Source organism: Panthera uncia, assembly GCF_023721935.1.
Source record: "Panthera uncia isolate 11264 chromosome D3 unlocalized genomic scaffold, Puncia_PCG_1.0 HiC_scaffold_8, whole genome shotgun sequence".
NCBI classification, from domain to species: domain Eukaryota; kingdom Metazoa; phylum Chordata; class Mammalia; order Carnivora; family Felidae; genus Panthera; species Panthera uncia.
In genome coordinates, this window is record NW_026057586.1 from 62,892,197 (window position 1) to 63,031,588 (window position 139,392).

General features: G+C 49.5%; 8 protein-coding genes, 2 long non-coding RNA genes and 1 gene segment (V, D, J or C); 5 read left to right on the forward strand and 6 right to left on the reverse strand.

The window, feature by feature from the left end:
* The first annotated feature begins 7,928 nt into the window (after positions 1 to 7,928).
* Positions 7,929 to 16,376, forward strand: DERL3 (derlin 3). Of its 2 annotated transcripts, none has more exons than XM_049620521.1 (7): positions 7,929 to 8,135; positions 8,249 to 8,314; positions 8,398 to 8,471; positions 8,621 to 8,714; positions 9,202 to 9,397; positions 9,955 to 10,045; positions 14,350 to 16,376. In XM_049620521.1, exons 1-7 carry the CDS (start codon positions 8,043 to 8,045, stop codon positions 14,471 to 14,473), a joined length of 738 nt encoding a protein of 245 aa, XP_049476478.1. In that variant the 5' UTR covers positions 7,929 to 8,042; the 3' UTR covers positions 14,474 to 16,376. The 2 variants fall into 2 exon arrangements, with proteins under 2 accessions (XP_049476478.1, XP_049476477.1); XM_049620520.1 differs by lacking the exon at positions 14,350 to 16,376 and adding an exon at positions 10,152 to 10,386 and having other exon boundaries at positions 7,996 to 8,135.
* On the reverse strand, positions 12,551 to 46,636 carry SMARCB1 (SWI/SNF related, matrix associated, actin dependent regulator of chromatin, subfamily b, member 1). Of its 3 annotated transcripts, none has more exons than XM_049620517.1 (9): positions 46,378 to 46,636; positions 42,949 to 43,087; positions 41,156 to 41,285; positions 37,002 to 37,139; positions 34,758 to 34,885; positions 27,429 to 27,595; positions 20,559 to 20,749; positions 13,333 to 13,464; positions 12,551 to 12,893 (listed from the first exon to the last, which is right to left on the reverse strand). In XM_049620517.1, the coding sequence occupies exons 1-9, from the start codon at positions 46,468 to 46,470 to the stop codon at positions 12,854 to 12,856; spliced, it is 1,158 nt and encodes a 385-aa protein (XP_049476474.1). In that variant the 5' UTR covers positions 46,471 to 46,636; the 3' UTR covers positions 12,551 to 12,853. The 3 variants fall into 3 exon arrangements, with proteins under 3 accessions (XP_049476474.1, XP_049476475.1, XP_049476476.1); XM_049620518.1 differs by having other exon boundaries at positions 42,976 to 43,087; positions 46,378 to 46,635; XM_049620519.1 differs by lacking the exon at positions 46,378 to 46,636 and adding an exon at positions 45,524 to 46,266.
* Positions 46,637 to 46,648: 12 nt separating this feature from the next.
* LOC125914876 (uncharacterized) lies at positions 46,649 to 51,440 on the forward strand. The gene is made up of 3 exons (XR_007455466.1): positions 46,649 to 46,776; positions 48,839 to 49,601; positions 51,354 to 51,440. It is a non-coding gene; the product is annotated as an uncharacterized LOC125914876 (long non-coding RNA).
* MMP11 (matrix metallopeptidase 11) lies at positions 47,827 to 58,179 on the reverse strand. The gene is made up of 8 exons (XM_049620515.1): positions 58,048 to 58,179; positions 52,666 to 52,892; positions 51,601 to 51,744; positions 51,389 to 51,522; positions 51,007 to 51,248; positions 50,704 to 50,920; positions 49,663 to 49,920; positions 47,827 to 48,699 (listed from the first exon to the last, which is right to left on the reverse strand). The coding sequence occupies exons 1-8, from the start codon at positions 58,156 to 58,158 to the stop codon at positions 48,566 to 48,568; spliced, it is 1,467 nt and encodes a 488-aa protein (XP_049476472.1). The 5' UTR covers positions 58,159 to 58,179; the 3' UTR covers positions 47,827 to 48,565.
* Positions 58,180 to 60,247: 2,068 nt separating this feature from the next.
* CHCHD10 (coiled-coil-helix-coiled-coil-helix domain containing 10) lies at positions 60,248 to 62,156 on the forward strand. The gene is made up of 4 exons (XM_049620522.1): positions 60,248 to 60,370; positions 60,634 to 60,853; positions 61,723 to 61,870; positions 61,967 to 62,156. The coding sequence occupies exons 1-4, from the start codon at positions 60,330 to 60,332 to the stop codon at positions 61,984 to 61,986; spliced, it is 429 nt and encodes a 142-aa protein (XP_049476479.1). The 5' UTR covers positions 60,248 to 60,329; the 3' UTR covers positions 61,987 to 62,156.
* Positions 62,157 to 62,163: 7 nt separating this feature from the next.
* CD3H22orf15 (chromosome D3 C22orf15 homolog) lies at positions 62,164 to 63,982 on the reverse strand (the record flags this gene model as incomplete). The annotated part of the gene is made up of 4 exons (XM_049620525.1): positions 62,164 to 63,184; positions 63,265 to 63,339; positions 63,570 to 63,695; positions 63,790 to 63,982. Coding segments are annotated over 4 exons (534 nt in total), but the record flags the coding sequence as incomplete, so codon positions are not given.
* Positions 63,983 to 67,905: 3,923 nt separating this feature from the next.
* Positions 67,906 to 69,126, forward strand: VPREB3 (V-set pre-B cell surrogate light chain 3). The gene is made up of 2 exons (XM_049620523.1): positions 67,906 to 67,992; positions 68,717 to 69,126. Exons 1-2 carry the CDS (start codon positions 67,944 to 67,946, stop codon positions 69,019 to 69,021), a joined length of 354 nt encoding a protein of 117 aa, XP_049476480.1. The 5' UTR covers positions 67,906 to 67,943; the 3' UTR covers positions 69,022 to 69,126.
* A 4,379-nt stretch (positions 69,127 to 73,505) lies between these two features.
* Positions 73,506 to 75,981, forward strand: ZNF70 (zinc finger protein 70). Its single transcript, XM_049620516.1, has one exon. The coding sequence runs from the start codon at positions 73,964 to 73,966 to the stop codon at positions 75,308 to 75,310; it is 1,347 nt and encodes a 448-aa protein (XP_049476473.1). The 5' UTR covers positions 73,506 to 73,963; the 3' UTR covers positions 75,311 to 75,981.
* A 17,959-nt stretch (positions 75,982 to 93,940) lies between these two features.
* Positions 93,941 to 95,634, reverse strand: LOC125914877 (uncharacterized). Of its 2 annotated transcripts, none has more exons than XR_007455467.1 (2): positions 94,909 to 95,634; positions 93,941 to 94,353 (listed from the first exon to the last, which is right to left on the reverse strand). It is a non-coding gene; the product is annotated as an uncharacterized LOC125914877 (long non-coding RNA). The 2 variants fall into 2 exon arrangements; XR_007455468.1 differs by having other exon boundaries at positions 94,904 to 95,634.
* A 7,148-nt stretch (positions 95,635 to 102,782) lies between these two features.
* On the reverse strand, positions 102,783 to 103,458 carry LOC125914878 (immunoglobulin lambda constant 1-like). The segment is given in 1 exon segment: positions 102,783 to 103,458. A coding segment is annotated over 1 exon segment (483 nt).
* A 32,217-nt stretch (positions 103,459 to 135,675) lies between these two features.
* LOC125914879 (immunoglobulin iota chain-like) lies at positions 135,676 to 136,451 on the reverse strand. Its single transcript, XM_049620526.1, has one exon. The coding sequence runs from the start codon at positions 136,184 to 136,186 to the stop codon at positions 135,797 to 135,799; it is 390 nt and encodes a 129-aa protein (XP_049476483.1). The 5' UTR covers positions 136,187 to 136,451; the 3' UTR covers positions 135,676 to 135,796.
* Positions 136,452 to 139,392: the final 2,941 nt, after the last annotated feature.

Consider the following 139,392-nt stretch of genomic DNA (forward strand, 5'->3'; position numbering starts at 1 on the left):
TGGGGTAGCTCCTGCAGGCCCTACCCCAAATCCTGCTTCGCCTTCCTCCTCAGAGCTGGCATTCCCTCCAGTTCTGGGTCTTATTTCTCATTTAATGGTTCAAAAAAAGTAAGGAAGGAAGGAAAGAGGGAAGGGAGGGAGGAAGGAGAGAGAGAGAAAAAGAAAGAATGAAAGGAAGAAAGAAAAGGAAGAAGAAAGAAAGAGAAAAAGAGAAAGAAGGAAAGAAAGAAGGAAAGAAAGAAAGAAAGAAAGAAATGAAAGGAAGAAAGAAAAGGAAGGAAGAAAGAAAAGGAAGAAAGAAGAAAAAGAAAGAAAGAAAGAAAGAAAGAAAAGAAAGAAAAGAAAGAAAGAAGGAAGGAAGGGAAGAAAGGAAGGAAGGAAGGAAGGAAGGAACGAACGAACGAACGAACGAACGAACTTAGGAAGGAAATAAGGAAGGAAAGGCTACAGCCAGCTGTCTCTCATGGCCACCTGTAAGGGTTAAATTGTACTGTAGGGCTAACGCTTGGCTTAAAAGATAACAACTTTGTTCTGACACTGAAGGTCAAAAGATAACAACCTTGCTTTTACTCTTGTAAGTCATACTTCATACTCTTGTGAATCAGGCTTTACCAATGAAGGAAACAAAACCTCAAAAAAGAGCATCAGAGACAAGGTCAAGGAGATCCACTGGTTGCAACTTAGCGGCAGAAAGTCTAAAATAATCACCTCATTCGATAACTGTTTCTGACTCATCTGGCAACTGTTTCTAACTCATCTGGGAACTGTTTCTCTGTTCTGTTCCCAGATAATGATAAAACGATGTGATCGGCTTTAAAAACTCTGTACCCCAGCTGTTCGAAGCCACACTCTTGTCAAGAGTGTTGGTCCCGATCGGTCGGCCTTGCCTCTCATTGTAATAAACTTTGTTGCAACTGTCACTGGTGCCCATAGCATTCTGTTCCAGGAGTCGAGTGGATGCAACACACCCTTTGATATTTGAGGACTGAACAATGAGACTGATTGCGGCTAGGAAATCTGAAGCCATCTTAGTTAGAAGGAAAGAATGTCCTTGTGGCTGGCTGTTCTAAAAATATAGCTGTGCCCACATCTGGAGGGGAGGGATGGGAGGTGGGGGGTGGGGGGGTGGGGGTGGTGGTCAGGCTAGAGTCTGAAGAACACATGCCTGAATTTCTTGGTGAAGAGATGACCCCTCCCATTAGGGTCCATGGAAGAGGGAGAGGGGAGGGCGCCAAAGTGCTCCAATCCCCTGTGGCCTGGCCACCTGCCACAGTGTGGGGATGTGGGAACTGAACAGGCAGCTCATCCCTTCCTGGGTCCACCCTTACCCCTTCACCTGAGCCCTCCTCCAACCTCAGCTGCGCAGAGGGGACATGCAGGGGCCTGGCTAATGCTTCTTTACCCACCGCTGCCTGACCTGGGACCAACACATCACCTAGCCACAGGCTTCCGACCCGGGGGGGGGGGGGTAGGGGAGGATTTTCTGTCTGGAGTTCATGATGTTGGGTGGTATTTGTCAGTTTTATGAATTTATTGTTTGAGTTCTCTAAATGTGCCCTTTTGTACTGAATCTTGCAATTTTAGCTTTGCATTTGTTTTGTTAAAGCCCCCCCCCCCCCCCCCGCCCCCATAGCTCTTGTAAGCAAAGAGCAAGGAGGCAGGGAGTTCTGGTGGCGTAGACAGGGGGGGACAGACACGTGGCTCTTGTCCCTGCCTGCTGTTATGAGCATTCCCTCCCTGAGGCTGGGCCAGCACCTGTCATGGGGAGCACCTGCCCTGGATGTGTGTGAGCAGGGATGTTTGGCAGGGATATCGGTGGGGGCAAGCCAGGTGGGACGTGGCCAAACCGTAGCCCTTTGAGCCTCTACTTCCACCTGCCCAGAGCTCTGAGCCACTGGTCCTGGGCAGGGGCTCCCAAAGTGGCTGTAGAGTCAGGGTGTTTTTTGTTTTTGTTTTTGTTTTTTACCATGTCTTGAGGTTCTCCTGTCTCTGTGACCTGGCATCCCTGGCCCTGCCATTTGGCTGACTCTGCCAAGCAGATAATCTGCTTCCCCCAAAACACTGCCCACAGCGCTGAGCCTGAAAATAGCTGAGGCCAGGGGAAAGGAAGGCCCGGCCAGACGCTCTGGGACTCTGAATGGCTGGCCGGAGGTAGCTTTGACATTCCTGTAGTGGCCACAGAAGGAAGTGGGAATTAAGGGCAATTGCTGAGGATCAAGACAGCTGGGCACAAGCTCAGGCTGGCCTGGAAGCTGAGGCTGGGAAGGGCCCAGCTCATTCAGCCATTGAGGGTCAGAGACAGTGAAACTGAGGCCCAGGCAAAGAGCCAGGCACCCAAGCTGCCTGGGGGGGCATCACTGAAGGAGGAGAGTCTCATTATGGAGACACTTCCAGAAGCCCAGAGGCAGCAAAGAGCTTTTGCCTCCAAACTATGGCTGGAGAAGTGTCTGAGGCTGCACGACACTGGCTGGTTGGTGGCCCCTGCCACAGGCACCTGCAGGTGATGCCCCTCATTCCTTGTAGTGACAGCCCCCCGTGCCCCAACAATAGGGTGGGGGCAGCTCACCGCTTCCCCAGCAGCCCCTTCCATCACCCTTCCTGGTGGCCAGGCTAGCACCAGTACCTTAGTGTCTTGGTACCTCTCTAGCTGAGTGCCCTCAAGTAGGTTACTCAATCTCTCTGAGCATCTCTGAGTGAGTTACTTCACTCTGTAATAGTAATCTAGTTTGCAAGGTGGAGGTGCAATATCGTGATTTTTTTAAATCTAATCTCCTTTGAATTTTTTTAAACAAGTTTATCTATTTTGAGAGAGAGAGAGAGAGAGAGAGAGAGAGAGAGAGAATAAGCAAGGGAGGAGCAGAGAGGTGGGAGTGGGACAGAGGATCCGAAGCAGGCTTTCTGCTGACAGCAGAGAGCCCCATGCAGGACTCGAACTCACGAACCGTGAGATCATGACCTGAGCCAAAGTCAGACACTTAACTGACTGAGCCACCCTGGTGCCCCATTATTTTTAATGTTTATTTATTTATTGAGAGAGACAGACAGAGAGAGAGAAACAGAGATAGCATGAGCAGGGGAGGGTTAGAAAGAGAGATAAAGGGAGAGAGAGAATCCCAAGCAGGCTTTGTGCAGAGCCCGATGCAGGGCTCCATCTCACGACAGTGAGATCAGGACCTGAGCCTAAATCAAGAGTTGAATGCTTAGCCAGCTGAGCCACCCGGACACCTGTGATATTGTGGTTTATAAGAAATAGATTTGGTTATTCAGATGACCAAAATATATTTCTCAGGTATGGAAGACCAGCCCATTTCACAGACAGGGATGCAGAGGCCCGGTGGGGGGGGGGCGGTCTCAGTGCCAGCCCCAAGGCTGCAGATCCAGCCCTGGAGAGAAGGTTTCCACCTTCTTGAGGCTCAAAGATCACCAAGGACTTCTGGTGACTGGTGCCAGAGCAGACACCAGGGACAGAGAGCGTAGTGCAGCATGTCTGTGGGCATGAGGAGCACCATAGGTGGCAAAGTGCTGGGAGCACCAAGTTGGGTGGCCTGGACAGGGCTTCCCTGAGGCGGTCATGGCTCACAGCACCCCAAATTCAACCTGTCCCAAACCAGCGGGCGGTCTCCCTCAGAAACCTGGCTCTCCCCTGCATCTCACCCTTCTCCCAATCGCTAAGGCTTGTGGCTTCTACCTCCTTGACCCACTCACTCCGTCACATCCCCGCCACTGCCATCCTCCTCCACTCAGATGACTGCTTCTATTCCTGTCTCCTTCCTCCAGAGAGCTGTCATCCGATTGTAACCTCACCACCATGCTGAAAACTCTCTGAGGGCTCCTCATTGCCTTGGGACAAAGACCATAGCCTACACAGCCCTGCTAAGCCTCCAACTGCACACAGCTCCTCCTTGCCATGTTTTCTGCTTCTCTCTGTACCCCCACCATGGCACCTCAGGACCTTTGTACAGGCTGTTTCCCCTTGGGGCATGGCTAATGCTACTCATCCTCTGTCCCAGACCTCCTTGTCCTTCCCTATCCCCCCTCCCCACCCCAGAGACCTGCTAATTCCTGGAGAGCCTGGAATCTGCTATCAAGCTCAGAGGACCAGGCCCAAGCCTGACACAGCCCACCTGGACAGTCTGTCATTCTTGCACTCCAGCCATGAGCAGCTGCTGCCAAGTAGGTTCTAGACTCAGTGCTAAAAATACTCCATGACCCAGACAGGAAGGGCCATCGGGGACACAGCTGTTCCTGGGAAGGGCTGGCTGGGGCTGTGGTAGAGGCCTTCCCACTGCAGTTTGGGGTCCATGTTCTGGAAGTGGGTGGGAACTGAGCTCACAGACCCCGAGCAAAAGCCCCCAACAGAGGAGGCTCAGGGTCACTATGGGGAGGCCTTGTATTGTCAAAAGTAAAACACAGCTGCCTCCAACATGTACACAAACACCTTGTTTCTCATTCTTTGGGTTTGTTACCACAGGCAAGTGTTGGCTTTGGAATAAACTACATTTAAAAATTAGGTATATGGGGCCTTAGGTGAGCCTAGGTAGGTGAGCTCTGGTCCCCTCAGGGAGGGCTTCCTGGAGTAGGGAGCATTTCTACCACCTTCATCTAAGCTGGTAGGGAGGAAAATGAATGAATGGATGAACCAGAGATCTGCGGCAGTCCTTGGAAGAGAGAAGCCGAAGCCCAAATAAGAGGTGGCAGCAGCAGTGGTGGTGAGGTGTGTTGCAGAGATGAAAAGGGACTGGATGGGATGTCTGGGTGGCTCAGTCCGTTGAGCATCCAACCAGCTCAGGTCACAATCTCACGGTTTGTCAGTTCGAGCCCCACATCACGCTTGCTGCTATCAGCACAGAGCCTGCTTCAGATCCTCTGTCCCACCCCTCTTTGTCCCCTCTCCAGAAATAAACATTAAAAAAAGGCGGGGGGACTGGAGAATTCCATGGGAGCCTCAAGTTCCAAGTGGGCTGGGGAAGGTGGGGCTTGGATGACCCCAGGTTGCTGGATTGTCACTGGGGCTGATGATGGGGCCTCCTAGCATGTGAGGCCTGTAAGGAGGAAGGCAGGCTTGGTGGGCATGAAGGGGGTACTGTCCTGTTTGTGGGCACTAAGAGCCTAGACAGGAGATTTTGGGGTCCTCTGGGTGCCCCCAGATCTGGAGATGCTGGAGTTCCTTGCTCTGCAGCAGGCAGGGTTGCAAGGCCAGAGAGACAACTTGAGGAGCAGCGTTCACTGTCACCTTGCCCAGGGACCACAGGCCCTCCTTCAGCTACATCTTTTGCCCAGAAGAGAGGGTGGACCCAGCTGGCCCTACTGCTTGGGACAGGAAGCTAAATAGACGTTGGCATCCAGCACACAGCCTGCCTACATCTTTAGGCCCCTGGGACCATGTGATGCTCAGGACTTCTCTCCAAAAATAACTGTCTGCAGGCACCTGAGTCAGAGGAGAAATGGGCCTGCCCTGGACCTGAGACTGGACAGGAAAAGCCTGGACTGGTGATGAAGGTCTGCCCCAGGCCCTGCTGTGCCTCCTACTGGGCCTCAGTTTCCCCAGGGTTCTGAGGAGGGAGCATCTGCAGTAAAGTCCAGCCACTGTTCCTGTGACTGTCCCTCCAGCTGGCAACCCCCACCTACCCTGGGCTCCCAGCCTCCCGGGAATGTGCTTCTGGTCCCCAAACCAGGCGCCTGCCTTATCAGCCCCAATCAGAGGGGAGACAGACACCCCTCCCCTCCTCCACCCTCCGCTCCGCAATTGATAGCCCCTCCTATTAGCCTCGGCCTGACCCTGAGTGGAGGGCCCCTGCTAAGTGCCTGGAGGCAGGAACACCTCCCTTTCCCCATGCTGACATGAAACCTGACCTCCCTGGATGGCTCTTTTGTGCCTGGCAGGGCCAGCCCTGGCATTTGAGGTCCTCCATTCCCACCAGCTGCCACACCTCCCCCCTAACCCTCCACCAGGTTGGAGTCTACTCTGCTGGGCCCACCGCAGACCAGACGTGACCTTGGCCTGTTTTGCTGGAAAATGGAGGCTGCCCAAGGGGGGCTGTTCCCACCACCAACCTCTCAGCACCTTGGTCCAATTCCTGCTGTATCAGGCCAGACCTATTCTCACCCCTAAGCCAAATGCATATCCCCCTTCGGTGCTCCCAGCCTCTCCCTCCCCTCCCAGCAGCTCCACTAGGGAGCTAGTAGCTACTAGCTACTCACTAGGGAATCCCTCTGAGCGCCCTCATTTTCTTGGGATCCACCTGAAATAACTTTATCAACTGGTTATCCCCCTTTCCAGTCTCCTCTGGGGGACCTCAGGGCCCTGTCCAGGGCATTCCTCATCTTCCACACTTACGTCCACACCTGAGCTCCCATATTGGTAAGGGCACATCTGTCTGGGCACCTTCCTCTCCCTCCTACCTTCTATTATCCTGATTACAGAGACATTGGCAGGGCTGCAACCCACTGTCTGTTCCCAGGCCATGTCTCTGTGAGCTTCTGTCTTGCTCCTGATGCCCTTTTCTGGCTCAACTCCTGGAAGCCCCCTCCCAGCCTCCCCTGGCCTCCCTGACCAGGTCTGCCTTCTCTGATTGTTGAAGGCTGAGCTGCCCAGGCCTCGCCTCTTCTCTTCTCCATTTAGCCTTGCCCCTTGGACGCTTTACGCAGGCCCAAAGCTACAAATGCCACAGGTCTACGGTTGACTGGCATCCACAATTGGACTGCCTGCCCAACCTCTTCCCGAACACCATACTTGGATTTCTCCAGGCAGATATCACACAAATACCCTAAACTCAACAAGGCCAGAACAGTACTCCATCTGCCCGCCTTTTCCCCAAGTGTTCTTCATATCTGTAAAGGCCACCACCATCCATCTGCCCGGTGGCACAGACCTCTAAACCACCGTTGATTCCTCCCTCACAGCTCTGTCCAATCCGTAGACAAAACCACCTCTCACCCCAACCCCACACTCCAGGCTCCATGCTGCCCAAGCCACTACTGTGCCTTGCAGCCTCCCCCTGCTCACAGATTCCTCTGACAGTCTGTTGTGCTTGCAGAAGCCACAGGGACCTTTTTTAAGTGACAATCAAGTGTCACTTCCTCACAGAGACTTCCCCGGCTTACTGCCCGACCCTCCACTCTTGGCGTTATTTGCGTCATTTCCTGGTCCTGTGAACACTAGCTCTCATATTCGCACAGGTGTATGCCTGCCTGTCTTCTCGGCTACACCATAAGGGATAGCATCCTTTATTGGCTGCTGTATCTCCTGAATTCAGAAAAGCACCTGGCACATAGTCGGTGTTCAGTAAACAGTTGACTTAATTAGTGCATAAACGGAGTTCCTCTTTTCCATCAAAATGATGAGGCCCTCTCCAGCTTGTCCACTCGTTCTGGCCCGCGTGGGCACCCTAGCGTCCCTGGGGGAGACCTCCCACAGGAGTCGGCGTGGGGTCCAATGGACTGAGGCGGGGTCGGAGAGTGGACGTGGTGCTGAGCACCTCCTTTGTTGTAGGCTAGGTGGCACTGTCTCTGGCTCTCAATGGGGGAGATAGACAGGACCGAGTCTCCCCCAGCCCTAGGTGTACTCATAGAGCCCGGGGACCAGACACGTATTAATCCCGGCTTGCCCACGCTCCAGCGTGACCCCGCCCCTTCCGGTCTCGCTGTTTCTTGGTCCCGTCTTTTTTCCACTCGCGGAGTAATTTCAGTCCCGCCCCCAATACGTCCTTGCTATTGGTTCTCCTTAGATTGACGCCAAGCGACCAGTTCCTCATTGGCTACACGTTCTCCCGCGCCGCCACTACAGCCACCACAACAACCGCCACGTGCTCAACCGTGGGGCCTGCTCATTGGTCCCGAGTTCCGACCCGCCCACTCTCCTATCCCGCCCTCGTCTTCCAGCTTCCTCCTCCTATTGGTTACTGAGCCCAGGGACCCGCCCCCTACTCTGGGCGCACTGCGCTCCCCGACATGGATTGGCCAAAGTCGGGGAGTGAGGCGGGATTGGGAGGCGGGTTAAAGAGCGCGCAGCAGGTTGGGCCACGAGTGTCAAAGAAGGTTCAATGGCGTGGCAGGGACTGGCGGCCGAGTTCCTGCAGGTGCCAGCGGTGACGCGGACCTACACCGCGGCCTGTGTCCTTACCACCGCTGCTGTGGTAAGCTGGCCGGGCGGGTGGGATCGGTTCCCTGGCTGCAGCCCGGGAGGGGTATAGCCATGGTTACCGCTAGATTCCCCGGGGTCGCACCTGACGCGCCCCTGGTTCCGCAGCAACTGGAGCTCCTCAGCCCCTTCCAGCTCTATTTCAACCCGCACCTCGTGTTCCGGAAGTTTCAGGTGAGGCCACCCGCCCCTTGCACCTGACAGCCGGGCCCTGCCTGCCCCGCGCCTGACCGCCCACCTACCCCCTATCCCCGTAGGTCTGGAGGCTCGTCACCAACTTCCTCTTCTTTGGGCCCCTGGGATTCAGCTTCTTCTTCAACATGCTCTTCGTGTATCCTGCGCCGAGCGGACGTAGGCGTAGGGTGGTGGGCGGCCCGCCAGGCTGGGGAGCGGCCCAGCGGGGCTGGGGGAGGCCCGGAATGGTCAGGAGCAGGGAAACCAAGGCTCCTCCCGGTGGCATTTCCTTTACGGACGCCGCAGGTTTCGCTACTGCCGCATGCTGGAGGAGGGCTCCTTCCGTGGCCGCACGGCCGACTTCGTCTTCATGTTTCTCTTCGGGGGCGTCCTCATGACCGTATCCTTCCCAGGCTCTGAAACCTTAGGCGCTGCGCCTCTGGGTCCAGCCTGTGTAGGCCCTGGGGCCCGACATGAGCGCCTGGGCCCGAGGGGGACAGAGTCGTTCACTCCAGTTTAGGGTGAATCTAGCGTACATCATCTGCTCAGCTCCGGACTACTAGCTCTTCAGTGCTGTACGCAAAGTATCACAGGGTGATGTGGAGAGCCAGGTAGGGTGCTTGGGGGCTGAGCCCCGAATGCCAGTAGCCAGAAGAAACTGGGGCAATGAAGGGCAGTGTTTGGAGGCTGGGGCCAGGTGAAGCAAAGCAGATCACGTTGGCCTGAAGGCCAGAGTGTGGCTTTGATTGAAGGGTCCATCACTAGAAGTGAGGAGGGAAGGAAAACTGGGGAGGAGTCCAGGGGTTTAGGCAGTCAGAGGGGTCCTGGGCAGGGTCTCTGAGGCCTGCACGAGAAGAAGGCCTCCCAGCACCTTGACTCTGGCTCAGCTGCTGGGGCTCCTGGGCAGCCTGTTCTTCTTGGGCCAGGCCCTCACTGTCATGCTGGTGTATGTCTGGAGCCGCCGCAACCCCCGAGTGAGGGTCAACTTCTTTGGCCTCCTCACCTTCCAGGCACCATTCCTGCCCTGGGCACTCATGGGTTTCTCACTGCTGCTGGGCAACTCAATCCTTGTCGACCTGCTGGGTGAGCCTGCCTGCGCATCAGCCCCAACCCCCCAGAAACAGGCTGTCTGGTACCTGATGACCTTTGGGAGGGCTCCCAGGCTGGTTGCTGTGTCAGAGCACAGCACCCACCTGGAATGGACCTCTCACCTGTCCTCCCACTCCCACTTCCTGCCCTGCCAGCTCCTCTGTTCTTCTGGCCCCTTGAATAAGCCAGCCAGATACCTGCTTCACATCTTTAGGCCTGATGTACTACTGATGCTTGTGGGGGTCCTGACCAGGGTGGGGTTGGGTAAGTCAAGATTCCAACCTTCGCTCCTGTTCCTCCCATGTTCTCAGCCCATCCCCTCTCCAAGTCTTGCCCACTTCTGGGCCAGGTAAGCCAATCCTTCAGGGTCAACCCTGGCCCCACCCTGGGCTGGCAGTCTGTGCAAGATGTTGTGTACTCGTGTTCTGAGGCCTGAGGTTACTTGGCCTGGCTGGCCTCCAGAGCTGTGCGTGGAGTCAGGGAGCAGGTTGTGCTGGCTCCAGACTCGGGACTGTGGAGGGTGGCCTCAGCAGTCCTTTGCTCTCCTACAGGGATTGCTGTGGGCCACATTTACTACTTCCTAGAGGATGTTTTCCCCAACCAGCCTGGAGGCAAGAGGTTGCTGCTGACCCCCAATTTCCTGTAAGTGCTAGAGATGACAGTTATCCCCCTACACTCCCTCAAGATGGCTCCTGACCCCACTGGGGACCCCTGCTGGCCTCAGCTCAGTGTGGGCCCCTCCCTACAGGAAGCTGCTACTGGATGCCCGAGAGGAGGACCCCAATTACCTGCCCCTCCCGGAGGAGCAGCCAGGACCCCTGCAGCAATGACCCTACCCAGGGCCAGGGCCAGCCCAAGAAGCCCGTTTTCCTGGTCTCTGACAGACCTCCCTCCCACCCCTAACTCCCGATTTCAGGAGAGCAACCTGTCCTGCAGACTGGGCCTGTGCCCAGGGCCCACCCAAATAAACAGGATGACCTGCACCTCTTCGTCCACAGCACTGGCTCCCTGCCTCAGCTGGCCACACCTTTCCATGCTGCTGGCCCTGATGTAGAGCCACTAAGCCTGGCCTGCCCTCTCAGACCAGAAGGGAGGCCCAGAGTGGGTCAAGAACCTGCCCATAGTTGCCTAGCAGCAGTGAACTAGCAGATGGCACACTCCGGGTTTTCACTCTAGCTTTGCCAGTGCCTTGCTGGAGCCTTGGGCAAATCCCACCTGCACCAGATCTCTGCTCCCTGCCAGGCAGCAAGGGAGCTGGTCAGATCTCACTGGCTGGGGCCAGGACTGGGATGTCCCTGTTGTGCCAAGCCCAGTCTGTAGGGGCTCCTGCCCATGGTGCCCTCAGGCTGATGCCTCACTGTCCCTCATCAGCAACCAAGTGGACCTTTGCCCACTTTCCAGCTGAGCAGTTAATGGACTTGCCCAAGGCTCCATGAGGTCAGGTGCAGAGGAGGGCCAGGACTGGGTCCTCTGCCCTTTCTGCAACCCCAAAGCTTTGAGAAATTTTCACCATAGCAGAGCCTTGCAACGTTCTCTCCCTGATGTTTTTAGCTAAGGACCATGGAAACCTTATCTGATCGCACAGCTCACTTTTCTCTTTGGTAAAGCAGCCATCAGGCAACCTGGCCAACTTTCCTCATCACCCTAGACCAGTCCAAATTACAATTTATTCCTGGATGATTGGCAGCAATAGGGGCTCCTCCAGCCATAGGTCATCATGTTCGTGGGTGACACAAATATTCACCATGGGAGTCTAACCTTAATTTGGTAATGAAATCTTGCGGAGTAGCAGTGTAGCAGCATGGGCTGGCAATGCTCGGAGTGAGGGCTCAGCCCCTGGGCTGCCCTCTAGTTGTAGGGCCTCATGGACCAAGCAAACCCTTTAGCAATGGAGCCCACTTATTTCCAAGGCCAGTGGAGCCTGGGCCTGGAATCCTGCTCTTTGTTCAAGGCCTTCCAGTGAAGCCCAGGTGTCCCCTTGCTGTGGGGCTCCAGCAAGTTCCACTCCTGGATGAAGGGCAGGGGGCTTGAGTACAAACTCCCCGGGAGCCAGGAGCCGTCACGTCCCAGGACATGATCACAGGACCCCAAGTCCAGAGGGCTAGGCGCATCTACCCCTACATCCTGGCAGTCAAGACCTCAATTCCTACTCAGAGCTCTGCCCTTGCCCAGTGTGGGGGTCAAGTTGGGAGCCAGGTGCCATCACACTCCTGCCATGCTGCTGGAGGGCAGAGTAGCCCTGACATGGCAGGGAAGACCTGCCAGCAAGTGAAGGAGGCAGCCCAGTGCTTAGATCTGGGTCCATTACCTTCGTTAAGAATGTAGCTGTGCACCCAAGTCATCAAGCAGCACTCGCTCAGTGAGGAGACCCACATATGCCACCCTCATGGAGCCCACGTCCCTTCTGTAGAGTGAGGACACTTCCACATTAGACAAGAATGCAGAGGGGACACACAGCTCACTGGAGGCGGATCTGAGAAGAGGCCCAGAGCTTGCCTCCTTCTCAACACACAGCACCCACGGCCAGCACTGGGCAGGCATGCTGCTCCATGTGCCTTACTTCTCATAACCAACCTGGGAGAGAGGAGCTGGCCTGGGTGGAGTCACCAGCTGGGGGCAGAGCTGGGCCCCAACCACCTGTTGCACATGCACCGCTGCAAGGTGTGGCAAGAGCGTTGCACGCCCGCTGGAGCCTGAACAGCCAGGCATGGGCCCTTGGGCACCCAAGCTGGTAATGCCCCTGCAGCAACCACAAAAGACGGGGCTGCTGTAAGGGACTCCAGAGAAGCAATGCTCCTGGCCAGGGGTGGCACAATAGCCCAGACGTGCAGAGCCCAAGGATGGCAGGAAAGCCTGTAGCTCCTTCACAAGGCCAAGCAAAGGGGGTGGGGTGGGCCCGTCACTGAAAGGTAAGTGGGCCCCCCTACCCTGAGCCTCATGACCTCACTTGTCATGTCCATCAGCTGGAGGGCCTGAGGAAAAGCAAGACTGTGCTATGGTTGGCCTTGGATAGAAACTTAGCCCCAACCTGCCCACCTGGGACTCTGAGGCAGAGAAGGCTGAGAGGCCTGGCATGCCAGCCTTGGTCCCACACCACCCCAGCCAAGTCCTGCTCCTCGTCCCCTTTCTTATTTTTATGCTACCACCTTGAAAAAATGGAACATGACCTGTTGTCTTTTATTTAAAAAGTGTTGCTAGCCCTGCCTGGGGCTCCTATACAAAAACAAAACATAACCCAAAACGAGGCCTCTTTCTGACCAGAGACTTGGATGGGGACTGGGCTCAACAAATGGAATGTGCCCAGGGGAGGGTGACCAGAAGCCCTCCCCACACCCCATGTTCCTCAGGATGGCCCCGGCCTGCCCCTTTGCCTCCCTCCTTGCCAGAAGATAAAGGAGAGGCGGTCCGATCTTCTCAATGCTCCGTGGGAGCCATGCGCAGACGGGCTGGTTACCAAGCTGGGGCAGTGTTGGCAAGACGCCTCATACGCCTGCAGGAGGAGAGGAGGTGATGACCCGGAGCCAGCTTCCAGCCCTGGGTGGCTGCCCTCCCCTAGGGATCTCTAGCACAGCCAAGGGAGCGGGGACGGAAACAGGATACAAAAGGTGGGATCCCCAGCCCCTCCCTCGGCCAGAGCCTGTTCACTGCTTGACGCCCTGACAATGCCCTCTCTCCTGCCTGCTCATGTCTTGCCTATGTCTCCAGGGTTCTAGACACATAGGTCTGGGCTGTGGTCAGATCCAACCTGAGGGCTTAACTTTTGTTCCCTGAAGGAAAACCCACCTGGGGTCTAGATAGATTGGGACTCATCACCCAGGGCCTGCCTCTGGCCATGCAGGTACCTTCTCAGAACCAGGGTCCCTCCCCTGCCTGCAAGACAGTGGCTGTGTGCAGAGCATGCTGCCAGGGGCCTAAAGGGGGAGGGGTACCTTGTGTTCCTGTCCTGGTCTCGGATCTTCTTTTCCATCTCAGCGTCTGTCAGAGTCTCCAGCAGTGGGCACCATTGGTCAGCATCGCCTGTGTTCCGGATGGCAATCTCCACCGTGGGTAGGGGGTTTTCACTGTGGGCCGGGGGTGAGGAATGGGGGTTGTGACTGTTAGTTCACAGAGCAGCAACCAGAAAGGCCCCCAGAGACCAGTGTCCACCCCCCTGCCAGAACACCGGAGCCAGAGCATAGCAAGGAAGGCCCAAGCCTTTCCTGCTTCCTCTTCTGTCTCCTCCCTGCTGGGCCATTTCATGCCCAGCTCCTCAGAACAAGAGTGGTGTGGTCAACACCCACCATCCGAACCTCAAGGCAGAATCACTGGAGATGCCAGGTCCCCCATAACAATAGCTTCTCTTCAAAGCACACTCAAACAGGCCCTTTGCTGTCGCCTAGGTGTGTCTGGTCTGTAAAGGAGTGGGGGTTCCCTGCAGAGGTGGTTCTGTATGACAGTATTGCTGGGAAGGTAGGGGAGGGCAGTCTGCCCCGCTCAGTGCCCGGGGCTTGGATCCACCAGCCTTGATGCCTCATCAATGAAGGCCACTGGGCCAGCCTGCTCCTGAATATTCCATACATTTGCCCCTCAGTGCACTTTACTGACCCAACTAAATCCAGATAGCTGGGCCTGGAACCCTTGTCCCCTGACCACTACACTCCATGGCCCCTCAGTGACCACCCCAAAGGCCACCTATGCACCTATGCACCCTCTTGCCAAGGACACACAGCAGTAGGGGTGAGGGAGACACATGCAGAAGCACAAGAGAAGGGAGGACACAGCTGAGGTGCTGCCTCTCTGGGCCTTGATTTCCAAGCCTGTGTGACAGGAGGCTGAAGAGGCAAGGATGCTTCAGAGCTGACCGCTCAAACTCCTGGCCCAGGAGATAAGTCTCAGACTGTGGCCCTAACAGTGAATCTCTTCCACCCCCTTCCCCTTCCTCACCAGGCCCTTTCTCTCTCCTCCAGCCGGGCGGCCTGCACCTGTCTCTTGAGGCCCAGCACCCCCAGAAGGCTGGCCCTGCTCCACTGCAGCCCTATCAAGTGTCTGCCCACCTCAGCCTGGAGCCCTGCACAGCACAGTTCCCTCTGAGAAGACTGAAGGCAGGCAGGGCCCAGGGGAGGCAGGGTAGGACACTGACAGAATAAAAGTGGATGGACCCCTGATCTGTGGCCTTGCTTCTGGTACCTCATTTGGAAAATAGGAACAATTACAGGGCTGTGAGAGCTCTTCAGAGGATTACTATTATTTAAAACAGCCAACATATGTCCACTGAGGGGGCTCCCTAGGTGCCAGGAGCCTTGTCACGCAGTCTCCCTGGAACTTGTGCCCAAGGTTGTGTGAGTGGCCAGCTAGAGAGGGATGTCCACCCAGGCCTGACAAGAGGCTGTGCCCCTCACACTGCCAGCTGGCACACAGCAGCTGAGGGCTTGTTCTGGCTTCCCTTGTGTGCTAGTGTCCTCATCCTGATTCTCAAGGACCGGGAGCAGACAGGGCCCAGCCTGGTGCATGCACTAAGGCTGTCACCACAACCCAGAACTGCCCCTGGCTCCCCTGCAGAAGCAGGGCTCACTTCTTCCTGCTGAGCTAGGTCCCCAAAGCCCAAGCTTGTGCTGGTGACTCAGAGGCTAGTGACAAGAGCAGCACCAGCCCCCACCCGTGGTACCCTGGGGCCAACCCTCCTCAGCAGCTCCTGAGAGCTCTTCTCCAGCCAGTGTGGTGGTTTGGCAATCCTGAACCACCCAGCCACAGACCCAAACATCATTCCTCACCTCAAGGGCTCCCAGCCACCTTCCTTGGGAGGGCAGACATGAAAGGCGCCAAGCCCACGCTGAGGGAAGCAAAACATGTTTTCCTCTTAATTTAAACAAGGGCTTGTGAGTAGGTCCTGGAGGCCCCTTTGTTTACCTTCCCTTGGCTCTGGGAAGATTCCACTCCAGTGGGTTTGTCCTAAAATAAGAACTGCTCAATCCAACCATGTAAGAATGGGCCGAGAGCCAGCAGGGCTCTCGGGTTTGGGACAAACACACAGGCAGGGGTCACCTTGCCTCCCCCTCCTTTGACGGGATTCTGCATCATGGACTTCAAGGCTCCCTGTGATCCCAGATGTTCCTACCACCCTGCAGAGTCCAGGTGGGGACACAGAGCCTAGGCAGGGGAGGGCTGTGGCGGAGATGTCCGAGGGCCCAGGGCCGTAGCTTGTAGGGTATCTCAGTATGGGCTCACTTTTATGCCCTCACATGATACAAAATGCCAGCCAAGAACCACTGCTCTACCCACTTTACAAATGAGAAGGACAGAGCCTTCAAGGGAAATGACCTACCCGCCCATGGCCACTCCACTGGGAGGAGGGGGAGAGAAAACTCAACAGCACCCTCCTCTTTATGGCCAACTGGCTTTTGACAAGGGTACCAAAGTCCATACAATGGGGAAAGACCAGTCTTTCCAACAAATGGGCACTGGGACAAGATGACCTTGGATTAGGCAGAGGTTCTGTAGGTATCATATTAAAAAGCACAGGCAAGGGGTGCCTGGCTGGCTCAGTTGGGACAGCATAGGACTCTTGATGTCAGGGTTGTTGAGTTCGAGCCCCACCCTGGGTGTAGAGATGACTTAAAAATAAAATCTTAAAAAAATTTTTTTTAAAAGCACGGGCAACCGAAGAAAAAATAAAGTGGACTACACCAAAATTTAAAGCTTCTGTGCTTCAAGGGACACTGTCATGAAAGTGAAAAGACAAGCTACAACGTGGTAGAAAGTATTTGTAAACTGTACCTCTGATAAGGAACTTGTACCTACAATATGTAAAGAACACTTACAACTCAATAATAAAAATACAAATAGCCCAATTAAAAACTGAGGGACCTGAGCAGCTATTTTTCTAAAGATGATATACAAATGCCCAATGGCACCTGAGAAGATGCTTCATCATCATTTGTCAGTGGGGAAATGCAAATCACGACCACAATGAGATGCCACTCCCTCCCCCTCCCCCACTAGGATGGCGAGAATCAAAAAGTCAGGTTAACAGGGGTGCCTGGGTGGTTCAGTCGGTTAAGCGTCCAACTTCAGCTCAGGTCATGATCTCATGCTTCATGGGTTTGAGCCCCACATCAGGCTCTGTGCTTACAGCTCTGCTTTGGATTCTGTGTCTCCCTCTCTCTGCCCCTCCCCTGCTTGCGTGCGCACGCTCTCTCTCTCTCTCAAAAGTAAATAAACATTTAAAAAAATAAAAAAAAAAAAGGTAACAAATGTTGGCGAGGATGTGGAGAAACGAGAAAGAAGCCTGACTCTACTGGTGCAAAAGTAAAATGGTAGGCTGCTTTGGAAAGCAGTCTGGCAGGAACTCAAAATGCTACACACAGCTACCACGTGATCCAGCAATTCCTCTCCTACGATCTACCTAAGAGAACTGAAAATGGATGTTTAAACAAACACTTGGGACATGAATGCTCACAGCAGTGCCACTCTCCACCGCCCAGAAGTGTCAACCACCCGACTGTCTGTCAACCGATGACTGGGTAAACACAATATGGCACATGTGTATGACGGCACTGTACTCCGCCATAAACAGGAATGAAGCTCCCATACAGGCTGCCACACAGAAATAATGATACTAAGAAATGAGCCACAAAAGAGCATGTATTACATGATTCGATTTATACAGAGTATCCACAACAGGCAAGTTGATAGCAAGTAGATTAGTAGTTGCCCAGGGCTGGGAGACTTGAGGGGCACAGCAGCAGCTGCTAAAGGGTGTGAGGCTTCCTTTGGGGTGATGGAAATGTTGTAAAATTGTGATGGTGTGATGGCACCACTCTGTGGATGCTGAAAACCAAGGAACGGCACACTCTAGATGGGTGAACTGTACAGTATTTGCATTATAGCTCAATGCAGCTGTTATAAAAACAGACAAGCAAGCAAGCAAACCCTGCTGCCGTCAAGAGGGCAGAGTTCCAGGAGTAACCTCTGTGGCTCATGGTCAACCAGTCCAAAATGACCCTGGTGTCTCCCAACCCTGATATGTGCCAGTGACACTGTCTCCCTGTCCCCCACCTATCCCAGCCACCAGGCTCTCTGACCCTCTGCCCATCTCCAGCTTCCTCCCAGTCAGCACCCTGCCCGGCCACCTCACCCCAGGTTCTATGCCTCCTACCCGCGGCTCCCCTCCTCGCGCCTGCAGCCTCCAGTGCACTCTGCTAGATGTTTCTTCTCTGTGTCCCCAGCCTCAGGCACAGGGCTGGCCTGCAGGAGGTGCCAGTAAGTCTACTGATGCAACTTTCCAACCAGGTAGCAGCTCACAGGTTTGGGTCAATGTCTGACACTCCCACATGTTTTGCTCAGCCCAGGCCCTTCCCCTGGCAGAGCTCTGTCCCCCTCCTGTCACTCACTGTCACTCTGGGTCAGCTCTGTCCTCTAGAAGCTTGGGGCCCCCAATCTGTTTGTCACATGCGTGTCCCCCCAGGCTTGCCCACGTCAGGCCTGCCCGTCCCACTGCTGAAAGGAAGCAGCCTGCTTTCACTCCCCTGACTAGTTTGTGGGCATTCTGCCCCCACCCCCACCCCCCACAAATGTCCTGTGACCAGCAGCACGCCCTGCTCCACCATGGACACAACACCACCATCACCAAGCACTGCAGCCAGACACTGGGCTAGGTCTGGTGAGGGGGAGACAGACAGGACTGGCCTGCAGGGATTCAGAGCATCTACAACATGGGATGACAGAGGTCCAAAATTTAAAGTCCCTTTTAAGGAGTCATGTGACTCAGCAGGTGTCAAGTCTTGTGTGCAGTAGAGATCAGGTGGGGGCCCCTGGTCTGGCTCTCCATGGACCAAGTGGCCCCTGGCCGTGGGGACATGGCAGCCCACTCTACCTCCCCCAGGCAACAACCCAGAGAGAAGGGCTGACACTGATCTCCCCAGGGAGAGTTAAGAGAGCTCCCAAGGGATGGTGTGGTGCTATGGTAAGAATGTGGGTCAGGGTCAGGAGACATAAGTTCCAATCCCCTTCCCTGCTTGCCTTAGAAGGCCATAGTTCTGTCCCCTGAATGATGGAGTCCACAATAAGCCAGCCTCTGACCCTAACCTCCCCTTCCGGTCTTGCAAGCTCTATCCACAGCATCCAGCTGCCCAGACCACACACAGCACACACAATGGGCCAGACCTAGCCTGAGGAGCTCAAGAGGCCTGGTCAGCTGGGAAAACACAAGCAGCTGTCCCGATGCAAAAGAGGCACTGGGCTGCCTCCCAGATCCCAGGCAGGCTGTGCCCCTCCAACCTGGCTGGCCTGGGCTGCTGTGGAGGGGATGTGTGCCCACCCTGGTCCCCAGTAAGCCGCCCTGCCTTCAATCCCAAGGACATGAAACCTGCACACTCAGTACTACAGACTGCAGCAGGATAGAGGTCTGTGATGCTCCCTGTCCACCAAACGGAATTCATTAACTGGCTCCTGAGATGGGGTGGAGGGGATCTGCTATAAGTCCTGATCTGCCACCACCAGAGTTCCCAGGGGGTACAGCCTGAAGCTTGACAAGAGTTTTAGGATGACACTCGGGTCACCCAGGGGTCAGAGCAGGAGGGATGCTGCCACATGGCCAACACCCTCAGGGTCCTGCAGCAGGAATACTCCCTACTCCACACACACCATCTGCCAGTCAGAACATGGATTCAGGCTCAACCAGCATCTGAGGGCTCAGGTACCTGGGGTACTCACTCTCATGACCTGTACAACATCACCACTTCCCACCTCCAGGAGCATTCCAGGGAGCGGGGCCACCCCAGGCAGGTCTTCAGACCTGTCGGCCTTGGCTCAAGTACAGCATGAATGGACGTGCACGGCCACACCTCCAGCAGGGCTCTCAAGGACCCAGACACTACATCACAGCTCACTGACACCTCCTCCCAGGGCCTGGGCTCTGTCTGTGAAGCAGGACTACCCGGTTGGTAGGGCCACTGGGAGGTTCCGGGAAGGTGACATATGTGACATCTCAGACCAGATGCCTGGAGCGGGCGGTGCTTGGATCCCCACAGAACCCAGTGGTTTCCCAGGGCCGGGACCTCAAGCCCTGAGGGTGTACGGTCATTCCTTCTCTCTTGCTCAGATTTACAGGAAGCAGCAAGAAAGCAGTCTCCTGGGATTTCTGGGAAAACCAGCTGAGACACAAACATACTCACGAGCTCCATTAACTGTCCTATCTTTGCAAAAAGACCTTCGTACTTGCTCCTCATGTGCCATTTTAAGCTGCGGTCCTTGAGTAACGATCGCCAAATGTAGACGATGACAGTTTGATGACCGGAATAAATCCTAACATCCTGTTTTGATGCAGGGATACTCAGCGCCACCCCCAGACTGTACTTTCCCAAGAGGAAAAGGAGCACAGGGAACAGGGCCAGTTATGGTGGAACAGTCCTGAGGCGGGCAAGCTCTACTATCAGTTCACGTCCACCGCCCCCCACCTCCTACTAGGCCCACACTTTGCACTGTGGGGCCACCACCAATAGGAAGGCCATGTCTGCCTCTCTGGGAGCCCCTGTCCCCTGGTCCACCCACAGGATACCGGTCTGGAATGTTCTGTTTATACTCCCACCTTCACAGGCAGCCTGGATGTGGCTCTTTATCTTCTGCGGCACCCTATACAGGGGTCCAGTCCAAATGGGTGCTCACCAACAAGTCTCTGACTGGCAAGATGCAACAGTAAAAAAGAAAACTGCTGGAGGTCTCCTGACTCTTACAAGCTGGGGAGGGCTGTTTGGAGCAGCTCTTGTTTGAGACAGAAGGCAAGTCCATCAGATGACAAACCCTGGGGTGGGTGACCCAACCCTGAGAGAGGGAAAAGTCTGGGAGAATACAGAGGTGGCGGCAGGGTGGAGGTGTGGAGGGGCTTTCGGCAACAGAGGATGGTCCCAGGCAGGGGGTGGGGGTGCTGGAGGACGGAGGGGGCAGATAAACCACCTCCTCAGAGTCACCCCCACCATGATAAGGGTGGGGAGTCCTACCACTGAGACACAGGAGGAGGGAGGAACAAGACAACAAGTTGCCACTGAGCTGGCTGCGGCTGCCCATGGCCAGACCGTTTTTCTGGGCTCCAGACAGACCCGAAGGCATAACCACACACAGGGTGACGTCTTTTCCCCAAAACAGGTTTACAAAGGAGGGCGGGGCTTGTCTGGGATCCTACCTGAAGGCATAGGTCTTCTGATGCCAGCTCAGCTGTCCCCGAATGCTGTACGCGATGGTGGTGACAAACTCCCCGCCCAGCCCCAGCTCTGAGCACAGCTTCAGGGCAAATTTCTCTGGTGAGTTCTCCTTCTCTGACATGTCCCACTCAAACTGGTCCACCAGCGAAATGTTTCCCACATGGATATTCAGCTGGGACAAGAACCAAAGAACACAAGTTAAAGGAGTCAGAACCGTACCCTACCTGGAGAGGCCTCAAGGAGATGAGACAGCCTACTAGGGAGCCACCAGGCCGGGCTGGACCCTGCCCACAACTTACTAGCTGAGAACTGGGGCTGGCCTTGTCCTTCTGGCCACAGGTCCCCATCCAGAAATTGGAGATGACACCACGCACCTCCTGGGTGGCCTCCTGCCACAAGGGGCTCTGGCTCAAGGCCTGGCACAGCTACCCATCTCACATTAGATGCACACTCCACCTGAATAGCCCACAAGGTGCAGGCAAAGCCTGGGTGGGCAGCAGAGACCCACAGCCAACTCTGCCCACCACGCACCCAGCAGATATCCTGCTGACATGTAAACTACAGCCAGAAGAGGGTCCAGGCCCCGCCTGTGCAGCACCCAGACCAAGACAGAACCTAGCCTGTGCCCCAGGGCTCCCCACTTACACCTGCACTCAGAATCACCATCTTTACTCCTCACCCCACAGATGAGCAGGCCTGCTCTGAAACTGGGCATCACTGAGACACACAGGAAGGACTCTTGAGGGTCTGGCTGTGTCCTGGGGCACTGTATCCACGAGACTCCTCCTACTGGGACCACCCCTCACTGCTCTCTAGGTGAGCAGTACTGCTCATTCTACTGCTCAGTAGTACTCCAGGCCACAGTACTGCTCATTCACCCTACTGTCCCTGAGTGCTCAGCTCTTCAAGACAAAAATCAGGGTGGCCACTGCTCAGGGCTCACAGCCACTGGGGCCTTTCCACTGCCTTCAAAGAAGCATGGGACCCCACTCCCTGTCCCCATTCATGAAGCTCTGCACCTTTGGACCCTGTATACCACCTTCCACTCACTGCCAATGAGCCTGGGTCCTTTCCCATTTCTGTGTTCTGCTCACGCTGGGCAATGAATGATGGTTTACAGAATGGAGCTGGAAGAGCTGTCCCTTCCCCTCACAGGAAACGAATGCCCACTGAGCCCCAAGGGCACGCTAGGACCAGAAAGACATGATGCAGCAGTCAGCCCACAGAAAAACATCAAAAAGAAACAAACAGGACCAACAGGTGTAGCCATCCACACCCAGGCCCGGCAAACCCTGCCCCAGGTGCCATACCTGGCATGCCTGGTGCCATATCTTAGCCACCGTGTGGACTGGGTTGCTTGTCCCCTGCCGACTGGTCATTAATGCTTGCGTCTATTAAAAAAATACAGATTGTGTGCTTATCACGGAGAGGCACAGGGAATGCAATGGTGGGTATGACAGACAAAAAACCATCTTCGTGGAGGATGTTCCAGCTGGGGAGAGACACCTAAGCAAGTTAAATATGTGAATGCATGGTATATGTCATACGTCACCAAGTCGTAAGAAGAAAATGAAGGGAGGAACAGAAAGTACAGAGGTGGCCACGTTAGCCAGGAGGCCCAAGAAGGCCTCCCAGGGAGGCAGCATTTTAGGAAGAACTGCATGGGCAGAGAGAGAAGGCCATGTGGCTCCTCGGAGAGAAGGGTCCTGAGCAAAGTTGGGCCTGAGGCCGTCCTAAGGCCTCCAGCTTCCAGAGAGGGATCTGGAAGCCCTGTTTGGAGCACAGAAGAGACACTGGCTGCCACTGGGACCCTTACTGGAGGTAGCCATCTAGCTGTAGGGATGGTGGGGTGGTGAGGACAGGAGTGGCTGGACCCTGAGGAGGTGCAGAGATGAGACAGGGCCAGGACTCCCGAGTAGGCATGCAGCACAGGGGCCAGGCTCCCCAGCCGCAACCCGTATCACCACACACACCTTCACAGAAGTCTGCCAGCCCCATAGAGCCTGACAGCTAGACTTAGGAGAAGCACTGAGTCCTCCCCAAACCCCTGAAGCTGAAGAGAGTCAACCCAGGCCAGGTGCCCCTGTAAAGGCAGCCAGATCTGAGCTATAGTCCCAGAGACCCCAAGAACATCTATTAAGTGGCCACTCCATGCTAAGGCACAGCTCTGTGAAGACAGACACTCCTCAGATGCCATCATGGCAAAGATTCCTGTCCTCCACCGTGTCCCAGGAGCCATACAAGGAAGAATATCCTCAAAGAAGTACCCAACTCTCCTTGAGTACTCTTGACCAAAACCTTGGGTGTGACCTTCAGTTTCCTCACTTACAAGATGGGTGCTGTCCCCTAGGTCACAATGCCCATGAGGGCTCTGGCCTGATAAACACACCACTGTCCCACGGCAGCAAAGCTTCCCTGGGCCAGGCGTGTCAGACTTCGGTGCCAGCGAGACCTCACGCCAGAACCGGGCAGGGAACCCAACCTGGGGGTGGTCTCCCAAAGCCTACCTACCAGCTGACACCGTCCCACAGTGGGGATTACAGATGGGATGGAGGGCTTAAAGGGGCCAACAGCTGACAAGTGTCTAGTCACCAAGAAAGCCTCTGGTCAGGAGAGATGGTGGCAACCCCAGACAGGTTTTCAACTGCCTGACCACTTTCTGTATGGCTGCTCAGAAGCCCTGTCAGAATGGAATGGAATGGAATGGAATGGAATGGAATGGAAAGGAAAGGAAAGGAAAGGAAAGGAAAGGAAAGGAAAAAGGAAAGGAAAGGAAAAAGGAAAGGAAAAAGGAAAGGAAAGGAAAGGAAAGGAAAGGAAAGAAAGGAAGAAAGAAAGAAAGAAAAGAAAGAAAGAAAGAAAGAAAGAAAAGAAAAGAAAAGAAAAAAGAAAAGAAAGAAAGAAAGAAAGAAAGAAAGAAAGAAAGAAAGAAAAAGAAAAATTCTGAGAAAAATGTCAGGGATGCTAACTGGTCAGTCTCATGAGGACCCTGCCTGTGGCCAACCCCATCCATTTGGAAGCATGTTGGTGGGTGTGGCTAACCCCATAAGGCCACATCCCCACCACAGTTAACAGGACAAAGACACAGCACAGAGCAGAGTTCTCAGGGCCATCCTTTAGAGGGGACAGGCTATGCATGAGAAAGCAGGTAAGGCTCCCATTGCCCTCCATTTCTCTCCTATGAAGTTCCCCTTCTTTCTCAATTATGCCTTTTATCTTTTTTTGTTTTTTAATGTTTATTTTTGAGAGAGAGAGAGAGAGAGAGAGAGAGCGAGCATAGGCATGCAAGCAGGGAAGGGGCAGAGCACAGGGGGCAGGTGGACAGAGGATCTGAAATGGGCTCCAAGCTGACAGCATCGAGCCCTATGCAGGGCTAGAACTCACAAACACCAAGATCATGACCTGAGCTGAAGTCAGACATTCAGCTGACTGAGCCACCCAGATGCCCCATGCCCTTTTCCTGTTAGTTGGCCATAATATGAAACTAAAATGGGTTAAGAAAAACAGATTTGTATTTCTCTCAAAAGAAATTAACTAGTGGGGCACCTGGCTGGCTCAGTCAGTACAGCATGAGACTCTTGATCTTCAGGTCACAAGTTCAAGCTCCACGGAACAAAGGAAGGAAGGAAGGAAGGAAAAGGAAGGGAGGAAGGCAGGAAGGGAGGAGGGAAGGAAGGAAGGAAGGAAGGAACGAACGAACGAATGAACGAAATTAACTAGTAAGGAGACTGAATGAATAAACAAAATCTTCCCCACAAAGAAAAGTCCTGGACCTGATGGCTTCACTGGTGAATTCTACCAAGCACCAAGAGAAGAACTAACACCAATCCTTTTCGAACTCTGCCAAAAAACTGAAGAGGAGGGAACACTTCATAATTTACTGCCCTGGTATCAAAGCCAAATACTACAAAAAAAGGAAAACTATAGACCAATATTCCTTATGAACACTGATGTAAAAATCTTCAAAACACTAGCAAACTGAATTCAGTGGCATATTAAAAGAATTATATACCATGACCAAGTGGGATTTATTTTAGCAATGCAAAGATAGTTCAATACAAAAATTTATCAATGTAATAAACCATATTAACAGATTGAAAAACAAAAATCACATCATCATCTCAACGCAGAAAAAGCATTTGGCAAAATTCAACATCCTTTTGTGATAAAAACAGTCAACAACGACAAAAAGAAAGAAACTACTTCAACCTAATAAATCCATATATAAAAAACTAACAGTGAACATTATACTCAATAGTGAAAGCTGAAACATTTTCCTCTAAAATCAGGAACTAGCCAAGGATGCCTGCTCTTGCCACTTCTATTCAACACAGTACTGGAATTTCTAGCCAGAGGAATTAGGTAAGAAAAAGAAATAAAAGGTATCCAAATTGGAAAAGAAAAAGTAAAGTTATCTCTACTCACAGATGATATAACCTTATACATAGAAAACCCTGAAGATTACACAAAAAAACTGTTAGAACGAATAAGTTCAGCAGAGCAGCAAGATACAAAGTCAACACACAATCAGCTGCGTTTCTATACACAATAAAAAATGTGAAAAAAAATTTAAGAAAACAATTTCATTTGGGGCGCCTGGGTGGTGCAGTCGGTTAAGCGTCTGGCCCTTGATCTTGGCTTAGGTCATGATCTCATGGTTCCTGAGTTCAAGCCCCAAATTGGGCTCTGCACTGACAGTGCGGAGCCTACTTGGGATTCTGTCTCTCCTTCTCCCCGCCCCTCCCCGGCTTGTGCATGTGTGCACATGCTCTCTCTCTCTCTCAAAAAAAACCAAGATAAATAAACAAAATAATTTTTAAGGGGCGCCTGGGTGGCTCAGTCGGTTCAGCGTCTGACTTCAGCTCAGGTCATGATCTCACGGTTCATGAGTTCAAGCCCTGCATCGGGCTCTGTGCTGACAGCTCAGGGCCTGAAGCCTGCTTTGGATGCTGTGTCTCCCTCTCTCTCTGCTCCTCCCCTGCTCACACTCCGTCTCTCTCTCAAAAATAAATAAAGATTAAAAAAAAATTTTTTTTATTTTTTAAAAATTTAATTTATAATAGCATTAAAAAGAATAAAATACTTACAAATTAACCAAAGAGGTGAAAAATTTGTACAATGAAAACTATAAAACACTGCTCAAAGAAATTAAAGAAATAATACTACAAAATATTATTATTATTATATTGTATTATTATTATTATGTAGTATTACCTTTTTAAGTTTGTTTATTTATTTTGAGAGAAGAGAGAGAGTGACAGCACGGGGGAGGGGCAGAGAGAGAGGGAAAGAGAGAGAGGGAAAGAGAGATAGAATCCCAAGCAGGCTCTGTGTACACTGTTAGCATGAAGCCCAAGATGTGGCTCAAACTCACCAACTATGAGATCATGACTGAGCCGAAATCAAGAGTCAGACACTTAACTGACTGAGCCACCCAGGTGCCCCAAGACTAAGTATAATTTAGATGCCAAGACTATCCAAAAAAATTTACAAATTCATTGTAATCCTTATCAAAATCTCAACAATGTTTCTTGCAGAAACAGAATAAAAATCTATCCTAAACTTAAATAGAATCTGAACAGTCAAAACAATCTTGAAAGGGGTGCCTGGGTGGCTCAGTCGGTTAAGTGTCTGACTTGACTCAGGTCATGATCTCATGGTTCGTGGGTTCGAACCATTTCAGAACTTTTTGCAAAGCTACAGTAATCAACACAGTGTGGTACTGACATAAAAAGACATATAGACCAATAGAATAGAAAGCTCAGAAATAAACTCAAAAATACAGGCATATAATTTTCAACAAGGGTGCTAAGACCATTCAATGTAGAAAGGATAGTCCTTTCCACAGATGGTGCTAGAAAACAGGCTATCCACACACACAGAAGAATGAAGTTGGACCCTTGCCTAACTCAAAATGGATGAAAGACCCAAATATAAGAGATAAAACTATAAAACTACTAAAACAGGAAAAAAGCTTCATGCCATTGGATTTGGCAATGAGTTCTTAGATAGGAGACCAAGGGCACAAACGAAAAGACAAAGCAGACTTTATCAAAATGAAAACTTTTATGCAGCAAAGGACGCTATCAAATGAGTAAAAACGCAAAGAATGGGAGAAAATATTTGCAAATCACCTGTATAATAAGGGATTGATAACTAGAATATACAAAGAACTCATAAAACTCAACAACAAAAGAACAAAAAATCTGACTGAAAAAAGGCAAAGAACTTGAACACACATTTCTCCAAAGATCTACAACTGACCAACAGGCACCTGAAAGATACTAATCAACATCACTAATCAACAGGGAAATGCAAATCAAACCCACAATGAGATACCACTTCACACCAAGCAGGCTCTGAGGCAGGCAGGCCTGGGCCCAAATCTCAGCACTCACTTCTCAGCTGGGCAGTCGGGGGCAGGTGACCTCACCTCTCCATGTGGCAACCTCTTCACCTGTAACACAACAGGCAAGGCAGCATCTCCCCCCAGCCCTGAGGCAGGTTACTACATGGTATGAGGTGTGCTTGGCCCAGCCAGTCCACAGGAAGAGTGTGGCACCACTGTTCCTCTCACTATGGGCTTCCCTGCTCTGCCTGGCAGCTGGCATAATCTCCTCTGGAGCACCACCTGGGCTCTGTTCAATGCCTGGTGGTGCCCTGGAGACATGCAGAATATGAGACCTTCCTCCAAGAAATCAGCCCATACTTTTCCTGGGGTAAAGAGCCACGAGCTACCCAAAAGATGGTTTTCCAGAAGTCTGATCCCACAGCATGGACCCCAAAGACAGGCTTTGACTAAGGCCTCAGTGTACTCTCAGCACCCTATGGCCCACCCAGGAGCTGCCTACCTTGATGATGACACGCTGGTCTGACTGGTCCTCCAAGATGCTGTCTGTGGGGTAGGACTCTATCTGCTGCCTGATGGCAGAGGCGATGGCTGGCACAAATGTCAGAGGGTTCAAATCCAGGTCATCACAGAGGATTTCTGAAAACATCTCAGGAGTCATCAGCTTCTCTGAAATCAGGAGAAAGGACAGGAATTGCTAACTGATTGCAGGACCTGACCTCACCATGTTTGGCCCCAACCTCCCATCCCCTTCCTCCTCTGCTAGACCTCCCTGACAAAGTTGAGGATGAAGAGAATGACAACTGAGGGTGGCCCTCCCCAACATGGGGTTGCAGGAGGAAGCACAGGATGAGCACCACCCCCTCCTGGCCCTCATCCACACACACATCCTCTGACACCTTGATCTGGAACTTCTAGACACCAAAACTAAGAGGAAATGGATTTCTGTTGTTTAAGCCATCCAGTCTGGTACTTTGTTATGGAAGCCCGAGAAAAATAACAGCTTCCTTCCAGATAAATCACTTTAAAGTCAGTGTCCCACGGGCACACAACCATCTGCCACTTCCTCACCAATAAAAAAATCCCTCAGAGATATTAGGCTGCTCTGTGGCTTTTCACAGACCCTTCCTCTGTTTCTGACTCTCCAGGCAACACACACATAACAGACATGCAGGTGTGTAATGGACCCTGCCTCCTGGAAATGTAGCCACACCAGGTGTGAACTTGTAGGGACCATCTGCAACTGGCCAGATTACAAGAAGGTCCCATGTGGTCAAATGTTTTCTCTCTGTTCTGCCCTGTTGTTGTAACCCAAACTCTAATGACCATGCACCACTTCTGGGATGAGCCAGACAAGGCAGTGGCCAAGGATGAATCACTTCATTAGCACATAGCATGATTTTGTCATCAAGAACCAGGTCTGCTCAACAACTGACCCCATATTTCCTCACTGGCCCAGAAGGGCTAGAGACCAGCCATCCTAACAATACCATCAGGACAGACCCAGAACACTCAACCAGCCTATGATCAATAACTCATACAGCAAGCCAAGTATAATTTTGGAGAGCGCAGCATGAAGCTGAAGTGTCCTATGAAGCACCCTACGAGTACACTGTGCAAAGCATTTTCTTATATTAAACTTTTTATTTTGAGAGAACTGTGGATTAATATGCAGCCTTGATTACTGTAGCTATATATGAAGACAAGATTGGGGAGGGTGATTCCTCCTTTGTCCTTCTTTTTCAAAATTGCTTTAGTTATTCTAGTTCCTTTGCCTTTCTATATAAATGTTATTTTTTTAAATATTTTTTAAGTTTATTTTGAGAGCGAGAGCACAAGTAGGGCAGGGGCAGGGAAGGAGAGAGAATCCCAAGCAGGCTCTGCACTGTCCATGCAGAACCAGATGTGGGGTTGAATGCACCAACTGAGAGATCAGGACCTGAGCCAAAATCAAGAGTCTGATGCTTAACTGACTAAGGCACCCAGGTGCCCCTCCATATAAATTTTAGGTAATTTTGTCTATATGTACAAAAAGCCTTGCTGAAATATTCACAGGAATTGCATTAAACTTGTATATCAATTGACATCTTGAGTATTCTAATCCATGAACATGGTATTGAGATCTTTAATTACTTTTATTGGTATTTTGTAGTTTTGGGCATATAAGTCCTGAACATGTTTGTCAGATTTACACCAAAGTATTCCTTTTCTTATTGAGTGATTGTAAATGGTAATGTATTTCTGAATGTCCATATGTTCACCAACAGTACATAGAAATACAATTGATTTTTGCATGTTTATCTTGTATCCTGTGACCCTGCTGAACTCTTAGTGCTAGCAGGGTTTTTTGTAGATCTCTTGAGATTTTCTATGCAGACAGTCATGTCATCTACAAATAGGGACAGTTTAATTTCTTTCTGATCTGTATGTTTTTTATTTAATTTTCTTGCCCTACTGCTCTGGCTAATATTTCCAACACTAAGCTGAACAAGAGTGATAAGAGCAGGTATCTTTGCCTTATCATAGGCAGAAAACATTCAGTCTCTCACCATTAAATAAATGTTAGACATAGGATATTTTTCAGATGCTCTTTATTAAGTTGAAGCAGTTTCCCTCGATTCCCATTTTTCTTAAGAGTTTTTAACCAAGAATAAATGTTTTAAGTGCTTTTTTTTTTTTTTTTTTTTTTTTTAATTAGGTAGGCTCTCTACCCAATGCGGCACTTGAACTCACAACCCTGACACCAAGAGCTGTATTCTCTAGGGGCACCTGGGTGGCTAAGTCAGTTAAGCGTCCAACTTCAGCTCAGGTCATGATCTTACGGTTCGTGAGTTCGAGCCCCACATCGGGCTTTCTGCGGACAGCTCAGAGCCTGGAGCCTGCTTCAGATTCTGTGTCTCCCTGTCTCTCTGTTCCTCCCCTGCTCACACTCTCTCAAAAGCAAATAAAGATTAAAAAAAAAAATTAAAAAACAAACAAAAAAGAGTTGTATGCTCTAATGACTGAGCCAGCCAGGTGCCTCTGTTAAATGCTTTTTCTGCATCAACTGATATCTGTCTTGTCTTCTTTAGTCTGTTAATATAGTGGATTACATTGATCAATCTTCAAATATTGAACTAGATATCCATCCCTGGAATAACAAACCCCACTTGGGTCGTGGTGTATAATTCTTTTTATATCTAGTTCTGTTTGCTAACGTTTTATTAAGGACTTTTGTGTCTATAATCATTTGGGATATTGGTCTATAGTTTACTTTTTCTGTACTGTCTTTAGTTTTGAGATCAAGGTAATTCTAGCTTTGTAAAATGTTACTGGGAAGTGTTCCCTCTTGTATTTTCTGGAGAAGACTGCAAGAGAATTTATATTAATTCTTTTTTTTTTTTTTAATTTTTTTTTAACGTTTATTTATTTTTGAGACAGAGAGAGACAGAGCATGAATGGGGGAGGGTCAGAGAGAGGGAGACACAGAATCCGAAATAGGCTCCAGGCTCCAAGCTGTCAGCACAGAGCCCGACGCGGGGCTTGAACTCACGGACCGTGAGATCATGACCTGAGCCGAAGTCGGCCGCTCAACCGACTGAGCCACCCAGGCGCCCCAATATACTAATTCTTTTTTAAATGTTTGGTAAAATTCTCCAGAGACACCACCTGTGCCTGGAGATTTCCTTTTGGGGAGGTTTTAAACTATGAATCATATTTCTTAGTAGTGATAAGAGAACTCAAACTATCTATTTGATATTGAGTGAATTGTGGTAGCTTGTTTTTTACAAGAAATTGATCCACTTTGTCTAAATTCTCAAATTTATGTGGGTAGAGCTTTTGTAATACTCCCTTTCAATATCTGCAGGGTCTGTAGTGATAGCCCATTTCGTTACTGAATTTGATCATTTTTGTTTGTCTTTTGTTGTCAATCTTGCTAGGTTTATCAATTTTACTGATCTTTCTTTTTTACTTTTAAGTAATCTCTACACCCAACATGGAGCTCAAATCCACAACCCTGATATCAAGAGTCACATGCTCCACCAACTAAGCCAGCCAGGCACCCCCTTACTGATCTTTTCAAAGTATCAGCTGTGTTTTCATTAATTTTCTCCATCATTTTCTAGTTTCAATTTCACTGACTTCTGCTCTATTATGTCCTGCCTTCTGCTTGGCTTCATTTTGCTTTTTTTCTCAATTCTTGAGGTGGGAGCTTAGATTACAGACTTGAGACTTTTCTACTTTTCTAATATAAACACTGATGCTACAAATTACCCTACTTTACAAATTGATACTACAAACTGCACTACTTTAACTATATCTTAAAATTTTTGGTATGTGATACTTTCATTCAGGTCCATGTATATATATTTTCACCAATTCAAGTGAAGTACAGAAAGCTGACTTCTCAAACATAGTAAGATATTTCCTCTGCATACATTTAAAACCACATCAGACAGCATTATCAGGTTTGCTTCAACTGCTGAGCATAATTTAGAAAACTTAAAAGGAGAAAGAAAGCTTATTGTATTTACCCATATAGTTTTGTTTATCATATTCTTTCTTCCTGATGTTCCAAAGTTTCTTCTTTTATCATCTCCCTTCTTTTAGGTTAGGTCTACAGGTGACAGTATTCCATCATCTGAGGATTTCCCCTTCATTTCTGAAGGATATTTTTACTGGGTGTAAGATTCGAGATTGGCAGTTCTTTTTTTTCAGTGCTTGAAAAACCATGTGCCATGTCCTCCAGCCTCCATGGTTTCGGATGAGAAATCAGCAGTTATTCCAGGTCTTTCTCTAGAAGTCAGGTGTTATTTTTCTCAGCTCTCAAGATCTTTTGTGTTAGTTTTTGGAAGTTTAACTAGGATTCATCTTGGCATGGACTTCTTTGGGTTTATACTGCTGAGATCCACTCAGCTTCTTGCATCTGTCATTTGGGGTTTTTAAGCATCCAAAGTGAACATGTGGATATATATCTCTAGAACCTGCTTCCTGTAGCCATGCCCTGTAGTGTTAACCAGCAGGGCCCTGATCACCCTTGGCCTGTGTGCAGGAGCAGATTCCACCCCTTTTCCTGATGCAGTTCCTGGCCCTGCTCTGGGATTCCCTTGCCCCCATTGGGGCCAACCTGGCATCGATGTGTCCTTGTTCAGCAGCTCGTTCTTCCTGGAGAATTTTAACACACCCCAAGGAGGCTAGCTATTGAGACAAATGATGCTATAATTCACCAGCAACTCAGATAAACTCTCTTTCATGTCCTTCTAAGAGAAGATAACCTTGAACTCACTGTTAACTGATACCTACCAAAAGCTGGTTGGAGACAAATCCTGGTTATGAAGAATGTCCTGGTTCTGAAGGACATGTAGTTCGTTCATGCTGCTCAACATTTTTAGGACCCTTTGTGATAAAGAGTCTCACACTCACCTTTAAGGTTACTTGAAATTTCAAAGTAAATTAGGTAGGACTATGAAAATCACCAGCAATTTTGAACATGTGCTTTTAACTACCATGCCAGGGGTGTGGCTTCCTAACCACCAGTTAAGAATCACAGCTCGTAAAGTTTATTATTTTGAGAGAGAGAGAGAGAGAGAGAGAGAGAGAGAGAGAGAAAGAGAGCACCCACAAGCATGGGAGGGACAGAGAGAGAGGGAGAGAGAGAATCTCAAGCTGGTTCCACACTGTCAGCGTGGAGCCCAATGTGGGGCTCAAATGCATGAACCCATGAGATCATGACCTGAGCCAAAATCAAGAGCTGGATGCTTAACCAACTGAGCCACCCAGGCACCCCAAGAATCACATAAATACCACTAAGGAAGAGTTCACAGAACAAAATTATTTTGGTTCTCCAAGTGTCTGGACCAAATTACACTTACTGGGATATGGAATGTTATGTAAGGTCTCCTTTGGGGAACAGCTTGGAGAAGCTCATGGCAGAGTTCCTAGACAGATGCAGGTCTTCACTGCATTATACTGTGTCCACTTCTTGAGGGTCAGGGGGAAAGCTTCTCTCTAATTCAAATGCTATGTGTGATTATGCTGCTTCTGAGCCACCAGTGGCTGCTCACCTTGACCACGCTGAGAACTGCAGAACTGATCATCCTGTCTCTGCCTGGTTCTAAAGGGCCGAGCATCATGCCCTCCCCTAGCAACATATGCCCACTGAACTGTGAGTATGAACCAGAGCACTCACTTCATTTTGTATCTTCTTGTTCCATTTTCCCCTTCACCCAATTCTTCCTAACCACACCTTTTGCATTTGCTTTATTCTTTTGTACCAAGAGTTCTCATGTAAGATGCCTTACTCCTTCTGGAATAGGGTGGAAGTTTAAATAAATAGTTGGGGCTTTTTATGTGTTATTGAAAGGAAAGTAACAAGGTAATACACATGAGTCAATCTGAACAACTAAATTCCTATGTTATGATCTATGGCCAGGTTCTGTGCCAAATGCCTTAAGAAAAGCAGCAATAAAAAACAAGATCCCTGACCTAAGGGGTTGAAATGGAGAGAGAGAGAGAGAGAGAGAGAGAGAGAGAGAGATGAATTAACTATAACACAGGCCTGCTGAGATTAAGCACAGAGTGGTATAATAGGGGATGTACAGCACTGGCCATGGCCTGGCACTCATGAGCTGTCCTGTGCCCGAGTTGGGAGTATCACCACCACACCTGCCCTATCTACACTCAATACAACCTCCTGGAAACCCCTCACCACATCTCCCTTTGGCCACATCCTCTCTCGCCAGCTAACCTGTCAACCCTGGAGGACAGACACTCGGCTCTCAGGCCTCATTCCCAGGGCTCAGCAGAGGCCCTTGGACTCAGGCCTGGCACACCAAGTGCCAGGAGATGACCAAAGGAAGTAGCCTAATCCTTCCAGAAAGCTTAAGGCAACCACGTATCAACAACCACACACGTTCCTCCCTGAGGAAATCCCCTGTGGGAGAAACAAGCTGTAAGTCGTTATGTTTTCTGCCATGGAAACATCTAATAGCAGAAGGAGTTCTAGTAAACTAAGGCACCACAACTCAACAGAAAATTGTGCACCAATTATGAAAACCAAGGAAAACAGGAAGACACTTACAAGTGAAGAAAAACTGTATTTGCACTACAATTACAACTCTGTTAAATACATCTGCATGTGGAAGTGACTGGCAAAAAAACTATTAGGAGCAGTGAGGTTCTGGGAATTCTAAACTTTTCTTCACTTAAAAATGATACTCTTTGGGGTGTTGTTATTTGGTTTTGGTCTGAATATAAATAATGTGTTGTAAAAAGCCTGAAAGATTCAAGAAAACAAAAAAGAAACAATAAACACTCATACAGTCCTCTTTCCTAGATGGGATAAGAACTAAGTGTTATGGTGAACGTCTCCTGTGCTTTCTCTGGTTCATTTGCAGAGTCACGCTCGGACTCTGGGAACCAGGGAAGAGCAACCATCTGACCTGGGACTTACAGAGCGAGGACAAAAAGAGGAAGAGCAGAGAGTGAGGGCAGACCTCATGGGGATGACAAGGGACAAGCCTGCACACGCGGTACCGTGAGAGGCCAGAGGGGTGGGCAGGGCTGAAGGGTGGTGTGCAGGCGGTCAGGCAGCAGAACTGGTCTGAGCAGCATCAAGGTCATTATCGAGCTCTGTGGACCGACAGCCTGCATCACGGCTGACCCCTGACCCCCCAATCTCACTGGGGGAGGGAGGAACCTGAGGTTCACGGGCTCAGCCCACAGGAAACGGTGGCAGAAGCAGGATTTGAACCTAGAGTCCAGGATCCAGCACAGCAGGCAACAGGCAAGAAAAAGGTCTGTTCACACAGCAGCTGGGCCTGGGCCATGCAGAGCCCAGCTTCCCACGTACCATTCATGTTCCAAGTAAAGGCATCTCGCAGCTTCTGCCCGTCGATCTCCATGTCCAGCCGGATAGGGACCAGCACTTCAGGCTGGGAGGCATTCTCATGGATCACAGCTGGGTCGTGGTCATCAAAGCTGGAAGTGAAGAGGCAGCACAGTCAGCCAGGAGTGCCATGGGTCTCCATGCTCAGGGCTTCCCTCCCTGCACCGCCTGTCACTGCAAACCTGGCCGAAGGGGAAAAGCCCACTTTTTATGGGGACTTGTCAGCTAAGGGCTGAGACAGCAGAGATGAGGCAAGCAGGGGTCCTGGGGTCACAGAGGCAGTGCTCCATACTTCAAGGACACACAGGGAAGGGAGAGGGAGTTGCAGCCTTAGGCAGTGGGATATGACCTAGACATACCCTAAGAGGAAGATTTAAGCCCCAAAGCAGGTAGAACTTTCACTGGTAACTAGGAAAGAAAAGGTATCTCCAGAAGAGGAAATACTTGAGCAAAAGCCAAGGGGTGCAGGAGAGGTGAGGAACTATTGAGGAAGCACAGCCAGAGCACAGAAGATGGGGTGCAGACTGCGGGGGCGGGGAGTAGCATGGGTGTCCCAGTGCCCACACTTCTCCATCTTGGGCTACAGGATCCAGCCTCTCCCATGAGGGAGCCCCAGGAGAACCCAGGGCAAGGCAGTCCCGTGGTCATATCTGTATTTTAGGAAGACAAAGAAGGAAGACGCCGGGGAAGAGATGGAGGGAACGTTGGAGGGCAAGGGGACCCTAAAGGTGTCAGTGGAATAAAGCAGGCTGAGAATTACTCTTGGGAGGGACACAGATGACAAACAAGGAAAGCACACTGCATGCCAGACACCAATGCTCTAGGAAACATGGACAGGGAAAGGGACAGGAGTGCCAGAGACAGGAGCAGCCATTCTACCAAAGGGGAGGCAGCTCTGAGAAGTGACAGTCAGCCAGGGATGGGAAGGAAGGGAAGGAAGGGAAGGAAGGGAAGGAAGGGAAGGAAGGGAGGGAAGAGCGAAAAGGGGTCAGTCATGCGGATGTTGGTAAGGAGTGAGCTCTCGGCAGAGGGAACTATAAAGGCAGAAGCTTCTGGGTGTTCTGGGTGGCTCTGAAAGCAGAGAAGAGGTTCACATGACTGATGCAGAGTGACAGTGGCAGGGGATTAGGCCAGAGAGGAGGGGCCACTACATGGACTCCAGCCCTGGTGGGCATGTGACGGGGTATCTGGAAGACCTGCGTCCAGGAGAGGAGCCATCTGCCCTGGGTGAGGGGGCCCACATCTTAGGAGGAGCTGGCCAAGGGTGGTCCAACTCTGGACACGTGGAAGGCTGAGAAGGTAGGAATTTGCTGAGACCAGTTCTGTGGCTGGAGAAGGAGGAAGAGTCATGGGGTTTTGGCCTGAGCGCAGGAAGGATGGGATTACTATGTCCCAGGATGGAGGAATCTGTAAGCAGTGTGTGAGATACCTGAGGACAGCGTGTAGGGGTGAGGCTAGGCTGCAGAGATGATAGTGGGGTGGGAACTTGAAAAATGCCCCCCAAAAGATATCTAGTCCTAATCCCTGGAGCCTGTGACCATTATATGGCAAAAGGGAGGGAGGGAACTTTGCAGATGTAATTAGGGATCTTAGGAGGATATTATGCAAGTAGCCCTAAACCACAACACAAGCGTCCTTTAAGAGAAGGGCAGTTTCACACACACAGGAGGAGCCCGTGTGGCCACTGAGGCACATGCTGGTAATGCAGCCACAAGCCACAGAATGCCGGCAGCCACCAGAAGCCAGAAGAGGTGGGAACAGCTTGTCCCGCCGCCCCACCACGAGAGCCTCCAGACGGAGTGGGGTCTGGCCAACACCTTGATTTTGCTGCACGGAAACTCCTGGTCCCAGAACGGTGAGAAATAGATTTGTGTTGTTTTAAGCCCCCCATTTGTGGTGATCTGCTCCAGCAGCCACAGGGAACTAACGGTGGGGTCTCAGTGAGATGGCGTTTGAAACCACAAGATAAGATCTCCAGTGCTTCCAGGAGCACTGGAGACACTGGGAAACAGGAGACAGCAGGGACACTAAAGCAGGCAGAGCTCGGAACTGAAGCAAGCCAGAAACCAGCTGTCCTAGAAGCCAAGGGGGAACAGTTTCAAGAAGGCAGCGTGTTTTAGGAAACACAAGGTCAAGGCAGAGGAGAGGAAGAGGCTAAAACATGTTTGAGGACTGAGGCAGAATCAGTGGAGGGTGAGGCGTGCTCACCACAGAGGGAAGGTTCTCTTCTTGTCCCGGCCCATGCGGTTCCTGTTGATGGTCGTGGAGCAGGGCACAGCATCCAGATGGTGGGAGCTATTGGGCAGGGTGGGCACCCATTGGCTGTTCCTCTTGGCTTTCTGTTCCCTGGAGAGACGTGAGAAATGCCCCTGCTCAGTCTAGGAGCCCGATACTGGCCATCAGGCTCTAAGTCATGGTCAATGGATGCCCACTGCACCCCCGCCGGTGGTGAGCACTACGCACCCTAGACTCTGTACGTGTCTACTCCTCAGGCGCCCACTGGCACCCATTCACAGGCACCCAGGCTAGGGGAAGGGTACAGAGGGGACCCCAACACAGCAGAGCAGCCCCCAGCCCAGTGCACAAGTCACAGTGTAACATGCTATGTGCCAGGCATGACTCCATGAATGCACTCTCCCTTCTTGCGGAGAATGTGCACAAGGAAGCAGCTTCCCAGAGGAGCAGACCCTGGAGTAGAGCCTTAAGCATGGAGTTGGGGCTCACTAGGGATGGGGGTAGGGGAACAACTGGAATGGGGAGGGTGTTTCAGGAAGTGCATGGCCGGCAGAAGAGAGGAAGCACGGATAGATTGTTGCCTCAACTAGGGCTGGAGAGGTGGACATGGAGAGGGTCCCGATTAGGGGCAGGTGTGCTCCATGAGAAATGACTGTACTCAGCAGGCAGCTGGGAGTCCCCAAGGACTTTGAAGAAGGGAGAGACAAGATCAGACCATTCTTTTAGATATATGGGCCAGCCAGAGTATAACACTTCAATAATGCTTCTGCCTTGCAGGGGTCCAGACCAGTAGGGTATGAGAAGCTGGGTTAGTAAAAACTTTCTAGAAAGTGAGGCTCAAAGTAGTTTAAGTAACCCACATACCATCAAGGGTTCACTCTTCTGTCCAAATTACAGGTTGCTTTTACTACTAGGAAAATACCAAAAGGCTTTTTTATTTTAAAGATTTCTATTTTTGAGTAATCTCTGCACCCAACATGGGGCTCGAACTTACAAGCCTGAGATCAAGAGTCACATGCTCTCCTGACCAAGCCACCCAGGCACCCCCCAAAAGGCTTTTTTAATCTGAAGCTCCAGTGCTGGCTTTGAAAGGCAAGCGCTCGGGTTCCCACTATGCTCTGCACATCATTTTATCATCCTCGGACGCTGCCTTCCCTAACAAGTCTGAGCATTGTAAGGGCAGCAGCTGTGTGTCATTCACTTTTACATCCCCAACACCTGTACCACATCTCCTTCCATAACTGTTTGCTACAGTTTAAAGGATGTGACAGCAACCACTCAATTTCCCTTCCCTCACTGTCCTCACAGAAGGGATGAGGAGATGTGGCTTGCAGTCATTCTCTCCATGTGGTGGTGAGGACCAGAAGCAGTGGCCATGACCTGCCCAGGCCCCAGGCTCTTTGACTCTTTTCTCTTCTAAAGCTGGAACCACTGGGGTGCCTGGGTGGCTGTCAGTTGAGTGTCCAACTTTGGCTCAGGTCATGATCTCACAGTCCATGAGTTCAAGCCCTGTGTCTGTGCTGACAGCTCAGAGCTTGGAGCCTGCTTCAGATTCTGTGTCTCCTTCTCTCTTTGCCCTCCCCCACTCACTCGCTCTCTAAGATAAATAAACATTAAAAAAAAAAAATTAAAGCTGTGACCACTTGCACCTCAGATGCTGTGGTCCCAGAGCACCCCTTGACTGAGGGTGGGGGCAGGGAGAGATTTACAGTACCAAACTGTAAATGCTGGGACTCAATCAAGTCTCCTGTACCCAAGTCTTGCTCAGATCTTATGACCAGCTTTACCAATACCAGAGGCCTGGGAAAAGGAGGAACTTGGAACTAATCTGGGCAGGGCTTAGAGCTACTGGGCCAGTGGTTTTGAATCCTGGCTGCAGACTCCCTCAGAGTGCGAAATTTCAAGTAGGAAAGCTCTGAGCTCCACCTAGACCAAGGGACTCCTGTCTCTGGAGAGGACCCAGGAAAATGGGTTCTTTACAACTTCCATGTGTGATGCCAATGTAGCTGGGCCCGTATCTGGGAACCTAAGGTCTAGACTGCCACCTCTTTTCTGAGCCTCCTAAAGCTGGCACTGAGGCTCCCCCTCCACCCTAAAAACTCCTGCCCTATCTCTGTAGTGATCTAGTTCATAACAAGGCCTGGGCTATTCTGCCAAACCTCTGTCAGGTAACTATCTCAAGTAGAGTGCAAGTTCTGTCAGACACAGTGAGTATGTCATACACCAAATCCGAGAATCTGGGTCACATAATTCAACCTTTCTTCTGCTACAAGTAGGTCTGCCCAAGGGAGGGGGACATCCAGCCTCTGCCTAGCCTGTCCAGTGATGAGGAGGGGAGGTGCTGGTCCTCCTGTGGGGCTGACTGGGCAGTGGGAAGGCGCTTCCTGAGCACAGAGCCCATGAAAGCAGCTTCTCGCGAACCTCAATGCCCAACTGTCAATGTAGTTTTGACCTCTGGGGTAACAGTACTCTCCTGCGTCAGCTGTTCTTCATATGACACGATCATCAAGAAGTGTTTATTGCCCCATAAAAGGTTCCTGGCTGACATGTGCAGACTTGAAAGCCCCAGCCATATGTACATCACTTCCTTCTGCCACTTCCCTAGGAAAGTCTAGCCATCCTTATGTTCTTACCGCATCCCTTGGGGAAAGAGGAATCTGCAGAGCACACATCTATAACACTGGCCAAGTTGGATGTGGGCCACCTTTACATGGGGGTTGTGGGGAGGATTATGAAAACAATTCAATAGTAAAGTTGAAAGAAAATCTGGAAAGAAATGATTTTTCCATAGCCACATCACTCGAAACAATAACCCTCCTCTCCCTCCTCCTCAGTGCCCCCGGGGTTTTGTGCATGTAAATGCACTCATTCTAGATATTCTGCACATCACTCAGGCGAACCACATTTCTGGCTGCCACAGGGTCTACTTAGTTATGACATAAACAATTACCTATCTATCCAGTCTACCTGCTTCCAAGATCTAGTCTATCCTGGTCTATGTCCTACTCTGTAATACCTTAGTCTATTCAGCTGGCTGTATCTTCACTCAGTCAGCCTCTCCCTAAGGCTGAACACTCAAGTGGCTCCATACTGTCCATTATTACTCACAATGCTACCTCCTACCATATAATAGTTTCTGTTGGTGGTGGTGTTCTTTGAAGTTATTTGTCTGGGACAGATTCTTAGGGGTGAAATTAATGGGTCAGACAATGAAAACAGGTTTGATGTCATGACCATGCCCGTGTACCAAAGCCTGTGCAGGGTGCTTGCGTGCCAGCTCTACTGTATCTTTCCCAACTCTTTATGTCGATAGTTGCTTATCTGTTTTACTTTGAATTCTTAATGTTACACGAGGACAAACATCATCTCCTTATTTGTTTACTCCTTATGCTTCCAGGATGGCCCACCCTTTACCTATTTAGCTATTGGGGTATCCAGGTTTTTCTTATAAATCTGAATGAATCAAAACCAAAGAAAACTACCTATGAAAATGACGAAAAGGGGCACATGGGTGACTCAGTCAGTTGAGCGTATGACTCTTGGGTTTCAGCTCAGGTCATGATCTCACAGTTCATAGGTTCGAGTCCCACATCAGGCTCCGTGCTGACAGTGCAGCGCCTGCTTGAGATTCTCTCTCTCTTCCTCTTTCTGCCCCTCCCCTGCTCAAACGTGTGCCCTCGCTCTCTCTCAGAATAAATAAACTTTAAAAAAATGAAAAAAATTTAAAAAATAAATCTGAATGAACAGACTCTACAACATAATCACCTCTCAATTACTTGTCTAATTATTACTGTAAATACTCTTTTTTAAAGGTTCTAAGCTCACACACTAAGATCTATTGCTCGTTTCTTTTGGGAGTTTATCTGGGCCACTCATTTTTCTGATAGATTAGTCCCACTTTCAAACCACTTCTAATGACTTTCCAGAACCCAAGACTTGGCTTTCGTGTCTTAGAAATTCCACAGACACACAAGAAACTTGGCAATCTGGCTAAGACAATTTGTAAGCACAGCAGGTGAAGTGTTTAAAGGTATTTTGGTTCAATTTAACCGCAACTAGTTCTAGGGTATGAGAAAAATATCTGTGGGTGTTATCTTGAGAGCACGCCCTGGCTGGGAGTACATTACCTGAGGTAGGTGGGGGGTTCCGTGCTGATGGAGACGGCCTTGTACTTCTCATCATTGCCGTCCAGAATCTCTTCCACCTCTGAAGCTTTTAACAGCGTCACGCTGGTGGCCAGGGTTGTGTATCCATGATCTGTAACCAGAGACACCGCTGCGGTCACCCTGCTGGTGGGGCAGCAAGAAGCAGCAGCCAGCAGATGCAGCACATCGAGGTCCTCACATGCAGGAGGGAAAAGCGAGTGTCAACCTTACTACTGCTGAATGCTGGCCTCTTCCAAAAGGGCAATCTGGACCGAGTGCTTTAGAGGTCCTACTGAGAAAACACTCCCATGGGATTTACTTGCACTGATTTGTCCCAGGAGCACTGGCTCCGGGCACAGGGCAGCAGCAGCTACAGTGCAGCATGGCCAACGGGGAAAAGGGGGGGCTCCAGAGTGATACCACCAGTGGGAAGAGGTCTGACACCAACTGCAATCCATGACACGAAGCAAAGTGGAGAGATGGAATGAAAGATGAAAAATACTTTTCTTTTAAAACAAGAGCCCAGAGAGTTACAAAGAGCTGCCTCACACCCAACATGAATTCCCGGCACCGTGCAGTCAACACGTGCTATCTGGGAAGCAGGACAGATTCTAGGCAACTCGACCCACAGCTCTTCTAGGGAACCTCGGTCAAGAGCTGCTACCTGTCTGCAGGTCCAGACTGGCTTCTCCTGGAGAAACAAACCGGTTATGGGGAAGGTATCTCCAAAGCACAAGGCAGAAGAGTCACTGAGACTTCACCTGAGGCTTGCAGAGGGGAAAGCAAAGCTAGGAACTCACTGCGTTAGTGACTGGTGCTCCACTGGGGGACAGAGGGAGGATAAAAAGGAGACTTTTTAAAGCGAGTGAGTGGCAATGTCATAGCAGCAGATAAAAAAAGGGGCCCCGGCTCCTGCATTAAAAGAACCACTACTTTGCCCACAGTGGACAAGACCACAGCAATACCTACAGACACAACCAAACAGGACAGACTGTGAAGTACACACACACACACACACACACAAGGCTTCAGGCAGAGTCTTCACCCAGGCCCAGGGCAGCTCTCTGTAAGGGGCCACAGCCGAGTCGAAGCAGTTTCGCCACCTGCCAAACATCGCATAGCATCCGAACCAAAACGAACAGTGAGACTCCCCTGATGGAGCCCTCGGAGCATCTGAAGAGCATCTTCTGAAGAGCCAAAGCACACTTGGCTCTCTAGCATCAGGCAGCTCACCCGCCAAGCCCCAGGCACACACCTCAGGCACACCACGCAGGGACATGCACATGAGCTCTAGCACACTGGCTGCCAGAACGAAGTGCTACGGGATGGAGGTGCTCTGGGAAGCAAAGCGGTGAAAGCCCCAGAGGGGAGTGGGAGCTGGGGCCACCACCCGCCACTCGGGCTGCATGGAGGGTGACTATGGCGACACGCCCACGGCAGATGGCAGAGCATCACAGCATTCCTAAAACGTTTTGAGACCAACATGTCTTCACAGCACCCATTACTGTCCCAGACTTGCCCCCCTCACGCCCCCCCCCACCCCCCCCCCCCCCACCTGGCCCTGCTGAAAATACCTGACAAAGGACCCCTGGCTACCTGAAGCTGCTTTGTCGCCTGAGTTGCATAGCGTGCTCTGCAGCGACTCTGCCCCTCACGTGCTCCTGCCACGCTAAGGTCAGGGCTGCAGTGAAGACACTCTGGAGTGAAAACGTTTTAACTTCATGACATAAGCGAGTGGTTTTGAAACAGGTTTACAAACCCTCGTGAAGACGCACCCTTAGTGTTAGGTTTTGTTTTTTTACCATGTGACGATGCAACTATTTTCTTCCTCTCTTCCACAGTGGCTAGTCGCCTCCAGAGTGAGGGGTATCTCTTGTACAGAGAACCTCGGAACATACGGAGGTAGTTTCCCACCTATGGGTAAAGCAAGAAGGCTCATTATGAGGGTCACATCTTGATGCAGAAAGGGAGGGTCCTGGTGCAGAGGCTCTGCCGACCGAGTAACAGAGCACAAGCTGGCCTCCAGGCACCAGGCTTTCTGCAGCCATAGAAACACATTCTGCTGACATCAAGGGTTCAATAGCAGTGCACATCTGGCCCACATCTGCCTCTCTAGGCGGGGGCAGTACCATCTGCATCCTAACGACAGGGCTAAGTTCCAAAAGGCCTGACCAGGCGCTTCTGGGGCAGACCCCCAGAGCTCACTGAGACGCTCAAAGTGATTCTGACTTTAAACTAAGGATCCCGAACACTTTCCAGAAATGTAAGGCCCCTTTGACTTTCTTTTATCTTAAGAACAAGACTTTGATATTTTTATGATGCCATAAACACCAAAAAGGTCTTTTAATTTTAGACAGATGTAGGATAATTTCCCCCATGGCCCCTGTTGCTTTGTTTAGTAACAAACTCAAACCAGGAACACCAAAAGAATTTTCCGAGAGTTTAAAAAACACTTACTGGCAATCACCAGATTGCTATATAAATCACTATTGCCTCAAACAATAGCTTCAGTTTATCTATAACAGATACTCAAAGTATAACTTCTTTAATGAAAAGAAACCTAGTCTCAAAGTTTTTATAAAGAAACTCAATTATTTCACTGACATTGCAAAAATGACCACTCGAGTCAAAATGACCACATGGCAAAGGACAGCCAGTGGACTGGGTGCCACATGCTGGTTCCACCTGTGACTGGGAATCACCTCCCTTTTCTGGGTCTCCTTACTCACCTGTCAAATGCTGAGCAATTCTGAACTTTGCCCCACGAAGCACCATTTCTATTATTTTTCCCATTTACCTACCCAGCACAGTATGTTTATTAAATGTGTTTCTCCATTTTTCATGAATCAAAGATTTTTATGATCGACAACCAGAGCTGCTCAACAGCCTAACAGAAGAATGGCCACAGGGGTGCCTGGGTGGCTCAGTGGGTTAACTGTCCAACTATTGATTTTGGCTCAGGTCACGATCTCAGGCTTTGCTGAGTTCGAGCCCACATCAGGCTTGGGATTCTCTCTCTCCTTCTCTCTCTCTCTCTGCCCCTCCCCTGCTCACACACACTCTGTCTCTCAAATAAATAAACTTATCGCAGGTCCTATAGTGCTCCAGGACGCCTAGATCCTTTCCAAGACCCCTGAACTTTGGAGACTGGAGCTTGCCTTCCTGGGTTTCCCCCAAACCAACCTGTGCCCTCTCTGGACCTGTTTCCCAAATGTAAAATGAAGGTGTGAACCTGGGGATTTCTTAGGGTCCTCTCAGCTCTGTGACTCTGGCTTAGTGAACACAGCTGCCTGCAGATGGGGGGAGAAGAGTGACACACGCACTTGCTGCAATCACACATGCCTTCCCAAAGCTGCTCCACAGATGTGGCATGGGGGCACTGGATGTGTTGCTGTGGCTGACCCACCTCTCTGAATATGGTGCCTGTTTTCCAAGGGGAAGGGACCTGCAGGCCATCCACCACCCAACACTGTCACAGGAGCTTCTGGTTATCAAGAGTCAGCCTCCTGATCTTGAACCCTTCTCAGACCTCCAGAGGTTCAGCCTGGCCCAAGAGAGTAGATGTCTCTCCCCTCTCCCATGTGGGACTCTATAGACTGGGTCTCAGGACAATTGTTCTTACTCAACAGGGCTGAAAGAGAAGACTGCAATTAGCCTTCTAGAAACGAAGGCATGTTACGGGGAAGATCTTGAGGCCATCAAGTCTAAGCATCTTCCACACATGAAAAAAGTTACCAGGATACAGACAGCTCTTCTTCCCATCTGGCTACATGCTCCCTCTCAATATACTCCACCTAATAAATGAAAGCTTCCTTCTCAAAAGTAGCACCCACTGAAAGTCAAAGCCAAACTGACTGCTTTTCCTGTCCATTAGATCGGTTAAAGGCTTCTTTAAACAATCTGCCCAGTATCATTTGGGAACTCCTCAAGTGCCTTCTATCCTACATTTAGGCAGCTTCCTACTGGTCAATGAGGATGACTCCAAGCTGTGGCACATGGATAGGCACTGACTCCACTTCCCCGGTAATATCTGAAGAGCAGCATTTATGTCATAACATGAAAAACGTATTGCATCCTGCCCTTTTTGTTTTATAAAAATTGGTGAAAAACGGAAACACTAAAGTCCTGATACTACTGACAACAGTGGTATCCTAACCTGATCCAACTAAAACAAGTCAGGAACCACAGGGGGTCATTCATTCATGCTATGTTCAGTTGTGAAGGGGAGAAAAAAAACTATTAAAAAAAAAAAAAGAATGAAACGTTGGCATAGGATACTGAACACCACTACAAGGAAAGACAACGCTGGGCATTCTGAAACTGCTTTAGCTCTCCAGGATTGGCACTTACCTCATTATACAGGAAAGACTCTACAGCTTGGTATTTGCACATCTGAACTGCATATCCCACAATTAAAAAAAAAAAAAAAAAAAGGAATATACACTAGCTGGGGATTGCTTTTGGATCAAAAAGGGGTAGTTTGAAGCAACCTGGAAAAACAGTAGACTTAGTACAAACTCCCCTTTGAAGGACGAGGTGTAGGGTTTTCTTAAAATCAGCTGTTCAGCTGACTCATAAAAATGCTGTCACTTCTGGTCAAGAATCAAAGATATTTAGAATCCTTTCCTCATAATTCTGAGTTAAATTCAAGATAGCCAAAGCGTCAACTGGTTCTGAACTGATCTAGCTCAGGGACTGGGGCCTTATCCACCCAAAACAGGATATCCATCCTCCTCCCTATTTCCTCATTGGTAAGTAACAGCAACCAACACTTTGCGAGATGAGACATCAGTAAACCCCATGTTTTCAATCTGAGATTTCACGATCCCAAACGCAGCAGTGGAGGAGGGATACAAGCGAAGCTTCCAAAATCTCTCCTCCAGGCGCCCCAGGGGCTAACCGAAACATCCCGTTTCTCTGCGGCTGGCTGGAGCTGTACCAACTCAGGATGGAACCAGTGGCTCCTCGCAGTGCCCTAAGCCCTGGCAGCAATGGGCGACCCCCACCAAGACGAAATGAGTAAGTAATCCCAGACAGCCGACGTGCGCGGGGCGGAGCCAGACAGGCCCCACCCCGCCCTGACGCAACGCGCGCACGCGCCCGCCCGCCGCGATGAATGGAGACGCGCGCTCCCGGCAAGCAGACCCGCCCCGAGGCTCCCGCGGGGCCGAGGCTGGGGAGGGTGAGGACGCGCGGCGGGCTACCTCAGAGCCGATCATGTAGAATTCTCCGTCGTCTTCTAGCTGGAACTTGACGGGCTTCTGCCCGAAGGTCTTGCTCAGCGCCATCATCATCATTTCGGCGGCGGAGGCGGGCGGCCGAGGCCGAGCTGCAAGGGATCGGGAGGACTGAGGAGGAGCCGAGCCTTGCCGAGCCGAGAACAGCCGAGACCGGGCGGCGAAGGGCGGACAGATCAAGTGCTAGAGCCGCCTCCGGGCTCTTCAGCCGCCGCCGCAAAGGACCAGGCCGCCCTCAGTGCGCAAGCGCGGGCGTTGACGCTGACGCGCGCGCCACCGCCTCCCTAACAAAAGGCCGGAGAGCGCCCCTTCGGGCCGCTTAAAGGAACCGCGACCCGTTTCTTCCAGACTGCTTCCCAAGTGGAGGTACTCCGAAGAATTTCTCACGGACAGAAATAGCAACAGAGGCCCTGACTCAAGCGGTGATTTTTCCAGCCTCACAGCTGGGACTAGAACTCAGCCCAGTGGAGGAGGAGCAAAACGAGGCCTGAGGCCAAGAGGAGGCCAGAGCTACCTGTGCCTCAGTTTCACCACCCGAAACACGCAGTGTAGTTGAGTAGATAAGAGGGATCCTAGGAACAGATACCCCGGTTCCAGGCCCACAGGTGTTCCTGCGGCTGTGGAGATGGGCAGAATGGCAACACTGGGTGAGGGGTTGGCATGGGCAAAGGCTCCCCAGGCTTGGCAGGATTCCAAGGCCCAGGTGGTATTTGGTTTGGCTGGGGCATCGGTGAGCTAGAGGGGAGGGAAACTTCTCCATTTCTCTGCACTCTTCCTTAACTCTGCACTCTGTGTCTACAGCAAGTGCAGCCGTGGGGTGCTGAGCAAAACTAGATAAGCCTGCCCTGCAGAGCTTACAGCCAGGACTGGGGCTAACAATAATGAAAGCATCAAAGCATCCGTGTTTGGTTGCACAATGCAGCAGATCAAAAACGGCCCGCTGCTGACAGTTTCATATGGTTCAGTCTAATAAAATTGCAGCTGTGATAGGTGCTACTATGAAGAAGATACACATGGGGCTGGGGGCAGGGCAAGGAGACCCTTGAGAGTTAGGTGGGGTCAGCTGTGGTGACCATGAGTTTTGTTCCTGTCCTGACAGCAGTGAGAAACAAAGTATTTTAGGATCAAAACTGCGGTGTGGCATGACCAGATAAAGTGGCCACCACTTGGTGGAGGATGTTGAGGGGCCAGCGGGGAAGCAGGGAATCAATTACAAAGCCACTCCAGTCCCACCAGGCTAGATGGAGGAATGGAGCAAGAGGAGCCATGGCACTGCATCCAGCCCCAAGGACCAGAAGCTTGGGTGGGTGGGAGTAGGCTGTGACCAGGACACAGCAGGTGCTGAGTTGGCTCCCAGGTCCCCAGCTCTTCCCCCCTTCTGGCCTCATAGTTACAGAAAGAACCCAGGCAGGCAAGTAGAAAATAACCATATTTAATGACAGTACTCAGTAGAAAAAAAAAAAAAAAAGGCTTTGTACACACTGTACACACATTTACATGATTTTGGAGGATCCCAGTGCTGGGATGAGGGCTGGGAAGGATCTAGCCCAAGACAGGATTGAGGTATGTTGGGGCTTCAAGGGCCCGGGTCTCCAGCAGGAAGCACTCCCATCCCCAGCTGACTCTGGACCTTTTGGCCTGGATCCTGGGGAACATATCCCTAGGATCACCAACTAGAAAGCAGCCAGATCCAAGCATCTGCCCAGAGCTGACCTCTCAAGAAAAGGTAGAAGGCAGTGGTGCCCCTGGCCCCCCTATGCCAGCACCCTGCAGGAACCTCACAGCAGGGAGGGAATGAGGGCTTCAGCTCCCCCAGCCCTGCTGAGGTGCTACCCTGAGGGATAAGTATAGAAACTGAGGGCAGAAGGCTTTGACTGTGACCTGCACAGGTTGGGTAGGGCTGGCCTGAGACCACCCTCACCCTCAAGTAATGCCAGAGTCTCCTCGCCTAGTCCAAAGCAGTTGCTGGCAGGTGACCACGACCTGCGTGGCCCTCCCTGCAGTTGTCAAGGTGACAGCAGCCCCTCCCTACCCTCCTGAGGAAACACAGGCTCCATCCTGTGCCTGGTACCCACAGCCACAAGGATGGCCACTGGTCTCTATCCAATATCAGTGGCCTGGCAGGAGTCAGGAGCGCTGAGGGCATCCAAGTCAGTTAGCGGAAAGTGTTGGCAGGCTCGGTACAGCCGAAGAAGTCAGGGCCCACGAGGCGGGGAAAGCCCTCCAGGGCCTTCACCTTCACAGGGTCGAACTTCCAATAGAGGCGACCTCGCAGAAAGTAGGCATAGCCTGAGGAGAGAGGAGGGTCAGACCTGGGTGAGTGGACACTGGGCCCTGCACCTGCCAGTCAGGATGTGCCCAGGGACAGGCACAGGAGGAAGTCAGATTCTCAGGGCTTGACCACTGTTGTGTTTCTTGAAACCTGCAGGCCCCAGGGTGACATTTCTGGAACCTTCAATCCCTTGGAGTACTACCTGTCCCAAGATCTGATCTGGGCTATCATTCCAGCTTGACAGATGCCTGGAGCCTCAGAAACTCAACTCCTACCTCTCAGGAAAGCAAGTCTCCCTCCCCTCACCCCACCCCACCCCACCCCCATGTCAGTTCTATTCCTGTACCTGCCAGCCAGACTATAGACCAGCATCCTGAGGCAAGGTGGGCCATGCAGGTGACCCAGAGCCCCAGAGCTACCACAGGACTACTCTCCCAGTAGGTCCTGATGGGGGAGAACACAGAAGCAAGCCTCAGGGTATGGGGGAAAAAGTACTGGACTGCAAGTCCCACTCTAGTCCTTCAAGATAGTAGGCCAGTTCAGTGGTTAGGAGCAGGGACTGCCTGGGTGGGAGGTCTGGCTCCCCACTGTCCATCTAAGTGGTCCAGTTAGGGACCTCATTACGTGAACTTCTGTTTGCCCCTCTGGAAACTGGGTTCACAACAAATGTTATGTCAGAGGGCTGTTCTGAGAACTGCATGAGACATAAGGAGCTTAGCACTGTGCCTAGAACATCATCGGTCCTCAGTGTGCAGCAGCTATTATTTTACCAGCTATACTGAGAGACCTGGGCAAGTCCTGGCACCTCTCTAGCCCTCAGTCTTCCCATCTGCAGTATGGGGGCCTGGCCTTGCCCTGGCACAAGGAGGAGGGTGGACAAAGGACCCGTGATGAGGAGCTAATGCCCAGCTACCACCAGGTAGGAGATGTGGCTCTTACACCACTTGTACCAGCCACTCCTCTCCCCCCCCTCAACGCACCATCAGCATCCTGGAAGGCGGCGTCAATCTCAGAGGGCACTCCTCGCCAGTCAGTCACCCGGCGGGGCACAGGGTTGTCCACACGGCGGGTGCTAAGGTGGAAGCGCCAGTAGTCTCCATCTCGGAAGAAGTAGATCTTGTTCTTCTCAGGGCCCCAGGCCAAGGCAGCCTGGATGGGGGGCCCCTGCAGCCCCAGCTCAGAGAGGGGTGAAGGGCCCAGGACTGGCTTCTCACCATTGTATACCCAGTACTGAGTGCCTGCCAGAGAGGGAAGGCTGCAATGGAGCTGCCCAACCACTGTACCTGGCCACCATGGACCTACCTGGCCAACACCACCCCCAGACTTTCCCGGTGTCAGTTTCCTTGTCCATAAAACACTCGGGCCAGAAATCCCACTCAGCACCCTTATCCCCAGAGGGAAGTTAGTGCCAGTAAGGACAAGTTTGGGTGATACATGCTCTGGGAGCTACTGCATGTGGAAGGTTATTCTAAACAGGAAGGAAACCTCCTGAGCTCTCGATTCTTCCCCTGGCATTTGGTTCCTTGTGACAAGTGCTTCAGATCATTCCCTGGGCCCCATCCTTGCCATAGCAGGCTTGGGCCTCTCTTGATGAAGTCCCTGCCACCTAGAATGCTTCAGGCTCTTGTCTCTCCCAGTTGAAAGTTAACAGCACGGGCTCTGGGGTTGCCAGAATGAGATCATATCCCTGCTCTGCCTTTTCCAAACTGTGCCTTTAATGAGTCACTGTACCACCTGTACTTCCCAGAGATCTCATCTCTAGAACAGGCGTACTGATCACACATACCCCCTAGGATGGCTTTGAGGGTTGAATGCATAGATGCACAGTCCACTGTGCAATGCCTTCTATCCTGCTCCCATCTTGAGAGCCACCTCCTCTGGGAGCCTCCCAGCTGTGCCCAGAGAAGTGAGTCATACTCTCCCTTGACACTGCCCATCATGTCTGCCTGGCTGTCCCTACCCTGGGCCATGATATTCCTGGCTCCTGAAGTCTCCTGAGCATGAACCCCAGTCCCCCTCACCTTGGAAGAACCAGATGTGGCCCTGGGAATCTTCAAAGGCTGCATCCACAGGGCTGGGCAGTCCCTGCCAGTGACGAGAAGCCAGTGCAGGGTAGCCAGGCTGCAGCCGGCCCCCACGCAGCCGCCACACAAAGCCCACTTTGAAGAAGAAGAGCTCGCCACGGATGGTGGAGACTGCATCAAAGGTGATCTCGCAGGCATCTGGTGGCACTTCCGGCTGGTGTGGGAGAGAAAGGCTGAGCAAGAGCCCACATTGGAGCCACAGAGGCCAAAGAGTGAAGGGAGCTGGGAGCAGGGCCTCACCTCCAGCGGGGCAATCTCGTTGTCGTCCACCCCAGCCTGAGGGCCCACAGCTGGGGGCCTAGAGGTGGGGGCTGGCCGGGGTTGGCCGTAGAGGCGCTGGATGCCCCTGCGGTCATCCGGGCTAAGACTCAATGGGTAGCGGAATGTGTAGAAAGGGGACATAAGTGCCTTAGCAGCTGTCGTGTGCTGCAGCCCCAGCACATGGCCAAATTCGTGGGCTGCCACCTGCAGAAGGTCTGTGCCTGAAAAAGGGAGAATAGCCCAGCAATCCCCAAACCTCCCACCAGAAAACACTCAAACTCCAGAGCCCAGGTCAAGGACTTATCCCCATTCTCTACTATCTGTAGTTGCCCCATCTGGAAAATGGGTCCCCAGCCCATACCCTGGTTGTTCCCGATAGTCCAGGTCTCGTCATAGTCAAAGTGGACATCTCCTTCTCGGTGAGTCTTGGGAAAAAAGGCATGAGCCAGGATGCCCCCAGGTCCATCAAATGGCAGGTTGTCTCCATGCCAGTACCTATGGGTGGGTGGGCAGAGTCAGTGGCTACTGACAGGTGGGGCTAGTTCCCGGAGGGGTCTTAGGTAACTGGTTCACCTGGTAAAATCAATCATGATGTCAGCATGGCCCTCATGGACCTCGGTGAAGGTAAGTGGCGTCACCTCGCTCCACACTTGTAGGGCCTCTGCCACCGTCTGCCGCACCTGCTCCCGTACCAGCTGCCAGGGGAACCGGAGGATCCTGGGGGAAGGAGGAGGGGTCTGGGCCTTGCTTGGGACAGCCCCCTGATGGCTGTTGGACCCGGAGTTGCCCCTGGATGCTCAGTGGGGATGCATGCACATGGGACACGTGCCAAGTGTGCTCTGGGCCTCAGCTATGGTCCCTCGTCCACATGGGAACATCTCTGTGTGGGTTTGTATGGCCTTTGGTACACACAGGTGTCTGCATTTGGTGGAAAGAATGCAGGACCAGGAGCCCCAAGACCCACCTTCTAGACCTGATGGTGCCACTCACTGTGTGGAGACCTTGCCCTTTCACCCCAGTCTTGGTTTTCAGTTCCCCACCCAGGATATTTCTGAGCTCCAATCTGTGTGACACCACACCATCTGTCACATGCCATCCATCCCAGGCCAGCTCTCCACCTGCAGGACAAGTCTGACCTTCCACATCACTCCCAGTATTACTTGCTCACTCACCACTATTCCCATCGGCATGGACCCCAAGCTATGATGGTAGGTCTGAACAATGATGTGGTTAATGCCGAGAGGACCGGCCATGTTTCCCTCGTTTACCACAGAGTCCCAGGGCAGGCCTGGTGCTTACTATGTCCCCAGTAGGGGTTGCCTGGGTGACTGAAGGCCCCCCGCCCCACATGTCAATGGAGCCACCAGGTGTGTGCTGAGACTTTTTGTGTGTTGACAGAGCTACTGCCCCTCTGATGTGGGAAGGCATGGCTATGGTGGGGTGTTGTCTGCGTGTGCATCTAAGTTTGGGTTTAGTGAGTTGGTCCATGGATGGCTCAGGGGTCGGTGGACACACAGGTCTATTAACCACAGAGATCTGGCTCTAGCACGTGTCTCAAGAAGCAAGTGTGAGGGTGGCAGTTCACACACAGACACACAGGTAGGTCTAGAGCCTGCTCCCACAGCCACTGGCCCCTACCTGTAGGTGAGGTCTGTTTTCTCCCAGCGCCCGCCTGATAGCACAAACCGCTTTTGTCGGTTGCGGGCACTCAGCCCATCGGGTGGGTCAGGCACACCGCAGCGGGGAGGTCTGGGGCTGCTTGCTGGCTGGAGAGTCTCCTGGGCGGTAGGGGCAGGTGCCAGGCTGCTGGGAGCAGCTTCATGCCAGGACTGTGGCCCCCTCCTCACATGGCGGCGGGGTGCATCCTGGGCAGGAGAGAGGATGTGAAGGCCTGATCAGGCCTTGGGACCTCATGGCCCATCAGCATACTCATGCTCAACCTGGCCCACCTTGCAGATGGGCAAACTGAGGGCAAGAGAAGGGGTGTGCCAGCCATCACACAACAGGGCCCTTTGTCATGGACTGGCTCAGATTTCCTGTGTCTTCCTGGAGGGCCTGGGCTGTCTGTCCAGCCACTTGGGCCAGTAAGGTCTGGATGGGGATGCAGCCCCTGACTCCACACACACCCAGGAATGGATCCCACAAAGCTTTCAAGGAAAGGCCAAGCAAGCTCCTCCTGCTCCCCCTACTGGTCCCCACCCCTCCCACCCCAGCAAAGCTTTTTTGCCTCCTTTTCTTCCTTCCTCCACTCCGCCCCCCAACTCTACCCTCTCCAATTACCTAAGCAGGCTCCTGCCCAGGGCCCCCAACACTGCCACACCCCAGTGTGGGTCTGCAGCCCTGTGGCACAGCCTTGGTTTGCTCACCTGACAAATGGGGATGATACCTCCCCAGTGTTGGGCCATACTTGGGCAGGGGGAGACAGACAATTCCCAGATGCCCAGCCCCACCCAGCCCTGGGGCCAGACTGGAGCCCCAGCACCGCAGATGGGGATTCTAACACAGAGCTCCCACCCCCTGCAACATCCAGGGCAGAGGTCACAGTTTTCACACTTGAAAAAAGCACAAGCTCAGAGAGGTGGGGAGACCCTTCAAGATCACACAGCAAGGGCATGGCGGAGCCAGGTGAGGAATCTGGTGTCCAGGCAGGAATCAGAAGGTAGTTTCGGGATACTTTGCAAAGTTGGAGAGGCATGGAGCTGTACCATCGGCTAGAGACTAAGTGCCTGCCTGGTCTGGGGCTGACTGGTCTGGGTGGTTGGGGCCTCCCCCACAGCCATATTTGGGGTGGGAGCCAGGTCACCCAGGCCCCACCCTCGCCCTTAGCCTCTGGCAGCTCTCCCAGGCGGTAGGCGTCCCAGGGCTCTGATCCTTGTCCCAGTGCCCCTAGTCTCTCAATTCCAGGGCCACTAATAACTCAACCTCTCAGAGTCACCCAGACTCAACCCTAAGAACACCCCACTAGAAAGGGGTCTTCTGAACACCCAGGGGCACAGCTACCTGAGATATGAGAAAAAACCCTGGACCAGCTTTCTGATTTCAGAACTTGCTTATTGAATGGTTAGTTACCTGGCAGAGCCCAGCCTCACTGGGTTGTGGGTTCCTGTTGATATTGGACTTACTGCTAGTTAAGTACTTCTCACTCTTGCAGTTCACCTGTATCCAGGACCCTACCAACAGTTCCACAGACATGCTCTTAGCCCCTGATGGTACCTCTCACTAACTCTACTGTCATTATCCCCCATTTCTCAGATGAGAAAACAGAACCCAGAGAAGTTAAGCAACTAGCCCAGGTAACAGCTGACTGGTGGTAGGCTGTCTGTGCTCACAACCCACTCCCTACCTGCTACCTCTGCTGTGCTCTTCAGGCTGGAGCCACCCTTCCCCTGGAGGAGGGATCCAGGCTGCCCTCACTTTGGTGACAGAAGAGAAGGAATGGGAAATTATTAAGCACCTGCTACTTTCCTGGGCACTCTGTCAGCTCTTTGAACCTCTACCCCCACACCCCCAATAAGGTGGGGATGATATATATGTGAGGTCTCCCATTGAGGATATGGACCCCAGGTCTGTGTGCCTAGCCATAAGAGCCTGCCCTTTCTCCTCCCCACACTGCCCCCTTGACTTCCTAGATAAACAGATTCCTTCCCCCAATCCTGGAAAGGGTAAGACTGGGTTGTCCCCTGGGATCCCCAAGTAGCCCAGAGCCCAGCTGACCAGCTCTATTTACGCCTGTAAGCAGAAATCCCTTATCTCCTCTGCCCTGCAGTGAGGCCTGGACCAGCCAGCCATGGAGGGAGGGTAGGTAATGGACACACACACCATACCTTCCTCTCCTGCCCCCATGAGGCATGACAGGTCCTTGCCCAGACCGCTGGATCATGGCACTCTCAGTCCAACAGCAAGAGTCACAGTCTGAGATTCAGAAGGGCCAGTTCTAGGCCATGCTCACCCTGGATAGAGTGCCCCTGGCCAAGTCCCTGCCCTCTTTTTAGCTTTGACTTCTCTGTCAAAGGGGGAAGGTACTACAGCAGAGGGCTGAATAACCTCCCTCCCTGGTGCCCACTGCAGCATCTGGCACAGAGAAGAGCCTCTTGCCTGGCCCACCCCCTTGCCCCTGTGGGTCCTCCCCTCCCACACCTGGAAATCTGCTCTCACCACACATGCTACAGCTTCCACCACCCACCTCGTGTCCTGCTCCCCCAAAGTTCCCAGACTACATCATAAACAGGAATTGCAGCTAGCAAAGGTAGCTTGCAGGCCCAGAGAAGACTGACTTGTGCAGGGTCTCCCAGAAAGCCAGAGGTTCATGCTCACTGTCCATGTCACATTCATTGGTCTTGGAGAGTGAGTGAGCAGGAGGCCCTAGAATCAAGGTCTCCAGCCAGCGGTACTTTCCAGCATTTGTTTTCTGGAGCCATCATTTAATGGCTCTTGGCCTCAGTTTCCCCATTACTGGGATGGGACACATGCCCCCTGCCCTGCTGACATCCTACACTTCATCTTTATGAGCCTTTTCTGGCCTGGGGTCAGACACCCTAACTGAAAGTCCTGGCCCAGAGCCCCTTTCAGATCCCTAAGACCGGTGTGCTTGGTTCTCCCAAGGCTGCTGGGATTCTGTGAGGTGGGGTGGTGGGCACAGACCATGCCTGGTCTCATCTACGGGAGGGTTGGGTAGCAGACACCACCACATTTCTCAGAGGAAGAAAGAGAGCCCAGAGAGGTCAAGGACTTTGCCCAGGGTCACACAGTAAGTCAGAAGAGAGCTGGACCTAGACCTGGGGCCCATGCTTCTTCCACCCACAAGGCCCCCCTCCCCCTACCTCCTCAGCTCTTGGCCTGTCTCCAAAACCCACGTTCCTGAGAAGTGTTTCTTCTTTCGATGCCTTCCTTCCTCCTCCTCCTCCTAGGCCAGGAGCCTTCCTTGGCCTGCCCTGTGGTGGGCACTGAGCTCACTCACCCTGCCTTCCTCTTGCGGGGCACCAAATCACAGCCTCAAACATACAAGGAACTTCTCAGCTGACTCAGTCTCCTGGCTGAGCTAGATAGAGGCTTGGGGTCAGTGCCTGGGCAACTTCCAATCCAGAAAACGGGAGGCACCTGGTAGAGGGGAGATAAAGGACCCCAAGCCAGGAAACTGCTGGGTAAGGCCAGGTTAGTTTTGCCCCTCTCTGAGCCTCAGTTTGCTATTGGTCCAACAGGGATAACTAATAAAGACGGCTCTGCCTTCTGCTGTTGGTAGGAGGCGACCCTGATGGGAGGGCACTTTGTTAGGCTGTGAGAAAGAATGGGGAGCATCACTACACCATTCTATGCAGCACCATGCCCCTCTGAGGCTCAGAGAAGTCAAGCAACCTGCCCAAGTTGTGCAGCCAGGCAATAGGCAGGTCCACCAACTGCCCCACATTGAACCTAATCTTCTCCCCACCCCGGTCCCTGCTGGCTCCAGGAACAAACGCAGCCTCTGTCCTACAGGACTGCAGGGCTTTCATCAACCCTGAAAGCTGTGAACTGGGATGGATAAATATTTACAGAGCTTTCCTGGCCCCTGTGATGGCAGCCTGGGGATAAACACGTTGAAGGCGACCCCAAATGCTCCCTGCATATCTGCAGAGTGACAGACAACAGCCCAGCTCAAACCTGGCCCCAACTGACGCTGCACAAGTGTCAAAGTGGCAGCCAGAGGTGACATTGTGTCTCCAGAGTGACTGGTTGTGCCCTCTCCTCCCATTACCTCATTTAATCCTCAGTGCCCTGTTATCCCCCACCCACCCGCCAAGACTGAGGGGTGGGATCCTAAGACACAAGAGGTCTCACCTAGGGCACCAGGTTTAAGCCCAGATCTCTCTAATTCCTGAACCTGTGAGGTCAACTGGCTACCCAGGGTGATTTCTGACTCTCCCAAGTTCAAAGGGAGTGAGAAGAGTTGGGGAAGAGGCAGAGCCTTGGGACTGAGGTACCTCCTTTCCCTAACCGACCCATCCTGTCCTCTTTTGCTCCCATAGCCAGGATGGGGCAAGCTGGCCAGGGTAGAGCTGGTGTGACTGGAGAGAGGGGCCCAGGCTGGTCAGATCTCCCTCCTCCAGATGGTCTCACGACTCCTGCCTGGCACACCTCCTAATGCTCCCATCCCTACCTGGGCGGTCTGTATGCTTCAGCTGAGATCCAGGGGGCTTGTGGGCTTGCAGCTGCCCAGGTTCTGCCTGGCCACCCTTGTGATTGGTCCCTCAAGGCCCCAAGCTGGAGGGGAGGGTACTGGGCACACACAGGCTGTCACACAACACCCCACGACTGTCCTTCCTCTACTCACTCTGCTGCCTTCTCACATGGACCGTCTTCTCTCTTCCCTTTCTCTTCCCAGCCCCTTCCTTTCTGAGGGTCTCAGCCGCCCACTTTCGGTTCTTCTTTCTTTCTCTGTCATAAACACACGCGTGTGTGCGCACACACACACACACACCACAGCTCTCACACTGGCTTCACACCTCCCAAACTTGCCACTTGTAGGTTCCCAGTTGGAGCCACCTCTTCTGGGCTCAGACCCCATTTGCCCCAGGGCAGTGCTGTCCTCCCAGCTCTTCTTTAATCCTCCAGCTCACTGCACCCTGGAGGTGTGCTCACCGAGGCCACACACCGGGAGGCTGACACCAGCCTGAGGCTTTGTCCTCGCGAAGAATAGGAGGCCCTGTAACCACTCCCTCTGCTACCTGGTCCAGGAAACAACCCAGCTTCTGCAGCTGGGGAGCCGAGGAGCAGGTCCCCACGCTGGGAGGGGGCGTGCGTCTAGCGCAGAGTCCCGCCTCACCAGCCTGAGCAATCCCGGCGCAGGCTCCACTTGCACACCTCCAGGGACGGGAAGTTCACTATCTTTCACGTCCATAGGGACCCAGAAAGCGTTTCGGGTAACGTGCCGCTCCAGGCCACCCGGGCGCCCCCGTGGGTCCGGGTCCAGCTCGGTCACTGGGCCCAGCCCGCGTGCCCGGCACCCCCTCGGCGAGGAGCGGCCGACCAGCTCCAGGCACTCACCAGGGGCCGTGGGTCCCGGGCCAGCAGCTGCGGCGGCGGGAGCAACAACAGCAGTAGCGGGAGCAGGAGAGCGCGCGGGGCCGCGCCGCGGAGCCGGGCGGCCCGAGCCATCCGCCCCGGGGCTGCTGAGCCTGCTGGGCCGCGCCGGGCCACCGCCCCTTATAGCCTTCGCCCCGCCCCGGCCCCGCCCCACACGCCTTTTGTTCTAAACTCTCCCGGCGGAGGCCGCGGCCAGGGTGGGGGAGGTGGAGGGTAAGGGCTGGTCCCGCTAGGGCTGGAGGCTCGGAGACCCAGTCCTTCCTAGGATCGGGAGAGCCTGAGGTCTAAGAGTCCTGGTGTTGGGCGCCCAGGCCAGCTGGTGCTACTCCAGGCCTCACTTTCCCCGCTGTGCTGTGGGGAGTCTGACAGGAGCCGAATTTGACTCCTCCTGGTCCCTACCCCACCTTTGGAAGGGGCTTCCCTAGCTGATTTCCCTCGTGGCCTAACCTCTGACCTACTGCTAGCCTATGACAGGTGGTTGTTCCCAGGGCAAGCTCTCCTTAGAGCCTTAGCTGATGGGTCTGGAAGATGGCATAGCAGCCCCTGTGAAACAAGGGATGTGTCTCAGGGGAAATTGAGGCATAAGGAGGTGGCTAGCCAGTCCCCAGCTTAGAACATGTAGACAATTTATAAATGGGAAAACTGAGGGCCCAAGATCAGGCTTTCCCATACCAGCAGGCAAATGGAGGGGTCAGGAAGGAGGATGCTATCGGTAGACTGAGGCAGGCAGGGAGCCAGTCTCTGAGTGGGGACACTTGTGGCTCAAGAGACTAACACACTCCACAAGGGCCCTAGGGGCTAGGTTTCTGAGACCTGAGAGAGAGGAGGTGAAAATCAAAGGAGAGGGTGATGTCCATATGCTGGAAGGGATCCTCTACTCGTGACCAGGTGCCTCACCACTTCACGAAGGCAATCTGCTCCATCATGGCCAACCCCGCAGAGCCAAAACCCAAGCAGTGGCTCCCATCCTAGCAGGCAGGGTCCTGAGAGGCTGCAAGGTGAGGCTGCGGGCACCCAGCCAGGGCGTAAGAAGGGAAGGAGGCCAACAGGGAGAAGAGGGCGATCAGGCTGACTCAACCCCTCCCTCCAGGTTCGGGTCCAGGGAGCCCTCTCAGCCTCTCCAGGAAGGCTCCACAGAGACTCCTAGAGGGCCAGGAGAGGAGAGACAAGGCATCAGCTATCTTTACTACCTGGAGTGTGAGCAATCTGTTTCGTTAAAGTGACTCACTTTTACTTGGGGTGATTTCATCTTCCCTACAATCCCGGTGCTACAGGGCCCCCCACTGGCACACGGGACAGTGATAGGGGAGGGTAAAGAAATTAGAGCTCCTTCCCGCCCAAGGGTCATATGTGATTACTGCAAAATCACTCAGAAAAAAAAAACCTATAAACCTCAAGCTCCTGAAGGGCTGGGAAGCGTCCTAAATCCGCGCCTCGGCCCTTCCCTTGGTCTGGAACCCAGAGGGCCTTTGGAATGGGCAATGCTGCTAGTATGTCGCTAAACACTGTCAGTGTCCGGCGCTGCATCCGTGATGCAGGGTAGGGTGTCAGGCAGGGTGCTTGGCCGCATGGGGTGTTTCATCCCACCCCAAGAGGGTGCTGCCCAAGACTGGCCAGGGTTGTGACTCATTTAGGGCAGGGAGTCGAAGAAGGGCTCCGGACGCCCCCTGGCGGAGGTTCTGGGGATGGGTCGCGCTGGGCTTTCCTTCGGGAATTTCTTCCCCGCGACCCTGACACCAAGTCGTAGTCAGTAAACCCAGTCCGTAGGAGGGGGACCAGAGTCTGGCCTGGCGCCCCGTGCCCCCCCCCCTTGCTGGCTTCAACCGGTCGCCCCCCTGTCAAGTTCTCCCCTGGCCCTCGGACATGAACCAACTCCACTCCCAGCGCTCCGCGATAGTTTCTGAAGGGACTTTGCCCGTCGTAACCTCTCGTCACTTTGCAGCGTTGGTCCGTGTCCCCAGGGCCCACACAGCTCGGGACAGGCGCAAGGAGGAAGCAGGGTAACATTTCCAGCTAAGAAGTGAGGTGAAACGCTGAAACGAGGTGATGCTGGAAGGGACAGGTCTCGGAGACCCGCGCGAAGGTGAGAGCGGCCCCAGGCCTGGCTACTCCCTTTGGGGGCGTGTCCCCTAGACCCCGCCCCCTGGCGCCAGCTGAGTTTAGCGGCGCCACATTCGTCCCGAGACAGAACCGCTGCCACTGTCGTCTCTGACTGCGCTTGGCCAAGTCCCACCGTCATCACCATGCCCCGGGGAAGCCGCAGCGCGGCCGCCCGGCCAGCCAGGTGTGAGCAGGACAGGGGCCGGGTGGGGAGAGGGCTAGGAAAGCGGGGGCACTCCCCCACCAGGGCGTGATAGTGTGACCTTGGCGACTGCTACGCCATCTTGGTGGGGGGAGGGGCGGGGTGCTGCAACCACGTGTCTAAGACTGTGGTCGCCCACCCTCTGGGGGGAGGAGGGGAGGGTTCGTGCCCGGGAGTCGAAGGCCCTTGGGGTCCCAGTTCCGGGGTCCGGCTGGGATTGACCCTACGTCTCCCCTCACACGCAGCCGCGCCGCCGCGCCCTCAGTTCACCCACCAGCGCACCCGCCGCCCTCTGCTGCTGCACCGGCCCCCACCCCGTCAGGCCAGCCTGGCCTGATGGCGCAGATGGCGTCCACGGCCGCTGGCGTGGCTGTGGGCTCGGCTGTGGGACACGTCGTGGGTAGCGCCCTGACCGGAGCCTTCAGCGGAGGGAGCTCAGAGCCTGCCCAGCCTGCCACTCAGCAGGTGAGCTGCGGGCTCAGGAGAAACTGAGGCTCGCTTCTCTCAAGGCCACATAGTAAGGAGCTGCTGGAATGTCCATGAAGGAGTGCCGTGGCGTGTTCAGAGCTGCCTCAGGCCCAGGACTTTTCCCAAGAAGGGTCTTATTCCTCACTCTGCTGTTGGCCTCCTGTCACTCACAGGCAGGCTCTCCTAGTCCCTTCCCTGAGGCCAAGGTCCCTAGACTCCCAGGGATACACCAGCACTTTAAAAATGGAAAAGCCAAAGTCCTTAGCGGTTCAGAGACTGGCCCAAGGTAACCCAACCTAGTGGAGGGGGGGATGTTGAAGTTCTGAGTCCCTGCTCTCCCTGTTCCCAGGTTCTGCCCTGTAGACCTTGCATCCCAAGGGCAAGGGGTAGCCAGCGACTCTGGGCCTGTTTCCTGCTGGCTTATCCCCTACTGGGTGCCCCACCAGTCCTGAGCCACATGCGGCTTAGTGGCAGGGTCAGGGGTCATGAAGATCAGTATGGCTGAGGCTGGAAGCTACTGGTATTTGTGCGGGTGGGGCTTATACTCCAAGAGTACAAGCACAACGCCATGCTTTTCCAGAGCCTTCTCCCACCTCTCAGGCCCTACATGCCCAGTGAGCCCATTATGAGGCAATTGGGAAATGCCGTCTATAACAGCACTAGCATCGGCTGAGTGGGTTTGACAGGGCTGTGGGCTCCTTCTGTTTCACAGAGGGAACAGCTGAGTGTAGACAGGGTAGGCTGCCAGGGATCCCAGGGGCACCTGGGCTGGGGGTGTGGGGAGGGGCAGGCAGCCCCCAGCTTTGGAACCCACTTCTGGGTGCCAACCTGGAGCTGACATTGCTGCCTCCTGTGCCATACCCTAGGCCCCCATCCACACTAGCCCCCAGCCCCTGCAGATGGGGCCCTGCGCCTACGAGATCAAGCAGTTCCTGGACTGCTCCACCACTCAGAGTGACCTGTCCCTGTGTGAGGGCTTCAGTGAGGCCCTGAAGCAGTGCAAGTACAACCACGGTGAGCAGCTCCTGACTGGGGCAGGAGTGGGAGGGGCAGTCCCTCTTCCTGAACCTGCAGGCTAACCCTGAGCCTGTGCCACCCTTCCCTCCACAGGTCTGAGCTCACTGCCCTGAAGAGACTGGTGTAGACTGGTGCAGATCCATGAGCCAACCCTGCACCCACCTTCATCCCTTCACCAACAGCCAGACCACTATGTCAGATTGTACCCATGTAGCTGGGTTGGAAGTGAGGAGGGGGTTTCTCATCCCGCAGATGACCGGAGACGCAAATGTGCAATTAAAAGTTTTAGACCATAGCCTGCTGTGTGCCCTCTCATTTAGTTTATCTGCTGGGGTGGGGTCAGGGGGCATGGATGGATGTCCAACTGAGGGGTGGAATGTTTCACTTCATGCCAGCCAGCATCCTGGGTGCGGGAGGGGGAGGAGCCCTGTTGTAATTTGATGACCTTGACAATCCAAATAGGGATGAGTCGTTAGCAGGGACCCCAAGGGCACCTGACTCTAGGTGCTGGAATCCCTGGATAAGCCTGTTGTCTCCCCCTGTCAGGGTTGCTTGCCCCCACACCTTTGGATCCCCTTCTCTGCACCCACATCTTAGGGGCCCCCCCTTGGTGGCCTCACGTCCAGTCTGTGACCTTGCCCCTCTTGCTGATGGCAGCTTCTCAGTAATTCCAGATTCTGCAAGAAGAATGCCACTGGGCTGCTATCTGTTTGGGCCTGATCACACATGGCAGAGGTCATGGCCAACCCCCTTGGATCTGAGTCCAGCTCAGCCACTTGGCTGTGATGTGCCAGGTCACAGGGACTGCTGAAACAGAGAAGCAGGCCCTTAGATCCCAGGGCAGACCTCACTATCATGTGCTCTGTGCTACTGCCTTCCTTGAGTTCACCAGCTCTGTGATGAGCACCTACTGTGTGCCAGGCCCTATTCGATATCTCTGGGGGCACTGAGGATGTTCCTGCCCTTGGGCGTTTATATTCCAGTGGAGTGGTGGGAATGTCTCTTGGTGCACTGTGTTCTAGCTTGTATGTACTTCTGCGTGTGGGGTTTTCTGGGGGAGGGGGGTTTGGAGTCTACCTCTCAGCACACATAAGTCTGTTCGCTGGGACTTCTGGGTGTGAGCATTCCTCCAGGTGTCTGTGTCTCCTCCTTACCTGGCTCCTGGCCCCAGCTAATGGGTCCTGGATGGCAGGGAGCCCTTCCTTCGTGGCTTTGAAAGGGGGCCTTGCTCCTGGTGGTCACGCCGAGTGCTCGTGCGCCTCCTCCGGCCATCACTTGTGGGTTGTAGGCCTGACAGGCAGCGAAGCTCCTCTGGAAGGCCCAAGAAGCCCTACCTATGGGAGGTGGGGAGAAGGTGCACCCTCCCCCTGGGGCTGTAGTGTGAGACTCACCTGCCAGCTCTGGACACTGGTCATCCAGGTTCTCCAGTAGGGACTCATAGCGGGTGGGGGCCCCATCATCCCCCTCTGTGGAGGGAGTAAGACTGATTCCTGACTGGCCTGGTGGTTCCCACCTTCACCTCTCACTCGACCTATTTGCTGGCCCTGGCTGGGGTCAACAAGGCATTGGATGGGAAGGGTCAAGGCTAGGTCCTGGCCAAAGTGGGGGGCTGGCCCGGGCCTTGGGTGGTCTTGGACTGCTGTCCCCCTCTCACATCCCAACATAACTCCAAGGGGAAATCTTGGGCCCCACTTACTGATGATCTGCACAAGGACATAGGTCCCACGCTCCTGCAGCAGGGGGCTGCCCATGGAAGGGGCCTGGGAAGCCCCTTCATCCAGGCTCACCAGGTGCCCATCCTCAGCCAGGAGGGCAATGGTCGCTGGGAGGGCAGGGAGGAAGGCAAGGCAGGGGCTGGTACCTCTGCCTGGGGACTCTTGGCCCCTTCTCCCCAGCACCCCTCCATGCCCCCTCACCATCTGGGGGCACCTGCCCCCTCTGCCTCAAGTGGGCAGTGAGTATCACCAGGCTGCACCAAGTGTTCACCAGCTCCCAGCAGCCAGCTGTAGGGACAGGGCAGAGGTGAGTGAATGGGACCCTCTGTTTCTCCCAGTTGGGACCATCTGTCTTGCTTTCATCTCTTCTGTAACCCGAGGAGGGAACAGGTCTCCAAGATTAAGACTGTACCCTCCTCCACCCATCTTCTGAGATGTCAGTGACCAGGGCACATAGCTCATGCCTCCTGCATTGGGTGCCCCCCTCCCACTCCAGCGCCGCCTCTACACCGGACTTCTCTCCAGCACCAGACCCCCCCATTCTCCTACCCCAGCCCCACCTGCCACCAGAAGTCTGGAAATCTTTAACTGTGGCTAGAGCTTTAGGTGCCTAATGTGCCCTGAAGCTTGAAGACAACTGACTGAATTAGAGACTGTGTAATTTAACAACATGCCCTGTGGTGTTGTGGTGGGTGTTCTCCTAGAGGAGCCCACTGGAATTTCCCACAATCCAGCCACCGGCGTTTCCCCTCAAGGGACTCCAAGCATTTGCTCTGTCTTCTCATAGAGCTGTTTCCCTAAACCCCCCATCCCCTTACCCAAGTGCACCTCCCTTCCTCACACTGCCTCCCCACCCTCCCCTAGGGCGGAGGAAAGCAAGCCTCTGAATGTACTCTCCCCCTACCTGTCTCGGGACAGGGGATCCTGCTTACCTCCAAACATCACTGTGATAAACATGCCTCTGCAGGGGAGAGTAGACAGATGTGTGGGCTTCGATCCCCTAACCTGCGACTTCCTGACTAAGGAAGGATCTGGGGCTGAGATCTATTCTGGGTGGGGCCCTGCCAGGAAACGTGCATACGTGTTTGGGAATGGGTGGGTGGATCCAGGCTTAGGTTCTTGCTTGGCCACCCTTGGAGCTGGGCTCCACCAGCCTAGAGGGGTCCCTGCAGCTAGTTCAGGACGCCTGGCCTCCTCTTCCTCCCGCTTGCTGGGTCAGAGCAGCTTTCTGGGTCAGAGCAGCCGGAAAGCAGACTGAGGCCCTCCCAGCTTCCAATCTGGTCTCCATGGCAGTGGGAGCTGCCAAGTCGTCTAGGCAGCAAATGCCTTCCCCACAGTATCCTGGTAACAGGATCTGGGGCTGGAGTATGGCACTCCCTAAGGCAGGGCTAGAGTGCGGGCTCAAGCCTTGTAGTCCAGGGATGGCCCAAGACCACATCTCCCCACCAGTACAGACAGAGCTCGCAGGCTGAAAGTGGGAGAGGACCCTGTCCCTGGGAAAACTCCCAACTATGAGCTGCGGCCATGGCCAAAGCGTGGCATCCTCACCAACCTTGCTCTCCCCTACCTTCTCAAGGCCCTCTTCCCTGTGCTCACTGTCTTTGCTCTCCTTTCCCTCTCTGCTTTCCTCCACACCTTCAGCCTCCTCTCTCTTTCCTTCTCTCCTTGTTCCATCAAGTTTATTGAGATACGATTTACAGTAAAATTCACTTAAAGTGACAAAAATCTGACAAATCGCATAGAGCCACCACCACACTGGGGAGGCAGATCATTTCCCTCACCCCCAAAATCCTTTATGCCCCGTTGTAGTCAATGCCGGCCCCTGGCAGCCACTGCTCTGTGTTCTGCCCCTGCCTTTTCCAGAATTGTATACAACAAATCATAGAGCATGGAGCCTTTTGAGTCTGGCTTCTTTCGCTTAGCATGAGATTCACTCAGGTTGTTGTGTGTATCAATGGCTCATTCCTTCTTATTGCTGAGAAAGGTCCCATTGTCTAGATGTGCCACAGTTTGTTGATCCACTCACCTATTGTTTGGATTGTTTCCAGTTTTTTGCCATTAGGAATAAAGCCAGTACAGACATTTTTGTGCAGATAGGTTTTTGTGTTTCTGCACCAATCCGTGCCCATCCTTTAACTTTTTCTCTCATTTTCTCTGTCATCTTCTTTCCTTCTTCCCCCTAGCGCCTTTCCCTCTGTCTCTACTTCTTCGTTTCTGTCTCCTGCCCTTTCTCCATGAGCCTCTACCAGACCCCTTCAGCCAGGATGCCAGGTAGGTGTCTGGAGCAGGCTCCCATCCTGTGCCAGCTCCCTTTTCCCCAAGGTTTTAGAAATGCCTTCTCCCCCCTTCCCTCACAGTGATTAGGCTGTTTGTCCTGCCCTCTGGGCCACTGAGGCAAGAGGAGGACTGGATCCTCCATGCGGCTCCCCCAGCACCACACTCTGCCTCTGTTTCAGCACTCAGCTCAGTGCTTCCACCTCTAGAAAGGGGGTTAAGAACATGACTCAGCAAAGTCCTTGTGAGGATTAAATGTGGTAACACTTTGTTTATTTAGTAGGCTCCACGCCCAATGCAGGGCTTGAAGTCACAACCCTGAGGTCAAGAGTTGCATGTTCTACCAACTGAGCCAGCCAGGCACCCTTTAAAACATATTACCTTGGTCTCAGCATGCAGAAAGTACACATTCAGTACTGTAGAAACAGGTAGTGTTTCCCCCAAAACTATTTAAACACAGGACACTTTATTCTCGGGACAGCACTATCTCTGGGACTTGTGTCCTGCAGAACACAGCTCAGGAGTGGCTGCAACCAGATTCCAGAAGAATGGCCACTCCAAGCCCGGGAGCCTCAGCTCCAACCATCATCATGGTTGTCCCAAGAGTTCATCTTCAGTGCGACCAAGGAGGAATCAGATGTTGAGTGTCTTAGAGATGCCCTGAGGAGTTGTTAGGAATGGGATGGGACCCATTGGAGGTAAAGTTCCCCCAAGGGAACTCTCTAGTCTTTGAGTTAATAAGAGTGCACTGTTCTAATTACTTTTATTATTTAGTTATGGCAAGGCCAGCAAACCAGGAGGTTGCCATTGAGAAGATAGTTTGTTCCCTGCAGATCTCTAAAGGAGGGGGCATGCCGCACCAGAGGGGAACACATGGGGAAACACCCAGTAAGTCAGCAGGCAGAGGGAGAGGGGGGAGTCTTTACTGGTGGTTTCTGAGGCTAAGAACAGAGGAGGAAGGGTAAGCAGGCTCCAGATTGGCTAGTTTGAATAATTTCAGGGCTCTGGGGCATAGAGACTTTCCCTGGATGTCAGGTACCTGGCCCTGGGTGACTAAGGCAGGATGATATTGCCCCACGGTATGAGAGCCATAGAGGAGGTGGTTGCGGGTGTGGGCTCTGGATTGGTTTGCATCTGATAAGTGCCTGCATTATTTCAGGAACTGCCTAGCTCTGAGAGGGTCAGTGTGTCCCTCCAAGGTCAGCAAGGCCCCAAATGTCAAAGCATCAGAACACAGAAAATGCAAGGCATGATTAATAGATGCACTGTCCCCAGCACTCGGCAAATAAATCCCGTCTGCTTCTTCCCAACCTTTGGGCTCGCACTATGCTCATCTTCATTTTCCTAATGAGGAAACTGAGCCACAGAGAGGGCAAGGAACTTGCCTGAATTCATGAAGACGAGGAGGTTCTGAGATTCAAGTTTGAATACCAACTTGGGAAGTCAGCTCCCCTCTGTCTGGCAAATTAAAGGGACTGACCATGTCAAGTGCTGGCAAGGATGTCCCTGGAACTCCCCTACCTGCTGGTGGCAGTGCAGATTGGTACAACCATGTGGGGAACACTTATGTAATCTACTAAAGCGAAATGTACATGTTCCCTATCACCAGGCAACTCCAGCCCCAGGTGTCTACCAGAAGAAATGAGAGCACAGGTGCACCAAAGACATTGACAGGGATGTTCACAGCGGTTTTAGTTGTAATAGCTAAAGACTGGAAAGCACCCAAATGTCTAATAACAGGAGAATGGTATAGTCATCAAGCCATACACTTAAAATCTGTGAACTTTACCTCATGTGAGTTACACCTCAATAAAAAAGGATCTACCTGCTATAACACACATACGGGTGTATGTGTAGATTTCCAGGCTCCTCGGAAGTCCCTGTGGGCCAGGACCCCAAAGACATCTGGGAAGATAGGGCCAGCTGTTGGGCTCCAGCTACTATACCCCCAAGTCCCCACCCCCAGTTAATGGACTGATTTGCATGCCTTGTCATGGTCCAGGGGCTTCCCCTGCCTGTGCTCTGAAGCACCTGGAACACTCCCAACAGAACAACTCCTGTCTGCCTCCTTGCCTCTGGCCATGGCCTGCTGGTATCTGGCCCTTCTTCTGACTGGGGCCCTCCTGTCAGGTGAGCTCTCCCTAGGCCTGGCTCACCTGGGGTGGGGTGGGGTGGAACTGGCTCCAGAAGGCCCCTGCAAGGAAACAAATCAATGTGGGCAGTGGGAGGGTTCTAGAAAAGGCATTAAGGTGGAGGGGAGAACTGGCTATAGATGGCTCTGCCCTAGACCTGGGGCAAGTCACATATCTGTATGGGCCTCAGTTTCCCCATTTGTGAATGACGAGATTGTTAGGATCCCTTTGGATTCGGAGTCTTTGGGGTCTTTTTAGTTTTTCACAGGGGAAGCTACCCTACAGGACCTCAGGGACAACCTATCCTTGAGAAGATTCCCAGCAGCCAGTTGTCTGAGGTTGAGTCGATGGGTGAGACAGCCCAGGAGGCTTCCTGGTGGTGGTTAATCCATAGCCAGGGTTTGGAAGAGCCAGTGTGACTGAGGGGTAGGGGTCTGCAGGGCAAGGAATGGGGGTGGGCAGCAGAAGGACCCAGAGGCCACCAGTCCCACCCTCTGAACTCTAGGCGCTCAACTGAACACAGATCCTTGGGAACATACCACCAACGAGGATTTAACAGTCACCAACTCTGTGCCCCATCCAACCTCGAATCCATGGCACTGGGCTATGGGCCTTTTGGGAGTCAGTCTCCATGGAGCCTTCACCAGGTTGGGGCAGGAAAAAAAGGAGCCCATGTCAGGCCTGGGCCCATGGGTGTCTCTCTCTCTCTGTCTTTCAACCAGGCTTGGCCCAGCCGGATGCACTGCTTGTCTTCCCAGGTCAAGTGGCCCAACTCTCCTGCATTCTCAGCCCCCGCCATGCCATCATTGGGGAGTACGGCGTGTCTTGGTATCAGCAACGGGCAGGCAGTGCCCCCCGACACCTCCTCTACTACCGCTCAGAGGAGGACTACCACCGGCCCCCTGACATCCCTGACCGCTTCTCAGCAGCCACGGACGCCGCCCACAACGCCTGCATTCTGACCATCAGCCCTGTGCAGCCTGAGGATGATGCAGATTATTACTGCTCTGTGGGTTACATATCCTAGGAGTAGACTGTGGGATGAGCGCCTCTTGACTGCCTCTCACATCTGCACCCTGACCTTAGGCCCCTAACTTTCTCTGAATCTTGATTTTCCTCCTCTGTAAGATGGGTTAGTAATATTAAACGTGAACAATTAACTATTCTGAGAACCATGAGATCCCTGCTGAAAGAGTGACTGGGAGTGTGGGGGTAGGGATACAGGGGATTGTTACAGAAGAGGAAGCACCTGAGACCCTTGAGGCGGGCCCAGCCCCTCCACTGGCCCCCAGGGGACTCAGACTGGTGGCCTGGGCTTCCTGTTACCTGAGGAACTGGAGAAAGAGAAAAAGGAACCAGCCCTTGCTGCTCCTAGTTCCGCATGGCAGGTTGTGGTCCAACGCTCAAGGCGTGACTGGACTGGGTTCTCATGGAGCCCAGGCTGTTAGCTTGGAGGGCGGAGGGGAGCTCCTGCCTACTCCCTGACCGGGCAGGGAGGCAGGGGTGTGTGTGTGGGGGGGGGGGGGGACTCAGAGGCACCTGTGGACCAGGTCAGAAGGTACTGAACGCAGGTGGGCAGCATCTCTCCTGTCAGGAACATGTGTTCCACTGGTCTCCAGTGATAGGGGCTATGCCCCTCTCCCCACTCCAGGCTCTCCCACAGGCAGGGAAGGCCTTACCTGAGCAACTGAGCCCAAGAGGGAGCACTGGGTAGAGGGGCAATTCTTACCAGAAGCAGAGCTGAGCGTCTGGGTATGGGTTGGGCGGGTGGGGTTCAGGCACATACTCCTCTTCCATCCTGGTTCCCCCAACAGGCGCCTTATGTCCGGAGGTCATTCATCCCTCAGATGTACTGGAGTTGGGGGTCTCCAGGGAACAGAGAGAGTCCCGCCCACCCTGCCAGCCTCCTGGGTCCTCACTGGGCCACTTCTCCATATCTCAGTCTCTATTGGTACCGGCTGGGCAATCAAGACCAAGGCTACTTAGGGAGGGTGAATCAAACAGGCCCCCTGGGCCTGTGCGGGGTGACGGGCTCCACAGCTTTGGGAACACCTTTCCTTCTCCCGAAAACCCCAGCCGCCCCAGTGTCCTCTGGCTTGCCCCCACCCCCAGGGCAAGTGCAGCCGGAACTCAGCCCTCGGCCTGTGGCTTTAGGCCGGCCTGCCCCTCCCGGTCTCAGTTTCCTCTTCTTCACTCCCGCCAACGCCTACCCAGCTGTTTCCCCCACGACCAGGAAGCGCTTTGAGAACGGACCCGGGACCATTCCCAGACTTTGTGCCCCGAGCCAGAGCGGCTAAGCGGAGGACTACCGGCGCGGCGGGACCACCGAGACGCGAGGACCTCCGCGCGGCCTAGAGCGGTCCCGGAAGTGCCCGCGGGTGGGGGCGGGGCTCCGGAGTCTCGGGCCGCCGCGGGCTACGCGTCAGCAGCCGCCACGGAGCGAGGCCGGGTCGGCCGCGGGTTGGAGCAGCTCAGGTGCGGCCCCGCCCCGCCCGCCCGCGGCCCCGCCCTGGCCCAGGTGAGCGGCCCCGCCCCGACCTAGGTGAGTGGCTCGGCGTCAGCCAGCGTGACCACCTGCCACTCCGGTGGCCCCGGGTGTGGGCGTCCCCCATCGGCGGGAAGCATGTAGGGGCTCCAGCGTCGCCGCTTGCGTGGCGTGTGCGTGTCCGCGGCCGCTCGAGGGCCTCCATCCAGGAAACCCTGACCGGTCCGAGGGTATCCCCAGTGCCCAGGCCCTGGGGGCTCCCTGAAGCATAGGGTGACAGATGCAGGAGGAGCCGAAGAAGACCCCGGGAGAGGTGGGATGATGGGGTCCCAGACCTTTGGATCTTCGGCCCCAAAATATTTAAAACATTGTTGAGGACAGTTAAAGGATTGCCAACTTTCTGAACAGAGTGGGAACGTCAGCGTATAGGTGGTCCGTAATGGGAATGGAAAACCCCTAAGGAGGGAACTTTAGAAACACCAGGATTTAACAGGTGGGTGGAGGAAGAGTTGCAATCACAGATACCCAAGAAAAAAATAACCAGAAAGCATTAAAACTAGGGGGAAAACTTTCAGAAACGAAGGGAATAAAGCAGGGGGTGGGAGTGGGTGGGTGGTTCAAAACCTTGAGGTGTTCAGGTAGTAGGCAAGGTGGGTTTAATGAAGGGGTGGACCTGTATTATCACATCTCCCAGGTTTTCAAGAGAAAGACTGAAACTTACTGAGTTTTCAGTATTGGCAGCTAAGTCAAACAAAAAGGAAAAGTTCAACTCTTTGAGAGCCAAGCAAAAGCGGCTGTGGCAGGATCCCTAGGCTGCCAGTTTGCAACTTCTGAAATGAAGGGTTTTGAGAAGGGAGCTATTGGTGAGCATTGCCAAAAGGGGTGGGAAAGTGAAGTCTGAGAAGAGAGGGATTGGCCATAAGGAGGTCATTGGATGCGACAGCTGAAGACCCTGCTGAAACTGGAAACTTGAAATCTGTCTCAGTGCAGTACACAGTGGTATGATTTTCTTTGGCAACATTTAACATCTTAGGAGGAATTGACGGAGGAGGTTGGTAGTTGGCAACTGGTTACAGCAGGGCAAGGAGGTGAGGAACGTGATGCTGGTCAGAGTCCATAGTTGTTAGATCCACGATAAAGTCTAAGCTAGACAGGGAAGGGTGGACTAAAAGAGGAGAACCTGGGTGAAATTGTTGGGTTGTTAGACCTGATGAGGTGGATTTAGAGAGCCTGAAGGATTGGAGATTATGGTTCCTGAAGAGGAGGGGGAGGAGAGTTAAGTGGTCAAAGAATTTTTGAGAATCCTTCAGTTCTATGCTTCTTTTTACACGGGGCTTTTTTACCCCCTGGAAATTCATTTAAAACAAAACAAAAGTTTCCAAATAGAAATGAGTTCCATCGTGACTATGCTGATTAATTTAGCATGGCATGTCTTTTGAGCAGCTCATTCTCCATGCTTCAGTGTACCGTTAATAATACCTGGGTATAGAGTTGGTGAGGATTAAATGCAAATGTGCCTGTAGAAGATCTAGTGGTGCCTAGCACATAGTAGATACTCAGTAAACATGAGCTGTTATCATTATCCTGGTACCTGGGGAGTTTCCCTTCAGTTGGCACAGCAATTTCGGAAGGGGATCCTGAGGGGTTCCCTCAGAGGCCACCATAGTGGGATGGTGGGGGGGGACGAATGGGCAGTCCCTATGGAAACAACCCCAGTTGATTGGAATCATTGTTTTTCTTTCTTTATTGGTATCTCCCATACAATTTATTTAAATAAAGAATTCTTTGCTCCCTTCCCCCCAAAAAGTGTGACCATCAGTTCTAGCACAAAAACAGATGGCTTTCCCTCCATTCAGTCATGTATTTATTCAACAAATGTGTGTGGAGCTTGTCCTGTTGTGCTGGGAGCGCTGGCGATTCCAAAATGAAAGAGCACAGTACCTTGCCCTCAGGGAGCTCTCAGGCAGTGGTGGCGAGAGTCCTGATGGCAGATGTTTGCCATCCACAGCCATGGGTGTTGTGAGAGACGTGCACTGAGTTCCATGGGCCACTCAGGGAATGTGCTGAGATTGTGAGAGTTGTAGGGTGAGTAAAGACATTTGGACTGAGTCTGGGAAGATGAGCCAGTGGCAGTGTGAGAAGGGAGCAGGATCAGTTAGGAGGAGGAAGCAGCAGGCGCCTGGGTGGCTCAGTTGGTTGAGTGTCTGACTTTGGCTCAGGTCATGTTCTCGCGGCTCATGAGTTCGAGCCCCACATCAGGCTCTGTGCTGACAGCTCAGAGCCTGGAGCCTGTTTCAGATTCTGTGTCTCCCTCTCTCTCTGTTCCTCCCCGCTCACGCTCTGTTTCTCTCTCTGTGTCTCTCAAAGATAAATAAACATTTAAAAAAAAAAGAAGAGGAGGAGGAGAAAACAGCAACTAGGAGTATGTGGAAGGAGAGGCTACAGATGGTGCTGGAAGGGCCAGGTGTGAAGGGCTTTGTGAAGGATTTGACCTGCTATAAGATCCCGAGACGGACGATCAGGCCTGTGTTTGGGGATTTGACACTGGTGTCAGTGTAGAGAACTACCAGAGAGAGAGGGAGTAGAAGCTGGAGGTAGGTGGTCAGTAATGAAATACTCCTGGGGAGTTGCATTGAGGCCTGAGCTGTGACCTGACAGACAGGCAGAGACCTCTTAATAAAGCTTCAGGAAATGGACAGACTAGACATATGGGGTGAGAGAGAGAGAAGTCTAGGCTGACTCCCAGTGTTGTGGCTTAGGCTCCTAGCTGGAGGGGGTGCAGCCAACCTAGTGTAGGAGGGAAGTCTGTGCCCTTCCTCAGAATCCCCTACCCCCAACATCCTCCAGTAGCTAGAATCTTGCCCCTTTTCCACAATGGCTCTACTTCCTATTCTAGTCCGCCTTTCAGAACAACCTCAGCCTTTTGATTCTAGACACTACAGTGTGGCACTTGATTCTGTCTTTTTTGTAGTTTTTTTAAATTTTGTATTTTTTTTTTTTTTTGAGAGAGAGAGAGAGAGAGAGAGATTGTGAGTGGAGGAGGGGCAGAGAGAGAGAGAGACAGGGACAGAGGACCCAAAGTGGGCTCTATGCTGACAGCAGCAAGCCCGATGCGGGGCTCTAACTCACAAACTGTGAGGTCATGATCTGAGCCGAAGTTGGACGCTCAACAACTGAGCCACTCAGGCACCCCTGTAGTTGTTTCTGATAAATCAAACTGTTTGCTAATTCAGTGGGGATCATCTCAAGGGCAAAATTGTATCTTCTGCTTATTTTGTTATGTCCACGATAGAGTATGACACAAGAAGGAGGCACTTACTAGGTACTTGATTTGCAGACTTGACAATGTCCCTTGGTTTCTTTTCAGATTTGCAGACTTGACGGTGTCCCTTGGTTTCTTCCCAGGTGACGAGAACAGTAAGCGTGTCCTTAAGAAGACCATCTTTTAAGAAATACAGTCATTGGGGGTGATACTAGATTCCCAATGGAGGTTCCCCCAGCAGCCAAGCTTGGTGAGACCTTTGTGTTTGAGGACGGATTAGAGATGCAGCAAGAACTTTTCCCAGAGGAGGACCTGGGGGACCCTTTTCTTCAGGAAAGAGGCTTAGAGCAAATGGCTGTTATTTATAAGGAGATCCCTCTTGGGGAGAAGGACGAGGAACATGACGATTATGAGGGCAATTTTAGTCTGTGCTCAAGCCCTGTTCAGCATCAGAGTACCCCCCTGGTACACAGACCCCAGGACGATGACCTTTTCGGCCAAACCTTCCTCCAGAAATCAGACCTTAGTATGTGTCAGATAATCCACAGTGGAGAAGAACCCAGTAGACGTGACTGTGAACAGGTGAGCAGGGTGCATGCAGGACCTAATGAACCTCACAGAACTGCGCCGCCAGCAAAACCCTACGCATGTCGGGAATGTGGGAAGGCCTTCAGCCAGAGCTCCCACCTTCTCCGGCACCTGGTGATTCACACCGGGGAGAAACCCTACGAGTGTTGTGAGTGCGGGAAGGCCTTCAGCCAGAGCTCGCACCTTCTCAGACATCAGATAATCCACACGGGGGAGAAGCCCTATGAATGCCGGGAATGCGGAAAAGCCTTTCGCCAGAGTTCAGCCCTCACGCAACACCAGAAAACCCACACTGGGAAGAGACCATACGAGTGTAGGGAATGTGGGAAAGATTTCAGCCGGAGCTCAAGTCTCCGAAAACACGAGCGCATTCACACGGGTGAGAAACCTTATCAGTGTAAGGAATGCGGGAAATCCTTCAACCAGAGTTCCGGCCTGAGCCAGCACCGCAAAATCCACACCCTGAAGAAGCCTCACGAGTGTGAGCTCTGCGGGAAAGCCTTCTGTCACAGGTCCCACCTGATTCGGCACCAGCGGATTCACACGGGGAAGAAACCTTACAAATGTGAAGAGTGCGGGAAGGCCTTCAGCCAGAGCTCCAACCTCATTGAACATCGGAAGACGCACACTGGCGAGAAACCCTACAAATGCCATAAGTGTGGTAAGGCCTTCAGCCAGAGCTCATCCCTCATCGAGCACCAGCGCATCCACACCGGGGAGAAGCCCTATGAGTGCGGCCAGTGCGGGAAGGCCTTCTGCCACAGCTCGGCACTGATTCAGCACCAGAGAATCCACACAGGGAAGAAACCCTACACATGCAACGAGTGCGGCAAGGCCTTCCGGCACAGGTCAGCCCTGATCGAACATTATAAAACCCACACCAGAGAGAAGCCCTATGAGTGTAACAAATGCGGCAAGTCCTTCAGGGGAAGCTCACACCTTATTCGGCACCAGAAAATCCATGCTGGGGAGAAGCTCTAGAAAGAAGAGCTCACACCAAAGCTCGAAACCCTTTCCCAGATGGAGCCCACACCCCATAGCTTTGTCTCTGAGACCCCACCCACCCCCCTGATCCCAGGGCCAAAAAGAAATGTGTCAAACTAGGTGCTCCTGGCCATCCACACTAGCAGCAAGGCCCCCTCTTGGCCAGCTGGGTGCCCCACACTCAGCAGGTTTGCGGAGTGGAAGGGAGGGTAAACTAACAGGAAAGCTGCTAAAATGGAGGCCTGCCCAAAAAAGAGAGCTGGCCTTCAATTGTTCATGTTTGACTCCCAAGCCCAGGAGACTGAATTTTGCCGTCTCTTCACCTTTGCCAAAATTCAGAAGAATGAACGCCAGAGGGAGAAAGTTGAGTTAAACACACAAGAATGTCAGGTGAACTCTTTTAACATCAGGTTGCAGTTTGGCACTTTTAGAAGACAGAACTCTGCTTATAGTCCAAATCAGCTGAAGGAAGATGAATCCAAAAGTAGATACATTAGCATCAAAATGGAATCTTTCACCTGGCTTGGGCATTGGTGGGGACAACCGAAACAGGCTACAGAAGAAAGGGAGGGTCTGGAAGGATTCGTTCTGGGGTTGAGGGAGAGGGTGGCAAGCCCCTGGTGTGGTGTTTTAATCTCTGTTCTGGATTAGAGTGAGGTTGGTCTTTGGCAGGTGGCTCTTTCACAAGAGGGTTGAGGTTTCATTCCATGGGCCAGAGGATGTTTGACACTGCCTCGGACTCAGCCTGGCACAAGGAGTTAGTGCCCTCCAGTGATAACCCCTCTACAAGACCCAGGGCCCCCAAGACCATGGTATGCCTTGGTTGTCAGCAGGGCACGTGTCTGGTCTGGCTTCCAGTGCCGGGGGACATAGGAAGCAGGGCTATTCAGAGGTCCCAGTTCTGCCCCTCCTATTCCAGTGGCCTTGAGGAGGCTCCAAGGCTCAGTTTCCCTATCTGTGAGATGTGGATGGTGGGACCTGGCCACGTACCTCTGAGGGTCCAAGGCTCCTGTTCGCCATGAAACCACCCATGAAAGTGCTTTGGTGACTGGCGGTTGAAGGTGGGTGGAGACCCAGTGTGACCCTTGTCCCACTCAGAGATCTGAAAGGCAACCCTGTCTGTTTTCCAGGTGGCCGCTCTCACAGCAGGCCCTCCCATTAAACCAGAGCTTAGGCTTTCCTTCACTCCCTCCAGCCTGCACCCTGGGCCTTGTCCCAGACAGGGACCCTTCCCAGATGCCATCCTGAACCTCCCCCTAGCAGCAGCATGGTCTGTGTGGCCTGTGTCCCATGCTTTGGGCTGTCCTCTCCCTGGGTATTGTTCCAAAAGTACCATCGCCTGTGTCCTGTTAAGACCAACTCAGTCGGTATCCCCAGAGGAGGGGCTCAGACAGGGGTGTGTTTTTAAAGCTCCCCAAGTGATTAGGGCATTCCGGCCAGGGTGTGAGCCCTCTGCTGGGCATCCGTGCAACCCTAGCATCACCCAAATGTCAGGTCTGCTTGCCGTGAGCAGAGCTTGAAGGTGGCAGTTCTGTCTCAGTCCCCATGCCTCCCAGCCCCCAGGAATGGGCTCAGGCAGTGCTATGTCTGGCTAGTTGGTAAGTGTCCCAGGTGCTCAGGCCTTCATTTGGCCACTGGGATCTCTTTGGTGCTACTTTCCCCCAGGCTCCTCAGAGGCAGTCTGAGCTATTTTGAAGTTTTCCAAAAGTTGATGGCTGGAATCCCATAACCCCATCATGGTAATGCTGGCTATTTCAGCTAATCAAGGGGTTGGCTTGGCAGTTATGTATAGTTTTGATGAATAAAAATGAGCAAGTCATAGTTGTTAGTAAGTGGGACTTGGCAGGCTAGGAATTTTCAGAGGACTGGTCTCCAGCTGGGGGATCACAGTGGGAGTCCCAGCCTGGAGAACAGCAGTTGCTCCCGTCCAGCTCTTCTTGAAGGAGTGCACCGCCAGTTGGTCAGGTCACCTAGAACCTCCTGTACCACTAGCTTGACTGGGTGGCCCCTGGCTGTCTCCTGCAGGTGGCCTGTGCTGAGGGTCTTCAGTCATTTACCATGAGTGCAGAGAGAATCAAGACGCCTGTTCAGTGTGGGTGGGACAGCAGACCCCTCCCCTAGATCTACCTCCTCGGCCATCCCTATTTGGCCTTGCCTGGGCCCGGCCTCGGCCTCTCCTTATTGAGCAATCATCTGGGTCCTACCTTTGCTGTCTCTTTCCATGTGCCTCTGCACACCCCAGCCAAATCGATTTTCTTAAAGCATCTCTTTGCACATGTCACCACTCTCCTTAAAACCAACCTGCAGGGGCTTTTCTGCACATAAGCCCCCATTTCAGCCAACCTGGTTTGCCCCTTCTGAACAAACCACAGGGAGTTCCTGGCCACCCGCCCAGACGCTCTCTCCACTCCCAGTTTCTCTCCACTGTTTTATGCGGTTCTTGCATTTTGGAATATGCACTTTCTCCTCCTCCTCCCCCCACCCTCTCCTCCCTCCTTTCAACAATTTATGGAACGTGGGGAATGAGACCCCCTTTCTGAATAGTTGACGGGTCCTCACAGAACTATGGTAAGACCAGGTACTTTTCAAAGCGTGAGCAGAACCTAGTCCTTTCTTTTCACATTTCTTCACTGTTTTATGTGTTTTCAAATCCTTCATTTTATTTAGGTTCTTGAACAGTGTAATAGAACATCCTGGTAATATTTTAATCGCCCTTGAATTTAGTTGTCATTTTTGTTTGGTTGTCTTACTTTTTTTCTTCTTATGACAGACGTTGAGTGTTGTAAAGCTCCAACTCTTGGTTTTGTTTACTAATCGAATTGTTTTGTCCAACTGTATGTATTCCATCTCTCTCTCTCTCTCTTTTTTGACTTAATACTTCACATTTCTAAGATTAATTATTTAGATACAGTTAATTGTATTTTTAATGTTTCTAGTAAAAGTAGTTACTTTGGTCTACAACTTTTTTCTCAGAGCTTTTTCTGTCCTCTGTCACTTTGACATGTGCTATTTTTTGTTATTAGGAATCTCCTTTTGGCCCAAGTGTTATTTTTTATATTTCCACGTAATGAATGCATAGGTCATTGCTGTCATCTTACTGTACTGTGGTGTCAACATTTCTAAGTGTCCATAGAACTTCTCTGGGCCTGAATATATGATCCATTTTTATAAAGCATTTGTGTACTCTCAAGAAATGTATTTTTACTCTATCACTTCTATTTGTGAACTCAGTTTTTAAATTACTGTATTCAAATTCACACCTTCTCTGTTGCTTACTTTACAAGTTCTTAACCTGGGGTCTGCAGATTGCTTAGGAGTCCATGAGCATGCAGATATATTTTGGAGGTTGTGTAGAGGGATCAAACAAAGCTGTGTGGTTATGTCCATGAATGAATTGCTCGGGGCTGGGCTGGGGTGGGGTATCTGTAGCATTCACGACATTTTGGAAAGGCTCTGTGACCCCAAAATAGTTAAGAACACTCATTGGCCTGGTCAAATCATGGTCTGATGTGTTTCTTACCCTACCTATTTCTGTTTCACTTTGTTTCTATTTTATGTATGTCCTTGTAATATTAGATGTACAGTTCTCTCCAATCCTTTTTGAGAAGTAGGCAGGGTATCACTAAGTAAGTACCATGATATTTGGAACATATATATTGAACAGTAATATATTGAAAAATTGTGCCTTTTAGTACCCTCCTTGCCTTTCTTAAGGCTTCTAGCTGAAATTTCTCTTTTTCAGATATCATAATTGAAGACCCTGGCTTTTTTCACTTTGCATTTGCATGAGTTTATTTAGCTCAGCATTTTATTTTTAAAATTTGTGTATGTACTTTGCTGTATAGCTTATAAACAGCAAAGTGTTGGATTTTGTTTTCTGATTCTATAATTCTTTTTCTTTTTATGTAAGAAGTTCTCATATCATTATCATTTAGAGTAAGGTATAAATTATCTTCATATTTATATTTTAACATATATTAACATATTTAACCCAGAAAGGCCATGTCTTTTAATCTCTTATCTCTAGGAGTTATTAACCATATGTGGAGTATCATCTCTGGGTAGGCTAGAGGCTCCACCATTGGGCACACCTGCTCCTCCCTGTCTTCGTCAGTGCCAGGCTCTGTCCTGAACCCACTCTAACTACCTGTGGCTTCAGTGTTTTTGGCTGTAACACGGAGGAATGAGGCCACCTCACAGCCTTGTGGAGCTCAGAGGAGTAAGAAATACAAACCTTCATGGCAAACTGGAGGCGTAGAAGATTCTTATACTATTAGTGTTTTGAAAGATTTCTTTAATTTTCTGTTCTTACTACCAGAGTTCTTTCAACATAACCTAGGTGCTTTGCTTTTTAGAAAATATTGCCAGATATAGCAAGAATTAGACATCACAGATCCGTCCCATGCTCCCTGAGTGAACCTGTATGGTAATTTGATCTCATAACCTCCATCCCCATCACCCATCTGTCCCAGGTGGGTTCCCTGTCAGCCTTCCCTTTCCCCCTCTCCATGGTGGGAGAAAAGCACTGTCATAATTGCAAAGGATCAAGAATATGGTCACTCTGGCCACTCCTCTTGGCAGGTAGGGAAACTGAGGCCAATGACTTACCAAAGGTGTGGCGAATTAGTGTCACATCTACCTGGCAGCCATAGGGAAGAACAATTCCGGATGTTATGCTGGAGCCTTGGTTACTTGTTGCCAGGACTTCTCCAAGGTGAAGAGTAGTTTAGTCACCACCAGCCGAAGTGAAAACCATATACTCTCAGTGTGCTGAGTTGCTCAGCCTTTGAGGGGCAAGTGTCCATAGAACATAGAACCCCTCAAGGTCCATAGAACCTCAGCCCTTGAGGGGCAAGTTGACATTTGCCAACATTACACAAGGCGGATATATATATTTGCCAGAATGTTGATGCACAGATTTACTGGGGGTAGGAAAAGAGAAGCCCTTTTCGGATGGAGAACCCCATCTTCAGTATCTAATAGCCCAGGAAACTGCATCAGAAGGTTGCCTGGTGAGTGTGGAATTGGGGTGTCAGGACATGGACCATCCCTCCTGCAGTACAGGCCATACAATTGCACAGTCCTCCGAATGCTGGTGGGGGGCACATGCTGAAGACCTCCAGTGTCTGTGGCCTCCCCCCTGGGGGGTGTCCTCCCTCTGAGGTCCAGAGCACCTGGTGACAACCTGCAAACCTGTGAAAGGCTCTTACGAGAGCTCCCCAAGTGAAGTGTCTTCCTTTTGCCACCACCCTTAGCCAGGCTAACTCTTCTCCTCCCCAGAGGTAACTGGATGCACTACTCTTTCTGCTCCCTGCACCTCACTTAGGTCTTCCAGGTCCACACCAGAAATGAGAGAAGGAGTCACAAGCAGCCAAGTAACAATGTGCTCCTTATGTAGCCTTCATGTTGCCTCATCTTCAAGAAAAGGAAGTGGCACCTTGTGTGGTTCTGGATAAGTCTCCCAGGACCACAGGCACCCCCAAAAGTGAAGAGCTGTCCTGGGTTCATGGTGGGAGTGAAAAGGGGGTAGAGTTAGTTGCCTTCTTGGAGGCTAGTGAGGTTTTATCTGGTCTTATAAATAAAGCCCAAGGTCTTTCCTTTCTGATAGCCCATCCTGGAGGTCTCCAACAGGGGCCTCTCTGCCCATCTTCCTTTCTATCTGACAGCTCTGGAGGGGAGGAGCCTGCCACCGGGTCCCACACTGCGCTGTGGAGCAAGTGCTGTGTGCACAAGAGACTTACTCCTGCCTGTTCTGCATGTCAAGAATGCTTTTCAACCCTCTATCACCTGTTCTTTTCTCCAGACTCTGATTTCAAGCCAAGAGCTAGAAACCACTTCCTGCTGTGCCTTCTCATTCACTGATTTCCACCACCCCCCCGCCCCCAAGTCTTGCCCTTAATATCTCTTGATGCCACCTCTTCCTGTCATTTGCTCCCACCTTGGGCTGCTGCCATCCACTGCTGGCCTGCTGCACCACCCCCTCCCTGGCCTCCTACCACTGGCCAGACTTCCCCTCCTGGTTTTCTCCCCTTGGCAGTCAGAGTAAGCATTCTACTCTCTGATGGGGTCACTACCTTCCTCAAGCACCCCTGTTGGTTTCTGTCAACCTAAGTTTTGAGGCCAGCCTGTAGGCCCTTCCTGATGTGACACCCTCCTTCTCACCCAGGCCCTCCATGCTCCAGCCACACTGAACCCCTATGTTCTGGAACATGCCTTCCTCTGGCAGGAAGGGTCCCTAAGGGTACACCCATCTCCCTCCCATGGAAAGAGCATGGGCTGAAGATGGGGCATCCTTCTCCAGGATTAGCTATTCTGAGAAGGCCAGGCTCCCCTCCCCCACACAACCTTCCCCAGCCCTGTGCTGTATTCTAGGTGTCAGGTGCAGCTGGACCAGGGAGGAAGACCAAGTTTAGGGTCAGGGCCAGCACTCTGGCTAGTGGAGAATGAGAAGATAGAGTGGGTCCAAGATAGGGTGACTATTCTCCTTTATGTCATACTATGACACTTTCACATCATCTCAACACCTGGCATATTTACAGTCCTCCTAAAAATGACTTTGCAAGCACCCTAACTATGGTTTTGACTGAGCCCTCACCCTCCACAGCCTAGCCCCTGACCAGGACAGCCAAATCTCAGACTCTCACAGTGACTGAATCTCACCTGGTCCTTGGTTTCTTCCCACTATGATGGAGCCAGGGCCCAGCCGGAATTTCAAGGGAAGGCTAGTTCATAGAAGAGTGAAGCAGGGAGAGCCTGGAATCAGTTTCAAGATGACAACAGAAGTCCTTGGCATCTTGTGTTCTCAGGCACTGAAGGGGAGAATGCTGGCAGGAGCCTGTTTCCCCATAGTACCTGCAGCAGGAGAGTGACAGGGAGGGAGACAAAGAGACCAGCCAATCCATAGAGACAGAGAACTGTCCAGGGCAGCAGTGGGTTCTCCTTGTCTGAGACCTCAGTGCATTCCAGGGCTAAGTATCTGACATGAAGCAAGAGGTCACCAGGGGGTGCTGGGAGTCTGCCTGGCAGAGATCAGAGAAACAGGACCCCACCTACCTGTGGAGTGCACACCAGCCTATGGGATGCCCAGCAGCTGCCTCCCCTCTGGCCTCTCCACAGAAGCAGATCCAGCATCTCCTTCTCACCTTTGCTTCAGCCATTCTGCGGGTCTGAAGCCAGAGGGGAGGTAGCTGCTGGGCATCCAACCTCCACCTCCACAGGAAACCAAGCTTGGGGACTCCTACCGGATGCATGGGTGCTACCAGATTTTTACACATCCCTGCCAGGAACTAACAGAACAAGTGTGCTGTGAATGGAAAAGGCTAGAGAAGACTTGAACAAGACAGTTAACCTCCTAGTCATCCATGGAGCAGCACATGCTGAGTGCAGAACACACATTCTTTCCAAGGCACACAGAACAAAAAGTGCATACATGCTGGGCTATAAAGAACAGAATCAGCAGATGTCAAAGGGCTGAAGTACAAATTATGTTCTTGGAATACAACACAGTGATGCTAGTAACCAGAAACATGTAACCAGAAAACCACTTTGAGGTGCCGCTTACCCCCCCTCACCAAGGTTCACCAGCCTGGGACACCACCAGCAAGAATGTCCTCCCAACTTTGGGCTCTACTAGTTTAGAAGTTTTCATTCCCAAGAGAAGCAGACTTCTTCCAGGCACACAAGAGGCCACCCCCTTGGCCACTGTGGGCATCTCATATCAGTGAACAATTGGGCACGGGTGATTGGTCTGACTGTCAGGTATTGGGAGCTGGAAGGAATGTGTCTGGAACTCTGAGGACCTCAGGGTACCTTCATCCCATGATGACAGTTAATGCCAACTACTCCCGACTCCTTCAAGCAGGAGTGCTCATGTCCTAGACCCTCAAGAATGGAGATTTGGGTTACCCCACTGGACAAGTAACCCTGACCAGCTGAGGTGCTTGCTGAGGGCAAAGGGAATACAGAATGGGCAGTGGGAACAATAAACACCAGCTCTAACCAAGTAAGTAGGTTAGTACTTACTGCCATGTCTTTCTTGTTTCTACATGAATATCTATTTTAAGATTAAAAACAAATTTTTTAATATTTAATTTGAAATTAAGAGAGCACGAGCAAGGGAAGGGCAGAGAGAGAGGGAGTGAAAGAATCCCAAGCAGGCTTCACACTGTTAGCACAGAACCCAACACGGGTGCAAGTGGGGAAGGGGATGAAGGAGAGGGAGAGAGATAATCTTAAACAGACTCCTCGTTCAGTGCAGAGCCCGACTCAGGGCTCAATCTCCCAACTGTGAGATCATGACCTGAGCCGAAATCAAGACCCTTAACCAACTGAGCCACCCAGATACCCCTAGAATTTTATTTTTAAGTTCTCTCTACACCCAATATGGGGCTTAAACCCACAACCCTGAGATCAGGAGTCACATGCACCACCAACTGAGCCAGCCAGGCACCCCTACATCTACATGCATTTATAATAACAGCCCCCCCCCATTTCCATACAATCTAACACTAGATGTATTAATAGTGGGTAACTTCTATTTCAGTATCTAAGTTACAGGATATCAAATGGGTGTGTGAATCTTGACAAAGACTCTTTGCTGGATGGAACTGCAGTCAGGCTCCTGAACCTTCTCCTAGGCTCATCTGTGCACTTCCTTCTATTATCTGATTTTAGCAAGAACTCTCTGAAGTCCGTCTAACCAGAATCCCCCCACCCTCAATTCTGTTTGGGTTCCTCTTCCTCTGCCATCCCCCGGGTAAGGTCTGATCACCCTGGCCTGTCTTCAGTAAAGAATCCTGTTAGGTCGGGTTAGCCAGAATCCCCCTTACCATGGTGTCCCCTCTTAGTAATCTTCTATCCACTGCCCCTTGCCCTTTGCCTTGGCAACAAATCCCCACCTGCCCATGCTGTATTTGAAATGAGCCTGGTTCTATACTGAGGTCTCTTTCCTCCTATTCCAATAGTTCCTGAATAAAACCTGTTTTTACTACTTTAATTTGTTGACCTTAAAAATAGGCAGCCACCGTTATTTTACCAGCAAAAGATAGGATTACTCATAGCAGGGAATTGCAATCTGTGACAAGTAAGCTACGGCAAACATCATTGGCTGGTCCAGCAAACAAAGCAGAGGAACATTATATTATTGAAAAGAAAGAGAGGAAGTTAGGAGGGACTATTTTAAATGAAAGTCCATTGGAGGGGCACCTGGTGGCTCTGTCAGTTGAGTGTCTGACTCTTGACTTTGGCTCAGGTCATGATCTCACGGTTCATGAGTTCGAGCCCCGTGTTGGGCTCTGTGCTGATGGTGCAGAGCCTGCTTGGGATTCTCTCTCTCTGTCCTTATCTCTCTGACCCTCCCCAGTCTCTCTCTCTCAAAATAAATAAACTTTTAAAGAAATAAAACTTCTATTAAAAAAAGACAAATGAAAGTCCATTGGAGAAGGGCAAGAGTTCTGGGTGATGGCCATTTCTCACTGCCTGAGTTGCTGGGGTAGTCAATTTTTTGTAGGAGATGCAATGTTCCTCTTTTCCTGTGAGCCTGTAATTGATTCTTTCCTATTGAGGATTCTTCTTTTGTAGAAGAATTACTCAAAAGTAATCGATAACTTTTGAGTCTTGGTATGGCATGAGAGTTTCCCTCTTCTGGCTTCCCGACTCCAACTCAGTGAGGTTTGCCCTTTATTAATTTTCACATTTCATCTTTTGATGAAGATCTTTCTCTGAAAGCATTGCTGATCAAGAGCCATGTCTTCTTTTAATTTTTAAAAAATGTTTATTTTTGATAGAGAGAGCATGAGCAGGGAAGGGGCAGAGAGAGATGGAGACAGAGAATCTGAAGCAGTCTACATGCCATCAGAGCAAAGCCCAACATGGGGCTCGAACCCAAGAGCCCTGAGATAGTGACCTGAGCTGAAGTCAGATGTTCAACTGACTGAGCCACCCCGGTGCCCTGAGAGTCAGGTTTTCAGTGGTCTTTTGTTCCTCAGTGCCAGGACCTTTCCTGGGTGTCATGTGTCACAATGTAGAGAAGTTGTCCAAATTGGAAATCTACTGAGGTCATGTTCAAGTAACAAGGAGGTGGAGCAGAAGAACTCTCAGGCACTTCCCAGCTATAGTCCGTATTTATCAAGATCATAAACACTGGAGATCATCTCCTTCTTGGACACATCCTTTTTATAAAGGTTGGACAGCCAACAAGTACAAAATGAAACATAATATGATAATTCCAAATTGCATGATGATCCTAGGGTTTCAGAACCCTAGGTATGAAGACAGCCAACTGAAAATATTTCTTGGCACTTATTCTAACTTAGGGGAGAAAAGTTCTCCTTGTGGAGGCAAACCCGGAGTCATGTATGCCTCCTGGAATTCCCCACTTTAAAGCAGTCATGAAAACAGAATAATGAATACTGCAAAAGCACACTTACAGAATTAACCAAGTGCATTGGGGACAATGTAGTGCAGGTCTAAACATGAAGCAATAGCTGATGAACTTTTTGCAAAACAGCAAAACCTTAAAGACATTTTAAAACAGCACTGTTATCTCAAAATGGAACTGAATGTATTATCCATGGTACAGTCTAATAAATTCAGAAACCATGAACTTGGGTAAGAATCCAGAGTTATTCAAGGGTCCAGATGAAAAGCACAATCTTCTGTTAATCTTGAGCCTTCTAACAGGTCTTGTCTGGACATCTTGGGAAAGTGGTCTTGTCAGATGTCGTCTGCTTCAGTTCCAGGTCACCAGATGCTGTACAGGTCCAGTGAGATTTTGGTACTTTCTTTACACGTGTTACATGAATCCAAGAGTCTGTTCCCTGGAGTTTGGCAGCACAAGGGTTGGTTAGCAGCCCCTTTTAAGGACCTTTCCAGCAAGGTTGAAGGGAGTCTTTCTGAAGGTATCTTTTCCAATAGACAATATCTCCAGATTGCAAGGCGTGATGCTTAAGGTCTTAATCTCCTGGGAGTACACGGTGAAAAGACTGCTCTACTGAAGCATGGTTATTTTTAATAGAAGCAACTAAACCTTTACAATATTGAAATATATCTCCTTTATCAATTGTGGGTCAAAGGAGGGAGGGGCCATGTGCATCTGAGGTCTTGTGACCCTCTCAAAGGGTGAGAGTCTCCAAATTCCAAAGAGGGTAGATCTGAGATGTAGAAGGACTGATGGCAATGCTTTCAGCCATATATTTGTAGGGTCTCTACAACTTTTGCCAGTCGTGTCTTAATAGTGCCATTAGTGTGTTCAACTATCCTGAGGATTGAGGTTGATATGTACAATGGAAGTGTTGTATAATTGGCCAAACACACTTGCTGAAGCAAATCAATCAGCAAAACGGTTTCCCTGATTATTATGAAATTCTAAAGGGGTTCCACAGGTAGGGATAATCTTTTCTAACAGAATTTTAGCTGTAGAAGCAGCAATGGTCTGTCTACAATGGGAAACTTTGGCCTAGTGAGAAATCCTACAAACCATGACTAAAACACATTTATATGCATGAGACCAGAGAAGCTGTATGAAATCTATTTGCCAAACTTCAAATGATCCAGTGGGCAGTTTAAAGTGTCTGGGAACAGTTTAAACAAGGTTCCCTGGACTGTACTTTGGACAGTTGGGACAAGTGAGGTAGACATTTTTTGCAGCCTTATTAATATTTCCCCACCAATATTGGTTCACGAATGCCATAATTTTGTCAGTGCACCAATGTTTTAATGCATGTGCAGTGGTAGGTAGTGGGAAATCTAGAATTTCTGAACAGGCCAAATTGTTATTTATCATCCTGATAAATCAGAGTTCTCTCTTTTTATCAAACCAACAACAATTAATTAATTAATTAATTAATTATTTTAGAGAGAGGGAGAGACTACATGAGTGGGGTAGAGGGGCAAAGGGAGAGAATCTTTTTTTTTTTTTAATGTTTATATATTTTTGAGAGAGAGAGACCGTGCATGTGCATGCAGGAAGGGCAGAGAGAGTGGGAGACAGAAGATCTGAGGCAGGCTCTATGCTGCTAGCAGAGACCCCTGATGTGGGGCTCAAAGTCCTGAACCATGAGATCATGACCTGAGCCAAAGTCAGACACTTAACCGACTGAGCCACCCAGGGGCCCAGAGAGAGAGAATCTTAAGTAAGCTCCATGCTCAGCGTGGAGCCTGATGCAGGGCTCAGTCCCACTATCCTGGTAGCATGACCTGAGCCAAAATCAAGAGCTGGACACTTAACCAATTGAGCCACCCAGGCCCCCCAAACCAACAACTATTAGATTTCCAATATTGTTTTTCCTTTTCTGGGGCCAATTGTTGGGTGTCAATTTTTCCAAATGATCATTTGGGAGAACATCTCTTTGGACCATGAGAAAGGTTTAGTCATTGTTTTTTTAACAGCATCATTTTTGCCAGAAATATCAGCAAGGTGATTTCCTTTGGCTTCCAGGGAGTCCAGTCTGGAATGCCCAGGTACGTTAACAATAACGAGAACTACCAGCCATGTGTATGTCATCTAATAAATTTTTGACACAGGAGCCACTTTAGATTTTATCCCCATTAGAGGTAAGGAAACCTTACATAACGTTGCTGTTTCCATAACATTCCAAAGTCATGAGTGACCCAAAAGGCATACGAAATATGGGTATAAACATTTGCAGTTCACCATTGGTAAGATACAAGCTTGAGTAAGGGGGTAAATCTCAGCCTCTTGAGGAAGTAGCTAAAGGTAAAGGTGTGGTGTCAAGTTCAGAAGGAGTTGCAATAGCATACCCAGCACAATATTTACTATTTTCATACTTTATTTTATTTATTTATATTAATTAATTAATTAATTAATTAATACTTTCATACTTCTATGAAACCCATCGGTAAACCCTGGAAAATATGCAGTGGTTAAAGGAATTGTTAACAGGGGCGCCTGGGTGGCTCAGTCGGTTGGGCGTCCGACTTCGGCTCAGGTCATGATCTCACAGTCCGTGAGTTCGAGCCCCACATCGGGCTCTGTGCTGACAGCTCAGAGCCTGGAGCCTGTTTTGGATTCTGTGTCTCCCTCTTTCTGACCCTCCCCTGTTCATGCTCTGTCTCTCTCTGTCTCAAAAAAAAAAAAATAAAAACGTAAAAAAAATTTAAAGGAATTGCTAACAAACTGTCATGGGGAGTCAAAAGGTGATCTGTCAATGTTAAGCTGTTACAAGGGGTCTTGTCCATGAAGGAGAAACAATAGCCAGGTTAAGGTTACTGCAGCAAGAAGGAGTTCTAGGGGGAGCAGGCTGCAAGAGGATCCCCTAGGAAGTGAGGCAGCTGGCTGAAGAGTATTGACTGACAAGAATTTAGGAGGGCTTCTACTGCATGGGGCACAGGGATGATTAAAGGGGACCTCACAATTACCTCTTCAGTTGTCTTAGCCGAAAGGGCAGTGGCAGGAATGGCTCTGGGGCAATGGGGGATATCCCCATGCCACAGGGTCCAGTTGTTGGCTAGGGTACCTTATGGGCTGATGATTGTCTCCATGTTTTTAGGCAAGTACTCCAAAGGTATTCCCTTCCCTCTCACATAAAAGGAAAAAAAGGGAAGGCAATAATTAGGGTGCCCAAGAATGGGGGTTTTTGTCTCCCAAACTATGTTGTCCCAATTTTTCTAAATAAGAAGGCCAGGTTTGTCATTTCTTAGTAAAGCATTTAGAGGTTGAGCCAGAAAAGAGAAGTTTCGAGTCCAATTTCAACAGTAGACAGGCAGTCCAAGAAAACCTCATAACTGGCGCTTAGTGTTAGGTTTGGGGAATTTCAGATTTCAGGCTGCCACAAAGCCTACCTAGATCCAAATGTAGTCCTTGTTCCAAGATCAGGTGCTCTAAGTATCAAATCTGAGTTGGAGTGAACTGCAATTTTTCTTTGAGGACTTTATGGCCCTCTAGGGCCAAAAGTTTTAACAGGTAGATATTGTTTTCCTGTGAAGAGGTTTGGGAAAGGGAGCAGAGAAGCAAATCATCTGTGTGTTACAACAAAGTAGAGCCTGCAGAAAACATTCTGTCATCCAAATCAGCTTTTGAGATTTGTGAAAAGTAAGGATTCTCTGTGAAACCCTGGGGCATCACTGTCTGGGTGTATTACCGTTCTTCCCAAGTGAAAGCAAAAAGATATTGGCTATTTCTATCAACTGGATTACTGAAAACACACTGCACAGATCAATTACAGTGAAAAAATTGGCTTTCAGGGCAAACAGATGCCAGTTAGCAGGTGGGGGGTTAGGAAGACAGAGTGCTAAGGGATAACAATGTTATTCATTGCTCAGATGCCCTGGACAAACCTCTGTCTCCACCAATGGGCTTCCTCACAGGTAAAATAAGTGTATTTCAGGGACTAGAACAGGGGATAATGAGGTCCTGAGCCTTACAATCTTCTGTTATGGGCTTGATGCCTTGAAGGGTTCTTTATTTATAGGGTATTGGCCAATTTGGGGGAGAGGTTTCAGGAATCTATTTGAATGTTGAAAGAAGTTCACTGTGGAGATTTTGCCCTTAAAGGGGATGGTAAGTGATTCAATAGGGACACATTTCCAGTGTCCCCAGACTCTGCTATCATGCCATCCAAGATAGAGAAAATGAAGGATGTCAAAGTGTCATTTAATTGACCTGGTTGGCTTTTTTTATTACCATTGTCAAATTCTAGAACTAGTTCTCCCCTTTGATATTTCCTAATAAATCTTGTCCCCTCCATTTCCTAAAAAAGAAATCTCAGCCCCCAAAATGATTACGAGCAGAGGAACTAAGAAGAAAAGAGTGGGTATCTCTCAAAGCACCTTAGCAAAAGGGGATAGGTTTTGAGACAGGAACCTTTAGAGATTTATTAGAGCCCCCTAGTATTTGAGCTGCTTTAGTACTCTGAGGAAGAGGCTGCTTTACAGCAGTGGGGTTGAGTACCAAGAGTGTAGCTCCAGGGTCAACAATGACAGAGAGGAGCACTTGGGTGGCCCAGTCGGTTAAGCGTCCAACTCTTGGTTTTGGCTCAGGTCATGACCTTATGGTTCATGAGATCGAGCCCTGCATCGGGCTCTGTGCTGACAGTGCGGAGCATGCTTGGGATCCTCTCTCTCTGCCCTCTCTGCCTCTCTCTCTCAAAATAAATAACCTTAAAAAATTAAAATAACAACAGAGAGATTTATTGCCAATCTGGAGCATTGTTTCTCTGAGACAGTTAAGAAGGAGGATTGGGCAGAGCCCTATCCTTGGGAATTAGGACATTGGAGAAGCTGACTAGGGGGCTGAAGGCATCTGGAACACTTCACTTTGTAACAATCTTTTCCCCCATGTCCTGGGTCTCTGCAGTAACAGCACAGACCATGAGGCCTTTGGTTTTGTCCGGGGGCCTCCACTGGTGAGAGTTGAAAATTAAGAATTTTAGAAGTGTTTCTTCTAGGTGTCTCATCTGGGGTGTGAAAGCTGCTTTGTCAAACTGATTATATCTGGAGGGGACATAGTCTCCCATTGCATCCTGGTTGTTTTAACTAAAAGAGAAAGATCCCAGTTCAGCCCCTTAATAAACATGGCATTAAGGTGACCCGAGTGTTCTCAACATCTAAAGGAAGACCAGAATATTCTTTGAAAACAAACAAATGTTGATTACAATAGTCACAAACAGGTTCATCAAATTTTTGTGAGCAAGCCTGAATTTCATTCCAATCAACAAGCTTACGCAGGGCTATTGTACAAGCTCAGTGGAGGTTTTCAGCTAGTGTTCTAACATTTTTGTCAAAAGTTAGGTTTTGTTTTTCTCTTTCAGGATGTTCCCATGGGCAAGTTTCATCCCCCAATGTTTGGCCTGCCCCTCACCAACAAACACTGGATTAACTGGTCCAAATCTGAGAGATGAGGTTGGTAAGTTTTAACAACTCTATTAAAATCCTCAGCAAACTTATGGGGATCCTCAGTCACTTTAGGAAACACTTTGATTATGGCTCCAAATTCGGCCTTAGTCCCGGGAACGGAAGATATTTGGCATTAATTTGGATCCTCAGAAGGTTTGACTTTAAAGGGACAGGTTCTGGGGTGCCTGGGTAGCTCAGTAGGTTAAGCGTCCGACTTCAGCTCAGATCATGATCTCACGGTTCGTGAGTTCAAGCCCCACATTGGGCTCTGTGCTGACGGCTTGGAGCCTGGAGCCTGCTTCTGATTCTGTGTCTCCCTCTCTCTCTGCCCATCTCCAGCTTGTGCTTGGCCTCTCTCTCTTTCTTTCTCTCAAAAGTAAGTAAAACACTAAAAAAATAAAGGGGCAGGTTCTGATAGGTTCAAAGTAGGATGGAGCAAGGAGAGGTTCAGGACATTTGGGCAGGATAATTGGATGGGGAAACTGAGGAAATAGAGGAGATGGAGGTGGTGCAGAGGGGAAGAAGATGGCACCCGAAGTGGGGCCTGATGAAATGGCTGCTGTGTATTTGGAGACAAAGAAAACAGGGAGGGGAAAACAGGCCTCAGATGCCTTTTTGTCTTTGTCTCAGCCTAGAAACTGTATTTTGCAGAGATAATTTTAGATTCCTGATAATATTTGAAAGCTTCGAAACCAATCCAAATAGAACTGAATACCATCCCATTCAGTTTTGACAATTTTAGAAGCATGGCTGTCCAATTCAGTTTTGAGAAAAGGACGTATGGAGAGACTGAAAAATCCCCATGATGGCCAGAGTGGCCTCAAATTCTCCATAATGGCCATGGGTGTTCTTAAATTACTTTTGATCAAGTCAGTCCATTTAGTTAGAAATGTGCATGAGAAATGTGCACAGTTTTTAAAGATAAAACTGGCCAGGGTCCCAGAAGGGGAGGGCCCTCTTAAAGCATTTTTGGAGCTTAAAGCATTTTGAGGGCTGGGACCCCATTTCTTAGAGGTTTTTATCTAGAGCAGAAAAATTCATAAACAACACAGTTTTAATAGGCACAGTCTGGTTCCAAAAGAAATCAGACCAAGGGCTAGGACAGTTTCAATAGAAATAGCTGGTTCTAAAAAGGAGCTGGACAGGGGCACCTGGGTGGCTAAGGCGGTTGAGCCTACAACCCTTGATTTTGGCTCAAGTTGTGATCCCAGGGCCTTGGGATTCAGCCCCACATCAGGCTCCGCACTGAGGGTGTAGTCTGTTTAAGATTCTCTTTTCCTCCTTCTTTCTCCCCCACCCCCCTCTCAGGGCACCTGGTGACTTAGTTAAGTATCCAACTCTTGATTTTAGTTCAGGTCATTATTTTATGGTTGGTGAGTTCAAGCCCCAGAGCCTGCTTAGGATATTCTTTCTCTTCTCTCTCTGCCCCTCCCCCTGGTTGTGTACACATGCACACTCTCTCTTTCCCAAAATAAATTTAAAATTAAAAAAAAAGGATTCTCTCTCTCTCTGCCCTTCTCCCTCACTTGCCCTCTCTCTCTAAAATAAATAAATAGGGGCACCTGGGTGGCTTGGTCGGTTAAGCGTCCGACTTTGGCTCAAGTCATGATCTCACAATCCGTGAGTTCCAGCCCCGCCTCGGGCTCTATGCTGACAGCTCAGAGCCTGGAGCCTGTTTCAGATTCTGTGTCTCCCTCTCTCTGCCCCTCCCCTGTTCATGCTCTGTCTCTCTCTGTCTCAAAAATACATAAACGTTTAAAATAATAATAATAATAAAATAACATAAATAAATAGGAAATTGGACCAAAGTCCAAATGAGTACTCTCAGAAAGAACAAAGAAAGCTCTAAAACCAATCCCAAATGAATCCTAGAAAGCTCAAAATGCAGAAAGTGGAGCTCCAAATCCAGGAGAGACTTATCCTCAAACTCAACAAGAAAGCAGTGAGCTCTGTGGGTACCAGCACCTGTTTGCTCACCAGCCTCGGAATTGTTGGGGGGGATGGGTCTTCTCTGGATCCTACTTCTTTTTTTTTTTAATTTTTTTATTTTTTATTTTTTATTTTTTAATATATGAAATTTACTGTCAAATTGGTTTCCATACAACACCCAGTGCTCATCCCAAAAGGTGCCCTCCTCAATACCCATCACCCACCCTGCCCTCCCTCCCACCCCCCATCAACCCTCAATTTGTTCTCAGTTTTTAACAGTCTCTTATGCTTTGGCTCTCTCCCACTCTAACCTCTTTTTTTTTTTTTTTCCTTCCCCTCCCCCATGGGTTTCTGTTATGTTTCTCAGGATCCACATAAGAGTGAAACCATATGGTATCTGTCTTTCTCTGTATGGCTTATTTCACTTAGCATCACACTCTCCAGTTCCATCCATGTTGCTACAAAAGGCCATATTTCATTTTTTCTCATTGCCACGTAGTATTCCATTGTGTATATAAACCACAATTTCTTTATCCATTCATCAGTTGATGGACATTTAGGCTCTTTCCATAATTTGGCTATTGTTGAGAGTGCCGCTATAAACATTGGGGTACAGGTGCCCCTATGCATCAGTACTCCTGTATCCCTTGGATAAATTCCTAGCAGTGCTATTGCTGGGTCATAGGGTAGGTCTATTTTTAATTTTCTGAGGAACCTCCACACTGCTTTCCAGAGCGGCTGCACCAATTTGCATTCCCACCAACAGTGCAAGAGGGTTCCTGTTTCTCCACATCCTCTTCTGGATCCTACTTCTGATCTCCAAGTAATGTTGACCTTAAAAAAGCATTTCATGTTCCCAGCAAAAATGGGTTTATTAGGGAATACCAGAATACTGCAATTCAAGCTGGGGCAACAACCATAGGCTAGTCCAACAAAGGAGAGAAACATTATCATATGGAGAAGGAGGAAGCTGGGAGGGGTTGTTTTGAAGGAGATCACTGGAGAAAGACAAGCGTTCAGGGTGATGAAGGCTTCTCATTGGTGGAGTAGCTGGGTGGTCAGTTTCTTGTAGGAGATACAATGCCCAGCTTTCTCTGTTGAGGCCTACAATTGATGATTCTTTCCTGTTGATGCTTCTGTTGAGGATCTGTAACTGACAACCCTTGAGTCTAGTGGTAAGTCTTGAGAGCTGCTGTACTCCATTTCAGGAAAGTTTCCCTTTATTAATTTTCACAAACTTCTCTGCGGCTCTGGTTTTTCTTTGAGGGGAAGAGAAAGAGGCGTATGTGAATCAGCTGGGAGAGGAATGAACATCACCTACATACATTCATACTTGCTCACACCCAGACGCCTACAAACACTCACCCCACACACAATCCCTCAGACAAGCACTTTCTTGACTCCTCACCCTCCTGTCCAAACCTCACACTGTTTCACTCTCATTCACTGGTCCTCTGGAGCCAAGGGAGGACCCTTACTATACACGGAAGAACCTCGGGCTAAGAAAGAGAACCCCAGGCAGGATGGGAACCTGGTGGGAGAGTGGGCGGGGCCGGAGATGGTATGCAGTTTGAGAGGAAGAGGTGTTCCTTGGGCTCCAGGACCCTCCTGCCTTCAACCCCAGAAGCCGGGCTGCACTGCCCACACTGAGGGGCGATCCGGAGAGGGCCCCCCTCTGGGCACACCGCTAGCTTCTGTCCACAGCGTGGGTCCCAGGGAGGTGGTCCGGGATTCTCTGTGCTCTCCGAGGGTCGCCCTATGCCATCCCTCTCTAGCCCCCGGCAGCCCCACCCGGGCTCCTGGACCCACCTCACCCTTTTCGGCCGCCAGGGGTCTCTGTCCCCTCGCTAGATGCTCAGGTGAGGGCTCCAGGGCGCGGACACGAAGGAGCGGAGACCAGGACCGCGGGGAGGGCTCAGGGAATTCCGAGTGAGGCCACGGGAAACTGAAGTTCCAGAATCCAGGGTCATATTAGGCAGGGTAGAATGAGGACAAGGACGGCGGGACTTAGTGACTGCCGATTGACGCCAGTGGGCTTTACCCGGGTTCCCAGTGCTGCGGCGGGGCCCGAGGAGGGGGAGGGGGTGATGCACACCGCGGGGGCAGCAACCTGGGAACGTCAAAAATCCAAGGAAGCGCACGAACGTGGAGAGTGGGGCCATGACCTGTCTCCGGGCAGTAAATTAGTCCGGCTGCTCCTAAGAGCTGGCTGCAGCTCATAGCAAAAGTGAACATAGACACCCCATGTCCCCGCGGTTGGAGGAATAGAGACGCCCTGTGTCCCTGCAGTTCTAGGTCTGCTGTGTGCACCAGAGATACGCAGGGGTTCCCTGGGCCAGTGTTTGTGAAGGAGGAATGGGACCTGCCCAAATGTTCATCCATCTACCTGGATGGCCAGTACCATGCTGTCTATTCACACACCGAGCCATGAGCTCAGTGGTTAGAGCCTGGTTGATTATACGTAGAAAGTTAGAAGGAACAAGATATGTCAACATGATGTTCGGGTACATTTGAAAACTTGGAACAAAATGCAAGATGCTCTGCATAAATTGCAAGGCCCCAAGGACACTTTGGCTCCCTCTGCCGCCTCCCAGCCTTCCTTGTAATCAGGCCACACTGGCCTCCTTGCTGTTCCTGCAATTTGTCAGGCACATCCCTCCACAGGACCTTTGCACTTGCTGTTCCTTCTGCAAGGGAGCACTCTTCCCCAAGCACCTTCCCTGGCTGATCCTCTCACTTGTAGCCTCTCCTGACCATCCATCTAAGCTAACAGTTGCCACACTCTTCCCTTAACCTCTACCTTTTCCTAAAGAACTCATCACACCACATACTACAACATAACATGTCTTTGTTCCGACCTCTGCCACCCACTGGAACTTTGCTTCAGGACTTGGTCTCAGCACAGTCATGTCCCCAGGGCCTAAAACAATGCCAGGCTTCAGAGCAGATCAGTAGCTATGTGTGTAATGAATGACGCTGGGTTTCTTTCCAAGAATAGGGAGTACATAGAACTAGGAGACAAGGGCGGAACAAGGGAGTCGAGCTTGGCCAGCTGTTTTTCTTCTCTTACGGAAAGCTGGGAGCTGGTTGACCACAGGTTAGGATTTGTTGCTTATGTGTGGTGAATGTGCCACAACCATGTCAGTGTTCTTGGTATTTTTGTGTTTCCCCCGCATCTAGCATGGAGAGACCCCTCTCAGGGACCCTCTGGTCTGGAAATTCCTTTTCCCCATGATGCTTTCTTCCCTCATTGGGGGGGTGGGGCAGTCTGTGCACCCTGTGTTGGGGAGACCTGGAGGTTCAAGACTCTAAGCTCCTCTGTCCCACCCCTCCCCTGGGAGAAGGCCCAGCATTGGGGCTCTGGGAGGATCCTGGGAACCCAAATGTGTGTGTGTGTGTGTGTGTGTGTGTGTGTGAGAGAGAGAGAGAGAGAGACAGAGAGAGACAGAGAGACAGAGAGAGACAGAGCATTGTACAGGGATGTCTTGGCCAAGAATGTAGCCAGGACACCATGTGGCCCATGGAGGACAGCTGGGTAAGATGGTGACATCCCTGTGTGGGTCACCTCTGTACCATGCATGGTGACTTCCTGGCTGGGCTCCTGACCACTTGGCCATCAGCTCCTGACAGACCCAAGCTCCTCTCCTCAGGCGTGGACCTGAGGTGTTTGGGCTAGGGCAGTGCTAGGAGGGTGGGCCTGGCCCATCAGAAGGAACCTGGAATGTGGGTGTGGGGTAGTGGGCTCACTCGGCTCCCCCAGGCCTTGAAGGAGAGGTGGCTGGAGGGGAGGGTGAGGATAGTTTCTCATTGGCTGAGTTGCAGACAGGGTGGGTTTATTACAGAAGTTTCAAGGTACGTCTTGTCCCTTTGGGCCTGTAATTGTGGTCATTCTTTTCTGTTGATGATTCTTCATTTGAGGTCTGTAACTGACTGTTCTCCCTATAATTGACATTGAGTGGTACAGCTCCCTTTTCTGGCCTTGCCTTCTATCCTCTAGGGTCCACTTTAGTGAGGTTTCCCTTTATTGATTGCACAGTGACAAGTGCCAACTGATCCAGGATGTGCTTGAATGTGCTTCAGCTCCACAGCCCAGAAGCGATGCTGTGTCTCAGGGTGCAGGTTACAGGGCTGAGGCCCAGCAGAGAGGGGGCCCCTCAGGGCCAAGGACATGTGAGTGCCATGTGAGGGAGAGCACTGGGCCTAGAAGCTGGTAGCCAGGCTCACAGTGTAACCTAGGCAAGTCCTTTGCCCCCTGTGGGCCCCAGTTTCTGCTGTGAAAGCTGAGTGGGTGGAGCCCATCTCTAAGGTCCCAGTGACCCCACCCCCTTCAAGCTCCCCTCTGGTTCCTGGGGCAACTGGGGCCCCTGCTGGGCCTGACAGCCAAGGCTTTCAGACCCATTCCCAGAGTGGGAGCCCCAGGCCCTGCTGCTGGAGGTGCTGGGGCTGGAGCTCCTCCCTCCAACCTCCACATCAAGGGCAGGTGCCCCAGGAAGGCCAGACTTGGGCCTCTGGCCTCAGAAACTGAGCAGCCATGTGTTATCTGGGGCAGAGGAGACCAAACACCTCCTGGGGCCCTGACTGTGGGGACCAGCAGCAGGCCTCTTGTACCTTCTCACAGCCCAACATGTGCAGACCCCACAGACCCCGGTCCACAGCCCCCCACTCGCAGCCCTCACACCCTCCCAGCACCCCCCAGAGCTTACAGTCCCAAGCCTTCTCCTTCCACCTGGGGCTCAGTGCTGCCAAGGAAACACCATTGGGGAGAGGCAACCATTGGGGAGAGGTTGCCTCCTCTGAGACCTCCTGAGGAGGGACCACCCTGTGGTGGATGCCCCCAGGAACTGGGAAGAAACCTCAGAGCCCCTCTCTGCCTCCTGCCTCAGAGCAGAGCAAGAGTCAGGGTGGGACAGATAGAAGGGCAATGTCCTTGGGTGCCTGTCTATCCATGTCCATGCTGTCTCTTCCTTAGGTTCCAGGGGGGACTTCTGGGCTCTGACGAGTGGGGTGCTGCCTTTCTGGAAGTCAGTCTGTAACATGCTTCCAGAGCCTTAGACAGGCATGACCTTTGATCAGTGTGGCAATGGTCAACTCAAAGTCAGTGGTGGGACAAGTGCATAGGGATGGAGGCCAGGGGTGTTGGCTGCATCTTGTATGGAATGGTGGTGCTAGTGGGACCCAGAACAGGCTGCCTGAGTGTTGTTAGAACCTCAGGTTCACAAGTGTGATGCATGCCCAGGTTCACCTGCCCCTGTGTGGGTGTGCTGTTCAGTGACAAAAGAAAGCTCTCTATCTATCTATCGTCTATCTATCTACCTATCATCTATCATCTATTTGTTGTCTATATGAAATGCAAGGTCAAGTCTGGAAGGACATACACCAGATACAACCAGCACAGTCTCCAGGCTGTGCTAGCAATTTCTTTATACTTTTCTTCTGTTTTATTTTAAAAGAATCTTTGTATTCCTCTTTGTAACAGGAAAAAAACTAAGCTGTCTCCATTTTTAAAGACAAAACAAATCAAAACAATGGGTTGCATGATGATAGAGCCCCGAAGAAACCCTCACTTGGGGCTCCAGAGGTGGTGGCGGGCTGGCTCCTCAGGCAGACCTGCCTAGTGTCGCTGAGGGCTGGGCACACAGCCAGGTGGTGGCTCCTCCACCAGCAGTGAAGAGGAGCCTCATCAGCATGGATGGATATGAAAGACACAGTCTTGAGAGAGAGAAAACACATGCAGTCTCACTGAATCTATATGAAGTTCAAAAACAGACAAAGCTGAAAAACAGATGTTTCAATGGCACCCAGAGGACATAAAACTATGGGAAAAAGTATAGAGATGGTTAACGCAAGGGCTCCTGAGGTCCTGGTCACGTTCAGATTCTAAGATGGTACATGACCTATTTTATTACTACTTTTTAAACTTTACAAATACATTTTATGTATACTTTTTATGGTTGTTCTAGTTTACGGTTAAAGTAGAGGAAGTACATCAAAATATCAGCAGTGGCTCTTCTGGGCAAAGTATGAGGGGGGGATTTTCTCTCCTGTTAGCGTTTCTGTACTTTCTACATTATTTGGAGTGAGCCGTTGTTATTTTTAAACTAAAGACCAAGATGAATGAATTGTATTTTAGCAAGAACTCAGAATACAAATAAGGCAATTTTCCCTTATGTTGAGCTGAGCTCGTCCACACTCTATTGCTTCCACCTGAGCCTGAAGTTTAGGGGCCCCAGAGACTACTTTCCATCAGGATGGTCCCAAGATAGGAGAGAAAAATCTCCCAGGCCTCGATCTTTCCTCCCAAGATTAGCCCCTCCAGGTCCTTTGGCTGACTCCAAACCTTTGAAGGCACAATACCAAAAGTGAACCATAATGTAAACTCTAGGCTTTGGACAATAACGACTGGTCAATGTAGGTCCGTCAGTTGTGACACATGCACCCTCTGGAGGGGGAGACTGATAATAGGGAGGCTGTGCATGTGTGGCGGCAGGCAGTAAACAGAAAATTCCCGCACCTTCCTCTTAATTTTGCTGTGAGCTTAAAACTTCTCTAAAAAATTGTTTAAAAAAATCAGTTGGCACAGGTGTGTAGTTTCATTTCTGGACTCTCAATTCCATTGCATCGATCCTTATTCTTATGCCAGTACTGCATTTTGGTTACTGTCACTTTTACTAAGCATTGAAATTGGAAAGTGTGAGTTCTCCAACTTTGTTCTTCATTTTCAAGATACTTTTTTAAATTTTATTTGAGAAGGAGAGAGAGAGAGAGAGAGAGCGTGAGTGGGGAAGAGAGGCAGAGGGAGAGAGAGAATCCCACGCAGGCCCCATGGGTTCAGCATGGAGCCCAACATGGGGCTCTATCCCATGACCCTGGGATCATGACCTGACCCGAAATCAAGAGTTGGACATTCAACTGACTGAGCCATGCAGGCGCCCCTCAAGATATTTTTGACTCTTCAGGGTGCTTGCATTTCCATCTTTCAGTGCACAAACCTCACACCAGCTTGGTTAAATGTGTTCCTAGGAACTGTATTCTTTCTGATGTTATTGTCAGTGGGATTGTCTTAATTTCCTTTTTGGGATTGCTCATTGCTAGTGCATTCAGGTGGTGATGGCCCCAAGGTCACACTCAAGTCAGCATCAGCATCAGAACCCAAGTGTCGGGTTCAGTCACTTTGCACAGAACTGCCAGGCACCAAGTTTCTGTGTTTCTCATGGTTAGGATCTATCCACCCACCCAACTATCTATCCACCCATTTACCCATCCAATTACTAACCTACCCATGAACACATCAATACATTTACTCATCTACCTATCCATCAATCATCCATCCATCTATCTACACATCCACCCATCTACCTACACATCTATCATCCACCTATCTCTGTTCATGCACCCACCCACCCACCCAACTACCCATCCATCCATCCATCCACCCACACATCCATCAATCATTCACCCATGCACATATCTATCTACTCACCCATCTCTTCCTTCCTCCCTTCCTTCCTTCCTACCCTTCCTTCCTTCCTTCAAACTTCCTTGGTAGCCTTGCAGTTACCAGGTACTGAGTGGAAGATGAGATAAAGAGTCTGCAGTCCTAGGAAGAGACTGCACTCAGTGAAGGTCCTGGAAGAAGGAGGTGAGAGACCCAGAGGTATGCCCTCTAGGATTCCAGGATTCTGAGCAGAGCTCAGGGAGGCAGCCAGGGGCCAGCACCAGGCCCAGGCTGGGGTGGGGAGAGGGCTGAGTGTAGGGTGAGGACTCTGCTACCCTCTCCTGTGAGCTACACAAACCTCCAGCTATAGCCTTGAATCTGCTTGTCCCTTTCCTGGGCCACACCTGGCTCTGTTTGTCACCTGTCCCACGCCCCGCTGACCATGGGGTCAGTTTCTCTTCCCCTTATTTCTCCCCTTTTATCATCCTGAGTTGTGGTTTAGATCAAAGTTAGGATTAACTTTAGCTTGGGGGTTCCCATGGGTGGCCAGCAAGGCCACTAGAATTGGGGGAAGGCAACTTACTCCAACCCCCTTTAGCTTTATGCCTCACTGCCCCTGCAGGCCCAGGGCCTCCATGCCAAATTCCTTTATGTAGGTATCCTCCTATTTCCTGGCAGGCTGGCCCTTGAAGCCTCTCACCCAGCAGTCCTTGGGCAGAGGGAAACGTTGGAGCCCAGAAAGGGGAAGCAACTTGCTCACAGTCACACAGCATGTCAGAGGCATCCCCTGGGCAAGAGCCCAGGAGATGACAGCAATAGCTGGGGGGGGGGGGGGGTTAGTGAGGGTCATTGTGGATCAGGTACATCACAGACATTGTCTTGAATCCCCACACTTACCCTGTGGGGGAGAGACTAGTTATCTCCCCCTTGTACAGCTGAGGAAACTGAGGCCCACAGAGGGTTTGCATGTCACCCAAGGTCAAGGGCTGAGAAGGGCTGCATTTGGGTGAGGATCCCAGCCTGCCCAAATCTGGGGTGTGGGCTCCTACCACAGAGTTTCCCCCAGGACCTTTGCCTGTTGGCCCTCCCTCTAGTCACCCATGGGTAGAGGGACCGTCACTGGGGTCTGCAGCCCCGGCTCAGCCTGACATCCACTCTTGGGCTTCCTTTCTGCGCTTCTGAAAGGGAGTTGGGGCCGCAGAATGACAGAGGGAGGTCACCCCACGTGAGCATGCCTGGTGCTTGGCAGAGGGCAGCTCTCCATACAGGAGCAGTTCTATGTGAGCTCAGGTAGGCCCCATCCTCTTCTGGCCTCAGTTTCCCTGTCTATCAGATGGGAGGCCCCAGACTAGGAGTTGGGACATGTAGGAGTTGAGTCTGTCTTGTTCTTTGGTATGTTAATAATTTGGGGCCTCAGTTTTCCTACCTGTGAAATGGGGCCATAATCCTGGCTGTCGACCTCACAGAATCCTTGAATGGCTCAGCTGAATAACATGTGTCCCCATGTTTTATAAATAGTATGGGCACAATAAGGCCACTCTATAATATCTTAGGGTACAGTTGCCTTTTGGAACCACAGATCTGGTCAGGGCCAAGGCCTTCAGGAGTTCTACCCCTGGGCTTGCTTCCTCTGAGCCCCATCCCTGTCCCTCTCCTGGGATCTGGACATTCAAGTCAACTAGCAGGGCTCAGCATGTGCGTTCATGCCCTTGTCCTGCCTATCCCCTGCCTGTGGCACTGAGCACTCCTCCACCCTCAAGAACTCTTGCCCCTGGGACCCTGCCCTGGCCTGCCTCCCAGCATCCTCAGCACGTCCCTTCTCTGCATGGTGGCATCAGTGGGGGCATTCAAGGAAGGAAAGTAGACATCTCAGGAGGGGGTCTAATAGCAGACAGTGAGGCACCATGTCCAGGGAGGAGCTCAGACATTATCCAGGAGTCCATGGGCTTCAGTACTGCTGGTGACTGATGTGGTCCATGCAAGAAAACAGACGTGGTGGAGGATGGTCTATCTTGGTTCGATTTGTATCTCCTGTTCTGGAATATTCTCTGGCAATTCTGGATGAGAGTAAAACTACCCCTCAAAAAACATGAGGATGCCTTCTGCCAACTCCTTTCCCACAGGATGAAAAGAATGGTGTTCATGTTTGAAGATCGTTGAGTTTAGGGCACAAAGTGATGAACCCCAATGAGAACACGATTTCTGATTGAATGAAGGACTTTTTATTGAGCATTGATTGGGTGCAGGGAGAAGGGCTGGGATGATCCTGGTGGGAGGAGAGACCTTCCTGGAGGTCCATTGGCTGCACATCCTCTTGGGTGGGTGGGGGTCTCAGGCACCTAAGAGCACTCTGAGGGCACCACCTTCTTCTCCACGGTGCTCCCCTCATGTGTGACCTGGCAGGTAAAATTGCTATGAGATTTCCACTTGTCAGGTGACAGACTCAGGTAGCTGCTGGCCACATACTTGTTGTTGCTCTGTTTGAAAGGCTTGGTGGTCTCCACGCCCTGGGTGACAGGGGTCCCATCTGCCTTCCAGGTCACCGTCAAGTTGCCAGGGTAAAAGTCACTGATGAGGCACACCAGGATGGCCTTGTTGACTCTGAGCTCCTCAGAGAAGGGCAGGAAGAGCATGACCAAGGGTGCGGACTTGGGCTGACCTGTGTGGACAGAGGAGAGGGAGGAGAAACACAGGGAGAGTCCAGGCTTTGGGCAGCCCTTTCCCCATCTATAGCCTCTGTGACTTTTCCCATGGTGGCCATGCTGGTTCACCCAGGGGATCCTCCTTTCCACTTCAGCCCTGGACAGCAGGCAGTTCCCCATGCTCCCAATAGCCCTTCCGTGTCACCTCTCCCAGGTAGGTGAAAGGTGCATCTGCAGCCTCGGTTTCCCCCTCAGCCCAGCATCTGGCCCCCATATCACTTCATTCTTCTGGATCCGGGTACTTCCCCTGTGAACTGCAGTCTACCACCCAGCCTGCCAGCACAATCCTGATGACTGCTGACTTTAAGGGGCAGCTGTGTAGCTCTGAGCCTCCACTCACTCTCCACTTGGTCACTCTCACCTTAGACAGGTGAGACACCTGGGGCCCTGGGATTATGGGGCTCCAGGGACAGAAAAAAACTCTTCCCATGGGACCTGCTCCTTTCTTTTCCTTTTTTTAAAAGTGTTTACTTATTTTTGAGAGAGAGAGAGAATGGGGGGAGGGACAGAGGGAGAGGGAGACACAGAATCTGAAGCAGGCTCCAGGCTCTGAGTTGTCTGCACAGAGCCCAACACGGGGCTAGAACCCACTAACTGTGAGATCATGACCTGAGCCGAAGTTGGACACGTAACCAACTGAGCCACCCAGGTGCCCCAGGACCCACTCCTTTCTGATCAATGTCCTGGGAGGGCCGTGCTTCTGGTCACCTTGTCCTGCATCACTCATGTCTCTGTATCCCTGCATCCTCATAGCCTCACAGAGGCCCCGAGCACTTCAGCCTGGACCAAACCAGACTGCTCTGTCCTCCTCCCATAGACCTCCTCTTGGGTTGCTCCTCTATGTCCCTGAAGGCTGAGGTCACAGCCCCAGCCATGTCCCCAACCTCATGGATGGGCATCAAGCCCTTAGCCAAGACCCCAAACGACTCTCTCCAAGGCTGCCCCAGTGCCCCTAGTCAGAACCAGTCTCTGGACCCCACACAGGTGTCTGCTCTGGAAGAAGGGAAGGAGTCCCCAGTTTTGGACCAACGCCCCTAACCCAGGCCCTAGGACCTGACCACGTTCAATTGTCAAACTCTAAAGGTAAATGCTTGTACCATTGAAGTTCTTCCTTCTGGTTTCCCTGAGACCAACCCACCTCCCCCAGATCCCACAGATTTGCTAAGGAGTTAATCCTTAAGGCTGGGAAGCAGACAGGAAGCGGCCTCCAGAGAAAAGTAACTTTCCTGAGACAACAGAGGGGTAGGACATGTTGGGAAATATGGTGAAAGCCACTTACCTAGGACGGTGAGCTGCGTTCCTTCACTGAAAACAAGCCAGGGTGATTGAGTTTCGGACCAAAACCCACCGGGCCAGCACCTGGGGCCTGCCCCATGGGGGCCAGGCCAGAACAGGAACCTGTGATGGGCACAGGGCTGTAGCAGGTGGGGCTGGGCAGCCAGCCTCCCAGAAGCTGTGGCACACCTGGATGAGCCCACAGCCCTGAGGTGTCCCTGTGCCTAGCCCTCTGTTTGAGGCCAACTCCACCCATGGTCTTGTGTATTACCCCTTTCCAAGGCTGTCTTGGTCATCTCCTGATCCTCAGTGCTGACAGTGACACTGCATACAGTAGGTGTTCAATAAATCCCTGAGTGCCTCGTTCTTTCACATGGTGTGGCAGAGTGAGTCCTAAACTGGCTCAGACCTGTCTGACCTCTCTGGCCTCATTTAGGGATTCTGAGGGTTCCTCTTCTACAGTTTCTCATGGTCTAGCCAGGTGGCTTCCTCCCTGAGCCTACTGGTCTGGGACTGGGTCATTCCTGACTCATGGTGCTCCCATGTGAAGACCCACACGCACACTTTTTCTCTACACATCAAAGACACAATTCAATTCCACCTCTTTTATGAAGTTTTCTCTGATCTCTCAGACCACTGTCTTTCTGAGACACCTGTCTGTCCATCTATCCATGTGTCCATCCATCCACCCATCATCCACATATCCATCCATTCATCCATCCACCCACCCATCCATCCAACAGTAGCTCCAGGCACTGTTTCACATGCTTGGACATGGCAGGCTCCCCTGGCTTTCATCTCCATCTCTCCCTGAAAGCTCTCAGGTCAGAACCAACAATGTCCTCTTCCTGGTCAATTCCCTAGTTCCTGTTGTACATTATGGCTCTACAGGATTCAACAAGAGTCAGCCTCTCTTTTCAGTGACTCTCTTCTTTTTGGCACCTGAGATCCCACATTCTTCTCCCCTGACTTCTCTTTCACCCCAGTCAATGCATGGCAGCTGACTCCCAGACTGGCACCCTGGGTCCTCCTCCTTCTTTGCCATCTTCCTACATTGTGGATTCCCACTACTGCCCATTTTGTAATGCTCGAGTCTATTCCAGACCCAAACCCTCTCCTTGGCTCTCCCTAAATTACCTACTGACCATCTCCAGCTGGATGTCCAATAAGAATCTCAAACTCTCCGTGTCCAAATGAGACTGACCACCCTTTCCCCCTAACCCAGCCCTTTGTCTGTCTTCACCTTGTCACACGTGACCACGAGTGCTCTCACTACTCAACCCTCAGGCCCAAAACCTGTCTTCTTAGATCGTGCATCTAAATATTCCCTTTTAAAGTTAAAACAAGGGGCGCCTGGGTGGCTCAGTTGGTTGAGCGTCCGACTTCAGCTCAGGTCATGATCTCATGGTCTGTGAGTTCGAGCCCCGTGTCGGGCTCTGTGCTGACAGCTCGGAGCCTGGAGCCTGCTTCAGATTCTGTGTCTCCCTCTCTCTCTGACCCTCCCCCATTCATGCTCTGTCTCTCTCTGTCTCAAAAATAAATAATAAAACATTAAACATTTTTTTAATTAAAAATAAATAAATAAATAAATAAAATTAAACCAAGACTCAGAATAATTGAGAAGCAATAGAATCACCCTCTGATACTCCAAAACCACAAGAAGCCCCAGGTTTTGCCTTTGCTGATGTTAACTCCTAACTGATACAAGGATGTGACATTAAGTTGGGGCTTATTGCATGCAAACATCTCCGCCAGAGGATTGGACCAGTGCATTTCCACCTTAGAAGCTGGTCCAGTCAGATGTTGTTGGTTTTGTGATGCAATATGACTTTTGTTTTAAAATTATAATAATATTACATATATAACACAATTAAGCAATAAAATACATTTAAATACCTTTTTAAAGTGTAATATTTATCTCTCCATCTGTCCTGTTGTGTGTAGTGCCATTTTCCTCTTTTTTTCTTTTTCTTTCTTTCTTTCTTTCTTTCTTTCTGTCTTTCTTTCTCTCTTTCTGTGTATGTGTGGTAAAACATACATAGCATAAAATTTTACCAATATCAGTCATTTTATGAGGCTAGCATTACCCTAATACCAACACCAGACAATGACATTATAAGAAAACTACAGAACAATATCTCTTATTAATATAGATGCAAAAATCTTCAACAAAATATTTGCCAATTGAATACAAGAATGTATTAAAAGAATTATACACCACAACCAAGTGGGATTTATTCCAGGCATACAAGGCTGGTTCAGCATTTAAAAATCAATTAATGTAATCTATCATGTCAACAAGCTAAAGAAGAACAAAATCACATGATCATATCAATAGATGCAGAAAAAGCATCTGACAAAACCCAACACCATTTATGACAAAAAAACTCTGTAAACTAGGGCTAGAAGGGAATTTCCTCAAGTTGCTAAAAAATATCCACAAAAACCCCTACAGCTAACATCATATTTAATGGTGAAAAACTTGAAGCTTTCCTAATAAGGTCAGAACATGGTAAGGATGTCCTTTCTCACCACCACTTTTCAATATCATATTGGAAGTCCTAGCTAATGCAATAAGACAAGAAAAGCAAACAAAAGGTATACAGATTGGGAGAGAAGAAATAAAACTGTCTTTGTAAGTATGTGATTATGAAGAAAATCAAAAGAACTGACCAAAAAACTTCTGGAACTAGTAAGCAATTATAACAAGGTTACAGATACAAGATTAATATACAAGTCAATTACTTTTCTATATACTGACAATGACAAGTAGAATTTGAAATTAAAAACAGTACCATTTACATTATCATCTCCTTCAAAAGGAACTACTTAGGTATAAATCTAACAGAATATATACAAAATCTATATGAGGAGAACTACAAATTCTAATGAAAGAAATCAAAGAAAACCTAAGTAAATGGAAGAATATTCCATGTTCATGGATAGAAAGACTCCATATTATCAAGATGTCAGTTCTTTTCAACTTGATCTATAGATTAAATGCAATCCCCAATCAAATTCACAGCAATATTGCTTTCCCAGAAATATTTTGTGGATATTGGCAAACTGATTCTAAGGTTTATATAGAGGGGCAAAGGACTCAGAATCGCTAATACAATAGTGAAGGGAAAGAACAAACTTGGAAGGATGGCAGACATTATAAGGTTTTGAAAATCACTATAAAACTACAGTAATCAAGACAGTGTAGTATTGACATAAATACAGAGAGCCCAGAAATAAACTCTCACACATACAACCAAATGATTTTTGACAAGGGTGTCAAGGCCATTCAATGGGGAAAGGGCAGTCTTTTCAACAAATGGTGCTGGGAAACATGGATATTCACAGGCAGAAGAATGAAGTTGGACTCTTACCTAACACCATATACAAAATTAACTCAAAATGGATGAAAGGAATAAATATAAGAGCTAAAACAATAAAACTCTTAGGATAAAAGCTAGAGGACAAAAGCTTTATAACATCAGATTGGCAATGATTTCTTAGATATGACACTGAAATCACAGACAAAAGAAAAACTAGACAACTTTGACTTTTGAAATGAAAATTTCAAATTTTTGTACAACAGAAAACACTACCCACAGGGTAAAAAGGCAACCCACAGAATGGGAGAAAATATTTGCAAATAATATATGTAATAAAAGATTAATATCATAATATATAGGGAACTCCTAAAACTCAACAGGAAAAAAACCAAACAACCCATTCAAAAATGGGCAACAGATTTGAACAGACATTTCTCCAAAGAAGATACACAAATGGCCAATAAACACATGAGAAACGCTCAATATTACCAATAATTAGTAAATGCAAATTAAGACTACAATGAGATACAACCTCACACTCATTGGGTTGGCTACTGTTAAAATTACAAACTAGAAAACAAGTGTTGGTAAGGATGTGGAGAAATTGGAACATTTCTGCACTGTTAGTGCTCAAATACTGCATGATTCCACTTATGTGAGGTATTCATAGTAGTCAAGATCATAAAAGCAGGAAGTAGAATGATGGTTTCCAGGGGGTTAAAAGATATAGAGTTTAAAAGGTATAGAGTTTCAGGGCACCTGAGTGGCTCAGTCAGTTAAGTGTCTGACTCTTGATTTCGGCTTAGGTCATGATTTCATGGTTCATGGGTTTGAGCCCCTCATCAGGCTCTGCACTGAGAGTGCAGAGTCTGCTTGGGATTCTCTCTCTTCTTCTATCCCTGCCCTTCCCCCATTCTCTCTCTCTCAAAATAAATAAGTTTTTTAAAAAGTATAGAGTTTCAGATTCACAAGATGCAAAGAGTTCTGGCAATGCTCAGTGGTGATGGCTGGACACCAAAGTGAATGTATTTAATACCTCCAAACTCTACACTTAAAAGTAATTAAGCTGATATACTTTATGTTATGTGTGTTTTAACACAATAAAAAATTATATTTAAAGACAAAATAAGGGATACCTGGGCGGCTCAGTCGGTTGGGTGTCCGACTTCAACTCAGGTCATGAGCTCACGGCTCATGAGTTCAAGCCCTGCATCAGGCTCTGTGCTGACAGCTCAGAGCCTGGAGCCTGCTTCAGATTCTGTTTTCATCCTTCTGCCCCTCCCTTGCTCGTGCTCTGTCTCTCTCTAATATAAAATGAAACAAAAAAATAATAAAAACAAAATAAGACACACATGATCTTAAGGAAATATTGGGAAATAAAGAAAATCAAAGAAGAAACTTAAAGTTAAAATAATTTGTAAGTCCACTATGGATAAACATTATTAATAGTTTTAGTATATTTTCTTCCAGGCTTTTAAAAAAGTATATTATTGGGGCACCTGGCTGGCTCAGTTGGTAGAACATGGAACTCTTGATCTTGGGGTTGTGAGTTTGAGTCCCACATTGAGGGTAGGGTTTACTTAAAATAAATAAGTGTATTATTCATATTTTAAAACAAAATTTATGTGATACTTTTCTTCTTTTCTTTAGTCTCCAAATATTGTTATCTTTCCACATTTTTTCTTGTGGTTGATTTCAAGTTTCATAGCGTTGTGGTCTGAAAATATGCACAGTATGATCTCAATCTTTTTGTGCTTATTGGGGGTTGATTTGTGTCCCAGTATGTGATCTATTCTGGAGAATGTTCCATGTACACTGGAGAAGAATGTGTATTCTGCTGCTTCAGGATGAAATGTTCTGAATATATCTGATAAGTCCATCTGGTCCAGTGTGTCATTCAAAGCCATTGTTTCCTTGTTGATTTTCTGTTTAGATGATCTGTCCATTGTTGTAAGTGGGGCGTTGAAGTCCCCTACTATTATGGTATTATTATCAATGAGTTTCTTTATGCTTGTGATTAATTAATTTATATATTTGAGTGCTCCCCCTTATTTTCTTATATAAGCTTTCCCTTCTAAGCACTGCTTCATCTATGTCCCATAAATATTGATATTTTGTATTTTCTTTTTCATCCACTTCAGTTCTCTAAACTTACACCCTTAAGAATTTAGAAAAATAAGATAAAAACAGAGAAGGAGACAAACCATAAGAGACTCTTAAATACAGAGAACAAATTGAGGGTTGCTGGAGGGGAGGTGGGTGGGAGGATGGGCTAAATGGGTGATGGGCATTAAGGGGGCACTTATTGAGATGAGCACCAGGTGTTATATGTAAGTGATGAATCACTAAATTCTACTCCTGAAACCTATAATACACTGTTTGTTAACTTTGTTTAAAAATTTGGGGGGCTAAAAAAAAGAACATTCTAAAATAGAAATTAAGGGGAGTTCACCATATGTATGATCAGATTGCTTCCTAACGTACAAGGCAGATGCTGCCTAAAACAATCATCTACACACTCTGATTCTCTCCCAAGCAAGATAAAGCAGGTCATCTGGATCCACTGAGTTTTTATCTTGTTAATTCAACTCTTTCTATCAGGCTGGCAGTTTCTGGGGAGTATGATCTTAATACGGCTGTAAGTAGAGCCTGTGGTTGTGAATCTACTTCCATACTTTGTCACTGTAAAGTTGCTTTCCTGGTTAAAGATTCTATTGTGATATATAGTTTCAATAAATCTTAAGTCCTTACATAAAAAAATAATTTAGAAAATCAAGAAAATCAACCCCAAGTAGAAGAAACAGTGAAGAGCAGAAATCAATGAAACTGAAACAGAGAAACATAGAGAAAACTAATAAGATAAAAATCTGATTTTTGAAAAATCAATACAATTGATAAATCTCTAACCATACTGAGCAAGTAAATGAGATAAGACAAATTGTCCATATCAGAAATAAAAGAGGGGTATTACTACAGATCCTGTAGTCACTAAAGTGCTAGGAAGGGAATGCTAGAAAAAACCTTATGCTAATAAATCTCACCACTTAAATGAAATGGACCAATTCCTTAAAAGACACAAACATTTAAAGCTCACCTATATCTATTTTATTTTTTAAGCTTATGTACTTATTTTGAGAGACAGAGACCATGAGCAGGAAAGAGAGAGAGAGAGAGAGAGAGAGAGAGAGAGAATCTCAAGCAAGCTCCCCACAGCATGGAGCCCAACATGGGGCTCTGCCCTGACAACACAGATCCTGCTTGGGATTCTCTCTCTTTCTCTTTCTCTCTGTCTCTCTCTTTCTCTCTCTCTCAAAATAAGTAAACATTTTTTTTTAAAAGAAGTAAGATTTCAAACCAATAACTTAACTCTACCTTAAGGAAATAGAAAAAGAAGAGCAAGTTAATTCCAAAGCTGACAGAAGGGAGGAAATAATAATGAGTAGAGTAGAATAAATGAATTAGAGAATATAAAACAATACGGAGAATCAGTAAAACCAAAAGCTGCTTCTTCAAAGTTTAACAGCTTTGAGAAACATTTACTAGACTGACAAATACAAAAGAGAGAAGGTTCCAATTATCAAAGTCAGAACTGAAAGTTGGGACATCACTACACACCATGAAAAAGTGAAAAGGATTATAAGGAAATAATATGAACAACTGAATACCAACAAATCAGATAACCTAGACGAAATGAACAAATTCCTAGACGAAATGACACAAACTTCCAAAACTGACTCAAGAAGAAATAGAAAACCTGAACAGGCCTATAACAACTGAAGAGATTAAAATGGTAATCAAAAAAACATTCCCACAAAGAAAAGCCCAGGACCAGATGGTTTTACCAGAAACTCCTACTTTATTTAAAATTTATTTTAATTTTTTATTTTTGTTTGTGTACAAATATTTAAAGAAGGTGACACCAATCCTTCACAAACTCTTCTGAAAAATAAAAAAGAAACGAAAACTTCCTAACTCATTCTATGAGGCCAGAATTACCCTGATACCAAAGCTGAATGAAAACATCACAAAAAACCTGCAAACTAATATCTCTGATGAATACAATGCAAAAATGCTCAACAAAGTACTAGAAAAGTGAATCCAATAGCATATTAAAAAGAATCATACAGCAACTGGGGTTTATCCCAGAAATGCAAGAGTGGTTTAGCTTAAGAAAATCAATCAATAGAACATATCATAATGATGGAATTAAGGATGATAGCCACATGATCATCTCAATTGATGCAGAAAAATATTTGACAAATTCAACAAAATGTCATGCCAAAACACTTTAAAAACTTGGAATGGAAGGGAACTTCCTCAACTTTATAAAGACCATCTATGAAAAATCCACATTGAACATCATATTCACTGGTGCTAGACTGAATGCTTTCCCCTCAAGTTTAGGAACAAGACAAAGATGCTTATTTTTGCTCCTTTCATTCACCACTGTACTGGTGAGTGGCCAAACAAAATGTAATACACTTAAAGTGGAATCCTTCTCAGCAATAGAAAGGAACAGGCTATTGATAAATGGGATAACCTGAGTCAACTGCAAAGGCACTATACGGAATTAAAGAAGCCAGACTCAAAAGGTTCTGTATTTGGAATATTATTATTCAGTTATGAAAAGCATCAAACTATGATCCACCCCAAAATCTGAATGGACATCCAGAAAATTATGCTGGGTGAAAAAGCTAATCGCCAAATGTTACACAGTATATGATTCCATTTATACAACAATCTTGAAATGACAAAATTTGAAATGAAGGCCAAATTAGTAGTTTCCAGGAGGAAAGGAAGGAGCTTGGAAGGGAGGGAAGTGGGAGTGGCAATAGAAGAGCAAGGTGAGGAATCCGTGGAGAGGGAAATGTTCTGTACCTTAACTGTATCGATGTCAATATCCTGGTTGTGATATTTTACTATGGTTTTACAAGACATTACCACTAGGGGAAACTGGATGAAAGGAACATGGGACCCCTCTGTATTGTTTCTTACAACTGTATGTGAATCTAAAATGATCTTGAAATTAAAAGTTTAATTTCCAAAAAGGTTACATACTCCAAAATTTCATTTGTAAGATATTCTGGAAAAGGCAAAACTATAGGATCACAGAGAGATCAGTGGTTGCCATGGTTGGGCGGAGAAAGAGACTGACGACAGAAGGGACACAGGGAAGTTTGGGTGAGGGTGGAAATGTTCTCTATCTTGATTGTGTTGATAGTTACATGATTCTATGATTTTATTAAAATTTATATAATTACTATATGAAAGAGAGGGAATTTTACTCTGTGTAAGTTAAAATAAAATAGAAATAGAAAGATTGATATGGAACAGATTGTAAACTGTTTTAAAAAATCCTGGTTATGTGGGGTGCCTGGGTGACTCGGTGAAACGTCTGACTTCAGCTCAGGTCATGGTCTCACGGTTCATGGGTTTGAGCCCTGTGTCGGGCTTTGCGCTGACAGCTTGGAGCCTGGAGCCTGCTTGGGATTCTGTGTCTCCCTCTCTCTCTCTGTCCCTCCCCTACTTGTGCTATCTCTCTCTGTCTCTCAAAAGTAAATAAGTAAATATTTTTTAAAAATTTTAGATCCTGATTATGTTATTGCAGTCACCTAATATATATGAATACACATATACATACATGTATGTATGTATATATACACATGTATGTATGTATATGTATGTACATATACATGTATACATGTATGTATATATGTATGTGTATGTATGTAATGAATTTCTTATTCCCTTCCATGGATATACCATAGTCTATCATTGGGCATTGAGGTTGTTTCCACCTTTTCCCCACTTATAATATTTAGCAGAAGCTCTGATTATTTCTTCAAGATAAATTTCTAGAGATGGAATTACTTGATTAAAAGAAATGCAGATTTTTTTTTTTGAATCTTGGCACTGATGTTATTTGTTCCAAGAATTTCATCTCCCACTGACCATCCATGAGAACACTCATTCCTCCCCTGTCGACCCTCTGGTACCATCATTTTAAAAGTTTTTTTTTTAAGTTTATTTACTTTAAGAGAGAGAGAGAGAGACAGACAGAATGCACCCCCAAGTGAAAGCAGGGTAGGAGCAGAGAGAGGAAGAGAGACAGAATCCCAAACAGGCTCCATACTGTCAGCACAGAGCCCCATGCCAGGCTCCAACTACTAACTGTGAGACCATGACCTGAGCAAAATCCAGAGTCTGGCACTTAACTAACTGAGCCACCCAGCCGCCCCTGGTACCATCACTTTAAATTCACTTGTCAATTTCACAGGTGATCTTGGTCGTTGTGTAGACAGCCGCCTCGCTGCTCCTCTAATTTGGCATGGAAAAATCCAGAGCCATTTTTCCAAGACACAAATCTGACTGTGAGTATCCCTTACTTAAGTCCCTCAAGGTCTTCAAGAAAAAATGCAAGTACCTAAAACCCCCTGCGGTCTGCAGCCACTCTCCTTTTCCCCTCCCGCAGCTCCCTGATGAACCTCACCCTCCCTTTGCCTGGAGAGACCCCATCACTGGCCAACAGTCTTCCATCTGTAAAACCAGCTTGGGCCTCCTCCCCCCTCCCACTTTACTGCTCCAAAAATGGTCTAAGAGGTCTATCCTCAAGTGTGCACATGACCCCCTTGGTTCAGGCCCATCCTGTCTGCATCCACTGGCCCTGAGTGGCTCAAAAATGAATGGACCTTCTTGGGAGAGACCAATACCTTGCAAGACTACTCCTTCTCTTGGACCATTTTGTTAAAATATAGGACACACTGGTGCAGTCACAGCATTCTCTTAGATATCTAGCAAAAAATCTGGGGTTGGGCACCCTGGATCTTCCCTTTCCTGTTCCCCCTCTTCCTGAATCTCCAATTGTCTGTCCACTCCTCCTGGGACACTGCCCCCACCCCCCAGAAAAGTCACTCTACATCTGGATTCCCACCCTCACCCACCCAAGTCTGGTCATGTCCTTTCCTTGCAAAAGTTCCCTGGAATCCCCCAGATGAAGTCTGTCCTCTAGGGATCGGTCCTCTAGGTTGGAGACTGGTCACCTGTTCAGCCTTCTCTCAGACCATCTTAGCCCCAGTACCCACTCACTGCAGCCCTGCAGATGGCTGAGAGCTTCCTGAGCGTTCTGTGCCTCTACTACCTTGTCGTTGTCCTTGTGTGTGGCTGCTGCTTCATCTGGCCCCCTCTCCCACTGAACCTTGAGTTGGGGCCAAACCTTGCTCCCCTGGAATCCTAGCCCCAGCACAGGGCCTGACCCCAGTGGGGGCTCCATCTCTCCTTATGTTTTCCTGGGCCCTGACGGACACCAAGATGCCAGTCCTCACCCAACACCCATAGGTGTTGACCCCCTCCCTGGCTGGACTGCTGGTACCAAACAAAATCAGCTCATCCTGTTCTAACCTTTCACTGAGGCAGCCCCAGCATCTCTGGAGTGGGTATCAGGTTACAAGGCCCTCACTCAGTTAAGACCCCTTGCCTTGCAGAGTAGGCAACTGAGATGGGGAGAGGCAGACTTGTCAGTTCCACCAGTTAGGAGATGGGAGTGGGGACAGCTGGAAACCATCGGGTTTGAGTGTTGGAGTCTGCACCAGCTGGGTGACAATGAGCAGGTCATTTCATCTCTCTGGACCTCTATCCTTATCTGTAACATGAGGGTAACAGCAGCCTCTGCTTTATGGGGTTGCTGAAGGCAGTTCTGCCCCTAAAATGATTAGTGCCCACAATGAACGTGCTGTTGTGTCATTCATTATCATAGATGGACCCAAATTCTCGGCACTTTGTCCAGGGACTTCCTACCACACACAGAGAAGAGGGCCTGGGGTCACTCAGCAAAGGGGGATTATACCTTGGGTGGGCTCAGGGTCTTAGGGGTCAGTCACAGGAGGCAGCCCTGGCTGAAGGTCCTTGGCTAAGGGTCTGGTGACCTGGGGACAGCAGGGAAGGCCCACTCCCAAGTCAGAAGTATCAGCTGGAGCCTGCACCCTACTGTTTCAGGGAGTGGCCTCTGGCCAGCAGGGAAAGGGCAAGGAGGTAGTCCTCATCAGCTGAGAGGAGGAGGCCTGGGCACCCTGGGATGACAGCACCCACCACCCATGTGGACGTCCTGCCACTGCCTCCTTGTTTCTTCCCTACCCAGAATACCAGGATGAGGTGAATGAGGCACTAGTCTTGGGCACAAAATTTAAGGGATGCTAAAAACTCAGTAATTCAGATAAATCATATTTTAATACAATACAAAAAAATAAAAATTAATGCAAACACACTCTGGAAAACTGTCAACACTCTAAATAAAGCTAGCGTCTGTCCAGACTGCCTCTCTTCTCACTGATTCTTCCTTGTCCCCTTTACTGCTGTTCTGTGTCCTATTCCCAATTCTGGCTACAAAGACCCTCTCCTCCCTCACCTTCATGACTCACTCAGCCCCTTACCTGTCCCATAGGCTCCGAGGGCTGCTTCCTGCTGGGGCTCCAGGGCCTGGGACCCTGCTTGGTGGTGCTGCTGTCATTGGGGGCAGCTGGCAATGGGCGCCCATGGCCAAGCCCAGCAACAGCAGGGGCCAGAGCTGCTTGGGGCCAGGGCTCTGCCCCCTGGGGGTCTCACAGTCCGCCTGGCCTGTCTTAGGCCTCATCTACCCTCAGAATCAAAGGACCTGCAGGCTTGAGCTCCCTGGAGGAGAGTCAGCAGACACCCCTGGTCCTTCTTGCTCGCAGTGGCTGTCCCAGTGCTTTCTGGCCCAAGTGACCCCGTCCTCTGCCTGGACCTTCTCTCCAAGGACCATGGCTGTTACTCCTGGGGGTCTCTCCCAGTGGGCCATCGGCCAACTGCCCTGCTGTGGTCACATCCATAGCTCAACACCCACCACCACAACTGCCAGCCTGGTCTTGCCCCTGAGACCCTGGGTGGAGCACACCTGCTCCTGCCTTCCTTCCCAGAAGGTGCCTGGGTCTGTGGAGCATCTCCCCTGGGACTGGAGGGGCATGGAGGGCAGCCAAGTGCCAGTAGATCAAGAGTCACCTGAGTTCAGTGGGCTGGGACTGAAGCTGCTGTTCTGACCAGCCTGGGGGCAGGGGTGGTGACAGGGGAGGAAACAGGTGTAGTTTAGCAAGAAGCCAATGTTCAAGTTCAGGAATCATGATATAATTATAAATATGGTGTTTAATGCACCATGTTCAACACCTCATGGATGTCATCTCTCTCTCTCTCTCTCTCTCTCTCTCTCTCTCTGACACCCACACGCACATGCACACACGCACACACTCACACCCTCATAGATTTTATCCAGAGGTCACCATCATGAGCACAGCATCTGCACACTGCATGCAGTAGTGGCTTCTGCAAGGCCCCTTTGCCATCTCCCCCAAATCCCTGTGAACTGTCGGTCCAGGAACTCCATGCTTTGGTGTGAGGTGGGCAGCGGCAACAAGGAGGGACCGAGCACCTGCGTGGGGTGGCGAGGGTCTGGCTCTGCTCTGGCACTGCCAGGAGGGATGCTCCACTCACTTCCCAGGTCTCCAGCCTTCTTTGTGAAGTGAGGCTGGCCACACTGCTAGCTCTGCTCACTTTTGGGTCCATGGTGAGGTCCAAGTTGGCAGACAATGGCTGTGAAAGTCCTTTTTTTCCCATTAGTTTTAAAAACATTGTCGTAAAAGATGCATGAAATGAAACTTGCCATCTTAGCCATTTTTAAGTGCACAGTCCAGTGGCACCAAGCACAATTATGTTTTGTGCAACCCTCACCACCATCCATCCATCTCCAGAACTTGTTCATCTTCCCAAACGGAAACTCTGTTCCCCTTTAAACACTAACTCCCCATTCCTCCTCCCCCCACCCCAGCCCCTAGCAACCATCATTCTACTTTCTGTCTCAGTGAGTTGGACTACTCCAGGGACCTCAGATACGTGGAATCATAGAGTGTCCTTTGAAAGTGCTTTCTAAACTGAGAAGTACCACAAGCATAACACATATGGCTGGCTGTTATGATTATTTTTATTATTGTCACCACCAACTGGCTGTTATGATTATTTTTATTATTGTCACCACAAGCTGGTCCATCTGCTGTGGCTGAGGAAAAATCATAGGCCATCAAAAAATAGTGAATTCCTAATTATATATCAACTGTCACTTTTCAAAGTTTATGTTGTAACTCAGAGGGCTGTGACATCGTCCAGTCAGTTGCAATCAACATTTTGCAAAAGTGAAGCAGCCTAGAGCAGACAGGAGAATGGAGACCATCCCATGCAAGGGGAGGGATGGTGATAGTTCATGGGATTTTGCTTCAATTATAGAAATACATAGATGTGCTCTGGATAATGAGAAATGCATTTCTTTTCTTTTTAATTGTTTTAAAAGTTTATTTATTTATTTATTTATTTTGACAGAGACAGAGACAACATGAGTAGGGGAGGGACAGAGAGAGAGGGTGAGAGAGAGAATCCCAAACAGGCTCCACACCATCAGTGAACAGCGCAGTGTGTGGCTTGAACGCACAAAATCGCGAGATCATGACCTGAGCCGAAACCACTTAACCGACTGAGCCACCCAGGTGCCCCGATTTTATTTTTTAATTTATTTTATTTTTATTTTTGGGAGAGAGAATGCACATGAGTTGGGGAGAGGGACAGAGGGAGAGAGAGAAAGAATCTGAAGCAGGCTCCACATCAATGCAGAGCCCGTCGCAGGGTTCTGTCCCACGACCCTGGGATCATGATTGGAGCTGAAATCAACTGTTGGACCATCTGAGCCACCCAGGCAACGCAGGGAAATGCATTTCTTACTGGGAGTTTTGATGCAAAAACTTATGGAAAACACTGTCCTGTGAAACACTGGTTCAGCTCTGCATATGAGACACAGCTAGTTTTTAAATTTACCCTTGTACCTCACCGTTGGCTGACCTGGTGTTCATGTTTGAAAATACCCTTTGTCTTAGGTCTTCTGTGTCCCAGTGTGTCCTGGAGCAGTGTGGTCCTGGTGGCTCATCCATGTTTATGAGGCTCCCCCTAGGGTCCCCCAGAGTGAATTTCATGGATGCCGTTCGCCCTAGGGGAGCCAGGCCATCCCTGGCATCCCCTTGGCATCTGTCCAGCAGTGGTCCTGGGATGCTGTAACATGTCTGGGTCTGTCTGTTCCATGTCTGGAACAGACAGACATAAGGACATCTGGGTGTCACATGCAGCTCATGAGGGCCACAATGAGGTCAGACTCCATGGAGGATTGTGACTCTTCTTGGATCCCTGTGTCCCCCACATAGTGACTGAGTATCCCTGAGGGCCAGGCATTGCATCCTGGGGACCTCAGGGTCTGCAGGAAGTTGGACACGGCACTGAACAGTAACGGGAGTAGGCACCCTAATAGACGTCATGCAGGGGACAGGGACAGCCCCTGGAAGGCCTCTGATTCAGTCTAGCTTCTCCTGATGCTTGGCCCATTCCTGCCTCTGACTTCGGGCTTCTTGCACCTTTGGAGCTGGGGCAAGGCCTGCCCAGGGGTTCAGGTTGAAACCGCTCCCCCATCAGCTCCCCTGTGTGGGTATGACAGGGTTCAAAAGTGGTGGTTCCACCTGGGACAGCCCCAGGTCTCAGGGAGAAGGGGCTGTCCCTAAGCTTAGTGACCCTAGCTGCCCTCCCACAGCCACTGGGCACAGACCACATCCTCCTATGGTGGCTGAGATTGAAAATCCAGGTCTGGCCAGATCCTGGGGACCCCTGAGGGAGGGGATGGGCCTTCCCAGCCAGTGCAGCTGCAGCAGCAACTCTGATGCAAAAACCCAGTCCTTTCCCACCCCCTCCCTGGACTGGATTCAGGCCTGGCCTGAAGGCCCTTTGCATTTCAGGTATATCTTTAATATTTATTTATTTTTGAGGGGGGGGCGCAGACAGAGCGTGAGCGGGGGAGGAACAGAGAGAGAGAGGGAGACACAGAATCTGAAGCAGGCTCCAGGTTCTGAGCTGTCAGCACAGAGCCTGACACAGGGCTTGAATTCACCAACTGTGAGATCATGACCTGAGCCAAAGTCGGACGCTTAACTGACTGAGCCACCCAGGCACCTTGGGTTAAGAAAACCAAGGTATTTCTTAAGCCTTGGTTGAAACAAACAGGAAATAAAGCCAATCCTATTCACCCACCTATTCTAAAACTGCTTGTCTTGGAAGTTTTAATAGAGGAAGAGTGGCCACCAGCAATGTCAAATGCTTGTCTGTTTCCCTTGCAGCAAAACCCAGAGGGGTGTTCACGGGATTGAGGAAATCAAGGGAGGGCAGCAACAGCCTCAGCCAGGGGTACAGGCCTCCAGGTCCTGCTGGGTGAGGGCTGAGAAAGTAGAGGGTGCAGGGGTGGTAGGGTGGGGGTAACCACCCCCACCCAGGTGGAAAACACTACTGCCAGGGGAAACTGGATGCAGGAGGAGGGAGCTGGCTCCCAGATGCAGGAGGGGCAGTGGCAATCAAAGAAGCAGGGCTGAGAAGCTACAGTTGGAGGGTTGCTCGAGATGCCAAAATAGCCCAGACTAAGTAGGAGGGAGGGGTCTGCATTTTAGAACCCAGTGGAGTCAGAGACCAATGGGAAGTCATGTTCTCTGCTTGCCCAAATTTGTGGTTTCAGTGAAAGTGTCTCAATAGGTGAGGTTGAACCAGATAATGAGGGCCAAGGAAGTGCTTCTCAGACTTTGATGTGCATGGAACGCCAGGGATCTTGTGAACATGTGGATTCAGATTCAACAGGTCTGGGATGAACCGGACAACGTGTCTTTTAATTTTTTTTATTTTTTACTATTTATTTCCTTTTTTTTTTTTTTTTAAACAAGTTCCCAGGTGGTGGGGTTGCAGTCAGACTATGGACCACACTTTGAGCCACAAGGTGCAAAGGCAACTCTGTACTGCCCCCTGGCTGCCCTGATGAATGGTGTTTGCACTTGTCCAACAGGTAATGGAAGTCAGTGGTGGTCACCTGGGTCCAGAGGGGCGATCCCCAAAGACAGATCTGATGTCTGCTGAACTGAAGCCGAGATTGAACTGGATTGTCAGAGGGTAGAACCTTCAGAAGGCCATGCCTCTTCGTGTGCATGTGCATACTATTGAGACTCAGGAAATGACAAGAGAGTGCAGATTTGAGGGACTTTTCCATACTTCCCAGTTAGAAGGTACTCCCTGGAGGTGGAGGGAAGGGTGTGGATGGCCTGTAATGACAATAACCCTTTCAGCTCCTTCTCCCTCAGCTGCATTCCAGATAATCCTGCGTAAAATTCCTGCTCACACCGTCTTCTGGCCCCCGCACCATTATGCCTTAGCTCTGGGCTGACAATTAAAGCCTCAGGGGGAGAGAGAAAGAGGCTTGCAGAGGATGGAAGTGTTTTCCTTAGACTTTAAGTCTTTTTCATATTTTTCACTTTGAGGGAGTGACGTAAGGTGAAGTCATGTTATCCTGCACTTATGCTCAATGTTTTTTTTTCTTCTGTGAGGGTGAACTAAAACATCTTGTACCCTCCTCCCACCCCTTGATCTGATCCCAAGTATCAGAAAACATATTCAGGATTTGTTCAAACAAGCTCCTTCATTCAGTAATAGTGGTTGGAGACTCTGATCTTTCTTCCTTCCTTCCTTCCTTCCTTCCTTCCTTTGTCCTTTCTCTTTCTTTCTTTTTTCCTTATCTGACTGCTCATTGAAACTTTTTGTTCTGGGTTCCTTATGGATCTTTTTGTGTTGTTGTTTTTTTATGAAGTTTTTAAATTTTAGTTCCAGTATACAACATACAGTGTTATATTAGCTTTGGGTTCCTAGACTCCACTTTAGATAATACATAGAACAACTAAACAGAAGATCAAGAAGGCAATACAGGGTTTGAACAATGTTGAAAGCCAACAAAAGCTAACAGACATCTCTAGAACAGTCCATTCACTCAACAATAGCAGTGTACACATTCTTCTCAAGTGCACATGGAACGTTCCCCAGGATAGACCCTGTGGTAGGTGATAAAATAATTCTTACTAAATTTAAAAGGATGGAAATAATACACAGTATATTCTCCAACCACAAAGTACTGAAATAAAAAAGCAATCACAGAAGCAAATTTGGGGAATTCACAAATATGTGGAAATTGGACAACATGTTCCTAAACAGTTAATGGGTCAAAAGAATAAATCACAAAAGAAATTAGAAAATATTTATGATGAATGGAAATGAAAACACAACATACCAAAACTTATGGGCAATGATGTCTGGGATATTGCACCAAAGGCACAGGCAACTAAAGAAAAATAAACAAGTCAAACCACATCAATTAAAAAACTTATATGAGTCAAAGGACACAGTCAAGAATGAAAATACCATACACAGAATGGGAGAAAATATTTGCAAATCATTTATGTGATAAAGGATTGATATCCAGAGTGTATAAAGAACTCCTACAACTCAAAACAAAAAACCCGAACCCAGTTTAAAAATGAGCAAAGGATGGGGTGCCTGGGTGGCTCAGTCGGTGAAGCATCTGACTTCAACTCTGGTCATGATCTCACGGTTTGTGAGTTCAAGACCCACATCGGGCTCTGTGCTGACAGCTCAGAGCCTGGAGCCTGCTTCAGATTCTGTGTCTCCTTCTCTCTCTGCCCATCCCCCGCTTGTGCGCTGTCTCTAGCTCTCAAAAATAAATAAATAAATAAGTGTAAAAAAAATTTAATGAGTGAAGGACTTTAACAGACATTTCTCCAAAGAAGATATACAAATGTCCAACTAGTACATGAAAAAATGTCCAACATCACTCATCATTAGGGAAATGAAAATCAAAACTGCAATGAGGCTCCACTTTACATCCTCTGTGATGCCTACTATCAAAAGAACAGAAAATTACCAAATGTTGGTGAGGATATGGAGAAATTAGAACCTTTGTCCACTTGGTGGGCATTTAAAATGGTGCAGCTGCCCTGGAATACAACATAGAGGATCCTCAAAAAATTAAAAATAGAATTACCATACAATCAAGTCATTCCATTTCTGAGTATATACCCAAAAGAATTGAAAACAGGATCTCAAAGATGTATTTGTACACCCAGGTCATAGAGGTATCATTCACAATAGTTAAAAGGTAGAAACAACCTAAATGTCCATCAACATATGAATAAATATAATATAGTCTATCCATACAGTGGAACATTATTCAAACATAAAAAGGAATGAAACTCTGACACCTGCCACAACATAGATACACCTTGAGAACATTATGCTAATGAAATAAGCCAGACACAAAAAGGATAAATGTGACTCCACTTCTATGAGGTCCCTAGAATAGGCAAATTCATAGAGACAGGAAGTAGAATTGAAGTTACCAGAGGCTGGTGGAGGGGGAAATTAAAATTGTTGTTTAATGGGGGCAGAGCTTCAGTCTGGGAAGATAAAAAAAGTTCTGGATATGGAGGGTGGTGATGGATGCACTCTATCGTGAAAACAATACTACTGAATTATTCACTTAAAACAATGGTTAGAATGGTACATTTTATTCCACATGTATTCTACCACAGTAAAAAAAAGTTAAGAATTCTTAAATTATATCTGACTGGATTAGAGCATTTACCTTCCACTGTGTCCTACATTCATCGCCTGCATGAGTGTGGGGACCCAAAGATTGCTGCTGGATGCTTCCATTCATATAAGAGAAACAGCAAAGGTTTGATGGTTCATTTTATGCATCAACTGCCATGATATGTCCAGATATCAGATTAAACATTATTTCTGGGTGTGTCTATGAAAGTGCTTCTGGAAGAGATTCAAGAGATTAGCATTTGAATTGGTCGGCTGAGTAAAGCAGATGGCCAGCGTCCACACCCATGTCCCAACGTGGATAGGCATCATCCAATCTGTCGAGGGCCTGAATAGAACAAAAAGAGAGGAAGGGTGGAACTGCTCTCTCCGTCTGCCTGTTAGCTTGAGCTGGGATATTGATCTAACTTAGACTAGAATCTACACCACTGGCCCCCCAGTTCTCAGGCCTTTGAACTAGACCACTAGCCTGCTGGGCTTCCAGCTTGCAAGTAGCAGATGATAGGACTTCTCAGCCTCCATAATCACGTGAGCCAATACCATATAATAAATCTCTAGATATTGTTGTATCTATTTATCTATCTATCCATCCATCTATATCTTCTATTGGTTTTTTTCCCCCTCTGGAGAATCTTGACTAATACAGAAGCTGAAAGTGGACACCTGGGTGGATCAGTTGGGTAAACGGCCAACTCTTGATTTTGGCTCAAGTCATGATCTCATGGTCATGAAATTGAGCCCCGCACGGAGCTTACTTGGGATTCTCTCTCTCTCTCTCTCTCTCTCTCTCTGCTGCTTTCCCCTGCTCATACTCTCTCTCTTTCTCCCTCAAAAAAAAAAAAAAAAAAAAAAAAGAAGGTAAAAGTCAAGAAGAGTATAGGGTTTGAGAATGGGGTAAAATTTTATCTGAGTACAATTTTCCATTAAGAATTTTAAGTATAATTTCGCTGTTTAAATTTTCCACCTGTACATATGATAATCCACCATAAACAAAGTTTTTGGCTGAGTTAAGGTACATGGGGAATATAATTTAACCAAGAGGGGAGGGAGAGGGATCTGGGGATATTTCCAAAAGATAGGAAGAAAGTAGGGCTCTGGGCATCAGGCTGAGCAGGTGTTAGGATGAAAGTGAAGTGGAAGACATGAAGGGGAGAGAGGCAGGGGAGTGGCCCAGATGGCCCCTGGAGGTTGAGCCATGATTGCTCCGTGGGCTCCTGTGTGGTCCAGTCAGAAGGTCAACCAGTGGAGAAGTGGAGCTGGTGGTTTCAGATGAGTGACACAGTTTGAAGTGGTGGTCACTTATTCATTCAGAATACCCTAGTGCTTAAAATGCCAGGCAGTGTTTCCAGACAATGCCCTGCCCCTCTTCCCTGTCATATCTGGCACCAATGGGAAGATGAGACCCCAGCTCATTGCCCATCTGTAGGCCCTTGACAGAGGTTGACTGCCTCTAAACCTTGGTCTGACTTGCAAATAGCCAAAAACACAATACCCAAGGGAGAGCCTTTGAAAAAGACATCTGTGTTACATGCGGTAAATGAGATTCTCCAAGGTATAGAGGGTGAGAAAAGCTCTTAAAAATATTTATATCAGAAACCACTAGGACACACACAAGCCTGACACAGGCATGCAGGTGGGGGGAGGTGTCTCAGATTGTGCAGACCCCTCTGTCTGATGCCTGCCCTTTCTTGCACCTCAGAGATTCTCCCCTGGGTTTGACCACCTGGTTCATGTAGGTAGTGCCCTCAACTGAAGCAGTCTCAATTTTGAAAAGAAATAGAATTTGAGTATTAAAAGCAAAACGAACCAAATAAAATATAAGAAATAACTTGAAAGTGTTTTATTTATCTTAGCCAATAGGAGATGCACATTAGATTCAGCATTAATAATATGATTGCTTGTTCTCTGAGCAAATAATAGCAGAAAAGACTCATTAATGCCTTAAAGGGTGAAGCACAATATAAACACATATTTAAGTCTTTTGTTATTAAGCCTCACAAAAACTTGCCACATTAAAAAAAAATGCAACTATCTCCTCTGTATGCAAAAATATATTTCAGATATATTGAATAGCTAAAATCAAAGCCAAATAAACAATAAAAAAGGGTATTATTAAACCTCGAGTTAGGAAGGTTTATGTAACAAGATGCAGGAGCGAAGAAAGAAAAGATGGAAACGTTCGGCTGCCTAGAAATCCATGTTGGCCATCCCATCTCTCAGAGCAGCATTGGCATCTCCAGGACTTGAATCAATATCTGTCTGGTGTGGGGTCTTGGATCTAAGAAACCCCTCAGGGAAAGACTGAAATTTGACCTGTGACCAGCAGGGTCGCTGGGGCTTCATCCCAGGGTGTCCACACGCCAGCTACTCACAATAGCCTCCAGGTCTGGGGACTGGGCTCCATGCTCACTGATGGAGACTCAGTGGCAGAGTCCGCTGCACCTGGACTTGGGTGCTGCCCCAGCAGCTGCTTCCTGCCTGGTCCTGTCACGGGGAAAACAAGTCCCAGCCAGCCCAGTGTTCCAGATCACTACTGATTTTGAAGGGTGCTCCTCTGCCTCACCCTCTCCCCAGCCTATAGCTGCTGCTTGACTTTCCTCTACTCTCCATGATCTTACAAACTATGAGCCAAAATACATGCATTATCAGATTTCTCTACAGCACCTTTCTCCTCATCAAACACTTTGTGGTGACTTTGTACTGTTTCCACTGAGCTCAGCTAAACCACATTAACAGAATTCTCTTCTATGCATGGCTTAGCTAGGGTGAGGTATGAGAGAACATTTATGTAAGATCTGGAAGTTGAATGCAAAGCTGTAATCATTATTTCTGTGCCAGCTTCTTCTGCAGGTCACCACCAGCACCAAGGTTAAGGTGAGAGAGTTGCTGATGTTCTGGTCCACACCTTGCTTTCCTTCCCAACTGTGGATCTGGATGACCTAGAGCGAGCACAGGATCAACACTAGAAGAGAGACAGTACCCCTCAAAGATTGCTACTCCTCAGTATGAGGTCCATCCTCATGATAATCCCTTGTTCTGTATCCCTCACAATGATTCTGCTTCTCTAATCAACCCCAGCTGACACTTACCTAGAACCAGGACCTTTGATCTATATATATATACACATCAGGACTCTCCATTTCCCTCCAACACCTTTCATATTAACATACTCCTCTTGGTCTCCACTGCTAGTACCTTCATTCAACCTCTGGATATTGTAGTAGATGCTGTCAGGAACCTGCCCATATTCCCTCAACACTTGCATTTCTGTTTGACTTTTAGTTGCTATCACCTGGGCATCTCTGGCCATGCACGCCATCTGTGCCTGTGTGCCGGTGGCGGGGGGGGGACTGGGATGCAAGAAGCAGCTCTCAACCAATGACCAATGAGAGCTGATGCAGTCAGTCTCCCCCATGACTGAGACACCTACAGTTGGTCCTAATGGGATAGTGCTTAAAACTTGGATAAATGGTACCCTAGTGTCAAAAAGATAAATGCTGGAATGCTGGAATTTCCTTGACCTTGAGGAATACGGTCAAAATGAACAGAGAGAGGTGTTCATGCTACAATGGATTTATTATAAAGGACCAGAGAAACAGCAGTGAACCATTTTCCAGAGGGCTCAGATGACATTCCCTTCATGAAGTGAAGCTGATAGGAGGCACTGCCACTCTGGAGAAGCTCAGTGGTGGCTGTCCACCACAGGCTGGGGCTTATGGTGGGGATACTGCCATGGAAGTGGACTAGTCTTTTTCAATGAGTATAGCAGGATGTTTCAGTGGCAGCACTGAAACCATAGAGACCAGATGGAAGTACTTACCATGAAGGCAGTGTGGTGGCCTTATGCAAGTTCCCTACCCAGATTTCCTTTCAGAGCACCTGTTGGAGGGGGGTGGGGCAGGAAGGCTGGGAGAAGACATGTAGAATGACAACCCTTATCTGCTTCATTCAGGCTGTTCCCATCATTTTACTGGCTGGGTTACAAATGATGGCCCATTCCTGCCCACATGGACATCCTTAATGGGCAACTTTTGATTGGGGACTCCCCATCAGTCTGGATAAGATTTTTCTAGAACTGCAGTCTGAGATTCGTTCTCACCAATCCTTCTTTCCCTTTCTCCTTTCCCAGGTCTCAGACTTGGTCTGGTCTGGAGTAGCATGGTCTGGAGATTATCCCTACCGATTCTTGCTCCTTTCCCTATGAATCCTTACAGCTATTTGTCCTGAAAACCCTCACATATATCTAATCCCATCTTGGTGTCTAATTCTCAGAGGAGTCAAACTGACACAGGCAGAAAGGTTGACTCTGGCCCACAGGGAAAAGTGGAAATGATTAATAGACCATGGTGCACCTAGGTATTGGATGTAGAGGCAGTCACATATTGCTTGACTGATGACCACAAATGAGTGAGCCACACCAATGATTCAGCCACACCAATGGAGAGTCACAAACCCTTCCCAGTTTGCAGACATAAGCTATTTCCAGATCCAGAACACATCAGTAGGAAAGCCAGGTCCACTTGAGGGAGGAACTTGCAATATTTCAGAAATCTTTTTCCAAGGGGATCCTCCCATTATTTACCCAAATAAGTGCCCCAGGACATGGGAATATCCAGATATTTTGAAGGCTGTTGACACAGCTTCTGAGGTGACACAGAAGGCAGGATGACAAAAATGCCACCCTGTTAGTTTGCAGGTAACTACAATACAGAGGACTGGTGATGACTGGATTCCTCCCCATGTCAGTTTCACACTGTGTCCAGTGGGTCTATCTGCAAAACTCGTTGGTGATCATTTTCTGTTTCTGGATGTATAAGTGGTATGAACATACTTAGCTGGTAGAATCCTCATATTCATTCATGACCTGTGGAGCAGGAGTCATTATGACAAAAAAGGCCAAATGCAAGCTCCTGAAATCATGCTCCACCCTCACAAAGCCAATATAGGTGATCAAAAAACCAATATGGCGCATTTAGGTGGAATGGCAGAAAGTATTCCTACCCCCAAAACTTTAAAGAAGATGTGGTGATCCTCATCTTATTACCTTTTAAATCACTCATCTGGTCCTTGAAATTTCTAGTTCGATCAGGGCTAAGAATGGTGACAAACTTAATGGCAGTAAACTTAATCAAGTGGCAACCATAACTGTTCCAGATGTGGTATCATTACCAGAATACCATAGCACTAACTGTATGGAAATTTTTTTTTTACCTCAGGTGTATTAAGACACAATTTACATATATGAAAATGCACCCTCTTTAGTGTATAGTTTTGAGTCTGAACAAATGCATCCAGTCTCACAGCCACCACTGCAATCAAAATATAGAAATTTCCATTACCCTAAAAATCCATCATACCCCTTTGTCATCACTCCCTCCCTCCACCTCCAACCCCTAGCAACAAACTGGTCTCTTTTTTTGTCCCTAGAGTTTTGCATTTTTAGAATGTCATGTAAATGGAATCACACAGTATGCAGCCTTTTTGAAACTGAATCTTTTACATAGTCAACCACACTTGAGACATTCCATGCCTTGCATATATCAGCAGTCACTCATTCATTCGTGTGGCTGAGTTATTATTCCATCGGATGAATGTTCCAGTCATCCATTCACCAATCAAAGAACATTTCTGTTAGCAATTTTTGGTGATTATGAGTAAAGCCACTATAAACATTTGTGTTAAAATATGTTTTCATTTCCCTTGGGTAAATACCTAGGCATATTGTTGAATTGTAAGTAAATGTACATTTAACTTTATACAAAACTGCCAAACTGCTTTCCAAAATAGCTATATCATAATACAATGCCTTTAATAACAGTTATAGCTGTTCCACATTCTTTTAACAAGCTATTCTAACTAGGTGTGTAGTGTTACCTTGTTGTGGTTTTAATTCCTAATGATTGATGGTGTTGAGCATCTTTTCATGTACTTATTGGCCTTCTCTATACTTCTTTACTGAAGTATCTGTTCAAAACTTTTCCCTTATTAAAATTGAATACATTGTTTTCTTATTGTTGAGTTTTGAGAGTTCTTTATATATTCTAGATAGAAGCCCTTTATCAGCTATGTATTTTGCAAATATTTCTCCCAGCCTGTGGCTTGTATTTTAGTTTTCTTAACAGTGTGTCTGAAGAAGAGACATTTTTCATTTTTATAAAGATATCAACTTGTTATTTTATGGATTGATAGTACTTTTGTTTGTTACATCTATGAAATCTTTGCTTAACACAAGGTCACAAAGATTTTCTCCCAGAAGTTTTATAGTTTAAGGATTTCTATTTATGACTATGGGATATTTAGAAATATTTTTGGATGTGATGCTACCCAAATGTTTGTCAATGAGAGAGTGGTTATACAAATGTGGTAATCCATTCCATGAAATATTATGCAGCCATAAAAAAGAATGAGTTACTGATACATGCAACAAATTGGATGAACTTCAAGGGAATTCTGCTGAATGAAAAAAGTCAGTCTCAAAAGACTACCTACTATATGATTATGTTTCTATGACATTCTCAAAAGGACAATTAAAGACATAGAGGATAGATGAGTGCTTGCAGGGGCTGGGGATAGAAGGGATGAGGAGAGGGTGTGGCTATAAAGGGGTAGCATGGAGGAGCCTTGTGGTGATGGTAGAGCTAAATATCTGGATCAGTGGTGATTGTGCAAAGATACATGTGATAACATTAAATGAGCACAGGTAGAATTAGAGAAACCAAAATAAGATCTGGATTATACCAATGTCAACTTCCTGGTATTGATGCCGTACTATAATTATGGAAGATGTTAACAAGCTGGGGAAAAGGTGCATGGAACCTCCCTGTACATTATTTTGCCATTTCATGAAAATCTATAATTATTTCAAAATTAAAAATTTGGAAAAATTCAGTTGCAGATGTTTTGACACTTTCTGCTAAAAAACCACAATACCATGATCCCATCTAATAAAATTATTATAATCCCCTAATAGCTAGTATCTGCTACCCAGTCAAATCTCCACAATGGTCCACAAGATGATTTTTATTTATAGCTACTGTTTTGGAAATTTTGTTTGTTTGTTTGTTTTTTGGTTTGGCCTGAAAAGAAGACCTAATCTCAGTGCATACATTCTGGTTACTTGTTAGATACCTTCAGACTCTTCATTTAAGAATATATACAACTTTTCTTTCTTGATAATCACTTTTCTGACAGTCCAAGCCAATTTTCTTTTCCAGCGTTCCACAGTCTGGGTTTGTCTGGCTGTTTTCCTGGGGCCCCTGTATTTCCTGAGAACTGGGAGTAAAAGCTAGAAGCTTGACTATCTTCAGGTACAATGTTTTCAACTCCACTGGCATAGAGTACTTCCCATTATTCCCTCCAGAAGGGACCCGTGTTGGATCATTCCATTAAGACAGAAGCCAGGATGGAGGGCCTGGGCGATTCATTTGGTTAAGTGTCTGACTTCGGCTCAGGTAATGGTCTGGAGGCTTGTGGGTTTGAGTCCTGTGTCGAGCTTTCTGTGTCAGCACAGAGCCTCATTCAGATCCTCTGTCCCGCCCCCTCTCTCTGCTCCTCCCCCCCCCTTTCTCTCTCTCTTAAATATAAATGAACATTTTTTAAAAGAGAGAGAAGCTAGGGTTGAGCCCTGCATGGGAGGTGACTCTGCATTGAAGGTGACAGCCAAATTTCTCCCATGGAAATGTCCATGTTCCTTTTGTGAGTAGACTTGTGGGATGACATGACTGCACCAAGCACATGCTTTGTACCCTGCTAACCAAGAATCCAAGAGTTTTGGCACATATCTATGGTTCTTGCCTTAATCATTACTATGATCACATTAAGCATTGCAAAAGACTGATTTTCCCATTCCGGGGGTCTCTTTCCTTGTGTAAAACCCATTTCTCCATTCAGTGTGTTCTAAATCATCATCCCTTTGAGAAGTAGCTGGAATGAAAATTGACCCACATTTGTGTAAATACTGAAAACAAAATTAAACGTACTGTTTTTGACATATCCACCTGTTCCTGATTACAGACCAATTTGAATGGGCTTCTACTGGTCAAAAACAGAACTTCCAATAATTGCAATGGATTTAAACACCTCAGATATGCTTATATCCATAGACTTAGCATGACACTAACAAATCAAAGTTGGATGAAGCTGGCACACAGCCTTGTTACTTTGATAGTTGGTAAAAAAAAAAAAAAAAGGAAAAAAGATCAAATATTTATCCTGCCTTTGCCATACACATAGTTCCTCAGGTGACTAAATCCCTGATGAGGGGAAGTTTTCTTACCAAAGGAAGAAGGAGGAAGGCAAGAATGAGGACATCTCCAGCTAGCACCCAGTAATGAACGAATGGCTTTGGGCATTGTGCTCCCATCACAAATACACAATTTAGAATGAAACACAAGAGGCTTCCATGTCCTAAAGGGCCTCTGGAGGCTAATTCCACCCTCCCCTGTTGTGGGGACCACTTCCTCGAGCTCGTCTTGCCAAACTGTGTCACAACCACTCTATCTATATGCTCCGGGAACCCCTTGCATCTTCACTCTGTCTGCTTGGCATGCTCCAGCCCTCAAGACCCTTGGGTCTTCCTCAGATTTCAAGGGTCTCAGGGTCTAACTCAGGTCAGAATGGTGGGTTCCCTCTTCAGTACCACTGATGCCATACCAAGCCCATCGGGTTCTGTGTTTCTGTCTCAAATTTGTGAGCTGTGTCAAGCATTTCTGTCACAGACCACAGCTCTGAGCACCACACACCTTTGTTCTGTGTCACACCTGGGAGCCCTGTAGAGAGAGGCTTAGGGGTGATGGGGGTGGGGGAGCTCTTTACAGTATCAGCGACCAGATCCCCCCTCCTCTCCAACATCTCACTCCTCTGTTACTGATTCAGAAAGTTCTCCCTGCATCGGCCGATTTTGACCTATTCCTTCCCACACCATTCCCAGTTGCTGTACACCATCACCAGCTTCATATGTAAGGCATCAGAGGTGTGTGTGTGTGTGTGTGCATATGTGAGAGAAAGACTCTGACAGAAAGACAAACAGATGGACAGAATGTGGCCACTCACTGATGTGACATGATTTCCCTTCTTAGGGAATCCCAATGACCCCAGCCGTCTCAGGGGATCTTAGAATGAATGAATGGCAGGGTCTTTGCAACTCAAGAATTCATTCAGTTATGTGATCAATTACTCATTCACCTATTCGCTCAACTCTGTTATCACCTCATGTTTACCAGACACATCAAATGAGTAGAAGAGATCCTGCCCACCAAGAATGTGCAGATTAGTGAAGGAGAGAGACCTGCAGGGTAAATTTAGGTCTGTCTGGTAGGTGCTAAACATAGTTAGGAAAACACAATAGCTGCACATGACAGGAAGCTAGTAACTGCCTAAAGAGGTCAGGGAAATCTTGGCCAAGGAGTGAGATTTGAGATCACTGTGGAGCCCAGAGTTGGGGAAGTCAGCTGGAGGACACTGTAAAGGGACAGGGAGTTCTGTCTGCAAATGAATGGCTTAGGAAAAGCGTCCGAAGCAACCACAAGGATGAGGTGTTGGATCAATTGCAGATGAATTAATGTGGCAGAAACACTGAGGGCAGGTGGATAAGACCTTGGACTTGGGACCAGATCTGGACCAGCTTCCGAAGGCTTGTCACGAGAAGGAGTCTGAATTCAATCCTTTCAATCTGTACGGTCCTGCCCAAGACACAGACGGCTGTTGGTCACTTGGAAAGTAGCTGGTCCAAACAGAGAGGAGCCACGAGTGCAAACTACACACTGGGTTTTGAAGATTTTGCATGACAACAAAAGAGTTTAAACCGTCTCATAGCTAATTTTTAGATTGCATGCCAAAATGATAATACTTGGGATGGATGGAGTTAAATAAAATGTACTATTAAAAATCATTGTGGGGGCGCCTGGTGGCTCAGTCGGTTGAGCGGCCGACTTCGGCTCAGGTCATGATCTCGTGGTCTGTGAGTTCGAGCCCCGCGACGGGCTCTGTGCTGACAGCTCGGAGCCTGGAGCCTGTTTCAGATTCTGTGTCTCCGTCTCTCTGACCCTCCCCCATTCATGCTCTGTCTCTCTCTGTCTCAAAAATAAGTAAAACGTTAAAAAAAATTTTTTTTAAATCATTGTGGGGCACCCAGTGGCTCAGTTGGTTAAGCGTCCGACTCTTGATTTCAGCTCAGTTCACGATCTCACGGGTTGTGGGGGCAAGCGAAGGAGTTGGGCTCTTTGCTGACAGTGAGGAGCCTGCTTAGGATTGTCTTTCTCCCTCTCTCTCTGTCCCTCCTCCACTTGCACACGCATGCTCGCTTGCTCTCTCTCTCTCTCTCAAAATGAATAAACTCACAAAAATCATTTCACCTGTTTCTTATTTCCTTCCTCAAAAAATGTAGCCAACAAAAAATTGAAAATTGCAAATGTGGCTTGCATATGTGCCTTCAAAGGTGAGAGACAAAGGTTGGAGAGGAGTGCAGGCAGGACCAGATCTGGGAGTGAAAATGAGGAGGAGCTGCAGCAGGGGACAGGCAGGAGGCCAGCCAATGGTGGAGGTGAAAAATGACTCAGGCTAAAGGAATGGACTCAGACTTGACAAGGAGGAAGGCCAGGCCTGGTCACTGATGAGGAAATATTAACACTACTCTTTTGTGGAGGAGCCATTAAAGTGCTTTATAGAAATCAGTCAGTGCTATTATGATCCTCTTTACATACAACAAAGGGGATGTTGGCCTAGAATTCCAATGGCCCTTCCGGGGCTGACCAGAGCTAAGACTCACACTCTGGCTGGCCTGAGGCCCAAGTCCAGGGGCTCACCCTGCATGGATCTGGTGGGGCAGAGCGTTAGGATAATGGAGGAGCCCAACCTGACTCTCTGCTCTCTGGGTTTCTTGTCAAAGCATGGAATCCCAGAATCACAAAGGATGAAAGCAGAACAGCAGGTTAAGTGGCCACCTGGCTGGCCTTTAGGAACATGGGCCTGGGGGCCCCTGTCTGGGGGCAAAGGTCTGATGCAGGAAGAGTGCAGTGCATTTGAGGAAGTAGAGGCTCAGAGGGTACCTGGAGCGTGGCATGAGCTGAGACCATTGTTTTGCACATGTGGAAGGGCCAGTATTGACACATGCCCACTCTCAGGGGGACCCCTTGATAAAGGGACGCTCTCAGCCAAGTTTGGGATCACAGGGGAGATGGTTTGCCTGCCACCTCTCTGAGTTTGAGGCATGTCCACTCTATGTACCTATGTACATGGTCTCTCTCTGCAGGGCACATCCCGACCCACCACCCAGGGGCTCAGGATGCTGTGCTATGGGTCAGGCCTGCAGGAATGCACCTATACCCTCTTCACCCAAGAAGCCTATCAGTGAGGCCACACCCCCTACCTGCAGGTTTCTCCAGGGGTCCAGAGGTTTCCATGGAGTTATCAGACAGGAAGAAGTGAGGTTCACCTTGATTATCCCACCAAACATGGCTAGATTGAAACCCAGTGGCAGTAGTGTTTCGCCGGAGCAGGGGCTGGTAAGCTCTGGTGCCATATCTGGCCCAGCCCTATGTTTCTGTAAATAAAATTAAGTAGGAGCACAGCCATGCCCATATGTTTACATAGTATTGCCTGTGGCCGCTCTCACATTATAAGGACAGAACAGAGTAGTTGGGACAAAGATCATATGGCTTGGAAAGCCCAAGTGATTTACTATCTGGCCCTTCATAGAAAATATCTGCCAGCCCCTGCCACTCTCTTGGGCCAAAGAATACGCCCATTTCTCTCAAGGGTGTTTAATCAAGGTGATTTTGCCACCTGGAGGGCATTTGGCAATGCCTGGAGACATTTCTGGGTGTCATCATTAGGGGCAGGAGGGCACAGGTGCTGGCATTTGGTGGGTAGAGGCCAGGGATGCTGCTGGACATCCTACAGTGCACAAGACAGCCTCACAACAGAGAAGTGACTGTCCCAATGTCAGAATACCGACGTGGAGGACCCTCTCCAGACCTATCACTCAGGACCCACTGTCCTCCCCAGAGGCCCAATAGAGGCGTTTTCTAAGTTGTTGACCCTGTAACTCCTGCACAATAGAGCAGACTGTCCTCAACAGAATCGTCCCCCAGGGTGCAGCTCCTGCCCCTCAGAACCCACAAGAGCAGGAGCTAGCATTTTGCCTAGCCAGTCTCCTGGGCTATCACCCTAGGCTGGTTCTAGGATGCATTCCACTCATTCTCACCTTTCCCAGAACATCTGGGGCCTCCTCAGAACAATTCAGCACACCAGACATACAAACTCAGCAAGACAACTTCTCAAGACACAAGCAACTTTAATCCCCAAATCCCACATTCAGGGGGGTCTAAGCAAGTTTCCGGACAGGAAGAAGCTGAGCGGCTTTCTCCTTTGCTCTGTGAAGCCCATAGCCCACCCTCCTTGCCCACACTCGCCTCTTTCTGAGGAAGTGTGCCCTTTGGTCTCTAGTTCAACGTGTGTCTGGGGGTGCTGGGGACCCCAAAACAGCAGGCTCCTTTTCTTCCCTTCTCTCTCCCCTCATCTCCCTTTCTTTATCCAAGACCTGGAATCCCAGAGAACAGTAATACATAGCCTCATCCTCAGGCTGCAGCCCAGAGATGCTCAAATAGCCCGTGTTCTTGGCCACATCTTTGGATCCAGAGAAGCGAGGGGGAATCTTGAAGCCCTGGCTGTGGTCTGAGTGGGAGAAATATCTCAGCAAGAATCTTGGAGGGTGGCCGGGCCTCTGCTGGTACCAGTAGATGTTATAAATCCTGACATCGTAGTCTCTGCTCAAGGTGCAGGCCAGACGGATTGTTGTTCCAAGGGGCGAGGACACAAATGGTGGCTGGTTCAGCATGGGCTGAGAGACACAGCCTGGGGACAGAGAAGCACCTGAGCATCAAGGCAGAAGAGGGCAGGGGATGGGGCCAGGGGTTGTTAGCTCTGGGGTGTTCTCACCTGCCCAGTGGGTGAACAGTGCCAGCAGGACAGGAATCCACGACATGGTGCTGAACTCCGTCTTCTTTGTGCTGCCAGGGCTCCTGGGACCATCTCGGGGCTGGGCCAGCATCCGCCTGCGCCCTCCCAGGGGTGGGGTCATTGCACGCCTGGTTCTCAGCCACCACTTTCCCGAACTTTCTTGAGTTTGCAGTGTCGGTTGGGGAATGGCCACATGGCAGCCTCTGTGGCTCTTTCCTTGGCCCCATGGGAGCGTCCAGGGAGGAAGCACCTGCCTGAGGCTCATGGACCACTGCCCAGGAGGCCAGCCTGCAAAGTTGGATCCCTGAGGTAGAGTAACCTCACCATCCTCCTGAGGAAGCTGAACCCCACAGAAATCTGGTTCTTGTCCAAATTCACATGCCTGGTGAAGCAGTAGAGAGGACGCGTCCTCACGGGGGTGAAAACACTTGCTTTGTACAGCAGAAATTCTGGGGTTCTGGGGTGAGTGGGATACTCTGTCCCCTTCCACACTCCTGCCATTCCGTCCCACCAAACCCAGCCCCCTTTCCCTCCTAGAATGTAGCAGCAGGGACCCACAGCTTCTGAGAAGGAAGCACCAGGAGGGCCTTGGGGGCCCCCACCTGGGGCTCAGGGCAGGTGGGGGCAGAGTCTACCTCTGCCTTTTCCCCCATCAGCGTCCTGCAGAGGCCCAGCCCCAGCTCTTCTGACACTCTGCTCTTCACAAGTCTCCCCAGGGAGTGGGTAAGGCAGAATCCCCTGGACCTCAGCCCACTCCTTGGCCAGACCCTGCACCTAGACGATCTATTGGTCCCATCCCTGTTCCACCTGAGTTTGACCCCGTCACCAAGCATATCCCAAGGCCTGAGGCCTGCTCTCTGCTTAGCGCTACCCACAAAGCTGTGTGGGTTGTGTAGCTGGAGGCTGTTGGGATGCTCAGATGAAGACTCATGTACCTCAGTTAATCAGGGTTCTCCAGAGAAACAGAACCAATAGGATATATACATAGGAAGAGATTTATTATGAGGAATTGCCTCTCCCAATTATGGAGATTGCCATGATCTGCCACGATCTGCCACGTGCAGGTTGTAGACCCAGGAAAGCCAGTGGTGCACCTCAGTCTGAGTCCAAAAGCCTGAGAACCAGAGGAGCTGATAAAGCCCAGTCCAAGGGCAGGAGAAGACCAATTTCACAGCTCAGCAGGCAGACAGGAAACAGAAAGGGGTGAATTCCACCTTTCTCCCCCTTTCTGTTCTGTTCAGGCCCTCCATGGACTGGAAGATGCTCACCTGTGTGGGGAGGGCCACCTGCTTTCATGAGTACACTGGTTTAAATGCTAATGTCATTCAGAGACACCTTCACAGACACACCTAGAAATAATGTTGAATCTGGGCATCCCTTGGACCACATGAAATCAACCATCTCACTCCATTGTCCCTTCTCTCCTCATCTCAGTCTAGAACTTTCTCAGCAAGGCACAGCCACAGAGGGAAGCCCAGGGAGTAAAGGGGGCTCTCAGCTCTTCCTCTGGTGGAGGCAAAAGAAAGAAGAGAAAAACAAAATGAGTCACTCCAAGGTGTGGATGATCTGAGTTGCTATTTAAGAGCCATAAGCAGAACCAGACACTGGGATGAGAACACATTGTTGTTTTTTTAAGTTTATTTAATTGTTTTTGGAAGAGACAGTGTGCACCTGAGTGGGAGAGGGGCAGAGAGAGAGAGGGAGAGAGAAAATCCCAAGCAGGCTCTGGGCTCACAGCTTGGGGCTCGATCCCAGGAATGTCAGATCATGACCTGAGGCAAATCAAGAGTCTGACTCTTAACCATCTGAGCCACCCAGGTGCCCCAAGAACTCATTTTTAATTCTAGAAAGGGCTGCAAGATGATCCACATCTGCAACAATTTTGAGAGCAGAGTGCAGAAAAACACCCAGCTGTGACTTTTTCTCCCCTTGGTGCTAGCAGTCTGCCAATCAGCTCCTTCTGGTGTCTGTGCTGAAGGTCTTTGAGGTCATCCTGACAGTAGGTACCCAAAGAGCTCCCAGCCCATGTGAAAGAAATCCACTTCCAGGGAAGGAAAGGAAGCAGAAGGGGTTGCCCACTGGCTACACGCCTATACACACCCCACTATTACAGGTGTGCTTGTCTGGGGCTTATTATGAACAGCAAAAACTCTTCTGTAGTTCTAATCACTTAAGAAACTCCAAGAGTTTCAGGAGCTCTCTGCCAGGAACTGGAAGATCAAATATTTATATCTTGTCATAAATCACAATATCACAGGCTGGTGCTCCTAAGTGGGGAAGCCACATTTACTGACATTTTAGGAGAAATTGGGATCTGGATTTTTATATGACCTCTTCTTTCACTCAGGCTGTTCTTTGAGACTCTTTGGTTAAGAGCAGCCACTATGAATATCCATGGTCCCTGTCCCCATGGAAGTTAGAGTCTAGTGGGGAATCCTAAGTAAGTACAGTTGACCCTTGAACAACTCTGGTTTCAACTGTGTGGGTCCACTGATATGTGGATATAGGACAGTATAAAAGTTTTCTCTCTTCCTTGTGATTTTCTTAATAACATTTTCTTTTCTCTAGCTTCCTTGATTGTCAGAATACAGTATATAATACATATAACATACAAAATATATGTTAATTGACTGTTCATGTTATCACTAAGGTTTCTGTTCAAAGTGACTATTATAGTTAACTTTTGGAGGACTCAAAAGTTATATGCAGATTTTCAGGGTGCCTGGGTGGCTCAGTTGGTTGAGTGTCCAACTTCAGCTCAGGTCATTATCCCGCAGTCTGTGAGTTCAAGCCCTGCTTCGGGTTCTGTGCTGACAGCTCAGAAGCTAGAACCTACTTCAATTCTGTATCTCCCTCTCTCTCTTCCCCTCCCCCACTCACGCTCTGCCTCTCTCTCAAAAAGAAATAAACATTAAAAACATTTTCAAGTTATAGGCAGATTTTCAACTGTGTGGGGTGTGGGCACTCATGTTGCTTAGGGGTCTGGTATAATTACATCTACGTGTCTTAGTAAGTGTCCAGGAGAGACTCCCCAGGAGATTATTATGGCATAGGGGTCATCAAAGGCCCCCTGAGAAGGGGAAA

What these genes read in the sequence shown, in the direction of transcription:
- DERL3 (XM_049620521.1), top strand. Translation starts at nt 8,043, where the DNA reads ATGGCGTGGCAGGGACTGGCGGCCGAGTTCCTGCAGGTGCCAGCGGTG. An exon ending in TCGTGTTCCGGAAGTTTCAG is followed by an intron (nt 8,315 to 8,397) that starts GTGAGGCCACCC and finishes CTATCCCCGTAG; the next exon opens with GTCTGGAGGCTCGTCACCAA. An exon ending in CTGCTGACCCCCAATTTCCT is followed by an intron (nt 10,046 to 14,349) that starts GTAAGTGCTAGA and finishes TCTCTCCTCCAG; the next exon opens with CCGGGCGGCCTGCACCTGTC.
- SMARCB1 (XM_049620517.1), bottom strand. Translation starts at nt 46,470, where the DNA reads ATGATGATGATGGCGCTGAGCAAGACCTTCGGGCAGAAGCCCGTCAAG. An exon ending in GAACCCCCCACCTACCTCAG is followed by an intron (nt 37,140 to 41,155) that starts GTAATGTACTCC and finishes ACGTCTCTCCAG; the next exon opens with GGAACAGAAAGCCAAGAGGA. An exon ending in ACCAGCGTGTCATCATCAAG is followed by an intron (nt 20,750 to 27,428) that starts GTAGGCAGCTCC and finishes TTCTTGTCCCAG; the next exon opens with CTGAATATCCATGTGGGAAA.
- MMP11 (XM_049620515.1), bottom strand. Translation starts at nt 58,158, where the DNA reads ATGGCTCGGGCCGCCCGGCTCCGCGGCGCGGCCCCGCGCGCTCTCCTG. An exon ending in ACGAGATTGCCCCGCTGGAG is followed by an intron (nt 50,921 to 51,006) that starts GTGAGGCCCTGC and finishes CTCCCACACCAG; the next exon opens with CCGGAAGTGCCACCAGATGC. An exon ending in CCACATCTGGTTCTTCCAAG is followed by an intron (nt 49,921 to 50,703) that starts GTGAGGGGGACT and finishes CCTCTCTGGCAG; the next exon opens with GCACTCAGTACTGGGTATAC.
- CHCHD10 (XM_049620522.1), top strand. Translation starts at nt 60,330, where the DNA reads ATGCCCCGGGGAAGCCGCAGCGCGGCCGCCCGGCCAGCCAG. An exon ending in GCGGCCGCCCGGCCAGCCAG is followed by an intron (nt 60,371 to 60,633) that starts GTGTGAGCAGGA and finishes CCTCACACGCAG; the next exon opens with CCGCGCCGCCGCGCCCTCAG. An exon ending in CCCAGCCTGCCACTCAGCAG is followed by an intron (nt 60,854 to 61,722) that starts GTGAGCTGCGGG and finishes GCCATACCCTAG; the next exon opens with GCCCCCATCCACACTAGCCC.
- VPREB3 (XM_049620523.1), top strand. Translation starts at nt 67,944, where the DNA reads ATGGCCTGCTGGTATCTGGCCCTTCTTCTGACTGGGGCCCTCCTGTCA. An exon ending in GACTGGGGCCCTCCTGTCAG is followed by an intron (nt 67,993 to 68,716) that starts GTGAGCTCTCCC and finishes TCTTTCAACCAG; the next exon opens with GCTTGGCCCAGCCGGATGCA.
- ZNF70 (XM_049620516.1), top strand. Translation starts at nt 73,964, where the DNA reads ATGGAGGTTCCCCCAGCAGCCAAGCTTGGTGAGACCTTTGTGTTTGAG.
- LOC125914879 (XM_049620526.1), bottom strand. Translation starts at nt 136,186, where the DNA reads ATGCTGAACCAGCCACCATTTGTGTCCTCGCCCCTTGGAACAACAATC.